This window comes from Benincasa hispida, chromosome 5, assembly GCF_027475165.1.
Source record: "Benincasa hispida cultivar pf3 chromosome 5, pf3_genome.v1.1, whole genome shotgun sequence".
Lineage (NCBI taxonomy): Eukaryota > Viridiplantae > Streptophyta > Magnoliopsida > Cucurbitales > Cucurbitaceae > Benincasa > Benincasa hispida.
In genome coordinates this window covers 68,528,719-68,672,897 of record NC_143482.1, presented here as the reverse complement: position 1 = coordinate 68,672,897, position 144,179 = coordinate 68,528,719, and the positions used below count along the sequence as shown (strand labels likewise).

At 32.6% G+C, this 144,179-nt stretch overlaps 8 protein-coding genes and 1 long non-coding RNA gene across 15 annotated transcripts; 5 read left to right on the top strand and 4 right to left on the bottom strand.

Moving 5' to 3' along the window:
* The first annotated feature begins 11,823 nt into the window (after nt 1-11,823).
* LOC120078052 (putative NAC domain-containing protein 94) lies at nt 11,824-13,908 on the top strand. The gene is made up of 3 exons (XM_039032243.2): nt 11,824-12,290; nt 12,386-12,705; nt 12,890-13,908. The coding sequence occupies exons 1-3, from the start codon at nt 12,095-12,097 to the stop codon at nt 13,397-13,399; spliced, it is 1,026 nt and encodes a 341-aa protein (XP_038888171.1). The 5' UTR covers nt 11,824-12,094; the 3' UTR covers nt 13,400-13,908.
* A 20,126-nt stretch (nt 13,909-34,034) lies between these two features.
* LOC120078488 (RNA-binding KH domain-containing protein) lies at nt 34,035-41,337 on the bottom strand. 4 transcript variants are annotated; one of them, XM_039032756.2, is made up of 14 exons: nt 40,846-41,303; nt 39,876-40,123; nt 39,184-39,260; nt 38,936-39,046; nt 38,717-38,785; nt 38,194-38,250; nt 37,997-38,035; nt 37,799-37,903; nt 37,639-37,721; nt 37,470-37,551; nt 36,972-37,115; nt 36,778-36,849; nt 36,522-36,644; nt 34,035-34,303 (listed from the first exon to the last, which is right to left on the bottom strand). In XM_039032756.2, exons 2-13 carry the CDS (start codon nt 40,054-40,056, stop codon nt 36,528-36,530), a joined length of 1,137 nt encoding a protein of 378 aa, XP_038888684.2. In that variant the 5' UTR covers nt 40,057-40,123; nt 40,846-41,303; the 3' UTR covers nt 34,035-34,303; nt 36,522-36,527. The 4 variants fall into 4 exon arrangements, with proteins under 4 accessions (XP_038888684.2, XP_038888685.2, XP_038888683.2 ...); XM_039032757.2 differs by lacking the exon at nt 34,035-34,303 and adding an exon at nt 35,801-35,975; XM_039032755.2 differs by lacking the exon at nt 34,035-34,303 and having other exon boundaries at nt 36,373-36,644; nt 40,846-41,337.
* A 56-nt stretch (nt 41,338-41,393) lies between these two features.
* Nucleotides 41,394-42,115, bottom strand: LOC150036378 (uncharacterized). The gene is made up of 2 exons (XR_016529737.1): nt 42,017-42,115; nt 41,394-41,873 (listed from the first exon to the last, which is right to left on the bottom strand). It is a non-coding gene; the product is annotated as an uncharacterized LOC150036378 (long non-coding RNA).
* A 12,956-nt stretch (nt 42,116-55,071) lies between these two features.
* Nucleotides 55,072-56,868, bottom strand: LOC120078638 (putative BOI-related E3 ubiquitin-protein ligase 3). The gene is made up of 3 exons (XM_039032925.2): nt 56,413-56,868; nt 55,931-56,315; nt 55,072-55,799 (listed from the first exon to the last, which is right to left on the bottom strand). Exons 1-3 carry the CDS (start codon nt 56,469-56,471, stop codon nt 55,188-55,190), a joined length of 1,056 nt encoding a protein of 351 aa, XP_038888853.1. The 5' UTR covers nt 56,472-56,868; the 3' UTR covers nt 55,072-55,187.
* An 18,830-nt stretch (nt 56,869-75,698) lies between these two features.
* On the top strand, nt 75,699-76,752 carry LOC120078140 (protein CYSTEINE-RICH TRANSMEMBRANE MODULE 6-like). Its single transcript, XM_039032361.2, has 3 exons — nt 75,699-76,020; nt 76,102-76,291; nt 76,495-76,752. Exons 1-3 carry the CDS (start codon nt 75,990-75,992, stop codon nt 76,538-76,540), a joined length of 267 nt encoding a protein of 88 aa, XP_038888289.1. The 5' UTR covers nt 75,699-75,989; the 3' UTR covers nt 76,541-76,752.
* Nucleotides 76,753-86,110: 9,358 nt separating this feature from the next.
* CALS7 (glucan synthase-like 7) lies at nt 86,111-108,701 on the top strand. The gene is made up of 42 exons (XM_039031590.2): nt 86,111-87,158; nt 89,455-89,555; nt 90,687-90,799; nt 90,884-90,971; nt 91,057-91,167; nt 91,259-91,417; nt 91,976-92,065; nt 92,184-92,275; nt 92,616-92,739; nt 94,003-94,140; nt 94,222-94,298; nt 94,372-94,459; nt 94,653-94,775; nt 94,866-94,983; nt 95,151-95,482; nt 95,641-95,693; nt 95,903-95,963; nt 98,029-98,110; nt 98,193-98,242; nt 98,368-98,454; nt 98,702-98,806; nt 99,145-99,239; nt 99,319-99,400; nt 99,523-99,686; nt 99,831-99,957; nt 100,071-100,168; nt 100,273-100,381; nt 100,473-100,624; nt 101,238-101,347; nt 101,424-101,540; nt 101,636-101,704; nt 101,827-102,010; nt 102,116-102,227; nt 102,633-102,755; nt 102,891-103,009; nt 103,145-103,228; nt 104,144-104,256; nt 104,330-104,559; nt 105,235-106,032; nt 106,142-106,192; nt 106,372-106,557; nt 108,113-108,701. Exons 1-42 carry the CDS (start codon nt 86,948-86,950, stop codon nt 108,347-108,349), a joined length of 5,763 nt encoding a protein of 1,920 aa, XP_038887518.2. The 5' UTR covers nt 86,111-86,947; the 3' UTR covers nt 108,350-108,701.
* A 1,286-nt stretch (nt 108,702-109,987) lies between these two features.
* On the top strand, nt 109,988-112,527 carry LOC120077433 (uncharacterized). The gene is made up of 3 exons (XM_039031313.2): nt 109,988-110,128; nt 111,078-111,639; nt 112,389-112,527. The coding sequence occupies exon 2, from the start codon at nt 111,103-111,105 to the stop codon at nt 111,592-111,594; it is 492 nt and encodes a 163-aa protein (XP_038887241.1). The 5' UTR covers nt 109,988-110,128; nt 111,078-111,102; the 3' UTR covers nt 111,595-111,639; nt 112,389-112,527.
* Nucleotides 112,528-114,103: 1,576 nt separating this feature from the next.
* LOC120077874 (Protein kinase superfamily protein) lies at nt 114,104-119,011 on the top strand. 4 transcript variants are annotated; one of them, XM_039031968.2, is made up of 8 exons: nt 114,104-114,905; nt 115,461-116,228; nt 116,311-116,415; nt 116,597-116,719; nt 117,146-117,316; nt 117,404-117,533; nt 117,688-117,897; nt 118,464-119,011. In XM_039031968.2, the coding sequence occupies exons 2-8, from the start codon at nt 115,549-115,551 to the stop codon at nt 118,569-118,571; spliced, it is 1,527 nt and encodes a 508-aa protein (XP_038887896.2). In that variant the 5' UTR covers nt 114,104-114,905; nt 115,461-115,548; the 3' UTR covers nt 118,572-119,011. The 4 variants fall into 4 exon arrangements, with proteins under 4 accessions (XP_038887896.2, XP_090169956.1, XP_090169957.1 ...); XM_090313830.1 differs by having other exon boundaries at nt 114,212-114,349; XM_090313831.1 differs by having other exon boundaries at nt 114,896-115,208.
* A 5,368-nt stretch (nt 119,012-124,379) lies between these two features.
* Nucleotides 124,380-126,862, bottom strand: LOC120078117 (uncharacterized). The gene is made up of 3 exons (XM_039032338.2): nt 126,230-126,862; nt 125,857-126,000; nt 124,380-124,998 (listed from the first exon to the last, which is right to left on the bottom strand). Exons 1-3 carry the CDS (start codon nt 126,595-126,597, stop codon nt 124,638-124,640), a joined length of 873 nt encoding a protein of 290 aa, XP_038888266.1. The 5' UTR covers nt 126,598-126,862; the 3' UTR covers nt 124,380-124,637.
* Nucleotides 126,863-144,179: the final 17,317 nt, after the last annotated feature.

The following is a 144,179-nucleotide window of genomic DNA, read 5'->3' as shown; positions in this document are numbered from 1 at the left end:
TACCTCCCTTAACAGAAAGTGGTTTGAAAGTTGTCCATCAAAAACAAAATCTATATCCAACAATGGACCAGAGGTCGTTTTCCTATACAGTCTCATCTGTTCTTCTGTCAACTTATTCTTAATCACAGAGGCAATTTTTTGGACTTGGCAAGAGGCTGTAGCAAGAAAATATTTCTCACCAGGGACGACCATCTTACTAATCTGACAAACGTGTACATTACAACAATTAGTAAACAGTCGCACAACAAAAATTAAACGATTGCATAAAAGAAACTAACTGATCGCATAATAGATATCTCAACGATTGCATAACAGTTAGCTAAATGATCGCATGACAGATAGCTAAACGATCGCACGATATAAACCTAAATGATCACACAATAAATATCTAAACGATCGCTTAGTATTCTCTAATTGATCACTTAGTAATCTCTATTCGATCACTTAGTAATATCTAACAGCTTGCTTAAAATTCTTTAAACATTTAATATTCTCTAAACGCTCGCTTAGTATTCTCTATCTGATCGCTTAGTATTCTCTCCACGATCGATTACGAATAGATACGCGATTAAACTCTAAAAGATAGTCAAACTTCAAATATCAATATGCATTCTTGAAGGAGAGAGTCTCATACCTTTCAGATCACGATGATGGTGACAAGTGCATAGAAACGACCAGCGAGAAACCTGCGATGAGTGCTTGGTTGAAGTTCAAAGAGAAAACGGGAGCAAATTTGAGAGAAAGTTCTTAGAAGAGAAATTCTTTGAGAAGGAAATGAAGGAAATGAAGGCCTCTATCATTGTAAAGTATTTGTAAAGGCATGCAGATACCAAATGGTCTGAAGGCTTTTTAAAATTGGGGGTAATTTTAGAATTTTGCATGGGCAAAAGATCAATGATAGAAAAGTTTTTAGGAAGAGATCATTGGTAGAAAAGGTTTTGGTTTTTGGGTCATTTTGTGAAATTTTCCACTTATCCCTTCAAGGCTTTTTTTTTTCCTTTTAAGTTCAATCTAAAGGATCCTTTGGGGGTTCCGGTATTACATTTAATATAGTAATTCTTAATTTTAAATTCTATCATCTTCATTTTTCAATATGTGCATTTTCTTTCTCTCCGTGATTTCTTAGATTATGTGATTTATTTTACCCAATTTTTGTTATTTTAATTTATTTGCATCTAATTGCTATGGGCTTGTATTCTTTTGTTTTTTTTTTTTTTTTTTATCTAATTGCAATCCATTTAGATATCATGACCCACTCTAATAAAGTTCATCTAATTCATAGATATCTTCAACTAGATTTATTTTATTTGATTTTATAAAGGCAATTAGTCTATGGAAGATAGAAAAAGTTAATTGAGTAATTATATCCTAATATGTTAGAGTAATTGATGTCATTGAGTTTTAAAAGTTACATTTTTTTTTATCATGAACAAACTACGATATAATTTTAAAATTAGGATTTCGTTAATAGTAACAAACAATATACACTTAAATAATTTTAAAATAATTAATACATTTTCAACTAAATAATTATAAAAAATAGTTTTTTAGTCCAATCTATAGTTAATAAAAAAAAATTAGTAAGATGAATTGACATGATTCATAATAGGAAAAAAAATTCAACATTCACTACAACATTCATAAACACGTACATTACATTTAATTCCTTACTGTCTTCTTCATTAAATGTAAGAAATCTATCCAGAAACATTTGTTCCTAGGTTCGATTATCTTAAACTTTTTGTTTGTTTCTATTCTTCTTCTTCTCCATTCATGCCTTATTGTTAATTTTCGTCAATGGATTGAGGGATAAATTAGGCCCCATATTCCGTCCATCCTTTTAATTTACTTATCCCCTCAAAAAAATTGTTTCCCTCATATTCTTTTAATGCATTATATATTTCACCCTAATTTTTGTATTTCTCCCCTTGCCACCCAATTATTTATTAATGTCAATTTGAATGTGACGATTGAGGTTGTTTTGATTGTTTTTTTTTTTTTCACATCTTACTACCCTGTCATAGTATATTTTCATCTTCATGTCAAAGCTAGGTAATAAAATGGTTGTTTCAAAATCATTTCCAAGGCTAAGAGTTAATATGAAATTTTTCATACGATAAGAGCCTAAAATGAAATATAACCTAAAAGTCAAGGACATGATTATAACCTACCTTAAAATTGAAAGGCATAATTGAAATGTATACCTATATTACATGTACGTATTTTACAAGTTATTGTTATGTCATCTTTTCGTCTTCATTTTAAGAGAAGAGATAGACCAAATGGGTATTTTGAATCAAAATAAATAGATAAATTGAAATCTATTTTAAAGAGGTATATTGTACAAATCTTTTTTCAAAAAAGTTATATATATATATATAGAAGTTCTTTTGTTACACGCTTCATTAATCTATATATAACAAGTGTAAGGTTGTAATGTAAAAGGCCTTTTTATCTCTTTCAAATCCTTAGAAACTAAATAGGAAATTTTCAACTTACAAATCAAAACGACCACGAACATTCCTTTTGAAATAGGAGGAAACATCGTGGCATTTTTTGTAGATATTATAATCTATAAACAATAAAAATATATGGTGCTTACTTTTTTTCCTCCCAATTAATAGGAGTAGGTTATTGTCGTGTCAATGTCACAATTCTACACTTTTCTCTCTTCTCTTAGACATGGGACATCTGGCCCAACCTATGTCTATACATTAAATTCAAACTTCATATTTATTATTTAGGTTAAATAATAATAAATGGCTTTTAATTTAGTTCTTTTCTTTTTTTTTCTTTTTTTTTCTTTTTTTTTCTTTTTTTTTTTTTTGTCCACAAACTTTTTAAATCATTTCGCTTTAGGAAAAATGAGTTCAAACTTCTAAACATTGTTTTATTTTCATTTCTAAGCATTTAAATTTTTCTATTTTGATCTTTCTATTTAAAAATACACTAATTATTGTTGGCTAGTCTTTTCTTTTTTCATTATACACAACCCAGCGCTTCAAATATTCATAAATAACATATCATCTATATTCATATTATAAAAAAATTAATAATGACTAAAAACTATATACATCTTTAAAAAATTTAGAAACTATATTCAAACTTTGAAGTTTTGTTTATGGATAGTCGTGAATGTTTAGATTAAAATATACGAAACAACTCTCCTGGTCTTACAATATTTTGATACCAAAAAAATTAGTAGATATTAAAATCTCACATAGGTAGCTATCATAAATTAAACTCTTTTATTCTAAGGGATTATTTGTTGTGTGAAAATTCAAGATTCTCTAGGAATGAATATCTAAATTACCGCTTTTGTTTTGTGATAATATGTAAGAGATGATCTTATGGATGCATCTCAAGAGTTTTGAATGTCCCTCCTTAAACATGGATTTTCAAAATTCTCATGTTGAGGATGTTTTTTTTTTACTTTTTTACCCTCTCTCTCTCCTCTCTCTATATATTATATCACTATTCTTTATTTGCATTTTAAATTTATATTTATATTTATATTTGTTTTACAAAAAAAAAATAGATTGATATATAACATTGGGTAATTACAATTGGTAACATTTTTAGGAATAATAACTAAGTGTATAACATGGTAGTATTTATAAACTTAATTTTCAAAGAACAAATGGTTATGATCCAACATGTTTTTTTTAAAAAATAATAATAATAATAATAACTTATAAATAGCTACTTTTATTTGAGTTTTTTATATTGATCTATTTTCTAACCGTGCTTTTAAAATTCATATCAAATTTTAAAAACTAAAAATAGTAGCTTTTAAACACTTGTTTATGTTTTGAGAATTTTCCTAAGAATTTAAATAATATGTCGAAAATCATATTAAAGAATTTAAAAAAAAATCAAATAATTATGAAAGAAGTCTAAACTAGCCATTAAAGTTTAGAAACCAAAACCGTAATTTTTTAAAAATTTGAAAGAGTAAAATAAAAATTTAAAAGTTTATTAACTAAATTAAAATGATATAAAATAAGTTAGTAAAAGTTAACTAACATAACATTTAAATTATGGACAATTCCAAATATAGTAATCAAGCTCAATGTATTTGCAAATATACCACACTATAAAAGAATTTGCAAACATAGTAAAATTTAGATACAACTCTCAGAATCTATCAATAATAGATCATAACATTAATGGAAGTCTATCAATGATAGAGACTATCATTAATTTCTCTATCGCTTATAGATTTTGCTATATTTGTAATTTTTAAAAAATATTTGTATACACTTAATTATTAGTCCTAAAAGTGCTACCAATTGCAATTACTCTAATCATTATAGATATAGGCTCTAAGAAACTATTTGAGGCGCCGAGTTGAGATTGGATGTCTAGAGTTCATATGTCTGTGGAGTTTATGTATCGGTGGAGTTTATATTTATGTGTTTGGAGTGCAGAGTTATTTGGTTTGAATTCAGATGTCTGTGTTTGGGGTGAGTTGATTTCATATGTTTGGGTATCTGATGCAGTTTTTTGAACTCTAAATAATGTGCTTTTATGATTACGATTTTTGTTTTGAAATTTTTTTATTCATTAATTCTACCCATCTTTGTTTGAATAAAATATAGATTGCATTTTTTTTCTTTTAATTTTTAAAACTTTTATTTCTTTCTTTCTTTCTTTCTTTGTTGGGCAATGAACTACAATTAACTCATTACATTTCTGAGAAACTAAAGCAAAACCAAAATTTTTTATTCTAGCTAATTTTTCTCCATAAATTTCATTATCATCTTCTTCTTTTCTTTCTTCTTCCTATTATTGCTCTATATTTTAACTATGTTATGAATTTTTTTAATTAAATCTCCCATCATCGTAACAACCAATGAAATGTCACCACATTTCTTCAACAGTTTCACTTTTATTTCCTCTAAATTTGGAAGATCATCAGAGAACAAATTTATATTTTTCACTAATTCTTGCTGGAAAATGTTCCAGGAAATTTTTCTTCACTTCATGGTTTTTTTTTATATGTTAACATACTTTTCAACTACAAACATATTTTTTGTCTAAATATTCTTAACACTCATTTAATATGTGAATTCATTAAGTACAAATATTACACTTAATGTAAAAAAATAATATTTTTATATAATCAACAACTTTACAACATACTTTAATAGTCATCAGTTTTATAGTAGTCAGAAGTGGTTGTCGAAGTTGATTATCGAAGATAATTTTTGCTAGAGTTTGTAGTCGGAGGTGGTTGTCGGAGCCTGAAGTTGGCACATGAAGGTGTATAGGAGAAGGTTATCGAAGTTTATCATCGGAGGTGGTTTTCGAATCCCGGAGTTGGTCGAGCAAAAGTGGTCGTCGAAGTTGATCATTGAAGATGATTTTCACTACAGATTGTAGTCGGAGGTGACTGTCGGAGCCTGAAGTTAGTCACATGAAAGTGGTATTAGAGTCGGTTATTGGAGTTTGTTGTCGAATGTGGTGTCAAAGTCTTCAGTTGGTAATCGGAGTTGCCCATCGAAGGTGATTTTCATTGAAGTTTGTAGTCGGAGGTGGTTGTCGAAGCCTACGAAGGTGGTTGTCAGAGTTGATCATCGAAGTTTGTTGTCAGAACCAATTGGTTGTCGAAATTGGTAGCGCGAAGATGGTCGTCAAAGTTGGGTCACTGGAGGTGGTTGTCAGAGTTGGTCACATGAAGGTTGTTGGAGCTTGGAATTGGTCATTGGAGTTATCATTAGAGGTGGTTATCAAAGTCCGGATTTCGTCGTAGGAATTATCATCGGAGGTGGTTGTCGAAACTCGGAGTCGGTCGCCTGAGTCATCATCGAAGGTGGTTGTTGGAGTCTAGAGTTAGTTTTCGGAGTGTGACAGTGGCCAATGGGTGGAGCCACTAAAAACATAGGAAGAAGGGAGAGTTAGGGTGAGTTGGGGTGAGTTGGTAAAATATACCAATTCAACTCCACCAATACTTAAAGTTGATGGCTCAAACAATGAGTTGGTATATTTTACCAACTCAATTCAATTCATGTTGGTGAGTGAAATACCCCGTAAATGTTTATGGCTTTTTTTTCCTTCTTTTTCTTTTTTCCTTAAATTTTACCAACTATATTTTTAAATTACTTTTTTTTAGTACGATAAAGGTAAGGTACATATTTGAACTACAAATCTCTTAATCACTAATATATATTATATAATCAATTGGAGTATAGTCTTGGTAGCCCCTTAAATTTTCTTCTCGGTTCTATATATAATTTTTGTCATTAATACAAGTTATTTAAAAATTGAGTAGACTAACATATGATAACGATTTGACACATAACATGGCATAACATTAACATATAGGCAAAGAAAAGTATAAAACCAATAAATTGGCAGAGAGATTTTTGTTAGCATATGGACCTACCTTCCATTGCTAATATGAGCATGATTGTTAAAAGCACCTCTACCTCTTCTAAGGTCGAAAGCTTGGTCTTCCATGTTTCTTCGACTCTTTAAAAATATATTTTTTTAAAAATAATAATAATAATAATAATAAAAGCTCTTGCACCTTCCACGAAACTACATGTATATAATAATGAAGTTGATATGTCAATTATTTTGTCCACATTAAATTCTTCATTTGGAAAAGAAAGTCTCAAAGAAAGAAATGTTAGATTTGTACGGTTTGTTTGGCCTTTCAGTCCTTTATATGTTTTCAATGTTTGAGAGCTACCCATTTTCATTGTATTTATTACATTGCTCCATTTTTCTTCTATGCGCTTTCAATTTCACTTCCCTTTTATTTTCTTTTATTTGTTTTATATTGCTTCCTTTCCCTTTCTCTTTGGTCCTTTCATTTGTACCATTTGGATCTTCATTATTATTGCTACATTTTTGTTATCTTCTATTTTCTAAACAAATTTAAGCTCTAATCAAACAAACTTTTTTTTTTCTTTTCATAAGTTCATACTTATATTAGCATAAAACCCTACTTTAGCTTATAGTTCTTTGAAATCCCTACGGACAAATGATTTTGAAAGCAACCCAAGTCTACAATTCATATTTTCAAGTTTGTATATCTAATAGCTTCTTCAATTTTAATTAGTGTCTATTTATATATGTCTGATAATTTATTTTAAGTTCAAGTTCACATATATTGGATCAAAAATGAAAATATTACACCCAAAAACTTAACTTGTGAAAAAGATGGATCGATTTTTAAAAATATTAAAAGAAAACACAAAACTTAAAATATTTTATTGACGTATTAAATATTTTTAAAAATTGAAAGAACTATTTAGGCTAATTTTTAAAGTTCAAGAGTTGTATTAATATATTACTATCTCAACCATTCAAATACAAATTAACTTAATTACATTTTGTTTAGATACTAATTTTGCTAGCTAAACACACATTATGAAAACTACGAGGTGTAATCATATCAACTACGTGAATATATTTCTAAATATATATGTCATATGAGGCAAATGTTACCAAAACAATTATGAAGGCATTGCATATAGTTGAAGTGTGCCAATATGTGACCAAGAAGCTACCTAGCTAGCATAGATGAACCTACAATGTGCTTTCGTAATAAGATTCAATAAAATTTTTAGTCCAAAACGCTCAAACTAGACTCGATAAGGTCACATTTAAACCCTAACTAGCAAGTCACATTCCAACCCTAATGATCATAAAATGATGTAGGCAATGGCATAATTTGTTTATAAGATTTTTTTATAATATCTTTTCCCTATTAAAGTGATCATAATTAAACTCACCAATAATATTAAGAAAGAATAAAGCAAGATTAACGAAATATTAAATAATAAAAGTACTAAGCCAATTAATGTCATAATGTAGCTTTTCTCTCTATTGAAGTTTGAAAAAGTGAAAATTGTACTATAATTGAGCAAAGCGGTGATGTAAGTGTTATATAATTAATAACAAAAATAATCTGGGGTGTGCATAATATTAATAATAGTTGCATTTGGTGTGCTTTGGTTTGATACTGTTTACTTGTTAACTAAATTCAAAGAAGACGAAATTAGTTGTTTTCTGATTTATTATTATGATATATAATTTTATTTTATAATTTTCACGTGGCACACTAATTCATATATATATGATTATGAACATAGAAAAAATTACACCAATTGGTTCCAACAAATTCTCTTTCCTTTGAATTTATGCATACACATTGTTTTCGCCGGTTTGTATCTTAGCTATTTTCAAAGATTTGAACAATTTTTATATATATTACTTGGCACTTATTTGATAATCATGTTTTTCTTATTTAAAAAAGAAAATATCATTTTAATCACAATCAACCTTTGTGAAAAAAATAATAATAATAATAAAATAAAAAATAAAAACCTTGTTTACATTGTGGGTTTTAGGTGAGTTCACATCCTTTTATTTATATATATATATATATATAACATAAAAAATAAAATAGAAATTTACGTGGTTCATTAACAGTGTGTTAACTACGTCCACGACAGAGAGACAATAGTTTATTATTAGAGGGAATAATACATAATACACTGTAGATGCGCCTTTAAGGGTGCTAGAGAGATTATATGGCACTTCTTTAAACTCTAAGGTCAAAAATGTAAATAATATAAACATAATGCATTTCGCTAAATCCTATACTGAAAAAAGCAAGGGATTTCACAATCTTTATAAGATAAATGGGCTACTCCTCCCGTTTCTAGTTGATTTTGAGATGAAATCTCATAGGGAAATTGGAATGTACGGAATTTGAAGTTTCATTCTGAAAAATGGAAAAACCGGCCAGGAATAAGAATTATGGCAACTGATCACAAATTTCTAAATCCCTAATTTGTCATTGTCTTGTAAGATGTTGTTGATGAAATTGTCTTGTAAGATATTGTTGATGAAACTACACATACCAGGTAATTCCAAAATAGAAAACATGGTCAAAGTATATATACAGGTAATTGTTGATTTTTGTCAAAGGCAACTACTCTCCTAATTTTGCTTGGCAACTACCCTCCTAATTTTGTTGATATAGTTAACATAATCTCTATATTTTATTTTTTTTAGATTATATTTAACCACTTTTCGAATTTATCTCATATTAATAAAAATCCAGATTTTTCTACCAAATTTATATTTGAAATATCCATATATTATTAAAACTTCTTTTATCTATATCTTTTATTCAAATTTCTATATTGTTTTTCATGGTTGTATACATACATTTTTAATGAATTAGCTATTTATTTCTCACATTTTAATAAATTAATGTATATGCTATTTTTTATATTGTTTTAACGTTTTGGGAAAAGAAATATCGCTTCCTAAAAAGATGGTTATGCGTTCATGGTACAAGAATCAATTGGATTGTTGCTTCATACATTGTCATAACTTTTGTTACATAAAGGTTTCATCGATTTAGATTTTCTTGTAGTTTCTTTAACTAGCTACTGTTTGCTATAATTTGATTTAAAATAAACCAATCTCTTCCTCATTTTCCCTCTTCTGAAATTTAAATTTATTTTTAATAGAATTAATCAATATTTAATTTGTTTATCACCATTTGGATTTTAATTTATAATACATCTTTAGATTTTATATTATTTTATTCATTTTTATTATTTTAAATTCGAATTAAATTTTTTATTTTAATTAGGATTTTATAGAATATTTTATACATATTATCAACTAAAAAACTGTATATTTCATTTAAATTTGATCATTTTTGTATTTTTTAATTACCTTTTATTCATGATCATCTTATATATTATTATATCATTAATTTGTCTTTTTCACAAATAAATAAGTATTCACTTTTGCAATCTTGCTATAAATACAATATAATTGTTGAAATTTATGAATACAGTGTAATTGTAAATAAACGAACTCCCTTCCGGATTTTTTCCCCGAATTATATTTGAGTTTATTTTTTATTATCAAATTAGATTCTATCTAACTACTTATCGATTAGTTTTAATTAGAATAAACAAAAACTTATTGTTTTTTCTCTCCAATTTATATTTGAATTTATTTTTTATATCAAATTTGATTTTATCCAACTAACTTTTGATTTATTTACATGTTTGTTACAAATTCAATTGTATCTAAATATATTTTTTTTATTATTTTATACATATTGTTATCAAATTAATTTGATTTTTTTTTCTTTATATTCTTTATATTTTCAATTTTTCATATACAAACATGTAAAAATGACTTATTGAACCTAAAAAGAAACATATAAATGAGAATTAAATTTTAAATATTTGAAACATGTGGGTGTGTATATATATATTTTTCAGTTTATTATTAATATTAATATTAATATTAATATTATTATTATTATTATTATTATTATTACTATCATCATCATTATTATTTGTTAAAAGAAGATAACAAAAAATCCTAAATCTCATCTTCTTCATTTCTTCAATTAACCGCCCCCAAAATCTCATTTTCTCCTTTGCAATCTCATGTCTTCAATTATTGGTTCAGTAACTCTTTCCTGTTGCCGACTTTTTTTCGTTTGCACACATGTTTTCTGATTTTGTTTTCCTCTGAACATCATTTTCAACAATGAGGATTGATAGTGTTTAGAATTGGCTTTCAAGATCCAATGAGCAAAATGGTCACATAGAATGAAGATATGAAACTTCCTATAATGTGAAACGCAATCATACTTCCAATAGTCACATCGTCATGAAGTTGCAATTCTTTCGCATATTCACTTGCCAACAAGTAAAATCAACTTTACTCTTTCTCACCTTGGAGGAAGTCCATTGTTGTATACATCCATAAGTTTCTAATGACCTCCATCAACTACTCGTCATCTTCCTTTGCATAAATGACCATATTGGGTGATTTCTAATTTTGCTTCTGAGATGTTTAAATACTATGTATTTGTGGTTCTAGAATATCTAGGTAGAGTGTATTTGAAATATTCGAATTGTTTTTGAAGCAGTGTATCTCTACATTTTCATTTGTACTTAATTTTATTATTTTAGGGTAGTTTTGTCATTTACCAATTAGTATTTTTAATTATATAAATTTGTTTTTCTATTTTTATAATTTTGAAACTTTTTTGCCATTTTTTCAAATGAAACTTTAAATTTTGTTGTTTCACTTATCAGCCCAATCTCATACTATCAAATATGAGATCAATGTATCATAGTTCATAAAACCCAAATTGGGATTCGGTCCAATAAAAAGAAATTGAGATCCAATCAAGAATGGTGAACCCAAAAGAGAGGGACCATCTAGAGGAGACACGTTGAGAATCCCATATTGGAAAAAACAAAGGATTTCATACTCTTTGTAAGATAGAATGGGCTATTCCTCCCATTGTCAATTGATTTTGAGATGAAGCCCTATACTATCAAATACAAGACCCCATACTCGGTCATTTGAAGCGCAAAATAACAAATTCAATGCATTTCAACAATATATATATTTTTCAAAGCTAAGGGACTATTTATTCTGAAACTTAAATAACAAGTAGACACTAACTTCAAATCTCGTCGACTAGAAGTATATGTTTCACCGTTTAAATAATGTATAATAAATTTCTCATTAATGTAGATAACGAAATCTTGAACATGAAGGTTCTTGTTGAACTAATTTGAAAAAATCGTGAGCTAAAATGTCAATTTTAGAAACTTTGCCAAAGCATCCATTAATATTCGGTTAAACTTTTTCAAATGCTAAGAACGTAATTTACCATGTCAATATACTGAATAAAACAATAAACTTGAGAAGAAAAAAAATCTTAAAATTCCAATTCAGTCAGAAATGACAAATATTTAATTATATCGATTCAGAAATAATTCAATAAATAAAACTTCAAGTATCATTTTACATGTTGATCATAATTTTTCATAACAATTGTTGTAGTAAAAAAGATATTTGTAGGGAAAAAATGTTGAGCGATTGAAGGAATTACAAGTCAAAGGATGAGACTTTGACCAAATAAAAATCTATATTGTCCTTTGTGTACCCCTTTACAATTATTATTATAAGAACATGCCACGAATATGGCCTCTCTCTGCCTAACCTTTTTCAAACTTGCATGTCTTGAAAGACTTGGTTATTTCTTTCTGATCTCTATCTCTATCTGTCTCTCTCCACAGAGATGAATATGGAAACTCCAGAAGTTTGCAACGGCGAGGGTGACGACGATCAAATCCCGCTCCCTGGATTCCGCTTTCATCCGACCGACGAAGAACTCGTCAGCTTTTACCTCCGTCGAAAAGTTGAGAAAAGACCCATCAGCCTTGAACTCATCAAACAAATCGATATCTACAAACACAATCCATGGGACCTTCCTTGTAAGCTAGCTAATTAACTTAGTATTACTGGTTATTATTATTATATAATTAATAAGATTGATATTTAATACTTCTGCATGGAATTGTAATTGTAGATGGAAGTAGTAAAGTGGGAGATAAAGAATGGTATTTTTATTGCAAGAGGGGGAGGAAATACAAGAATAGTATAAGGCCAAATAGAGTAACTGGGTCTGGATTTTGGAAGGCCACTGGAATTGATAAGCCTGTTTATTCCAATGGAGGTGAAGGAAATGAATGCATTGGTCTTAAGAAAACACTTGTTTATTATCGTGGAAGTGCTGGTAAAGGCTCTAAAACTGATTGGATGATGCATGAGTTTCGTCTTCCTCCTCCTAGTCCAACCAACAACCCTAAACTCCTCCAACCCAACTCCAAGAACTTTGCTCAAGAAGCGGTAAGCCTAAATCATGCATCTTTTTTCTTTTATTTTCATTGAATAACTGGTTGTATGTGCTGCACAGAGATAGGTGCAGCCCAACTAACGCCAATGAAAATTTTAGTGATAGATATATATATATTTATTGTTTAGCTAATAAAGTTTGGTTATTGTGTGTGTGTTTTGTGTGGATGTGCAAAAGGAAATTTGGACATTGTGTAGGATATTCAAGAGAAATGTGAGTGGGAGAAGATATGGAACAGGAAATTGGAATAACAAGCAAGCTGCAGCAGCAGCAACAGTAATAAAAAATCCTATGACAGAAAAGAACAGTACATTAAGGATGTGCAACAATGATGAAATTATGGTGGGATCAGCTGCTGAAAGAGGTAATAATCATGGAGAAATTAGTTACATCAACTTCAGCTGTGAATCAATGATTATCCAAACTGAGAAGAAGCCACTACTTCTTGATCCAAATTACCTCAATAACAACAACAACAACAATCATCATCATCATCAAGAATGGAATAGCAATAATAACAATAATTATGATCAATATAGCAGTTGTTCTTCAATGGACCCATCTCCAGTTTCAAGTGGTATTATTTCACCTCCAATTCCTTACCCCACAAATCAGCTTGTGGATGTCAATGATTTCTTCACTAATAGCAATTGGGATGAGCTCAGATCAATGGTGGACATGTTGTAGACATCAGATTATTATTGATGATCATATTCTCTTTCCATTTTGTGTAAATATCACATACACAAACACTCTTAATCTTGGAGCTACCCCCATCTCTACAAGGTACAGCCTCTGATTGCTCTCAACATATCATTACATCATTCCAAAGTAAAGGGCCATTTCAGAAGAAGCAAAAAGGATTATTGGATATTTGGAATTTTATCATGAGATCATTAGATCAATAATCCATTATTTTCAGGATTAATCAATCATATAGTTTACATTATATATAGCTGGGTTGATTCCTCCTTGTGCATATATATTTAATATATAGTCTTTTTAGATATATCTCCTTGCTATATATAATCCAACATGTTACATGGGCTTTTTCATTTCTTGTAACAATCTATAGTCTTTAGATTGATTTAGTTTAATATATGATTTTACTTCATTTTTCTCAGCCTTTGTACTATGAGTATTTTTTTTTTTTTCACTATATTTACAGATATATATGAAGAAGCTTTTTGTTCTGATGTTCTTTGTGTTTGAATGTGAAAACAACCCCATTTAAATTTGTAGCTTTTTTTTTTTTTTTAATTTCAATGCAATACTACGTCGTTTTGATGGTAGAATCAATCATTATATATTAAATAAAAATTGAAATACTAATTATATGGCTCCATGAGATAATGGCGTTCTTTAATTAAGTGTCACAACTCTAATCAGAAATTAATTATTGACTGACTGCATTTGCTTGCTTCAATTTCTTCGGTCTATAATCCCTTTCCCTCACGATACCTACTTCAATTAATTTCTTAACTTTTTCAAAAAAAAAAAAAAAATCGTCATGATTTAAGGTGATGGTTGAGCTTTGAAATGGAAACTTAGGAAATTTTTTTTTCTTTTCTTATTTCATATTTGTTTATTAGAATTCTCAGGTGACACTTGAGAAAGGTTTTATTTGTGAAAAAGAATAATGTTCTTTTTTACCTAAAAAAATAAATGAAATGACGTACGGCATTATATTTTTTAATTTTGATTAGTCAAAATTAACATTTTATTTATTTGTTTATATCTTCCATCCACATGTATACGAGAGATAGAGAGAGAGAGAGAAGGACAGAAAGGGATATTCACAATTTTCTTTAAATGTTGACTTTGTCATAGGGAGATTAATATTTAAATATGTAGAAGTCAATTAAATCAGTTTGACTTAAATGGAGCCTAATTTTGTCAGACCATGTGATGTTTACTGTTTCACGATAAACCCAAATGGAATGGTTTTCATACATATCTTAAATCTCGTCCACACAATACCCTTCTCTTTTCTTTTTTTTTTTCCCCCTTTTTTGTCCTTATTTTTTCAATTTTGTCGGTTACTGTTACAGTTATGTCTCTTGGTCTTTTAAATTATATTATCGTTATCTATCCATTTCCAAAATTGTCTACCTCATTATTCTAACTTCTCCAATAAGTTCAATTTTTGACTTCTTTTTAGGCCTTTTGATTTTTTAAAATCAACATAGTCAAAAGAAATTTCTATAATTGCAATGCTTTAAATATAGATGTTTCAAATTCATCTTTAGATAACCATGTTTTTTTTTTACTATATTTTGTAAAAATGTCTCAAAATATGTAGATAATCATGTTTCTTTTGCAATAAATATGTAGATAATCAATGTTCTTCAATTGATGGGTTATTCCAACAAATATCTTTTTTTTTTTTTTAGAAAATGTGAGGGCCAAGAAGTAAAATGAAGTTGCCCTCAACGTATAAATTTCAAAGTCCATGTTTCAAAAAGACATCCAAAATTCCTGAGGGGCTTCTATAAGTACATCCTTCTTAAAATAGTGTCATGGAACAAATGGTCCTTCAGAGTTCCAAAATGCATTTCAAAATTACACATATGGCATATAATTTCAAATCATAAAAAAATCAATTAATTAGCCAAATAAACAAAAGATCTCGGTTTAATACTTGTTAAATAAGACCCTGTTTGGTAACCATTTAGTTTTTTATTTTTATTTTTTAAAATTAAACTTATTTTATCTACATTTCTTACAATAATTTGCATCTTTCTTAAATACAATGGTTGACTTCTTAGCTAAATTCCAAAAACAAAAACTACTTTTTTAATTCTCAAAATTTGTCTTGGTTTTTAAACCATTGATGAAAAGTAGATAAAAAGGAAGAAATTTGGAGATAGAAGTAGTATTCATAAGCTTATTTTTAAAAAACAAAAGCAAAAATAAAATGTTTACCAAACGGGGCCTAAATTATTAAGAAAATAAAATCAGTAATGATGGTTAAAAGTATTTCCTGACCTATAGAAAAAAAAAATCAATAGTGATGATGAAAAGTACATTTTGCCTCCGTTGAGACTTGCTTTATACGAGAGTCTATTTAAAGCTCTTGAAGTAGGTTTATCTTCTCTTTAGACTAAAATTCAATCAATTATCATTTGAAATCTATTGGTTGGCAAAACGAGATATGAAAGTAAAGTTCAGACTTTTGTTGATTCCATATCTTTGAAAATTTCATTTTTAAGTGATCTAATTCCCATGAACAAATCTTGTTTTGCTTGTTGATTTAATAGTTACTTAAGTTCTTTGGTTGTTTGTCTCAATTATTATATAAAAAATATATATAAGAACTCATTTTTTAATGCATAAAATAAGAGTCTCGTAGTTTGTAAACTATACACATCGTTACGAATAAAATAAGACTTATTTTATTTGGCATTTACTCATATCCAATAAACAAAACTCCATGGTTATTGTATGTAAACTTAAGCATGTATATGAGATATACAAGTGGATCATGCCTTAAGTGATAACCTAAAAATATCGGTAATATATGGATTAAGGAGGGATACCTGATCCTTATGACACTACGGATACGGCCCGCTTTGTAGAGGTTTATAAGTGTTGTGAATTACTACAGATGGTTGATCCTGACCATTCATGTGGAGACATGTAAGCAAGGATGTCCTATACAAAGAGTTTGTATAAGACCGGACTACGAGATGACTAGTCTCTTTATATAACGTCGTTGATACTTGAGACTTACATCCCACCTAAATGACAATAGATGACATAACCTCAATCCTGAATATTTTGGGAACTCCTGCCTTTGAGGGCGGTCCATTGATTAGTATGGGTGAGAGTGACCAGATTTCCAACTCAACGTGCCTATCTTTTTGGGGATTTGTCTGATTTGGGAGCAAGGAACTCAGTTATACAAGATGGAATTCACTCCTTCCCCAAAGTAGGGGTAAGTAGATAGATTGCTCTCTTAAGGGTTGATTCCGGGTCTAGAATATAGTGGCCACAACTTCTCTTTGGAAGAGAGGACTCAGTTATAGTAAGATTATGAATTATGTTCATTAGAGGGATCAGTGATACTTGAGCTAGATGTAACTACAAGGGCAAAACGGTATATTGGCCCAGTTGTACTTACAAGCGACCTATGAAGGGTTATCACATTGTTGATTGGTTGACATGGACACAAAATATATCTGTAATAAGAATAGTGCAGCTGTCGATCTTTAGTGGAGTGTCCGACAGTTAACGAATGGTGGATCTCGTGGCTAAAGAGTTTAATCAGTTATTCACGTACCGTTGGAGTTTCAACCTACAAGTCCATAAGGTTCCCTTGGTATCTCAATGGATTCAAGTTGAGAATCAGTTCTTGTTGTTGATTTGAAATGTTCAAATTGACAAGAGGAAATTCAATTATATATGATATAATCGGTGAGATGTATAAAATACATCAAGTGGAGGATTAATGTAAATGCGATTTACATTAAGTACCATGAAATAGAAAAAGAACTATGGTTTATATGTTTCATGAGATGAAATATTAAAACTATAAGTTATAAATATATCATGGTAAGTTGGTTATCATATATATTTATAATAATATTAATTATTGGATAATTATATTTTTTTTCTCTAATAACCAATTAAGTGGGAGGTTATTGGTGGTTTTATGGTAACCGTGAGATAAAAGGAAAAAGGTATTCCTAAATTTAGTAGAGTTATTTAATTTGAAAAGTACTCGCGAATTGCTGTCAAATGAAATTGTTTCATTAAACGATAGCTGATAGAGAGACTAAACGATCGTGGAATGTTACTATACGATAGTTCACTCAGCTGGTCATAGCTAAACGATCGCAGGGCACTATCTATATGATAGGTTACCTTCTTCTACACGATTGAGCATTCATCTATACGATAGACACTTCCCATCTCCCACTTGCTCAATCGTCTACAGGATTGTTATTCCTCCGACCTCTTCCTATAACCAGGTTCATACAGAGCCCACACTTCTGGATTCTCACACTGAGAATACCAAGGTAACCATTGTGGTGATGTCCTCACTCAACTCGATTGAGTTCGAGTTTTTTAAGGTCGTTCGTTGTGTGTTCGCATTGCTCGTATGGTGATCACTATTGATCGTGTTGTGTTGCATTCGTTGTATTCGAGCGTTAGTGTATTGCTGTCTTGGACACTTGAAGTTCGTGAATCGAGGGAGTTTGAAGAATAAGTCTTCAAAGGTATGTATACTTTATCCCTTGATCTCATTGTAAAGTATGTTGTAATTTCGTATTGTGCATGACCTACTAGTTTCCGTTTCTTGACTATAATTGTTAGTGTTCAATTTCGAATGGAATTTGAAACGATCATTCCACTACTCATGGAAATCCTCATGTCTGATTTCCTTCAATTGGTATCAAAGCCAGGTTGTTCTAATATTCCAAATTTCACTTCTGTTTTTAACTTCTTTTTACAGTCGTGGTGGCTTTTTTGCCTTGCGTTTAAATGTTAAATGCGTTTGTGAATGGCGTTGATAAATGTTTACGGGTAAATGCCTCTGTTTAAAGCTTTCTTTTGATTATAAAGTGTTAATTTGTAAGGGCCCCTATGTTTTTGGGCATAATTAATAAGCAATCAAGTCTGTAATTCAAAGTGTTTGAGTTTGTCGAGTCGTTCGTGATGAAGTTTCAAAGCATAGAGATCCAGTTCTCAGGAGGAAGAAGACCAAGAGTTGGTCATATCGTGTAGCCTCAGGTAAACGATCGTTGGGATTTAACTAAACAATCATGTAGATTTTTCTACGTAATCGTGTAGTATTTACTAAACGTTTAACTAATGCTAAACGATGGGGTAAAGTGTTTGCTCTATCGCGTAGCATTGGTTGCCCAATCGCGTGGACACTGGAGGTAAACGATCGAGTGGGAGCATTTGATGCTCATCGTTTAATAAAAGACACGCGCACTAAACGATCGTGTAATTAGCATGCCTCATCGCTTAGTCACTAACTATACAATCACACGGTATACGATACTTTGGCACTCGCTCAGCGATCGTTTAGACGATTGTGCTTCACCGCATCATTGTCGTTTAGACGATCATTTAAGGTTTGCATTATGCATTGCGTGCTGCACGATCGCGTACCTCATGCTTCATTGCATAGTAAAAGGTACACGATCAATGCTAAACGATCGTTTAGCTCTGGAAGAGATTGAGTAAAGCGTTTACTCTTTTGTGTAGACGATCATAAGGAAGTTGGTACACGATCAGTGGAGACGCGGACTTCGACCGGACGGTTCAAGACCTGGCTTGCCTGTTTAAACCGGTGACTCTTAGCTTCTAATAGTTAGCTTTTGGTTTCGAGGATTTGAGGCCAATTATCCCGGTTCATCAACTTTTGTTTAATATACATGAGATATATGTGAAGGAAATCGATCCGAGATTTCCATGAGCAGCGGAAATAAGAACATTCCAAATTACATTCATGAATGAACAATACAAATTACAGTTGTATACACAACATGCGGTTATACAATTCATACAGAAATTACGGCATGAAAACTCAAATGCACAAAGAAAAAACTCTATGAACATTTGGAGATGCATCTCCACGCTCCGTTGCGCACGACCACTCGAACAACAGCAACCTCGAACACTCGATCAACACGACTGCAACACAGCACGAACACTTCGCACTCGTCCTCAATGATCGCCTCGGCCACAAACTCCTCAGCAACTGCATGAACAGCCTCCACAGCACCTCGACGATATCGAGTTGAGTATGATACTACCAACAAGGCTACCTTGGTATTCTCGGTGTGAGAATCCAGAAGGTGGCTCTGTTTGGACTTGGATTGAGGCAGACGAAAGAGGAAACACTGATCGTGTACACGACTGGGCAAATGGGAGAGGGAGGAGACCTATCATATAGGTCGATGCCCAATCGTTTAGCTAAAGCTAAGTGATCGTCTAGCAAAAGCTATGCGATCGTTTAGCTCATTGGTTATCTCAGTCTGTTGCCTACAAATATTACACGATCGTTTACTTTGGGCAAGCGATCGTCTAGCAAAAGTTATGTGATCGTTTAGTAAATACTGTACGATCATTTAGCTCGCCACTGCACAATCGTTTAGCTCGCCCAAGCTGTCGTTTAGTAAATTTTTATTTACTTGAAAACTCCGTGAGATTATTTTTTCCAAGAGAAATCTCAAACAAACTTTTATGAAAACTTTTCAATAGTTACTAAATTAGGAAAACTATTTTCCTATTATCTCGCGGTTACCATGAAAATCCAATAATCACCCACTCAATTGGTTATTAAAGAAAAGGAATTAATTATCTAATAATTAATATTATTATAAATATAAATGAAAACCAATTTATCATACTATATTTATGACCTATAGTTTTAAAATTTCATCTCATGAAACATATAAACCATAGTTCTTTTTCTATTCCATGGTACTTAATGTAAATCTCATTTATATCAATCCTCCACTAGATGTATCTCATACATCATACTGATTATATCATATATAATAAAAATAAAAAATAAAAAAAAAACTCTTGTCAATTTGAACATTTCAAATCAACATAAAGAACTGATCCTCAACTGAATTCATTGAGCTACCAAGGGGACCTTATGGATCTGTAGCTCGAAGCTCCAATGTACGTGAATAATTGACTAAACTCTTTAGTCATGGGATCCACCATCCATTAACTACCAGGCACTCCACTAAAGTTCGACAGCTGAACTCTCCTTACCACAGATATATTATGTGTCTATCTTGACCAATCAGCAGTGCGACAACCCTTCACATATCGCTCGTAAGTACAGTTGGGTCAATAATCGTTATGCCCCTGTAGTTACATCTGTCTCCTAAAGTACCACTAATCCCTCTAATGAACATTCCTACTATGACTGAGTCTTCTCTTCCAAAGAGAAGCTATGGCCACTATGTTCAAGCCCCGAAATCAGCCCTTAAGGGAGCAATCTCTCTACTTATCTCTGCTTCAGGAAAGGAGTAAATTTCGTTCTTGAGTTCCCAGCTCCCAAATCAGCAAGTCTCCAAAAAGGTAGGCATGTTGAGTTGGCAATCTGGCCATTCTCACCCATACTAATCCAAAACACTCAGGATTGAGGTCATGTCACTTATGGTCGTTTAGGTGAGATGTAAGTCTCTAGTATCAACGGCGTTATATACAGAATCTAGTCATCTCGTGGTTCAGGTCTTATACAAATTCTTTGTATAGGACACCTCCACTCGCACATCTCCACATGAATGGTTAGAATCTACCATCTGCAGTAGTTTACAACACTTGCAAACCTCTACAAAGCGGGTCATATCCGTAGTGTCACCAGGATCAAGTATCCCATCTTAATCCTTATATTACAGACCTATTTAGGTTATCACTTAAGGCATGATCCACTTGTATATCACATATACATGCTTAAGTTCACATAATATAACCAAAGAGCTTTGTTTATTGCATATGAATAAATACCAGAATTAAATAACACTTATTTTATTCATCGAACAATGTGTATCTTTACAAAACAACAAGACTCCGGGAGAATTAGGATATCAATCCTAACAGTATGTGGTTTATATGGCATAGTGTATGACATATAGTTTTGAAACCCACCTTAGGTTGTGCAATTATTCATGCATCATGTATTATAAGTGTTATAATATAGCATGATGAAATTACAAGAAAGCATGCAGCATACATCATGAAATATAAGAGTTCATGCAGTAAGCATATTCATGCATCATCTTTATATTATAAGCGTTATAGTATAAGAGTGAATGGAAGCATGTTTTCTTGGTTCGTTTTGGTTATTTGTATAAGAGTTATATAAAAGTAGCAATGAATGAACAATGCACGGAGCATGACACTTAGGTTGTTTATAAGCGTTATGAATGCCTTGTATGTGTTTGCTTTGCGTTGTCAATGGTTTTGGTTGTTTCTGTCATAAGTGTTATAATAGAACTAAAATTAAAATCGATAAGAAATAGTTGCATGCGAACTTAGGCAAACTCATGTTTTAAAAGGGTTTTTAAGTTGGATTGAGATACACCTAAGTTCAATGTTCTAATGGGATTAGCAACTTAAGTTTAATCTTTTTAAATCGGATTAATAGGATTAAATTGGCGTGAAAGATTAAAATTGTATTAAATCTATCTATAAAGGACCTTTTGTCTAATGCGAGTTCTGTCTAGGCTGGGATACATAAGTTGACGGCTACGGTACATCCCTACCTGGGAACCTACCTGGAAAGGTGAATTAGATAGATTTTCTGCAAGCATGCGAAAGTTGGTCAAAGTCTCCGTTAAAGCGTTTAATGGATGATGATTAAAATTTGTTCAACTAACCAAAGTAAAAATTACTCTTGGAAAAACCTAAAAAGTCACTTAGATAAAATCCTTAGCCGTGTTTTTTCTAAGTAAACTAAACCCTAAGTTATAAAATACTCAGTGGGAGGAAGAGATGTATATGATATGTCAATGATTCCACTCATGTTTCTTCCTGAATGTTCATGTCGTGAGATTCATGTTTGCCTCGTGGTGCCCTGGGAGCATCCCCCTTTGGATGGTGTTTGCATGAGTCAACATCATGGTGGACGGAGAGAGTATTTATAGTAAGTGGGTGAAGGGTGTGTGTCAACACGTACTGCGGTCTCCTTCATTGGTTCGCATCATGAGATCATTCTTGCACTCCCTCGTGGCACCTTGGGAGCATCCCCCTTCAGATGGGTTTTGTGCAATTGGTGAATATCAAGATGAATTCCTGAAATGGATAGGGTCACTTTAGTTTTTGCCCCAATCAGATATTTTCCCTTCGGATTGGCTGCTTGGGGCAGAACTCTAGGGCCTAAAATGATGGGTCACACTTACGAAAAATTGTTGAGTAAGTTAATGATTTCTTGACCGAATCAATGATGGCTAGTCGTTGTTGGAACAAGAGTTATTTTTGTATTAATGGCTAGTTGAGAATGTCTCAATTCAAATGAGGGATAAATTGACCACCCTTCGGTAACTTTTTTCCTAAACCTTTGAAGCGTCATTACGAAACTAGATGTCACACGGGGTTCATGTTAGTTTTGCTAAACCGTATTGGATGTTGTATATTTTTTCAACGAGTATTTGCTTAAAACGTAACGTAGGTCAATGTTTTTTTGTTTTCAGCCACATGTTTGATTTTCCGTTAAATGCCTCTAGTTTGACCGATTTCATACAGTGGGAAGAGTCTTGTAAAACATATTTCGTGATAAACGACTTCGAGTTTGTCATGGATGAGGAGTGTCCTCAAGTCTCGACCCTTGATAAACCACGAAGTGTTCGTAATGCATATGAGATATGGATAAAGGCTAATTCATTAGCCCGAATTCACATATTGGCTAGCATACCTGATGTTTTGGCCAAAAGAGTTAAGAACATGGTCATTACACGAGAGATCATGGACTCGTTGCATGAATTGTTTGAACGTCGGTTCTTACTTTTTTAGCACAAAGGGATGGATGACAATACCAGTAGTGTCAGTTCCTAAGTTAAACTCCAGGAAGAGAAAGCAAGTGTTGCTGACTCTGTCAAAGTTCATAGAAGAGGAGTGTTCTCTGAAATGGAACTTGAAGCTTATTTAGGTTCTGATACTGATTCCACTACTCTCCAAAAGAGGAGGATGTCTAAAGACAGTAAATATGATTTATTGGTCTTGGAGACGTGTTTAGTAGAGAATGATGATTCTGCCTAAATCCTTGATTCGGATGCTACTAATCACATCAGTTTCTCTTACCAAGGATTTAGTTCCTGGCAAACGTTGCCACAGGTAGAGTTGACTCTTCGAGTCGGTACTGGTGAGGTTGTTTCAGCTATTGTTGTAGGCAGGCTGAAGTCATTTTTGAACAAGAAACATTATTTGTTACTAGATAATGTTTTTGTAGTGCCTCATATCAAGAGGAACTTAATCTCGATTTCTTATCTCATTGAAAAAGGTTATACCGTCTCTTTTTCTGAAAGTAAAGTGTTTATTTTCAAGAATGGTATAGAGATTTGTTTTGGTTCAATGGAAAATAATTTGTATGTACTAAGGTTGTTAGTCATAAAAGCCTTGTTTAATACCGAAATGTTCAGTACAACGACAATAGCTAAAAGACCAAGGGTTTCTCCTAAGGAAAATGCTCATCTTTGGCATCTAAGGTTAGGTCGCATCAACCTCAATGGGATTGAGCAATTGGTGAAATGTGGACTTCTAAAGAGTTTAGAAGAAAACTCCTTGTCGGTGTGTGAATCATGCTTTGAAGGCAAAATGACCAAACGACCTTTTACTGAAAAATGTTATAGAGCCAAGGAAGCCTTGGAGCTTGTACATTCAGACCTCTATGGTCCGATGAGTGTTAGAGCTCGAGGTGGGTATGAATATTTCATCTCTTTCATTGATGATTATTCAAAGTACAGATATTCTCGAGGTGGGTATGAATATTTCATCTCTTTCATAGATGATTATTCAAAGTACGGATATCTATACCTAATGAAACGTAAGTTTGAAGGCCTTGACAAGTTCAAGGAGTATAAGGCTGAAGTTGAAAACTTGTTAGGTAAGAAGATAAAAACACTACGATCTGATCGTAGATGAGAGCATATGGACCTCTAATTCCAAAACTATATGATAGAACATGGAATTATGTTTCAACTCTCGGCCTCAGGTACACCTCAGTAGAATGGTGTATCAGAAAGGAGAAACAGAACCTTATTGGACATGGTTCGGTCTATGATCAGTTATGCTCATCTTTCAGACTCGTTTTTGGGTTTTGCAGTGGAGACTGCATGTTATATTCTGAACAACGTTCCCTCGAAATGTGTTTCTGAAACACCTTTTGAGTTGTGGAGAGCCCGTATAGGTAGTTTACGCCACTTCAGGATTTGGGGGTATCCGGCCCACGTGCTTATGACTAACCTGGAGAAGTTGGAACCGTGTTTGAAAGTTTGCCTCTTTGTATGCTACCCCAGGGAAACGAGGGATGGATACTTCTATGATCCGAGTGAGAACAAAGTGTGTACTTCTACAAATGATATCTTCTTAGAAGAATACCTCATCCTGGATCATAAACCACGAAGTAAGCTTATTTTACGTGAGACTTCTAGTGAGACTGAGACTACTGAGGGTTCAACAAGAGTTGCTGAACAAACTGACAGATCAACAAGAGTTGTTGAGGTCAGTTCATCCAATCAACCATCTTAAGAGTTGAGACTGCTGCGACATAGTGGGAAGGTTATGAACCCACCAAAACGCTACATGGGTTTGACTAAAGACCAGAATATCATTTCTGATGATGGGGTCGAGGATCTATTATCTTATAAGCAAGTGATGGAGGATGTTGACAAAGATGAGTGGATTAAGGCCATAAACCAGAAAATAGATTCTATGTACTTCAATCAAACTTCAATTAAGTCTGGGAGATTGTGGATCAACCTGATGGGGTAAAACCTATAGGATGTAAGTGGGTCTACAAGCGAAAATGAGGTGTAGATAGAAAGGTGCAAACCTTTAATATGGCAAAGGGTTATACCCAGGTTGAAGGAGTGGACTATGAGGAAACTTTCTCACTTGTTGTCATGCTGAAGTCTATCCGAATACTCTTGTCCATAGCCACATTTTGTGATTATGAGATATGGCAAATGGACGTCAAGACTGCCTTTCTTAATGGTAATATTGAGGAGACCATCTACATGGCTCAACCAGAAGGGTTCATAGTTCCAAATCAAAAGTAAAGAGTTTGCAAGCTTAATAGATTTATTTATGGGCTGAAACAAAGCGTCTAGATCATGGAACATTAGATTTGCAGTCAAATCGTTTGGCTTTGATCAGAACATTGATGAGCCTTGTATTTACAAGAAGATCATCAACAGCTCAGTAGTTTTTCTTGTACTGTATGTGGATGATATCCTGCTCATTGGGAATGTAGGGTTTCTGACTGACATTAAGAAATGACTAGTTGCCCAGTTCGAACTAAAAGATTTGGGTGAGGCGCAGTATGTTCTAGAGATTCAGATCATTCAGGATCGTAAAAACAAGAGGTTAGCCTTGTCTCAGGCGTCGTACATCAATCAAATGTTGATCAGGTACAGGATGCAGGACTCCAAGAGGGGTTTGTTACCCTTCAGGCATGGAATCGTTTTGTCTAAAGATCAATGTTCTAAGGCACCTCAAGAGGTTGAGAAGATGAGACGGATTCCCTATGCTTCAGCTATTGGAAGCTTACTGTATGCAATGTTGTGTACCAAACTCAATGTTTGCTATGCAGTAGGGATTGTCAATCGTTATCAGTCCAATCCAAGATTACATCACTGGACGGCAGTCAAAACGATCCTCAAGTATCCTCATAGAACAAGAGACTACATGCTCGTGTATGGAGATAAGGATTTGATTCTTATAGGATACGCAGAATCTAACTTTCAGACTGATAGAGATTCTCGTAAATCGACATTAGGGTCAGTGTTCACTCTGAATGGAGGGGTTGTAGTGTGACAAAGTATCAAGCAAGATGCATCACGGATTCGACTATGGAAGTCGAATATGTAGTTGCTTGTGAAGCAGCTAAAGAGGCTGTTTGGCTGAGGAAATTCCTTATAGATTTGGAAGTTGTTCCAAATATGGATTTTTCGATCACTCTCTATTGTGATAACAGCAGGGCTATGATAAATTCGAAGGAACCTCGGAGCCATTGTAGAGGCAAGCATATTGAACGAAAATACCACTTGATCAGGGAGATTGTGCATCGCGGTGATATAATAGTCACGAAGATCGCATCGGAGCACAACATTGCTAATCCGTTTATAGAGGCTCTCATGGCTAAAGTGTTCGAGGGTCATCTAGAGAGTCTGGGTCTACAGGACATACGACATCTTGTCTAGGTCAAGCGGGATATGATACTGGGGTATAGAGTATGCCCTAGTTTATTGTATGTTATACTTGTATTGTTTCATGTATTGTACATTAGACTTCCAAGGAATTAGGACAAGTGGGAGATTGTTGGGATTGGTGTCCTAATTTTCCAGAGTCTCCTAGTTTGTAAACTATACACATTATTATGAATAAAATAAGAGTTATTTTATTTGGCATTTACTCATATCCAATAAGGAGAGTGCAGTTGTTGGTCTTTAGTAGAGTGCCCGACAATTAACGGATGGTGGATCTCGTGGCTAAAGAGTTTAATCAGCTATTCACGTACCGTTGGAGTTTCAAACTACAAGTCTATAAGGTCCCCTTGGTAGCTCAATGGATTCAAGTTAAGAATCAGTTCTTGTTGTTAATTTGAAATGTTCAAATTGACAAGAGAAAATTCGATTATATATGATATAATCGGTGTGATGTATGAGATACATCAAGTGGAGGGTTAATGTAAATATGATTTACATTAAGTACCATAAAATAGAAAAATAAATATGGATTATATGTTTCATGAGATGAAATATTAAAACTATAGGTTATAAATATAATATGGTAAGGTTATCATATATATTTATAATAATATTAATTATTGGATAATTATATCTTTTTCTCTAATAACTAATTGAGTGGAAGGTTATTGATGGTTTTATGGTAACCGTGAGATAAAAGAAAAAAGGTTTTCCTAAATTTAGTAGAGTTACTTAATTCAAAAAGTACTCACGAATTGTTGTCAAGTGAAATTGTTTCATTAAACGATAGCTGATAGAGAGACTAAACGATCGTGGAGTGTTATTATACGATAGTTCACTCAGCTGGTCGTAGCTAAACGATCGTAGGGCACTATCTGTACGATAGGTTGCCTTCTTCTACACGATTGAGCATTCGTCTATATGATAGACACTTCTCATCTTCCACTTGCTCAATCGTCTATACAATTGTTGTTCCTCCAGTATCTTCCTCTAACCAAGTTGATACAGAGTCCACACTTCTGGATTCTCACACCGAGAATACCAAGGTAACCATTGTGGTGGTGTCCTCACTCAACTCGATTGAGTTCAAGTTTTTGGAGGTTGTTCGTTGTGTGTTCGTTGTTGATCGTATTGTGTTGCGGTCGTTGTGTTCGAGCGTTAGTGTATTATTGTCTTTAACGTTTGGAGTTCGTGATCGAGGGAGTTTAAAGAATGAGTCTTCAAAGGTATGTATACTTTATCCCTTGATCTCATTGTAAAGCATGGTATAATTTCGCATTGTGCATGACCTATTAGTTTTCATTTCTAGACTATAATTATTAGTGTTTAATTTCGAAGGAAATTTAGAACATCATTCCATTGCTCATGGAAATCCTCATGTCTAATTTTCTTCAGCATCATCCATCAAAATCATTGAGTTCAAAATTCTTATTTATTTTTTTTATTACCATGCAATTGCATTAAATCAATCAGTCAAATCCACCAAGGTCATCAATTTTATTAAAAAAAATTAATATACTACATTCAACATCATCTTACGTATCATAGATATATCGATAAACTAGCACGTAAGAATACATATCTATGTACATTAAATAATATCCTATGAAACTCAAGCGAGAACATAATACAAATCTATGTATTCAATCTATATAGATAGAATACATATCTATGTATGTTAATTAGCTCGACAGTAATTAACACGATTTTCCTCTCTAGAGATTAAAAGTTCGATCTCTCATCTCCATAGTCGTAGTTATTATAATAATAATTGTATTATTATTATTGAAAAAAAATTAATGAACTTTTATAAGTTTCCTCCTCAAAGTTATTGTTTATTTATTCAACACATTAACCAAAGCAAGCTTGTTTCACTTTCTTACTTGGTCAAACAAAATTTTCTATGAAAAGTAGATTACAATACTGAATAATATTATAAATCTTAAAAGGAATGCATCAATCTTCATATTATCCATGTGACTTTTCATGCTTGATGTCCATGTAAGACCACATCCTACTTGCCACTTTGCCTAGAAATAGTGGCATTTTGTGGATCATAAAATCAAACACATTGGTGGGTTAATCCACTTCAAAATTTCACTTTAAATTCCATGTTGCCCAATTTTTATAGTTTTAGTTATTTTATAATTTTAGTTTATTATTATAACATACTATATTTATTTATTTATTATTATATTATATTTTCTTCATATCCCTTGTGCTCCATTTTGCTCCGTTATTCTCCTCAATTTCACAACTCGTTATCAGCTCGAACTCCTATTACTTCCATCACTAAAGGTAGGTCCTAAAGATAGGTCGATTTTTTTCCTCTTTATTATAATTAATAAGTTAAATGTTATTTTGCATATTTAGCACATACTAAATTTCTAATATAAATATAATATTTTGTGATAGTGTTGTCATGACAAATCTTACAAAATTTGAATTTGCAACCCTTGACATTAATGGTAATAATTATTTGTCATGGGTGCTCGATACCAAAATTCACTTGGATGCTATGAACTTGGGAGAAACAATTAAAGAAGAAAATACGACATCCAGTCAAGACAAAGCAAAAGCTATGATTTTCCTTCATTATCATCTCCACGAGGGATTAAAAATGGAGTATTTTACAATAAAAGATCTTCGTATCTTGTAAAAAAATTTGAAAGAAAAATATAATCATCAAAAAATAATTATTCTTCTTAATCATCAAAAAATATTTTACAATATGAGTGGATGCATTTAAAGCTACAAGATTTTAAATCAGTAAGTGATTATAATTCTGAATTATTTAAAATCAGTTCAAAATTGTTGTTATGCGGAGAGAGAAAATTACTGATGTTGATATGTTAGAAAAGATATTTTCTACATTTCATCTCTCGAATATGCTTCTGCGGCAGCAATATCGAGAGAAAGGTTTTAAACAATATTCTGAATTAATTTCATGTCATCTCGTGTTCGAACAAAATAACGAGTTATTAATGAATAGTCACGAATCTCGACCAACTGGAACAACACCATTCCCTGAAGTGAATGTGGTGGATGTTAATAATCGTGGTCGAGGTCGTGATCATGGCAGAGGAAGAAATAATTATTATTTTCATGGTGGACGCTCTAATCATTCAAATTCAAAAGAATCACAAAATGATGATCACAAAGAAAAAGCTCCACAAAATAATTGTTCAAAGAGTGTTGAAAATAAATGCTTCTGATGCGGAATAACTGGCCATTAGTCAATACCTTTTGTACGTCAAAACACTTAGTTGACCTCTATCAAGCCTCCCTGAAGGAAAAAGAGAAAAATGTGAAAGCAAATTTTGCATACCAGGATAATGACATATTTGACCCATCCTATATGACAAATTTTGATATGGCGGACTTCTTTGAATCTCCCGAAGAGAATATTGGCACAGTTGATTGAACATCAAGGGTTTTTTTTTACTTTGAGAACATCTAGACTTAATGTTGTTATTTTTCTTTTATCCATCTTCATTTTTTTAGTAACTTTTGTATATTTTAAGTGTTGTTTTTCTTGTTATAATTATTTTCTTTTAATAAAGAAACATAGATCATTTTCATATTTTGGGTGATTCAAAAATGAGCAAAGAATATTTATGTCTAGCAGACAGTGCAACTACACACAAAATACTTACAAATAAAAATATTTTCCAAATTGAAAATGTTGAATGCAAAAGTAAATAAAATATCAGGTTCTGTAAACTTTATCGAAAGTTTTGGAAAAGTAAATATTATTTTGCCTAGAGGAACAAAATTTACAATTGACAATGCATTGTTCTCTAGTCAATCAAAGACAAATCTTCTAAGTTTTAAAGATATATATTGTAATAGTTATCATATTGAGAGTGATAGAATAATGTGGAATATCTATATATTATCTCTACTATCTCAAATGAAAAACGTATATTGGAAAAGTTGTCTGCTTTATCTTTTAGATTATATTATACTCATATACGAATAATTGAAATATATGCAACAATGAACCTGAAGTTCATGAATCCAGATATATTTGCTATTTGGCATGATAGATTGAGTCATCCAAAATCTATAATGATGAGAAGAATTATTGAGAATTCAAGTGGACACCTATTGAAGAGCTAGAAGATTCTTCAATCTAATGAATTATATATGATGCTTGCTCTCAAGGCAAATTAATAATTAGACCTTTACCAGCTAAAGTGGAAACAGAATCACCTGCATTTTTAGAACAAACTCATGGTGATATATGCAGACCTATTTAAAGGAAATCGAACACAAGGATTTCCATAAGCAGCGAAAAGATCATTCCAAATTACAATCGTATATGAACTTTACAATTACAATAAAAAACGGAAACAAACAGTTATGCAAAAAATATATAAATTACAGCATGCTATACAATGATCAAGGACGAGAGTAACACACTATTGCAGACTCATCACAAAGCTCTTTGATTACGAACGCTTGACCACAGCTACACAGCAACACACGAACGCTCGTCCAACACGACCGCTACACAGCACGAACATCGCGCACTCGAACTAAGCGATCACCAAAGTCAAAAAACCTCGAACTCCACAAACGACCTCGACAGTGTCGAGTTGAGTATGACACCACAAAGAAGGCTACCTTGGTATTTTCGGTGTGAGAATCCAAAGGGTGAGTTCTGTGGGGACTTGGTTTGAGGCAAAACACAGGAGAAATCACAATCGTGTAAACGATTGAGTAAGTAGGAGATGGAAGAATCTATCGTATAGGTCGATGCCCAATCGTTTAGGAAAAGCTAAGCGATTGTCTAGCAAAAGCTATGCGATCGTTTAGCTCATCACTTAGCTGAGTGTCTGTCGCCTACTAACACTCCATGATCGTTTAGCTCACTCCAAGTTGTTGCTTATTAAATCTAATTTACTTGACAACTTCCCATGAGAATATTTCCGAGATTGGAAATCTCACATTCACAATTTCTCAACAAAATCTTTTTCCTTTTAAAATTAGGAAAACAATTTTACTTTTATCTCACGGTTACCATGAAACCACCAATAACCTCCCACTCAATTGGGTATTAGAGAAAAAGAGATAATTATCCAATAATTAATATTATTATAAATATAAATGATAACCAATTTATCATACTATATTTATAACCTATAATTTTAATCTTTCATCTTATGAAACATATAAACTATAACTCTTTTTCTATTCCATGGTACTTAATGTAAATCTCATTTACATTAATCCTCCACTTGATGTATCTCATACACCATATCGATCATACCATATATAATCGAATTACCTTTTATCAATTTGAACATTTCAAATCAACACCAAGAATTGATCCTCAATTGAATCCATTAAGCTACCAAGGGGACATTATAGACCTGTATCTCGAAGCTCCAACGGTACGTGAATAACTGGCTAAACTCTTTAGTCACGGGATCCACCATTCATTAACTGTCAGGCATTCCACTAAAGACCGACATTTGAACTCTCCTTACCACAGATATATTATGTGTCTATCTTAACCAATCAACAGAGTTACAACCCTTCACAGATCGCTCGTAAGTACAGCTCGGCCAATAACTATTGTGCCCCTCTAGTTATATCTAACTCCTTAAGTATCACTGAATCCTCTAATGAACATAAGCCATAGTCCTGCTATGACCGAGTCCTCTCTTCCAAAGAGAAGTCGTGGCCACTATGTTCAAGCCCCGGAATCAGTTCTTAAGGGAGCAATCTCTCTACTTATCCCTGCTTCGGGAAAGGAGTGAATTTCATCTTGTGTATTGAGTTCCCAACTCTCAAATCAGACAAGTTCCCAAAAAGGTCAGCATGTTGAGTTGGCAATCTGACCACTCTCACCCATACTAATCAAAGGACCACCCTCAAAGGCAAGAGTTCCAAAAAACTTAGGATTGAAGTAGTGTCACCTATGGTCATTTAGGTGAGATGTAAGTCTCTAGTATCAACGGCGTTATATACAGAGTCTAGTCATCTCGTGGTCCGATCTTATACAAACTCTTTGTATAGGACATCCTTGCTCACATGTCTCCACATGAATGATCAGGATCTACCATCTGTAGTAGTTTACAACATTTGCAAACCTCTACAAAGCGGGACGTAACGTAGTGTCAACAGGATCATGTATCCCACCTTAATTCTTATACTACAGACCTATTTAGGTTATCGCTTAAGGTATGATCCACTTGTATATCATATATACGTGCTTAAGTTTATATAAGATAGCCATGGAGTTTTGTTTATTGGATATGGGTAAATGCCAGAATGAAATAACAGTTATTTTATTCATAAGACAATGTGTATGATTACAAACAACGAGATTCCAGGAGAATTAGGACACCAATCCCAACACTATAACCCACCAAGTAGACCATTTAAATATTTTATGGTATTAATAGATGCATCCTGTAGATGGTCACACGTGTGCTTATTATCAAGTCGAAATATCGCATTTGCAAGATTACTTGCTCAAATAATTAAGTTATGAGCACAATTTCATACTTATACAATTAAGACAACTCGTCTTGATAATTTTAGTGAATTTACATCCCAAGTTTTTGATAATTATTGTATGTCATTTGGGATAAGTGTTAAACATCTTGTAGCTCATGTTCATACACAAAATGATTTAGCATAATCATTTATAAAATGTTTGCAATCAATTGTAAGATCATTACTTATAAGAGCCAAGCTTCCTTCATCTGTATAGGGACATGTTATTTTGCATGCAGCGTCGCTTGTACACATTAGGCCAGTAGCTTACCATAAGTATTCGCCATTACAATTAGCTTATAGACATGAGCCAAATATTTATCATCTAAGAATTTTTTTGATGTGCAGTATATGATCTAATTGCTCCACCACAACACACTAAAATGGTCCTCAAAGGAGGTTAGAAATATATGTTGGATATGATTCCCCATCAATTATCAAATATCTTGACCCCTGATGGGTGATATATTTACTGCACGATTTACTGATTGTCATTTTGATAGAACAAATTTTTCAACATTAGGATGAGGAATTAAGAAATTGGAAAAAAGAAATTACATGAAATGCCTCGTTATTGTCTCATTTAGATCCCCGTACAAATCAATATGAATTTGAAGTTTAGAAAATAATTCATTTGCAAAATATAGCAAAACAATTACCATATGCATTTATAGATGCAAAGAAAGTAACTGAGTCACATATATTAGTTGTAAATGTTCCATCAATAATTAATATCCCAACACAACAAGTTGTCATTAATGAGTCTGGAATACGTCAGAAGCGTGGTATACCAATAGGTTCCAAAGATAAAAATTCTCGAAAACAAAAATTAATTAATAGTAAAAAAGACTTGATTGCAGATGTAAATACTCATGAAAAAATCTTCGACATGACTAATGAAGAAGGTGAAATACCTAAAGATGATAATGAGATTTCAATCAATTATGTCATGACAAGAAAAAGATGAAATCGAACTAATGTAGTTATTGACAACATTTTTGCGTATACTGGTACTCTTGATATTATATCTGAAAGTAAGGATCCTAAACTAAAATCTATTGAAGAATGTTGACATAGAAAAGATTGGCTTTAGTGGAAAGAAGCAATCGAGACAAAATTAAACTCACTTTCAAAATGCAGGTTTTTGGATCAGTAGTCCAAACACCAGAAGGTGTCAAACCTGTGGGATAAAAATGGGTGTTTGTGAGAAAAAGAAATTAAAATAATGAGATCACAAGATACAAAGTAAGACTAGTTGCACAAGCTTTTTCACAAAGATTTAGTATTGTTTATAAGAGAGATATTCTCTAGTGGTGGATGCGATTACACTAAGTAATTGATCGGACTATGTATGAAAGTTTGGATATGCATCTTATGTATGTAATTATAGCATATCTATATATATGATATTTATATGAGAACCCCGGAAAGATTTAAGGTACCTGAAACATATACATCAAATTTTCAGGAATTGTATTCAATAAAATTTCAGAGATCATTACATAGATTGAAACAATCAGGATGGATGTGGTACAATTGCGGATATTTATTGAAAAAATTATATCAAAATAATTCAATATGTCTGTGTGTTGTTATAAGGAAATCACAAATCACAAACAGGATTTGCTATTATAGTTGTATATGTTAATGACTTGAATATAATTGGAATTCTCGAAAAGTTTTCAAAGGCAATGGAATATCTTAAAAAAGTAACTGAAATGAAAGATCTCAAGAAAATAAAAAACATACCTTAGTTTACAAATTGAGCATTTAGCAGATGAAATATTTATTCATCAGTCAACTTATACAGGTAAAATTTTGAAAAGATTTATATGGACAAGACCAGATATGGTACAATCACCTGAGTGGATTTTATATTCATCGGTCGACCATATCTTAGTGGAATTGGTATACTTATGTATATTGCTAATAATACATGACCAAATATTGCATTTTCAATTTATTAGCTAGATATAGTTCTTCTATTACAAAAAGATATTTGAAGGGAATTAAGCATATACTCCATTATCTTTGAGAAACAATCGATATGGTTTATTTTATTCAAATAAATCAAATTTTGACCTAGTTGATTATACAGATTCTGAATATTTATTTGATCCACAAAAAGCTAGATCTCAAATAGGTTATCTGTTCACATGTGGAGAAACTGTTATATCATGACGATCGGTAAAACAGATCATAACGGCACTTCCTCAAATCATTCTGAAATTCTTATTCACGAAGCTAGACGAGAATGTGTGTGGCTAAGATCAATTACTTAACACATTCGTGAAATATGTGGTGTCTTCTAACAAAAATCTTCCAACAATATCATACGAAGAAAACATAGTCCAAATCAAATGAGAATATATTAGACGAGATAAAACAAAACATATTTCACCGAAACTTTTCTACACTCGTGATCTTGAAAAAAATTGCAATATCACTATACAACAATTTTATTCAAAAGGTAACCTTGCAGATTTATTTACAAAGCCAATACCAATCGCAACTTTTAAAAAAATTGCACAATATTAAGATGCGACCACTCAGAGATTTTAAATGATGTTTTCATAAAGGAGTAGATATATTGTATTCTTTTAGAAGTATATATTATATAAAATATGTACTCTTTTTCCTTCACTAGAATTATTTTTCCCATTAGATTTTTCTAGTAAGACTTTAACGAGACACATTTCATATATATACAAACATATAAAAGAGAGTATTATAAATATTATAATAGTAAATAATGTCAATTGCTTAGTATCCTAAAAACCATATGTCAATCTTCATGTTATCCATGTGCCTCGTAGTGTCCATGTAAGACCACATCCTACTTGTCACTTTACCTATAAATAGTGACATTTGATAGATCTTAAAATTATCTATAAATAGTGACATTTGATGGATCTTAAAATCATTGTTAGGTACATCCACTTTAAATTCTACTTAAATTTCCATATTATCCAATTTTTATAGTGTTAGTTATTTTATAATTTTAGTTTATTATTGTATCATATTTTATTTATTTATTTATATATTATTATATAAACTATTCTAGATCAGCCCATACCATTTTAAGTCCCAATTTCTATCCAAAATTCAAGAAGATTTTGAAAAACTAATATTACCGTTTTTAAAAATGAAAAACACCGGCGTGGGGGGCCTGATGAGTTCGTTGTAATGGTTGTAAGGGCAAAAACGTAGAAAGGAAAGGCAAAGTGCAAAAAACAACGAAAAACACAGTGAACAATAAGACTTCTGATTTTTCTCATTAAAACAACGCCGATTCTAATCCTAATCCGAAATGTAACAAAAAATGAAGTCATACAAAAAAACTAGAACCTTTGGTAAATTTCATACACGGGTGGAAACTCCCCTGACAAAAAACTTACCAACTTCTACGATGATGTCTTGGATCTCTTCTTGAAATGCGGCCGATCGCTGGATGATGCAATATAAGCTTCCGGATTGATAGCTTCCATAGCTTTTCGTTTACCAAATGCCTTGGCCTTTTCCTGCAAAGCAACACGATCATATAAGTTGCAACAAATTTGTCAAACAAATTGGATCATTTCCAGTTGAAAATTCTTCTTGGAGTTGGAGCATCCACGGCTATAATACATATAGCCCTCACACACAATCCCATACCTTCAAGGCCTTTGCCATTTCGGATATATCATTGTTATCTTGATCGGGTTCTGTATCCTGCTTCGGTGGCTCCTGAATAGAGGTAAAACAATTGTCATTAGGAGCATCAGAGCACGTATGGTAGTAAAAAGAATAAAAAAAAACATCTTCAATAAATTAGATAAGTTGAATAAATGAGATGCAGCGATATATACCTTAGGAGGAACAAAGGCAGCTTCTCTTTTTCTCTTGTTTTCAGCAGTTTTTTCTGCCTGCTTCTCCTGCTTGTCCTGCCATTTCTTTGCTGACTTCTTTTTGTCACTTAAAAAGTATTCTCCAGTTTCCAATTGTATATCAATCTGCAAATACATCGCGTCAAAAAATCTTATCGACATGAATGCATTGAGAAAAAATAAGACTGCAAAACATGTCTACGTTTAAGTTTAACCCCTATAAAATTGTCACAATGACAATAACATACTATGCTTTTAAGACATTTCAGCACTTCCTAAATTTCGAATAATTTATCTTTATTAAACCTGACATCTGATGTATTGTGGCCTGTTTCCTTTTCTACAACTTTTAATTTTGTGATTTTGCAAATAGACCATCATAACGATTATTTCTTATATTGTCATGCTATTTCCATAATTCCTTTCTGAAATATAAATATAGACAAATTGCGCCTCCTGGAAGTGAAAGGAAGCTAGCACCTGGCTAGGTTGCTGAGGAGGAGGGAAAGGTGTGTACGGCTTCTTCTGTTTACTCTTGACCTTCTTTTGTTTGACAGTTTTCCTGAGAAAAAGGACGCTTATGTAAAACATAAAAACATGATTCTAGCAAAAGAAAATCAGCAAACAAGTACAAGTCTAAATGGCATACTTCTTGAATTTGGGAAGAAACCTATCCCAATTTTCATTTGCAAGTGCTGGATCATTAGCAAGCTCTTTTTTCATCATGAGAATCTGCATGAGATACCAAGTTACGCAGAGGGCTATCGCGGAGTAGCATAAATTGATATGAAGAAATTAAACCCAGAAACCTTAATATTGTATACAGGATGCATTTTATTCATCATGCACTCTTCCACTACCCTCCTAACTTGCTTTAAACCTTTGAATGAACCCATCGCAGCAACAGTGTTGCCCTGTCAGTAACAAGAACGAGATTGACACTACAGAAGAGGAAAGGTCGAAAAAGACGGAAAAAATAGACAAGCAGCAAAAGAACATATATGTACCTGAACAAGAATATAGCATCCTGTCAATATTTCAAGCGCCTGTGCTAGAATAACAATTAAAAGATAAGAGAGAAGAAATAGAGCATAGACTTAGATAAACACAATTGCCCCTCTCTAAGAAAGCTAAATTAAGATATCTTTATCAAAGTAGGAGAAACTAAGTAATCTCGGAAATCAATCAACTAAGCTATATGAACCTTTAAAGTTGATGAATTTGGGCCCACAAGAAGGCGTCTTCTTTTAACAAATCGTTCCTGCATCATAGTCAAGGTCGGGACAGTGTCAAATTTCAAGGTTGATACAGAGTAGATAATCGAAAATGGAAGGATGACAAAAGATGCTAATTGGCATGGAAAATGGTAGTCCATCTAAGGAATTATTATGTACCATAATGCACGATTACCAACGGATGGTGACACATTAAAAAAAAAAACCCTGAAATTTATTCTCTAACATGACAGGCTAATTTTCAACTTCGAGTCGAATAAAACACTACACTTCAATTTATATCTAAATATTTCCATTTTCCAGTAATTAGTAGACTTTTGCTGTAGGTTGCCATAGATATGGACTTCTGAATTTAGGGTGAACTTCAGACCTTAGAGCGTGTGCAATGAGATTAAAGGCTGACAACTATCAACTATGCAAACTTCTTAGCCAAATACCTTGAGAGAGAATATAAATCAATCTGTAATAAAATATGTAGTGAAAGACACTGACCTTCTTGCGTACCAAGTTCCCAATCTTAATAATGTCACATTGCATTTCATCATCCAATATTTTTATTGCCTGACACATAAACCATGGTTTTAAAAAATAAAAATAATAATAATAATAATAAAACAATTCAAGATACCATTTAACAGGACCGATGAAAGAAAGATCCAACTACCACATCAAAAGAAAAATAACATAAAATAAATCAAATTATTGTTTTACCTGAGGAGCAGGAACACTTCTTGACAAAAGCTTAATCAGATCCCTTGCCTTGACAATAATATACGGATCCCTAGTCTTTCTAGTTGTTGAAACTGTCATTGATCCTTCAATCTGACCAATCGTAAGGGATTAAAACACATGAAGTGAGAATTACAACTGGTTTCAAATCATCTCACACGCAGAATCAATGTCATTGCTTCATTAGGTTATGAACTTTTTCATTTTTCTATGAGTTCATAGCCTCTTACCAAATTCAGTTCACAAACAATACCAAACTCTTTCAGAGCAGACTTCACAACTGGCCATGTCTCTCGCAAATATTTTTCTGAAAATGGAAAAATTGGAATGTGATTATTTGTGCAGTCAAATCAATTGTATAGCAGAAATATCTTTTAAGTGGGGGTAAAAACAAGCATATTGAAAAATACAAAATGAACTGAACATCTTCCACTGATAAAGATTACCAAAATCATAAAGTTAGAAAACAAAACCTCGCTATTCTACTGCCACCTAACTATTTTCAGGAAAATCGGAGACTGAATAGGTCGCAGCACTAGAAAGAAAAACTTTTGCCCTCCATGTAGACATAAAACTGATTGATGAAACACAAAATAAAGCATATTGGCCTACGAACAATTAAACATGAAACAACAATTCCTTTTCAGCCAAACTACTTGACGAAACAAAACAGTTGAAAGTTCAAAGTAACTCAAAATCGTTTAAGTAGGATTACAACAAACTGTTTCACAATTTAGTACACAAACTAGATGTAATTTAAATAAAAGGTATCAAATTATTAATCTAAAGACAATTGGGATCTCGAATACTATGTAAGAAAGTTCTAAGAAGCCCACACTCTAATTCATTCATTTATTCCAATCCAATCCTCCGTAATAGCAAGAGAGTAAAAATTGAAGGTAAAACACATAAAGTTCCTTACCTCTGTACACGGGAAACAGAGTAGAGAAAGAGCTGACTTCAAGCATGCCACCTTCATTCCAAGAGGGATCAAACTTCTCAACTTTCCAACGGTCAATGTTAGGATCTTCGTCCCATGGCTTCGGCTTGTCATGCTTCCCCTTGTGTTTGGTTTTATTTTGCTGTTGCTCTATGTCCTCCATCAGCGTGTAGGATTATTCTGAGAAACCGTGAGAAGGAATGGGAAGGAGCTAAACCTAGATGAAAAATCTGGAAAATTTTACACAATTAACCCCTGTTTGGAACAATGAATTTGGGAGAATTTCAAATTATTTTTGACGTGCTTGGGTGCAAAAGAACAGCACGAAGTTCCGCTCCAACTTCCGAATAGGTGGGATTTAGACAGGATTTTAAATTTTAGGGAAATATCAATATTATACTAGTGATTTGTATCTATCTATGTTCACTTGATTCCATGAAAGTTCATTTTTCTCCAAAAGTTTCAACAAAGTAACAAATTATAATAATAATGCAATTCTTTCTAAAGGAGTAGAGAGGATTAAAAGAAGACGAGTGGATAGAAGTTCACTCAAATTAATGAAACTCCTATTTGATTCTCGCTTTTTTACATTACTTTTAGCATTCAAAGAAGTTATATGTTAAATTTTAGAAGGCAATTCGAATGGAGGGTCTAATTGATTCTAAAGTTTAGGATTAACATTGATAGTTGGGGTTTTTAATCGATACAACCAAACCAAGTTACAGACTTCCTTAAGTTCACATGCTTCATAGTTTTTCTATATTCAGTATTCAAGCAAACTAACTAACACCTTCAAGCAAACTTTGAGGCATTTTTAGTTCTACAGTTTCATTTAGACTGATTGAACGTTTGTTGAATAAAGAATTCGACAACCAGACTGCTTCTTTAGATTTTCTTCTACGTGGGTGAAAAAAATAAATCGACAAAACAAATTAAAACAAAAATTGAAAACCTTATGCCGAATCTGAGCGGCTGCCCAATCTCACGAACGGCGCGGGTTAGGGGATGACATAGATGAGTAACGAGGGAGTGTGAGAGGGAGGGAGCGGCAGTGAGTTTGTTGAAGGGCAGAGACTGCAGCAGATGAGAGTGCAGGATGGGCGGCAGCGGCTGAGACACCGTCGTCTAGCAGCGGGCGGCGGCAGGGTGCATAGCTGGTAATGGGAGGGAGGGGCGGTTGAACGTCGTGAAATAGGGTTTACAGAAAAGAAGACAACCGCACGGAGGAGAGAAAAATGTGAGTTAAATTTTCGGAAGAAAAGAGAGGTCAATTTACCAAGTTAGTCTGACACAATTTCTCTAAATTTAATCTTTCAATTTTTTTCCAAAAAAAGAAAAAGCAAAACAAAACAATTATATGAAACATCATAAAAGAAATTCCTTCATTGAGGGCTTTCCACTTGATGTTATGATGAAGGCTTCAATTCATGAGATATTTCTTTTTTTCTTTACTAGAGTCCTTCAACTTCTAAAATTTATAAAATTTACTAACAACATAAGGACTTTTAAAGATCCAACATGAGATGGTATATCTCTGTTTTGTATGTCATTTTCCTTCAGTGTTTGAACATACTCGATCATACTTCATCGTTTATACTCGATCAAAACTCCCCACATCTTATATCATCTTAGCATTCCAAACAGTCTTATAAAGTATAAAATGATAAGTGGAGTAGTATAGTTAATAACTCCATTACACTCTGCCTGACCCTTCTCCAAACACTCTTGAAGCAATATAATTGAAATTTTATACTATGTTGAATGTACATGATATTTGAAAGGTTTACAGTTAAATATACACTATAGAAACTAAGACAAGACACAAGAGAGACCGAAATTGAAAAAATGCATTGCCAAGTGGGCTCTTTCGTGGACTCCATCACTCCATTCCCCAAGCCCAGCACACTAGTATTATGGGCCGCATACAAGCCCAATTCCACCACTTAAGTGCGTAGGTTACCCTACGACAAGTAGATGTAGCTGAAAACGACACCATTAATAATAATAATAATTTGTAAAAATATTTATATAATAAAAATTTGTTAAGAATATTTATATACGGAATGTATGTGAAATGCGGATAAGATGTGAATATATAAATAATAAACTCAACAAATCCTCACCAAATCTTTGAGTGCCAATCTCAACCAATACCCACAACTTATTTCAAGAATATATATATATATATATATAAATCAATCTTTGAATTTGCCAAATTCAATCTGGTGCGTTAACGGAGCCATCAATAACATTGTTAGTGCAACTCAACTCCAATCAATCAATTCCAACCCATTCATTCACAATTTTTCTTTTCTTTTCCTTCCTCTTTTTTTCCAATTCTCCACCATCACAATTAAACTTGTTCCTTCTCAAGTAGACCCTCTTTATAAGCATTTTCAACATCTTTATTTAAAAAATAAATGATGTAGAATAAAAGTCGAGAGTTCGAAATCACGAATCAATACCCTATTAATAATAGTAATAGTAAGGTCACTTTTAGTTGAAAGTGATCTCAATATATTAGAAAATATCTCAATTATATTAAACAAGCACATGAAAAGTCCTATGGTATGATCACCATCTAAGTTTCCATCCATAAAAAAGTAGTACAAAACAAAACTCATCTCAAATCAAATCAAGAAGCTGGATTTTGATTTAAAAAGGAGTGGGATCCGAAAATTTTGAGGCCCTATAATAGAATTGAATTTGTACATATATATGTATTAAACAAGTCCTTATTTCTTTGTTTGTGTGGCCCATTTTCTTGTTGTGCCAGAAAAAGGAGGTACCAACATTAATAACTTGTAGCCCTGCATTTGTTATAATATGGGGAATAATGATGAATGATGGTGAAAGTTGACCATTCTATCCCCCACCTTTCATTTTCCTTTCTCCTTCTTTTTTTAATTTTGTTTCAAACCATTCATTGCATTTTTTTTTTTTTCTAGTGTAAGAAAAGAATCTAATTAAATGAATAAATAGAGACATGAAAGAAAGGAGAAAGAAAAAAGACATCGAATCTCACACTTCTATATTCTCTAGTCTTCTCTAGACATTATGAACAGCATTGAGCAATGGGCACATGGAGAGGTGAGTGTGGTAATTGAATTTTGAATTAAAATATAGTGTTCTTCTATATAGATGGGGGAAGAATTGGAAGATGGGTTAATTAGGACATGAGGAGGCAATTATGGGTTTTGGATTCATAGGACACAGTTTGAATGGAAATGGTCCAAAACAACTAAATGGGGACACATAATAATGGCGGACAGAATTAAATTATTTGAATATATGACGCCCAGTTTGTTTACAAGTTTTTTCATGCAATTTCAGATTAATATTTAATATCTTTATTTGTTCACATAATTCCACTTTTTAAAATCTACAAAATTTTTAAATTCATCTTATATGGATTTTTTAATACCTGCAAATGTGAGATTTTGGAAATTGATAAATTAATATCAAATATTCATTATTATTAATTTTAATTAATTATTAAATATAAATATATTATTTAGACACCATTAATATTTTATGCTATCTTAACTATTTAATATAAATCATTATTGTTAATTATCAATATTTTAATTTATCTATTTATTAATTTAATTATTTTTAGTAATTAGTTTAATTAAAAAGTATTTATTTATTTTTTATTGTATTAATTAAATAATTAATTAACATAGCAACAAATTAGTTAATGTTAAGCTTGATTCATCTCTTGTATTTAATTAAGTAATTATTTATTTTTAGTCTCTATGTACGAATTATTGAATTGAACACAAATATTTGACTTTCAGGCATTAGTTATCTTGCACATTCAAATACATGTATTAATTACCCCATACATTTAAAACTCTGACATTCAAATCTCAGATATTTAATATTTATACCTATGAAACAATTATCTACAATTCAAACGGCCACTAACTGATAAATTTGCTAATGGTATTTCAAATTTGAATCAGATAGTTATGAATAAGTATGTTACACGGGCAATTTAACATATCTCCACTTGATAATTATATTTAAAAAATGGGGAAAGATAAGAGTAAAAAAAAAAGAAAGAAAGAAAACCATGAAGCATTTGTTGAGTTTTTGACGAAATATTAGAAATGTAGTTTGTTCGTGTTATTAGAATTGAAAAAATTGATTGGCTTTTACCACTACGAAGGGAGTTAATGGTGTTTGTGGATTGGGTTGAATGACTTTTTAGGCCCAACTCAATTGTTCGGTTTGTTAATTTCTTCAACTCAAATAAACTCTATCAAAAAATGAATCCGACTCAATTCAACCCAACCAATAAATATTCAAGTTGGGTTCGTTCAGTTAATCGGATTATTTATTTAAATTTATGTTCTAAAAAAAAGTAATATGTTAATATGAATTTTTTTTTATTTAATTATGTGTGATTGTAGCAAAGTTTCACATAGTGGTTTTTCCTTGGTTCATGGATTTTCAATCGAGTTGGGAATATTCCATGTAAATTCTTATATTTTCAGGTTTTATTATTTTCTTTTAATTCTTTTGTAAGTTTTCTCTGTAATTTTTCTACTTATTCCTGCTAAAGGTGTGCATTAGTCGTCAATATTGGTTTTAGGAGAAATCGGCATAAAAAACTTACATAAAAAGTGTGTGAAATCCGACACATGGACCATATTCTTTGCCAATATGAGTTTTGCTCATGTCTCGAATGAATTTCGGTCGATCAGTTTGTCAGAGTTTTTTTTATAACACTCAAAAATAGCTATAATTCCTAGCTTAATTTAGGCTTGTAAATGAGTTTTTTTATGTTTAATTATCCTATTTTATAGGTGTTGAATGCCCAAGGGTAGAATTGAGCATTTCGAGTCAAACGGGATTAATTTGAAGTAATTTAGAGGTAATTTGAACATTTAAGGCTTCAAATGAGGATAAATGACAAAAACGCCCCTGATTGGAGCGTCGCAACCCTAGTGCAACGCAAAAAGGCAGAATGTGTGGATGCAGAATCAACGTTGCAACACTACCTGTAGTGTTGCAATGCTACAAATTTTGACGAAAAAATGCTGAAATTCGCGAGTGCCTTCAAATTTGACCAAAGTTACAACGTTGTCTAGATACCTTATCTTGGTGATACTACGAATACGACTCGCTTTCTAGATGTTACAATTGTTGTAAAGTACTAAAAATGATCTAATCATGATCACTCATGTGAAGACATGTGAACGGGAGTATTCTATACAAAATAGTTTGTATAAGACCAGATCGTGAAATGACTAGTCTTAGTATATAATGTTGTTTATAATAAAGACTTACATTTTACCATGATGACCATAGGTGACATGACATGAATTTTGAGTGAGTTGTGAACTCCTGCCTACGAAGATGGTCATTTGATTTGTATAGGTGAGAGTGGTCAGATCGTCAACTCAATACGTCTACCATTTTGGGATTCGTCTGATTGAGGAGTTGGGAACACAACTACACAAGACGGAATTCACTCATTCCCCAATGTCAGGGTAAATAGATAAATTACCCCCTTAAGGGCTGATTCTGAAGCTTGAACAATGTAGCACCACACCTTTTCTTGCCCTAGGGGTTTTGTCATAGTTGGATTATGATTTATTGTTCATTAAATGGATTAGTGGTACTTGAGTATGTAACTACAGGGGCAAAACGGTAATTTTGGCCTAACTGTAATTACGAGCAATATGTGAAAGGTCATTACTGTTGACTGGTTATATCCAATGGACAAAAAAATATATATGTAATGCGAATAATACAACTGTCAAGTGGATGTTGAATAATTAATGAAACTAATAATCTAATTAAAGGAATTTAATTAATTATTCAAATACCATCTAAGTTTCAATCTACAGGTCCATAAGGTCCCTTCTGCAACAGGATTAAATGATAATCAAAATTTGATTAATTTGAATTGTTTATATTAATTTAGGAAATTAATTACACGTGATATAATTAAATTTTCATAATTATATATGATGTAATTACTATAATGTAATTTGAGAGGAAAAAATACATTATAGTAATTGCATCCTATATAATTATGAAAAGTTTATTTGAGAGGAAAAAATATTTGAATATGATTCAAATATTAGTTATGTAAATTGGATTCATGTAATTTAACTTAATATAAATGAGATTTATGTTCATTGATGAGAGAATTAAAACTATAGGTTATATTGTATATGATACAACATTAAATCATAAGTTATATGTTATATATTATATATGATATAACATATAATTATATATATTTTTTAAATTTAAATTTAATTTTGAATTTTAGGAGGAAAATAACTTCCCTCCCCTAATCTTTCAACTCACTACGTGTGAGGTTGGTTGTGGTGGGGTGTGTCTTATTCTACCTAGAAAAGGGGGAAAAAAATCTAAGAGTGAGAGAGATAGATTTTTTTTTTTATAACTCAATCTCTCCTCTCAATCTTTCCCTCTCTTACAATTTTCCCAATAACCCACAACTCCTTAGATTCTCATCGAGACAATATAGAGGTGGTTTTCGTGGTGGTAGCCATTTGGAGATCAAATTGGATTGTGATCAATTTACAAAAAGAGACATTCCACGTGAAGAAAATTATTCTTCAAAAATAAAAGTTTTATGAAACTCTATCTCTGTATATACACACACACGTATATATTTAATAGCATGTTGTAAATTAAATTTTATATTAATAATGTAATTTGTAATTTGCGTTATGTGAAATAATTGAAATATAGACCGATCCACGTTTTCGCTCAGGACCTTCACAGGTTCCTACAGTCTCAACCTTACCTTACCACTCAAAGGCTAGATCGATAGGAGCATTGTAACACCATGACTGTAATGTAAATTTTTTCTTTCTGAATTAGGAAAAAGGGGGAGAGGAGAGTTGGTCGTCTTAGAGTGCACGTTACTCGGTTTTTGCCACTCTAGATCAAAACTCATGAGATTTCCTTTAATTTTAAGTTGTAATTATAAATCCTGGCGTCGTGAGTCGGATTTGATGAATGATTGAAGGCCACGACGTGGGTTTTTGAGGTTTTAGGGATTTTATTGAATTATTTGAGGTTTGTTATAGTTTTTGATTGGATATTTCTGTTTCTTTATGATTTCTATTATTTGATTCAATTTATAGCATAAACATATAGAATTGATGAATTGACGACTCAAATCTCTTGTACGTTTGTCTTTGCTTTGTGTGTTTTTCATGTCCATAGTTGTATTGAAAGCATGCTCAATTCAATAGGTTCTAGTTTGAATTATGACATGATTTCTAGACTAGTTAGGATCACCTAATTGATAACAAAACCTAAAGATTGGAAATGCATTAGGATAGAATTGCTCATCCTTACTTAATATCTTAATCTACCCAAGAACGTAATACAATTAACTAAATAAATTGCCCTTGTAATGAGCTTAGTTAATTTAGGGATTAATGACATGTTGATTCTCGTTAGGGAATTTGTATAGGTTGTCCCTATATTCGATTAGGCTCAAGAAGTAGTTAGTTTGTGATTGTTTTTATAATTAATCGATGATTAGATTCGTAGAAACCCCTGCGATCTCTAAACTAGTGAAGGTAATCTTGTGTTCGATCTCTATTTCTCAACCTATCTTACATTTCCGCATTTAGTTTTCCGTCAATCAAACAACAAAATCCTCTTATTTTTACTGAGTCAAATTTAGCTTATGAGATATTTAATTCTTGGCCTCTTTGTGTTTTGACCCCGTACTTCCCACTTGTGCTACCTAGTAGTTTAGATAGTGGTTTGATGATTTATAAATATTTTTTGTTTGACAAACATTTTCTTTTTCCAAGCAAAGTCAAAGTGAACGAAAAGTGTTAGTTTTAGGTTAATATAATTTACAACTTTTTAAAATTTAAACCAATACTAAGTCAATAGACTTTGAGTTGGGTTGATGACAATAAACTTACTTTTTTTGTGGGGGGTGGGGGGTGGGGGGAATGATTTTACAAAATGTTTATACGAAAATCGAAAACGGAATGACCTCAATTCAATTAGTTTTGATCGATGAAATAAATTTTGGACGTGTTTATGCACATCCTAATTTCTACTATATTATTGTGAGGTTTTCGGCAAGTGCATTATCGTTTATTTGGTCCAAAATGATGATATTTGATTTGATTTGATTGTGTGAAATTCAAGTCTCCCCTAGTGTTTATAATTTCAGAAAATGTAGAGGGGGTGAAGTGAAAGAATGAAATACGAGAATGGTTAGCCATCAAAATCCAACATCTTTTTTTTCTTCGGCTCCTTCATTATAGTCATATCAATTCAGTGTACTATTTAGTCTACTTTTAAAAACCCAAATTGGTTTTTAGCTGATCCAATTTCCATCACTTTCAGTCCTTTCCTTTATATCTAGCCCAACAGATAAGCATCTCAATCTCTATATCTCTTTTTAAAGAAAAACAAAAGTTAATTGTCAACCCACTCATCCAAATTAACATCAATGAGACTTTCAATTGGGTACACTTTTTTCATAGTGGTTGGGTATTACTTTAGTTTAGATAAGTAAGAATGGTTGGAAAGTCCTTGTGAATGTACACAATAATAATAATAATAATAATAAAGTTGGGGGATGTGGGGGAAAACATAATCATTTTACCAAAGATAGGGGGAGTTGGGTTTGATGCCACAATGCCCAGGGGAAGGGTTTTCTTTTGGTTTTACTTTTTCATTTTTTTTTTTTTAAAAATAATAATAATAATAATTGATTGAATGTTTTTTTAATTTTTCTTTGAGAGAATAATGTTTGGAAGTGTATTAGTGACAATTATAGTGGGAAGAACTGAATTTTGCACTTTAGAAAACACTCATTATCCTTCTGTCAAACCAAACAGTAGCTTTCTTTGGTGGGCAAAACAGAATCTCTCTCTCTATCTCTTTTTTCCATGTTTGTGTGTTTCACTCATAGTGGAGATGTTTTGTTGTTGGATTCAAAATGGCAATAATATAATGTATTTGTCTATACCAAACCAAACCAAAATATGATCCATCAAACTAAGAAGAAAATTGAGTTAAGTTAAAGAAGAGATTGATTAGTGGATTGATCTGTTATGAGTTTAATTAGACCCAGACCCACCATGGCCTAGCTAGCTATATATATATAGCTTTTCTGAAAAGGCAGGCAGAGGCAACAACAACTTTTTTGTTACATAGTAAAGTGAAAGAGAGATAGAGTGAGAAGAAAGCTAGAATATACCCATTACCCAAGCCAAAGCAAAAATAATAGTAAAAGCCCAATATATAAGTTGATAGTAATTAAAGGTATATAAGTGATTGGGGGAAAGAGGAATACTGCCAAAATGGGTCCATCCAAAAGAGATGAGATTTCATTTAAATTAGGTCATTTCAAATCAAAATTCTCCAAGTGACATGTGATACAGAAATACACATAAATATATCATGAGTGGAGTAGGGCCCATGTTGAAGGTAGAAAGGTGAGGCAACAAAATCAAAATGCAAGATGATGATAAAAGAAAACACTTTACTTAATCTAATTTTTTTTTTTTTTTCTTTTAGCATTTTGATCTGAGTGGGATGGATTGATGGAACTGCCCCTCACTCCTTTCATTGGATCCATATTCTTCTATGCTCTTTTCTTTTTTCCCTTATGGTGGACAACTAGTGTGAAATCAAATGCATTTTTTTTTTGGTACATAACTTTTTAAAACTAGCACAATTTGTTGAAAAAAGAAAAAAGAAAAGAAAAATATTCACATGAGTGTGGAATTGACATCTTTTTCTTATGGAACCCTAATCTAAAGGGGGTTTTAAAAGTGAGCTATATTTTGGAAAGGGGTTTGAAATTGTGGGAGTGGGAATTTTGGTGGGTTTGTGTAGGTGATGGTGAATTTTGGAGGATTTGTGTTTGTAGTTTCTTGTTGGGTATTATTATTGTTGTTGTTGTTTTATATGATGGTGAGTAGGAAGATTGGTGGAAAAGGAATAGTACAAACTTTATTATTTATGACCCACTTCCACCCACATCTCCACATCCAATGCACTATGCACTTGTCATTCTTCACCAATGCACTTCTCATTTTCCTTCTTCCAACCTATTTCCTTTTCTACTCCTTCTTATTCTAATACCACTTTTACCCATCTCTAATCAAAATAGACCTAATCGTAATAAGATTTCATTTATATATCAATTATAATACATCACAATCAACTAATTACTTTTTATCACGTTTACTTTTAATTATTAATTTCTCACATTTATTTTTATTGTTACCAAGCTAACATATACTGCATTTATCATGTTATAATAGTACAATAATGGTAACGATAGTAATAGTATAATTTTCAAAAACACACTGGACAATGTCAAATATAATCAAATGAAGCTCACTTTTCATAATACCATCGATTTATTACATTTTTTTCTTAAGTAAACGCAACCTAAATTAATAAAGATAAAGTATTTGTGGTTTTACATTTTTCAAATAATGGTGCAACCAATGCATGATTTAATATCTCGTAAACTTTATTGATAACTAAATGTGATAGGATTAAACAGATGTATCGTGACATCAATCAAAATGTTGTTACAAACGCTCGGATATATTAAATTAAAGAATAAAAAACTTCAAATATTCGTTCTTCTGATCTCATTAATATATATATATATATATATATATATATAATATATATATATATATATATATATATATATATATATGCAAAGTAATAATTATGGTGTTGTTCTAATAATAATCATAGTTCTCATAAATAGATATAGACAAAATCCAAACAAATTCTGACACATTTTATTTGAAATTAGTTTTAAACAAAGAAAGAGAGAGAGAGGGGAAAAAAAAAGGGATTTCAATGCCAGATGGCAAATGCACCACGCACATGACATTGGCCATCAACAAAAACACAGAATAAATGAATAAAAATAAATAAATAAATAAATAAATAAGATGCTTTCCTTATTAAGAACCAAATCATGTTAATTTTTTTTAGAGGAAAAAAATCCCAACATGTTAGATAGTCTCAATCGCATAAGTTTGATTTATAAGGTCAGATTTGACCCCACCATCAATGATGCTCCATTACCTTTAATTCAATTAATTACTCTCTAAATTATAATCCCCTAACTTTCTCTTTTTTCATTTAATTAATCCTCTCTCTCTCTCTCTCTCTCTCTCTCTTTTTAATCAACGTCGTGTTAGGTTATGTTTCCGATTGCGACAGATTTTGTCATTATTGTTTAAAAGGAAAAAAAAAAAAAATCAATTAACCAAAGATTTGGAGCACGACCATTTTTAAAAAAAATAATGTTAATTAAATCAACCCATGCTTAGCTTAGCAGAAATCCCAAATCCCCCCTATTACAAATATAAATAAAGCATTAATTAATCTCTTACATAGTGGGATATTGACATTTTATGTGTGTGTGTTTATTATTACTTTAAATACATGTATTTATTTATTAATTCGATGCATTCAATCGTCCAACTGACTTTGCCGCAATTGATACCTCACCTAATTAGACTTTTATGGATTGGACTTTGATGCATTTAGATAAATATATAGATGCTGTTTGGACTCACGCAAAAGGATTGTATTCTTCTGTATTCTATTCAATACTAATATTTTATAATAAAGTCGTATTGAATAGTTGGTCAATTTCTCTGTTTCCCAAACCAAGAAAAGTACATGATACCGACCTTTTACAAACCCAAATTCTTCAATTCTCATTTTAATTTTCTAGTTAGGTATTAGGAATGATCAAATGACGATAATATATTTTTAATACAACAAATATTTTTAAAATAATTCCAATTCATAAATACTTAATTTAAATCAAAGGTTGTTATTTAAAGCATACCCATATATATATACTCCACATCAACAAAAACAAGCATTACTTGATAGTAACGTCCAAACTAAAAACTATTTGTCCATATTTAAAAAAAAAAACTTATTTAAGAATATTGGAACAATGTAGTTGACAACCATTATTTAGATGATAGTCAGTAGATTTGAACAATAAGTTTTTCAAATTTGTTGAAAGAGTTTTATTGACATATTTAATCAAGTAGGTAATATTTGTAGGTTTGGCATTACAAATATAGTCGGAATGAAAAATAAAAATATGAAGGATGGTGTCAAGTAGGAAAGAAGACGACAATGTTTTATAGCGTTGAAAAGAAAAAAGAAGAATGGGAATAGAGATGAGTTTGACAACTCACTCATCCAAAAGGGATAAGTTTGGTTTTTAATATTAAATTAAAGAATGAGTAAAATGTTGGGTTACTTTAGGGTTAGATTCCTAGGCATAGAACAATAACCCTTTTTTTCCTCTTATATTTAATAACAATAATGTAATAGGGAAGGGGGGGGAAAGGTACATAGTTTAGCAAAAGAATAAAGGGATATAAAGAAAGAAAATGGGCAGCAATAACTACGACAAGTGATGCTTTTTTTTTTTCTATATAGTTGAAGGAATAAATAAATAATAATAAGAAAGAAAGTATAAAGAAAAGGGGTGGAGGAATGAGATTCACGGGCAATGGAGGGGCATGCCGGTCATAAAGGGACAGATGGTGAGGGCTCACAAGGTAATGAAATAATTTAGTTTAAAAAGAAAAGAAAGAAAAGGGAAGGGGGAGGGGCTCCATTTGGTGGATTGAAATGTACAAAAATGTTATTAATGGGAAACGGGGGATGAGATTCCTGTTTTGCCCTGCTTCGATTGGGATGGCTTTTGGTTTTGGCTCCTTCAATATTGAATGCTTTGTCCCCACGGTGTCGTTTTGGAATGCAAAATGGAATGGTCCAATTTTATTTATTTTTCATTTGCTTTGCGTGAATATGACCGCTCAACAATTTCATTTTTCGGCAACCTTATTATTAATTATCCTTTTAATTACAATATAGGCGGTAGGGTTTCCTTTCCTATGATCATTATTTATTGCCGCTGCCGCTGCCTTCCTTCCCGCTTATTCCCATCTTATCATCTCCCTATCTAAATCACCATCAAATCTTCTTAATCATCATTATTTTAACTTCTTCTATTTTCTCTCTCTCTTTTTTTTTTTAAAAAAAAAATTATACATATATACATATTACAAGTCATATCATTTAAATACTATATTAATAATTATAAATATATCATTTTATTTCTTCAACTTTATAAACTAAACAATTTTAGTACAATATAAATGAAATCGAGATCGAGTGGAAGATATTTATTATATATTTATGAAAATTTAGAAATGATTAATCAAATCAAAGTTCATGAACTTAAATTTCATTTCACTTTTCATTTTTCATTACTTTTTATTGTTCTTTAGAATTTATAAAATTTCTATATCTTTAAATTTTCTTTAATAAAATTCATAAACTTTTAAGACAGAAGCCTTCTTATAATCATTTGTTTTTGTTTTCTTTTCTTTTTCTCTCTAAAATCGAGCTTATAAATATTGCTATTTTTTTTTCTTTTACATATGTTTCGAAATCTAAGTAAATATTTAAACATGTTTTTATTACTTAAAATAAACTAATAATCATATTATGTATCTAAAAAGAATTATGAGGAAACAAGTACACTTTTTTAAAATTTATCGTCTCTAATTATTTGTTAAGTTCACAACTTCAAACATTGACGTCATTAAATTAGCCTATCACATAATACTTAAATAATAATTTTTTTTCTTTTTTTAAAAAAAGAGTACAAGTAGCATGCACGCAACTGTAAACTAATAAATTGATGACAATGACTTATTAAATCTAAAATTTATGAATTTTATTAGAAATCTATTACAAGTATAGATACATATTTAATACAAACTTAAAAATTTTAGAAGACTAAATGAAGTGAAAAGGTTGAAGAAAATGGAAGCACTAATGTTGAAAGTTAAAACCTAAAAACAAATATCCACGAGCGATAATTAAATTAAACCAAAGTTGTACAATTATACCCAAATAAAAAAAAAATGTACACAATAATTTTTGTAAGAGAACGGAATCCATTGAATGCTTTGTTGCGTTAATCATATCATAAAATAAGGTAATCGTAAAAAGATACACACTTTGCTGAAACGGCAATAATTAATTAAGAAAGCAAGGTAGCAATAACAATAGCAATAATTATTTAAGTTTTAAATATAAAATTAGTTCGGCAATAATTTATCCCCTTTTGACTGAATATAATGTTGTTCGTGGAAGTAACGTAAAGCTTTGATAATTTGTCCGTTGGGACCAATTCCTAGAAAACTCCATTGGCATCAACAATTTAGCAGCCACCCAATAAATAATTCAAACATTTCATCTTTCCCTTGAAGGCAAAAGATTCAAGTCTCAGTTTCATTTGTGAAGGAATCACGTGAGTTTCACGTGCACGTAACTGCATTCGTAAGTTCCTCGAACCTAGGCTGGACTATACCCCGTTTTCGCTTTTGTTTTTATATTAAAAAAATATATACAATTGATAATATTTGATAAAGATAAAACAATAATGGGTGGCATACATAAAAAAGTAAAAGACAGAAATAATTGAGTTTCGAGTACAGAGGACTCCTCTGTGCATGTAGGGCTAAGCTAATAAACCCGTAAACGCTAAAACACAAAAAAAAGGCAACAACAAACCAAGAAAATAAAAACAATAAAAATAGAGGTCGTATGGATTACGCAACAGTTCACATCATAAAAAGATGGGGTTGGTTTGAAAATAAAAACAAAGAAAATGGGCGGGAGTATCGAAAAAGAAAAACCACGAATTGGCATGTCTTTAAATTGTATCCATCTCTATTTGGCATTTTTATAGCAACACGCAGAGACACACACCATAAAAGAAAAAAAAGGAAGACAGCTATAATAATAATAATAATAATAAATAAGGGGGAAAATTTTGGAAAAGCCGTGGGAGGAGAGTGCAATTGGAAAGCGAAATGGCCTCCTCATTACACTTGTCTCCTAACAGCGACATTTGCGAGAGTTTCACGTGTCAGCTTTTTCCTCACACCTGTCCCTTTCTAATCCCATCCCCCACCCATTCTTATTTCAAATATTATTTATATATATATCTGCTCACTCGACCCCACATAATCCCCCCTGAAACCTGGACCCACCAACCCTTTTTTTTAAAAAAAAAAAAAACAATAATAATAACTGAAAATTAATTTTAGGAAGAAGGAAGTTGAACAATTTGTATTTTTTTTTCCTTGATGTGTTGAATGAATATTTGATATGAAAAAAAAAAAGGTCTAGTTAGTAACTTGCTTGGTTGTGTTTTTTTGTAGCAGAGACTTAGGCTTAGGACATGTTTACATGTACACTAGCGTTTTTGGTTGATTTACAAATGGGGCATGTGTGGACTGATGACCCACAAACAGTACACAGACACAGATGCCTGCAAGGCAATAGCAACACACTCGATTCCTCTTTCCCACAGTTTCTGCACATTCTGCTCTTCCTGCTCCCCGTACCTTCACCACCGCCATTCTTCCTTTTCACTGTTTTTTCTTTAACCACGCGCCACCCTTCTTCTTCTTCTTTTTCCTCTTCCTTCTCGTTGCTCCCGCAGCTTGACTGCGCGTCGTCCACCAATGCCGCCGTCGCTTGATCCTCGATTCCACCACCAACCACGTGGGTTCGATCTTCGTTCACTTGACACAACACTTGTTCCAGATTGTTTCTTAATGCATTCACTGCGGCTTCATTCGTTTGTGCCATATCACGCCATAGCTGATTCTCTATACATAAAGACTTCACTCTTTCCTCTAATGCCCAATTCAATTTCCCCATCTTTTCGATCTCTTCCTCTTTTAATTTCAGTCTCTTCATTACACTCACTTCAATCGCTTCGATTATCCTCCTCGCTTGCCTTTTTCGCCTCTCTTCAACTTCCGATCTCACCTTCTCCAACTGAAAAATAAAGTCCAGAAATATATTATATATATCAATCCCCAAATTCAAATTCACTATTTAAAAATAGAAAAGGAAAAAAAAAAAAAAAAACAGAGAGATGGGATTAATTATGATTTTTAGAGGCTTACGTGTTGAGAAATCAAACGGTCGATGTCGAGTTGCTGTTGGTGGATCTGGAGGGAGATGTCCTCTCCAAGAAAGGAGAAAGATCCGCAAGATTTGGAAACAGGGGCAGAGGGATAGGAAGCGAATGGGTTCATATTCATGCATTCTCTAGCGCGCTTTCTTGGGAGAGGGAGGGTGTAGTTATAGGTTAAACCGCTATCGGATTTCATTGCCGCAGAGACTGCAGCAGTTTTAGGAGGAGAAACAGAGGAATCCACGATCACGGAGTTGTAAGCCGGAAGAAGAGTTTCTGCGGTGGTTGTTCCTGATACTAACGGAACTCCTCCATATCCCATTCCAGTACTATTGTACATATTCGTATCTCCTTCAATGAGATTCACCAATTCTCTGTAAAAATCCACAATAATCCTGATGATTAGAATCAAAACCAAACCCAAGAATGAGAACAACTCAAACAAAAAACTTGCATATAAAATATACAAACCTGTTTCCTCCTATTAGTTGAGGATGGAAGAGATTGAGATGGCGAGCTTCAACAGCCATGAGATTATTGAGAGAGAGTAAAGATTTTTAAAGAGAAGTAAGAAGGGATGTTGTGGTGTTGGAAAAGAGAGAAGGGGAAATCCTGGATTCTTATCCTATCGCAAAATGTTGGTGGGAGTTATAGAGAGAGAGAGAGAGGAAAATGAAGGAGGGAGGGGACATGCAAATGCAATCAAGGAAGCAAGGCGCATGGTGGGGTTTATTTAGGGGTTGCCTTGTTTAGAAAAAGGTGATTGAATAAAATAAAATAAAATAAAATAAATAGACAGCGAGATATATATATATATGTATATAAAAAATATTTATTGTAAATATTAATTTGGTTTGGAGTTGTCTATTTTTGGATTCGGTTAGGAGAACGTGAACGAGGTTGGGTTGCGTTTTGACTCATCTACCTGCTGAATATTTAATAAAGCAAGGAGGGGAGAGAAAAAAGAGAGTGAAATAATGAGGGGTATTTCCGTGATTTGGGCATGTGGTTATCTTAATCCTGGTTCGTAGGTTAAGTGAGAGAGAGGGATAAGTGGCGGGGGGGAGGTTGTTTCTTTGTTTCTTTTCCATAACTGACAAGGTAAGAATATGCCACGTACACATTGCACACTGGGCCCTTGCACTAGGCCGCCACGTAGGCCCAGCTAAACTACAAAATACCTTTCCTTTTCTTTTCTTTTCTTTTCTTTTCTTTTTTTTATAATATTTTTGGTGTGTTGGAGTAAGGGGGGAGGGGCCCACAGAAACGGAGGAGGGGATGCTTGTGCCACGTGGGAAGTGCCAGCGTAGCAATAAAAGGGTGGCACCCAGTACGGTGTACTCGGGTGGTGTTTTTGGCAGGTTGTTAAAGTTTGGCTTGGCGGACAGTGTGATTCATGAATCATGCTTCTCCCATGGAAACCCCCCCACTGCCTTTCTAATTTTTCCCACCCGCCACGTCACCCCCCCACCTCCGGGTTCAACTCCATGCCTGCCACTCCACCAGCCCTCTCCTGCACCTCCGTTTTCATCTATTATATCACTATCAACGCTGCCCTTGGGTCGGATCGACTTAAATAGTAAATTAACTCATCAAACATTTTAATTGAATCGGTTCGAGTTATTCTCGTCGTCATTCAAATTTTTATTTTAAAAATAAGTGAAATGTTAACATGTACCATCATTTATTTTATTATTTTGATACCTTGAATTAATATTAACAAATTTATTTTATTTTATATTATAGGATTTTTCAATAATTTTAAAGATTATGCAACTAAGATAGATTAAAATGAATATATGTATGTATAATTTTATTAGAAGTAAACCTATTTTATAAAATTAATAATAAGTTCTAATTAGTTTAAGTTTTTTCTCTTGAATCAATTTCATTTATTAATTCAATCCAATCTAAATCAGTTACAATTTAAATTGTAAATTGATTGAGTATTTTAAATTATCAAACTGTTTGAACACCTTTAATTGATATCCTGATTCAAAATGGACGGCTACTATTTAATCTTACTATTGCAACGAGTGTGATTCTAATATATTAATTTGTGTACATGTGCGGCCTTTTTAAAATTCAAAGAATAACATTTGTAGTAGTTGATTTATTGTTCTAAAAAATCCAAAAGAAAGGTAGTAGTTGATTTACTCTCCAACCTAACCTCTTTATTTATTTTCAACATTAATCTTTTTAAGTTACTCTCTTTCATTATGGAAAAAGAAACAAATGTTAGAATATTGTTTCGTCGGTTTCATTCATTTTGTTTCTTTCTAAAGTGTTGAAACGTCTACTTTGACTTTTATATTTTTTTTAAAAAAAAATAAGGTTATCTATTTTGTTTCATGTCATTGATGGTTAACTGATTGACAATGCGTTATTATTTTTTTTTATTCTTCTTAAGCAAAGTAAACTGTGCATGATGGTTTTACCTACCAGCTAAACGAATAAAGAATTAGCTATGAGTAAGCGTCGATTTGGTTACCAAATATGTTAAATACATATATCACGTATTAATTTAACACAGTGCAAATTGTGAATTCAATATTTTAACTAAATTGAATATTTACCATTGAAATTTTAATAAGAATACAACATAGTGATTAAGACATTTACTTCGTTGTTTAATTTAAATTTGGAGGTTTAAGTTTCACCCCTACATAACATTAACAATGTTTTTAAGAGTTGCGCCTAGATGACGAAGGGGGATTAAATTCATAATTTATTTGTAGTTTACTCTTAATTAATTAAAAACAATAGAGTAAAAAAGGGTTGACCTAGGGGTGTTCGAAAAATTAATGATATGAAAAATTGAGATTTGGGTTAGATTATCTTCAAATAAATTAAAAATTTATGAATTTGGTTGGTTCATGGTTTTACCTTAAATAACCCAAACAAACTCGAACCTTAGATAACTTTAAAAACTTGAACAAACTTGAATTTATTATTAATTTTAAATATTGATGTACTTAGATGCAATTATATATACATTTATTTTTAAATTTTTTTTATTTATTACTCAACAACTCCTCAAAATAAATTTTGAACACTTTCGAAACAAAATCTTCACAGCATAAGTTGAAATTGAATAGTAAATCTTAATTCAATATATGAAAATAATTAAATAGTTTTTTTTTTCCATATTAACATTTTGCTTATTTTTAAAACAAACACATAAATAAACAATGTGAATAATTTGAACCAACTTAATCTACAAATTTAATGGTTGAATTGGATTGGATTCAATATTTAATAAGAGTTGTTTAGATTGAAGGTCTAAAAAGTGTTTTAACCTAGGGGTGGTCATTCAAACCGTAAAAACTGAACCGAAAACTCAGTGAAATCGAAAATTGCGGTTTGAAGAAATTTTGAAACCAAATTAATTCGTTTCGATTCGGTTTCAATTTCAAAAACCAAATTTGAAACCAAACAAACTATTTTTAACTAATATATATATATATATATATATATATATATATATATTAAAAAAAGTAAAACCGAATTTAAAATCGAATTGCTTTTAATTAAAGAACAAAATCGAATTTAAAACTGAACCGAATCAAACCGTTTTTAATTAAAAATATATATATAACATAGATTTTTTAAAATGCCAAAACCGAATTTGAAACCGAATCGAACCAAAAACCAATAAATCGATTCGGTTTCACATATTAAAAATTTCGATTCGATTCGGTTTGACAACCAAACCGAACCGATCCGTTTCCACCCTATTTTAACCTAATTCAACTCGTGAATACCTCTTACTTGCCCATGGCATTAGGATTTTCTTAGAAGCAACCATACCCCAATTTCATTAATTATTATTATTAAAAATTCCCAATTACTATCCAATTCCAAATGTTGAAAATACAGGACAACTCAACCAACCCATGTAATTTCATCAATCCCCTAGTTTGGAGGCAACTCTCTTTCTCTATGCATAGTATAATCAATTAATATATGCATACATGGAATTGACAAACGCCAACAAAAATTGTTTTTCCTCTAAAAAAAAGAAATGAATAAATAAAATTGGTGGATTATGCTATACACATTGTCATAGTACTGTTTAATCTCATCATCATATGTTAAAATTAAATCCCATAGAAGCAGCATCTTGCTTTCTCAGTTTGACCCACAATGCCACACACAGCTAATTTTGTGCTCAATGCTTCAAATCATGTCCCCATTTCTCTTTCTATAATCATTAATTTTTTTATCTCGCTTATCCCTATCAAAAACATATTATCATAACACATTATAATATATATCGAATCAATAATATTTCAGTACTTGTATTATTGGATGTTTTGTTTTTTACATATGATCAAATATATAGTCAACATGAATATGGTTGATTGATGTATACTTATTTATTTAACATCGAGGATTTAAATCTTCCTACTCTATCTTAATTATTATAAGAAAATAGTTCAAATTACACACATATATATGTGCCTAATAATACATCTAAATCATCTGCCGGCGGACGTATATTAACGAAAGAAAAGGTAGAAGATCAAATGTGGGCAAGAAATATAAGGTTGTTGCCTCTTATTAATTTACAAAGGTACCCTTTAAAAAAAATTATGAAAAACAATTTTTTTTTAATGTCTTTAGTCTAATAATTTAGGCTCTATTTGATAAATATTTTGTTTTTTATTTTTATTTTTGAAAATTAAGCTCATGGACACTACTTCCACCTCTAAATCTTTTCATTTGTTATCTACTTTTCATCTATGGTTTAAAAAACCAAAGCAAATTTTGAGCGAAAAAATAGCTTTTAAAAAGTTGTTTTTATTTTTCGAATTTAATTAAGAATTCAACCATTGTGATGCAAATTATGGTAAGAAATGTGGATTATATAGACTTAATTTCTAAAAACAAAAACAAAAAAAATAAAATGGCTACGATACGAGAACTTAGAGTTTGAACTTTAAAATGTAATTATTTAAATCTTTAAAGTTTAAAATTTGTAACAATAATTTAATCCCATCGTGAAAATTTTTATTAGACTTAATTGTCAATTTTATTATATAACGACTCAGTTTTTATACTCTATAAAAAAAATCTTGAGTCTTAATCAATTTATAAACCTACACGTGTAAAAAAATTCATTATATCTTAATAGTATTTTTCACGACAAGGATTGAATCATTACAAAATTTAAAGCACAATTTTACAATGGCCAAGTAGATATTTATTAGGGTCTAGAGACTAACTTCTTATAAAATTGGAAATATGAAGACTACATAGTTACAAACTAAAGTTCAATAAGTAAGGGTCCATTTGATAATTATTTAGTTTTGGTTTTTAGTTTTTTAAAGTTTAACATATAAAGACTCATTCCATCTCTAAATTTATCAAATTTGTATCTATTTTTTACCAATATTTTAAAGAACCAAACCAAATTTTACTAACTAAAAAATACTTTTAAAACTTATTTTTGTAATATTTTGGTAAGAATACAACTATTGTACTTGACTAAGACACAAATCATGGAAAAATTGGAAGAAGATATACATAGTTTTAAAAAACAAAAAAAATAGAAAACGAACCGGTAAAAAGTAGATAACAATGTTTGTTTTAAAAAGTTGGCTTATAATTTAGTCTTATTATTGGATATTTGGGTGGTTGGATTTATAACTTTTCTAAGCCAGAGGTTCTGCAGATGTCTCAATTGAAGCCTTAATATCGAGTTGCAACGTCAAAATTTTTTCCTACATAATATTTTCCTTAGCTGGAATTATTCGGATGTGATATTTAGTTCAATATTCCTTTTTGAAGCGCAACTTTTTATTCCAAACGAGGACTTATTTCCTTTATTGGATTCGTTTATTTAAAATGAGCTTCGCAGACCTTTTAAGGTTGTCACCTTTGTTTAATTGAGCAAGACGGTTTTTGTACTTTGGCCAAACTATTCTACATCGTGTTCTTGCTCGTTTGCTCACTATTCCGCTGTACATGTTCTCCATCCTTTCAGTGCAACACTTCAAAAAGTTTCACGGTCTTAGGAGGAGCCTAAGACTCAACTTCAAATAATGGGCTTTCTATATTAAGAGGAACTAAGATTTGTCAGTAAAGGCAGTTCCCTAATTCTAGAGGAATATAATCAAGTTGATAGGAGTCTCACATAATGTCGCGTGCCAAAATTCCAAATGCTAATATTAACATACTTAGAGGGAGCCTAAGTTCACTTCAGAGGGACTTTCACATCTAGGGGAGCCTAGGTGACGTGTGAGTTGAGCATTACGTGAGCCACTGTAGTAGTTGATGTATTACATATAAGTTATATGTTGTAAAATGCTTAACTCTTTAATATTAATGGATTATCTTTCTTGGACACTCTGCCCACTAAACGTAGGTGTTTATCACAAAACTGGGTTACCAATTGCTCTATGCTTTTACTTATTTACTTGTTGTTGGTATTTTTGTTGTTATAGTTGTTGTAGTATTTTCTGTTTAACATCCACATATTGAGTGATGAGTCATCCTATCGTCTTTTTCATTTGGTATCATAGTGGGTCACTTTTATCTTAGGTACTTCAATCATGGACAAAATCAATGAGGGGGGCTCTACCACTCGTCCTCTTCTTCTTGATGGAACAAACTATTCGTATTGGAAAGCTCAAACGACTGCCTTTTTGAAGTCGATTAAAGAAAAACTTGGAAGGTGTTGTATCTAGATGGACACATCCTACCATCAAAATTAATGATAGGAAGGAAATCTTGAAGCCAGAGGCTCAGTGTTCTTGTCTGGAGATGAAGATGAACCTTCTTTAAAAAATTCACGTCCCTTGAATGCCATGTGTAGATCGCAACATATTTTAATTAATTAGTACTTGTGTCTCAGCTAAGAAGGCATGGGATATCTTATTTGTTGCTCATAAGAGAACGTCTAAAGTAAAGATGTTCAGGCTAAAGTTAGTGACATCGAAGTTTGAGCATCTAAGAATGCACGATGAAGAATCCATTACTGAATTCAACATATATTTGCTAGATATTGCAAATCAGTTGTTTGCTGTTGGAAAGAAGATTTCAGAAGAAAAACTTGTCCGAAAGGTATTTATATCTCTACCCAAGAGATTTGACATGAAAGTCACCACCATTGAGGAAGCTCAAGACATGACAAAGTTGAGAGTAAATGAATCAATTGGCTTCTTACTCACTTTTTAAATGCCCCTTGATGGGAAAATCGAAAAGAAAAATAGAAGAATTTCTCTTCGATTCGTTGTTAAAGAAGAGTCGATTAATGACAATTGAGAATCAGAAGGCTATCTTGCTGAATCGATTGCATTGCTTTCAAAACAGTATAACCGTGTGCTCAAACATTTCGATAAGCTCTTACAGTAACAACAAGTATGGAGGCTCTACTCCCCCCCCAATCAATTCAGCTATCATAATCGTAAAAAGAAAACTAACAAGTCAGGTAATCCACTCTTTCATAAGGAAGAAAACTTTAAACATAGATAGTGTGGTGAATATGGTCGTATTCAAGCTAAATGTCCCACTTTTCTGAAGAGACAGAGCAAAGGCTATGTATTAACTTTGTCTGATACTGAATCTCAAAATAGCAGTGACTCAGAGGATGATGTCAAAGCGTTTGTTAGCAACATCTATTCGGACACCTCATCATGTGATATTTATGAATATGATGTGTATACAAAAAAATTATCATGATATTGCAGGATTTAAGTCTACAAATATCTCTCATCATGCTCTTTTTCTAAAATGGCAAGATGATCAGAAAGCCTTTGATGTGCAAAAAGTAAGAATTACGATATTGATAGCTGATAATCACAGACTTATGTTTATTATTGTAGATTTGAAGCGTGAACTCTCTCAAGTTAAAGATGAAAAGGATTCGGTATGCAAGAATGTTAGAATGTTGAACACTGGTAGTGAGTCTTTGAAAAAAAAATTTGACAGAAGGAAAAACTACTAGTGATAACTCCCGCTTGACTTTTCTAAAAGAGGAACTCAACATTATAATCAATCCAAACTAAAATAGAAACAAATGATTGAGTTTGTTAGAGCTGAAGATCCAGAGTCTTGTGGCTTTACAGATACATCTACCAACAACGTTGTATTGAAAGATAATCACTTGACTAGACCAAGATCGATTTGTTACTATTGTGGAAAGGTAAGGCACAAACGTCATTTTTGCTATCAATTACTGAAGATTCTTTACAGACTCCTCCTATTCCAAAAGTGCTCTATATTTCTCACATAACCATTATAAAAAATAGGCAAGAGTCAAACAGGTGTGGAGAGAAAAATCTTTAGAACAAATATAATATGGTTTTGACTTCACTTAGATCCTCTACTAAAGGTGACTAGTATTTTGATAGTGGAAGCTCTAGACATATGACTGGTGAAAAAAGCTATTTGTCTGATCTCAAATCTGTCAGTTCCAAAAGGTCATATTTGGTGATGGTGCTTGTGGAAAAATCACCGGGAGAGGAAAACTAAATTATCTGGGTATTACTCCATTGAAAGATGTAATGTTGGTTGAAGGACTTACTACCAATCTTATTAGCATTAGCTAGCTCTGCGACCAAGGACTAAATGTAAGCTTTACCAAAGACAAATGTGTTATCACATACGATGTCAAAACTCTCATTATGACAGGTTTGCATTCTTTTGATTATTGTTATCTATGGAGTTTTGATCATACTTCGCAGGTTTGTTATCTCTCTAGACAAGATGAAATGAGCCTATGACAAAAACGTCCTTGGCATGTAAGCATGAAGACTATTCAGAAGGCTCTTATAACTAATGCTAGAATTATATGTTGAGATTGTCGATCTAATAAACAAACTCATACTTCTCGCAAGCAATCAGACCACTCAAGCTCTTCCCCCGTTCTGAAACTTCTTCATATGTATCTGATGAGATTCATGCAATCTAGAATAGTTGTTGTGGATGACTTCTCCAGATACACCTGGGTGCGTTTCCTTAATGAAAAATTAGAAACATTTTCTATTTTTTGTGCTCTCTGTCTTCTACAATATGAGAAAGATCTAAATGCGATAAATATTCAAAGTTATCACAGTAGGGAGTTTGAAAAACTCTCAATTTACGTAGTTCTATCAAACTGCTGGAATTCACCATGAGTTTTCAGCTTCTATTACACCACAACATAACGAAACTGTGGAAAGGAAAAAACAAAACTCTTCAGGAGATGGCTCGTGTGATGATACATGCATAGCATCGACCATTTCACTTATGGGCAAAAGCACCAAACATGACTTGTCATATACATAACAGAATTGTCTTATGGCCAAGAACTTCAATGACCTTTTATGAAATATAGAGAGGTAGAAAAACTAATGTGAAATACTTTCATGTCTTCAGGAGTGTTTGTTACATTTTTGTTGATAGAGAGACTATAAGAAAATGGGATTCCAAGTCTAATGAAGGATATTTCTTGGATATTCCACAAATAGTCGAGCTTACCTTGTCTGCAACAAACAAACTTGTAAAGGAGTCTATTAACGTTGTAATTGATGATGATGTTGCATCCCCCGGTTCTTCTTATTTTGAAGAAAAAGATCTCAATAACATTCCAGTTGGTAATAGTAATATGCCTAAAATCTCGTCAGACATGTCGTCATACATGATTTCATAAATTCTAGTGGAAATTACTCAGAATACCTCCGAGTAGGCAGGGCTAGTAACAACCTTCCAGCAGGGTTGGTGAAAATCATCCCCGTAATAACATTACTGGGGACATTAATGATGAAATGAGGACCAGAATATAGAATAAAAAATCAATTACCTTGACATGATCAACAATATTTGCTTCACTTCCTCTGCTGAACCAAAAACTGTTAAAGAAAATCTTTAAGATGAATGTTGGGTGAATGCATGCAAGAAGAGCTCGGACAATTTGTGAGGAATGACATCTGGACTCTTGTCCCCAAGCCTGAATCTGTGAACGTTATTGGCACTAAATAGATTTTTTTTAAAAAAATAAGACCGACAAGAATGGAAACGTGACCAGAAATAAAGCCATATGAATGGCTCAAGGATATACATAAGTTGAAGGCATAGATTTTGATGAAACATTCGCTTTTATTGTAAGATTAGAAGCCATCAGATTCTTGCTCGGCGTTACTTGTCTTTTAAAGTTTAAATTATATCATATGGATGTGGAAAGTTCCTTCTTGAATGGATTTCTAAATGAGGAAGTATATGTTGCTCAACTTAAAGGATTTGTGGATCATTCTCACCCTGAGCATGTGCATAAACTCAACATGTAACATCTCGAATTTTTTAGGTAATTTTCATTAAATTATCTTGAAATATTTGGGCTTTATTTTGATAAATTGAAGCTAAAATTTTAATTTGGGAGGTAAGTTAATTAATTTAAAAGGTACTGTTAAAGAATTTGAATTTGAATTCAATTTAATAGAAATTGGATTAATTTACCTGGGGAAAATGTGATTTAAAATGATTAAATATCGGGAATGATGTAATTTATCTCAACTATTGGATTGTATGATTTCTTTAATTTTTGTTTTGAAACAAAAATTAAGTTAATTAGTTTGAGATTAATTTGATAAGAGATTTGGAATTTTTGGATTATTTTGGATAAAGATTTGAAAATAAAGAAATGAAAAAGAATTAGAATTTTGGTAATTGAAAAGAATTTGAAACTTAAAAATGAAAATGGAAAATTGTGGTTTTAAATTTCATCCTCAAATATGGAGTTTGGATCCAAAATAGAGAATATAATTATTTTAAATTGAGTTGATAAGAGAGATTTAGATTTAACTTAAATTAATTAGATTGTGGAATTTTTAATTTAGTTACATTGTGAACTTTCTAATTCAATTAGAACATAGATTCCCAAATTAATTAAATTATGGATTTTTCTAATTAATTAAAATATGAATTTCATAACTAAAGAAAATATATTATTCAAAAAGGAAATTCAAGCTATCTACTACTTTATTATTGATTTTCTAAAAAAAAAAATTACTAAATGGATAAAGTGTCAAGTTCAAAAAGGAAATCTAATCAATTTGTTACTTTAATTAATCTAATCTAATATATACAGGTCTATAAGGTTCCCTATGTAGCTCAACAATGATTTAATTGAGAATTATTTTTGGATTAATTTGAAATGTTCAAATTAATTGAGGAAAATAATTATATATGATATAATTAATTAATTAATTATATATGATATAATTAATTAATTAATTATATATGAGATATAATTAATATAATGTATTTGATACGTTATAATATAAGGTAATATGAGAGGAATTTGAATATGATTCAAATACTAATTATATGAATGAGATTCATATGATTTATATTAAATACCATAAATAAGTTGAGATGAATTAAATATTTGAATATGATTTAAATATTAATTATATGATGAGATTCATATAAGTGAATTGAATTTAAATGTGATTTATTTAAATGCCATGTATTGTTAAGAGAAAATACATCTATAGGATATATTATATTCGATACAATACGTAACTATAGATTATGTGTTATATAGGATATAACATATAGTTTATATACATATAATAAGGTTGTTATTATATGTATAATTATTAATTTAATTTTATTAGATTAATATTTATTAATTAAAGTGAGGGAGTTGCAATTTCCTTTCCCATTAAATTCTCTTAGTCATATACGTGGGTCGAGTGAGAAAACATGAGTTGGTGTTTATTCATCTTCTTCCAAAAACTCTTTGAGAGAAAGAGTTTTCTCTAGAAAAAAAAAATCTCAGAGAAGAAAAGTTTTTCTCCCCCATTTCTTCCTCTCCATCTCCCTTCCCTCTTCTAAGGATTCAATAAAAGCCCACAACTCTTGCTTGGGTATCCCATTTGGAGAAGGAGATCCGTTCGTGATTTGTTCGAGTGATTCTTGAAGAAAGTGTTCTTTAAAGGTAATAGTTTATGAAACCTTAAGTTTTCCTTTATTTATTGCATGTTATGATTTATGTAAATGCTTATCTTATTTTTGTTTTACTTTAAAACTTATATTCAACGAAAAATGAAAATTGGGTCGATCTTGGTTCCGCTCAAGAATCTCTCATCGATTAGAGTTCCTTCAATCTCAACCTCTCACTGCCCAAGAGGTGTTAGATTATAGTTGAACTATAAACTTTTTGCTCATTAGAGAATTAATGATACTTAAGAGTTAGATGTAACTGCAGGGGTAAAATGATATTTTGACCCAACTACGGTTATGAGCATCTGTGAAGGGTCATCGCTCTGCTGATTATTCATGGACACAGAAATATATCTACAATGCGAGTAGTGTAGCTATCGATCATTAGTGCAGTGATCGATAGTTAATGAATATTGATTAGTTGGATTAAAAGGGTTTAATCAATTAATCTCCTATCATTATATGGTCTATAAGGTCCCATTATTAGTTCACTAAAGATAGTAATGGAAAGTGATTTAAATTGTTCAAATCAAATGAGAGAATTTTATATTAATGAGATTAATATATATTGGTTAATTATATATATGATCTACAATCAAAATTATGTAAGAGAGATTTACTTGAATTAAATTCAAATATTAGATTCATATGCATTGGATTCATAAAGAGATGCATACATATAAATATGTGATATTTATATCTTAATTAACTTCATATTAAATATCATTTTATTGATTAATCAATGGTTAATTAATTGATTAATAAATTATGGAGATTGAAGGTTGGTATAAATATATGATATTTATGACGATCAATTAAATGTATTAAATAAGATTTAATATATGGTCGTTTAATTAATGTGCAAATTAATTAAATTAAGGTTTTTAATTAATTAGCACTAAGATACAAAGGGAAATACTTGGAGAAGGGGTTAACCCTTCTCCATGTAAAAATATCATTATAGCCCATTTAAGGTATTTTTTTGATAGCCTCAAAGCCTCTAACTTCTCTCTGAAAATTCTCTACCATTTTTCTCCTCAAAAGTTTTTGGAAACCATTATTTAAAGTTTTTTAGAATCCTAAAGTATAGCAAGGTAACTTTGTTAGTGGTGTCCTTCTTCATTGGAGAAGTTTAAGGTCGTTGATAATGGAGGAAGAAGAAAGCTAGAAAAATCAACAAAGATGAGTTTCGATTTCTTAGTTTTTTCCTCTTTTCTAGCATGTTCATAGTTTTATTTGAATGTTTATCCTACAAATGCATGTTTTATTTTACTATTTTTGTTTCCATAAAAATCAAATGTCTAAACACAAGGCATTCACATGCTTTTGCGAGAATTGATTCTTTCAGTTTGAGACATTTGATAATGATTCTTGGCACAATGCTTCCGAGGAAGCCTCTGACTGAGGTTTCAAGAGCAACTCATACACAGAATTTACAGGCTATATTCGGGTCACCAGGGCCACGACTCATACCAAAAGAGAACAACCATCTGTGACTAACGTTTCTGCTGTGCCTTTAGATGGAATCTATTTTCAAACTAAAGAGAGTGCAAGTCTGTGGAAGTATGTCGTCAAACGTAATATATCAGATGAGAAATAATTATATGATCATTCTCAATAATGTATTAAGTTTATGGAATTGAATCGAACTGCTGGTCTTGAAAGAATTGTTTTGAACTTGAAGCATTACTATTTTCAACTAGTATGTGAATTCATTGTGAATGTTCCTTCAAAATTTGCAGATTCAGCTAGTTCATATTTTCATATAACACACATTCAGTGACATGCATTTGTCTCATCCGTTGCTGTGATCAACCAATTTATTTGACATAATGTGCTTGAAAATGTGAGAGAAGGACGTCATTCTCTAAGAGATTTGGTGTTTAAGTTGACTGGGGGAGCTCATTGTACTTGGCCACAAAAGGGTCAACTGTCTACAACTAATTTGAATGTTAAATATGCCCTTCTACGTAGGATTGGAATTTATAATTGGTGTCCTTCTTCACACAAATCTGGTTTGTCCATTACTCTCGTTACCTTGATGTATCGGATTGGAATTAGAGCACAATTCAATTATGGTGTGTTTGTCATCAACCAGATTAAACGTTACATTGGGTCCACAATTATGAAATTTCCTATTCGTTTTCCTCGCCTTATCAGTGGTATCCTATTGTCTCAAGAGCATGATCTCCTCACTACTTCAGATGTTGTTGGTCTATCTCCAAGTCTCTTATCCATTAATCCTAAAATTCTTCAGAGTCACCATGTTCCTCATCTGGACACTACCACGACACCTTATCATCTCGATGACTCAAGTCGAGCTTTAATAGTTTATTCGTTTGGTGGTCGTATTCTTCAAACGCTTTCCACTGAATCTCGCGATCTCTAGTCATTAGTGCGCCAACTCTAGGAGAGAAAGATTGAAGTGGATAGGGTTTTACTGATCGTGCGGTCTGTTTTATCTAAGGATGCGAGTGCTTCCTCTACTCAACCACAGAGTTGATGTCTTAGAGTGTTTTTTTTTTCCAACCATAAAGGGGGAGTGATGATTAGTTTTGGTTTGTGGTTTGATTGTAAGTTTTGTTCGTGGTTTGGTGGTTAGTTTCAGTTGGTTGTGTTTGAAGGTTCCATTTCTGTTCATGTTTGTGGGTTGTTCTATTTTTGCTGTGGGGACTGATATGTTTTGTCTTTTTTTGTGTTGTACCGTTGATATTGTTATTTTTTGTCAAGCCTTTCTTTCAAACATCTGTACTTATTGTTGAATGACAATTGTTTTCTTGTTATATCTAAAAAAATTATAAGCCAAAGGGAGAGTTTGTTGGAGATTTAAGTTATTTACTTTATAATTTTTCTAAGGCAGTTTCTATGCAAATGTCTCATTTGAAGCCTTAACATCTAGTTGTGACATCAGAATTTTTTCTTGCTGAATATTTTCCTTATATGGAATTATCCGAATATGATATTTAGTTTGATATGTTGCTATTTGAAACATGGCCTTTTATTCCAAATGAGGACTTATTTCCTTTATTGGATTCGTTTATTTAAAGTGACTTTTGTAGATCTTTTAGGGTTTCCTCATTCGTTTACTTGAGTAAAAAGATTTCTATACTTCAATCAAACTATTCTACTTGCTTGTTTGCTCACTATTTCACTGTGCATGCTCTTCATTCATTGAGTGCAACATTTCGAAGAGTTTCTTGATCTTAGGGTGAGCCTAAACTATTGTTGCCAAATAATGGATTCTTAGTCTTGGGTGGAGCCTAAGACTCAACTTCAGAGAAAGAGTTCTCTATCTTAGGAGAACCTAAGATTTGTCAGTGAATAGAGTTCACTGATTCTAGAGGAAGATAATCAAGTTGAGAGGAGTTTAACACACTGTTGGGTGTCGAAGTGTTAGACGCTAATATTAACATACTTATGGGGAGCCTAAGTTTAGTTGAGAGGGAGTCTCACATCTAGGGGGAGCCTAGGTGAAGTGTGAGTTAAGCTCTACGTGAGTCTCTGTAGTAGTTGGTGTATTACAGATAAGTACTACGTTGTAAACTGTTTAAATCTTTAATATTAGTGGATTATCTTTCATGGACACTCTACCCTTCAGACGTAGGTCTTTATCACTGAACTAAGTTACCAACTACTTGTTGTTGGTATTTTTGTTGTTACAGTTGTTGTCAATATTTTCTGTTTAACATTCGCTTATCGAGTGACGAGTCATCATATTGCCTTTTTCACTTTTTGTTCAATAAATATGTAAACCATAGTAAGAAATTGAGAGGAAAAATATTTAATTTAAGAAATATAAAAAATAAGGAAAAAAAATGAAATTTATCAATTTAAACTTTATATTGTCAATATTTGCAAGTAAAAGCATAAAGTACAAAAGGGCTTAAGCCCAAAATAAAAAATAAAAAATGCAGAGATTTGAGAACAGAAAGCAAAGTCGTCAAAAAAGGAAAAAAATCTAAAGAAAAGAAATTGGAATATAAAAAGCACATACGTTGAAAAGAAAATAAAAAGATGAATTAGATGTTATTTAAACATTTATTGTGGAAGTTCGCAACTTAAAAAGTTGCTCAACGTATTCACGAGATTACTCATAATCATAAGTCATATATGAATATATTTATAAGTTTCTTTACTCTTAATTTTTAATTCAAAAGCGTGGCCTCTTATGTTTTGTTCTGTCCACAATGGCTACATCGTTTTCTTTTGAAGTTAAAATAAGAGACTTGGAACATGAACCCAAGCAAACTTTAAAGTCTTTAAACCACATTTATATAATTGATTAAGATAATATAAAGTTGAAAAAAAGTACATCATTTGATATTGTGTACCACATTATACTAACCCAACTTTATTGTAAAATTTGAATAAAGCAATTAAAAAAAGTAGGCCTTGGACCGAATAATGAACCATTTTCCCCCCTCTTTGTGTTTATTGGGTGTTGCTGTAGCTCCATTATTACCCCAACTCACACTTTACTTTATTCAAAAAAAAGAAAAGAAAAAAAGAGTGGGGGTTGGGTTTATGTGGCCAATGAAAACAAAAACAGGACATGATATAAGACCATATAAAAAAGTTGAAAAGGGAAATTTTGAAAAAGGAGATTGATTTCATGTGGGGGTTGAGTCACGAGTTTCTTTTTTGGTGGGTAAATTAAATAATTAATAAATAAAATAGAAAAAGAAAATGGTGGTGGTGGTGGGATCTTAATTTAAAAGGAGAAATATTTGATGGGAGAGGAGAGAATGGTGTGTGTTTGTTTTTGTGGGTTTCTAGGCCTTTTAATGCCCAACTTGTTTGTAATTGTACCTTCATCATGGACATTATTTCATGGGGGTTTTAGTTTTATTTTGTAGCTTCAATATATAATTCAGTCTATAAAATAAAGGGGTCTACGACTCTACACTCTATAGTGTACTTGTCTTACTTCAATTTTATACTTAAAAATCTTTTCAAAAGCTTCACATTTTTTAATTAGGTTGATTAGAATGCGATAATGTGATGAAGAGTATAGGATTAACTAAAATGTTAATAAATGTAGAAAATAATATGATGTGTTAAAAAAGAAAGAGAAAAGTATATGATAATGGAGATGTGGAGATGGTTATATTCCACATGTGATCTCGAATCTGAAACACTTTTAAGTGTGTGTAAGATATGAGATAGATTTATAATATATAATCTTTTTTGTTTATTTAAAAATATAATATAATGGGTTTTTGTGTATGGGATGAGGGAATCTCATTCATCCACTCCACAAACATATAAAAACAACCTTTGAATATGTCCGACTTCACTCGTCTCTGTCAAATCTCATTTTTTTCATTTCTAACTTACACGTACAAAATTATTTTTATATATTTCTTATTATTAAAAAAAAAATAAAAATAAGTAAACTAAACAAAAGGAAGGGTGTGTACGTCTTTTTGCTTGACCATTGTTTTTCGCTCTCATTTCTTTTGGATTTTTTTTTTTTTTTTTTGGAGAGAGAGAGAAAGAGAGATAGAGACGATGTAAGTAGTTATATTTAAAAAGTTAGATAATTATCTAACAAATCCTCTAGAATGAAAAAATTGAGATTCAAAATAATAGGATGGTGACCTAAAAGAGATATTTGGATTGTCTGGATCATTTTAGATATTCATAAAACCATCTAAAATTTTATTGAACGATCCAGAATATATTTATTTTAAGAAAACATTTATTAAATACCAAAGGTAAAAGTGTAACTTTCCGTTCAAAGTAAGTTTTTCTAATATATATTTTATTTGTTTGTTTATTTGACCTTTTTCTGATAAACCAAATTTGACCGTTTCCTCTCTGAGAAAAAGAAAAAAGGGGGAAAAAATGTCACATAAATCAGATTCTGTATTGAGTTTATTTTTTGGTCCCCTCAATATACACTATTTTGTGTCAGGTCCAGTATTCAGGACAGTAAAAATTCCCTCTTTCTATCCTCTTCAATTATAGCTTTTTCACCCACTTTCCCAATTTTTTTTTTTTACTGCTTCCACCGACTTGGAATTTGGGCATTTTGTGGCCTAGTAAACAGTGGGGCCTTTATCCTACTACCTCCTACCGCTTTTTTTACTGTTTGGTTTCCTCCCTTTTCACATTCTGACACACGATTTGTTTATAAGAGGCAGATGCAGAGGCAGAGTCAGTGAAGTGAAATAAAAATTAGACGCATTAAATTCATTTTCCAATGCAAAATCTGACAGTGCGTCAGATGAAGGCGCATATATCGCTCTCATTTTTCTTTCTTTTTTTGCATTCTCTACGCTTTTAATTTCCCTATACCATACACTAAAGTCTAAACATTATAATAAAACTCATTATTTTCCTCTAATTACCCCCACTATCAAATCATCTCATTAATGTCCCCACCCCACCCCCATACCATACCATGTCTTTTTACTTCTTTCCCCCCCTATTTGGGTTGCCTTTTTTTCATCCATTCATTAATAACAACAATAATGGTAATGATGATAATTCAGTTTGGATTTTTTCCCCCCCTTCCTTTTTACATATTTCAAAGTTGGATGGCTATCCATTTTTGTGACTTTATTCATACCCCAAGAATTTTCTTTTCTTCTCTTTGCCCTTTTGACTAAAACTAAAACTTAAAATTAAAAAGAAAAAAATTGATTTATCTATCTGCTTTGAAATTGATGTCGACGTCCATGACATGCTATGCTTCCACTTCATAAATTCGTGTCACCTTTTTCAATTCAGGAAAAGAAAAAAACGGAAGGGATAAGTTTTTTATTTTTATTTCTTTATCATTAATTTGTTTTGGACGGCCATTTTATTCAAATATCAGTTTCGTAGCTATCGTCACAACAGTAATGAAAAAGAAACAACTTCGCCTCCCCCCCACCAAAAAAAAAATAAAAGAAAGCATCTTTGTTCTTTCCACATTAATATATATATTTTTTGCGAAAATTATTGATGTCTGGGCTTGGGCCAATATACCAGTCGCTGGACTCCGCTGATGAAGCATTTCGCCTTTTCATTTGGGCTGCTTAGCCCAGGCCCAAGTTAACTTCTTCAATCCAAGCCCAACCATATCCGCTGGTTACCTTCAAAGCGATATGAAGATGAAATCGCTTCGGGCTAAAAATGATGTTGTATCATATGAGAGCTGTTTGGTCTGGAAACTTACAGAAGAATTAAGAACTCGTTCAGCAAAATAATGAGTGAAGTTAGCGACGAACAAAATATCTAGTACTAACACAATATCTTATTATTTTTTATTTTTGTTTGTTAACAACTCCAGTCTCATTATTTTAGTTGACGACCTTGGATAATTTTTGAAATTCGAGGATTTGCTAAATAAGTTTAAGATGATATTAGACATAAAATTTAAAATCATTTCTAATAAATTATTTAATTTTCAAGAGTTTGAAATTGTCAGTAATTTATTAGACACCAAATTTGAAAAAAGAATTAAGATTTGTAAAATAATTATGAAAATTCATACCAAAGAGGCACAACCGTGGAGTAGATTTGTAATTGAACCCATTTGATTTCATATTAAAATTGAATATTAAGCACATAGGTTAAAGGGTAAATTAGTAAAGTTAAATTTGTATAACAATTTTTTGTGTAAAGAGTACTAAGATGAGAAGGGCAACTTTCAAAACGCCTGCCACGACTCTGGTGTATATCAAAATGTCCCAATTTCAAACAGACTGTAAATTTGTAATCAAAGTTTTCTTCAAAGCTGAAAGGCTGACTGGTCTAACCAATAGCAGGCGTCCACGTCAAAGGAAAAAAAATAAAAAGGGATGCAGAAGAAATGGAAGATCATCTGGAAACTTCCAGAAGACGCGTTAGAATATGCAATAAAGACTCGAATGAAATTCCTTAGCGATGTGAATTTTGTTATCGTGTATCGTGAGGAACTGGGTATCCATTCCAAATTACAACCGACCTTTCTCCTCATTCCGGTTTCCCTGCAATTTCCCTTTTCACACAAAATTCATTCTATAAATTAAACGCCATGCTTTCTCATAACTTCCATTCCAATTCCATCACTTCTTCTTTGCAATTCTCAGCTTCGTCTTACGATCTCGATTATTCCCCGCGTTTCGTATCGTTATTGATTTTCCGTCATGAGCCAATATCGCCAACAAGAAATTCCCAGTAAGTAGTTCGAAACAAATTACTTGAACGCGTTTAATTTAACGACGTGGTGTTTTAATTTTGATTAATCTGTTGTTGCAGTGGGTTATCCGACGCCGCCGCCACCGTCGTATCCGGCGGGAGTGCAAGATAATGAGGGGAAGTCGGCCGGGCCTTATGTTGCAGCTCCGCCTCCGGTTGGGTATCCGGTGAGAGACGGTCCACAGTACCCTCACCAAACTAATTTCACTCCCCAAACTCAATCAAGAGGAGATGGCTTCTGGAAAGGATGGTCAGTTTCTATTTTCTTAAATTATAGTTTTGTTTAGGATGGTTCCTAAACAATATATATATATATATATACTTCGTATGATACTTCAAGTATCTCGTATAAATATATTTTTCTAAAATGAAGTTTTGTTAAATTAGTTGATTGAAGTTGTGTTAAATTGTAAATTGATGTTGAATTTGATGTTTGTGTGTGTGTTTTTGCAGCTGTGCTGCGTTGTGTTGCTGCTGGGTATTGGACTGTGTCTTTTGAGGATGCTGACTTAGCTACATCGGTGATTGTTGGATTGGTTGAGACGAGACTCATTTTTTCAGTTTTAGTTTAGTTTTGCTATATTGTATTGTTACTCTTTTATTATGTATGCCCTGCTGTCTTTTAGGCCTTTATTCTTTTGTATTTGTACTGTGTATTTTCAGTATTATTCCATTCTCATTCTTTTATTATAAATAAATTTTGTTATGTAATACTATTGCTCCCATTCTTACCTATTTTCAACCACATTTCTGTATATTTATTGTACATGTCTTGGCCACAATTGATATTTAATATTTTCATACCAATTCTATAAAATTTTTCAATAATATAAACATAGCATTTACATCGAAACTTTATCTTAATAGGTGTGTATATATCGTCAATATATATATATGTGTGTTCCAAAAACAATCGTTATTGCTATTATCAAAATTATATAATAAATAATAATAGCGATACACTATATACTGAGATTCTTATTACTAGTATCTAATTATATTTTATATATATAGCTTTTATGGAATGCTTTAAAAGAATAATAAAATTACAAACTTTTAATTAAAAATAGACTACCATGCCTGTCTTAGTAGTATTGGATTAGGGATCAAAATGATAACAAACTTAACTTTTAGGGATATATAATGGAATATTTCCTATAATAAGTGATTGATAAATGTCGTTGGTTAACATATAATTTTTATGTTTATCATCAAATGTTAATACGATTTTACTAATTTACCATTTAAATATATATATTTGTGCAGCATTTGCTTTCGTCAGGTACATTATTGCATGAGCATTTGGAACTTTTGAAGGATGGGCTTTATATACGGACAAATTAAAAAAATATAATTTTAAAGAATATGATTGTTTGAAAATAATTTATAAAAATATTGTAGTTTTTGTTTTTTTAATTCAGGATATCGAATTTTGAACACTTACGTTGAGTTTTGAAAGCTCAACAAAGGAAGGTGTTCAAAATTCAACAAGGGTAGGTTGAATTTTGAACACTCGACTTCTTCCTCTTTTTTTTTTCATTTTTTCCTTTTTTATTTTATTATCTTAACATTCGACTTATCTTTTTCATTTTATTATTTATTATATCAAACTTCACTTTGTTATTATTTTTAACCACCATTTTCTTAATTTTTAAGAAATATCATACAAAACAATACCTCGCTCATGTTTCGTTTCATGGTTTAAAAATATTAAAATGTAAACTAAAATATTTATATTAACATCACCATGATCTCATTTATTTAAAAAATAATTAAAAAATTAATGTGTCTACCAGGCGAACGTTGTCGATTTTGAGCTGGTTGTCGTTATCGACTTCAAACTCCTTCTGCAGGTGCTTCCTAATATAAATATTCATTATGCTCTCCAGGACTGCGATCATGTCCATGCACGTACGAAGATGATGGATGGATCCTCCTTTGAATCATAATATCCTGATCCAAATGCTGACATCATCATCATCGAACTAACATAATTATTTTGGCTTTGTGTTTGCATAATAGGGGGTAATTCTTCTATATTATGGGCAACCACATCAAACTCATATTCTTTTTCTCCAACAGGTCATCTACGTATAGGAATTGGTGGAGGAACAATAGATATATCGTACATATAATGCATCTTCTCCATATAGCTCTCGGTGTCACTACATATAGTACGAACTTGGTTCGGATCATTTGCAACATCACATATTCTACTGTTGTTCGATCTCTGTGAATTATAAAACAACTACACAATATTTAAAATAAATTTAAATTAAAAATAATTAGATAATATTTATTTATATACCATATGACTCACAACTACTCTCGGACGAGTAACGTAACGTATTGTAATATTATTATACTAGTTGATGTAGTTTTGAGTGACATCCCTTGCCCAGTAGAAACCTCTGTTGCAATAAACCTTGCACGATAGTGCCATTACATTACCAAATGTGAAACTTTTTCAAGCCAATTTTTAGTTCTTAAGTTGATGTCATGTAGTAGGGGTTCGATATTACAAGGGGATGGGACATCCTGATGAAAACTGAATTGTTTTAGTACCTTGTTAGGAAAATATCACTCACCAATGTGAAAACATATAAGAGGATTTATAGTCCTCCATATGTTTTTTACTGTTTGTATAGAAATTGGACAAAGTGTCCATAACAACTTTGTAAAACTCCCAAATAATCTGAAACACAGAATATTATATTGAAAAATATAAAAGACAGATACAATAAAAAATTGTATAAAAAATTCAATTTGGTTCAATACTAATGTACCAGGTTGAAGCACATCGTGTATCTATACTGGCTGACTACATGTGTTGTTGTCCTAGACACACAAAATTTGTCTATCCATCTAAAATTTTAAATTAATAATTTAGATTCTGAATTAACTCGGTTAGTCATATAAAAATTAAATTGAATTAAAATGACATTCCTTCATTTAGAGTCTTCACATGAAGCACGTATTCAAATCGATCGTATGACTGCACTTCATATTTACTGGATCTTGCAACACATTTATTATTTTTTCCATGTACATACCTGAATTTTTACTCCACTAAGTATTATAAATATCCTTGAAACAAATTGTTAATAACATATATATATATAGGTGTATTTACCTTAACACTCCAAAACAGCTTTTACTTATTATCTTCTTTTTTCGAAATAATTTATGCATTTGAAGAATGTTATTCGAGCAAAAGCATTTATCGGCAATATTTGAGCTCCTTTAAGGATGCCATTTATGCACTCGGATAGATTTGTCGTCATCCACCCACATCTGAACCCTTCATCGTAGGGGTGTAAAGTGGTTGGGTTGAGGGTGTTTCTTGGACAAACCAAAAATTCAAGTTGATTTGATTGGCAACCAAAATGATCCAAATAAAGTTTTCAACCCAACTCATCCCAACTTTTAAAATTCAGGTTGGGTTGAGTTAGGTCGTCAGACTATAATTTTTTTTTTTCATGAAAATATGTAAATTTATATACATATGACTAATAACTAAAATATCATAAAATTCAAATGTTGAATACCAAATATCTATGATATTTATTGTAAACTTTAAACAAAGACAAATATCATAACAATTTTAAAAGATAAATATTAAATATTCACAAATTAATCAATATAATTTGGCTTTATTAAACTTTCAAATTTGAAATCGACACTTGACATGATAAACATAATTTTTCATAGTGTTAAATTTATATTTTTTTTTATTGAAGTTTCTGACAATATGTCATAAGTGTAAACAATGGTGACATTTTGGTCCCGTCTAGCCATTTGCTGGATTGTTCACTACTGCGATGATGCCAGCATGTCGATATGAAATTAAACACACCTTTTTGTGTGTTACAATTTCTCTCAAGTGTTTCATGAACCATCCTCATGAGTCTGTAGACTCCTCACCTGCAACGGCGAATGCAAGTGGAAGAAGATGTTCGTTTCAATAAACTGATGTAGCAATCAGTAACTTTCCTCGGTATTTGTCATACAAATGGGTACCATCTATATGAATTAGGGTTGAAAAAAATCTCAACGAGATCAAGTTTCCGTCTTGATCGGGGCAGAGAATCCCTAATTTGACCAGGGATGGAGTTTAAATTGGGGGTTAGTTCAAATTGGGGATTCTAACCGGGTCCCAGTCCCCGAATAATTTTTTTTAATACACACATATATAAATAAAACGGGGATGGGTCCCTGCGAAAACCCATTTCCTTGACGGGGATGGGTGGACCTCCTGTAGGGATAGGAATGGGGAGTCCCCCCATCCTACCCCAGCCCCGTTGCCAACCCTAATATGAATTATCAGCCGACATTTATTAAAAGTTTCCATACAATGATCAAATGTCCAAAATACAAAAGTTAGGATAATATAGCCTTCAGTAGCATTTCTTTCACTTTCCAATCTACACGTATTCCAGTATTGGTTTGCTTAACCATACAGCCACCTAGGTAACAATTTGTATGACTTGTCCCAGTCACCGAACACTTTAGCCAATGCTTTTCTTTTGCGCTCCCACACCTTATGGTAAGAAACATGATATCCAAATTTTGATTTTATGTCGGACTGCAGTTGTGCCACTATGATAGATGATTTTTCTCTTACGACATCAAAAACTCTAGTGCAATCATCGATGAATCTAACTGCTCATGACTTTGACTCAGTTTTGAATTAAAACACTTATGTTGTTTAACATACTTAGTGATCTCAAACAAGCCATGTGATTTTTTCTTTATTGCACGAAGTCTCAATTTGTAACCTTTTTTCCACTTCTTACATCGAATTGCCAAAATCGTCGGTGTCAATTCCACAACCTCATACGGTGCGTGATATTTAATAGCAAAATATTTGACCGCGTATTGTAGCATTTATTTGTCTTGAAAAATCATCCCATTATATAATTGGGTATTGTCAACGTCCACAGGGCTACAATTGGGTCGTATTCTCGAATGCTATCTATTACATTCACATCCAAATCGTTGAATGTATATGTAGGTAACTCATGTTCACGACCATCAATATCTAACTCTTCAAATTCATTGTCCATTTCTATTTTAAGATCTCTATTCTGATTGTTAGCCACCATATCTTCATCATCACATGAAAATGCAATTGATTTCGGATCAGGATCAATATATTAAGTTGGATCTTTAAACTGACTAAATGATGCATTCAAGTTTATATCCAACCCTATCCTACATACATTAACATATAACTGCACTAAATGTTGGGTTGTATGTCCTAAAACTCGCAATTTATAAAATTAAACATATTCTATTATTAATAAAGATGTTATCCGACATTACTTCAATAAAGTTGTTATTGAATCTATAAACTACACTTATAAAGTCTAAATCCAATCAACTAAGATCCATGACTATTATATGAATACTTGAACTTTATGTGGAGACATAAAAATGGATCAAGTTCGAGTAAATAGTCAAAATGATCTATAATATATGAATAAGGTTGGGTGCCTTATTCTGGTAACACTATTGGATGCGACCCACTCTGAAGTTGTTACAATATGTTGTAAGGTGCTATAAACGAAGTGATCCTGATTCGTTCATATATTGACATGAGGAGTGGGGGCGTCCTATGCAATGAGTTTGCGTAAGATCGGACCAAGAAATAAGTCACTCTTATTTTATAACGTCGTTTACTGTTTAAGACTGATTATTTCACTCAAATGACTTAGGTAACTCGATCTTAATCCCGAGCTAACTATGAACTCCTATTTACTTGGGATTGTCTTTAAATTTGCATAGGTGAGGGTTAGCTCAACATTGCCAGCTCAATAAGTCTCCCATTTCAGGGGTAAGATCGAGTAGATAGTTGGGGACATAGGGTGCAATAAGAAATTCACACCTATCTGATTTAGGAGTAGGAGAAGGGTTGTTCTCTTAAGTACTGAACCTAGGTCTTGAAGAAGGGGCATCACCTTCTCATTAGCTCGAGAGGGATCCGGTTTAGTGATTGGATCACAAACCAATTGTTCATTAGAGAATCGATGAAACTTAAAGAGCAAGATGTAATATCAGGGGTAAATCAACATATTGACCCAACCGTTATTACGAACAACCAGTAAATGGTCGACTTACTGACTATCGTTAAATCAAGTGGACACAAATATATTTACAATGAGAATAGTGCAACTATCGAGCTATATTGGTGTGACTTGATAGTTAACGAATACTGATTAATTTGGTCTAAAGTTTTAGCCAATTAATTTTAAATCTTTGGAATTCATGATCTTTAGGTCTATCAGGTTCCTCTACTAGTTCGTAAGACATGAATACCTTGAATTAATAAATTGAGTGAATTTGGAATGATATCAATTTGAAGTGTTCAAAATTGAAATTAGGGTTTAAATTTAAATAAGTTCAAATTAAAATTAAGGTTTGTACAATTATATTCGATATAATTAATCAATGTTTAATTTATCGAAATTAAACGAAATTGAAGAGTTCATAATATTTAAATATTAATTATATGCATATGATTCGTGTTTTAATTAGGTGTGTGATTAATTTAATACTTGATATTAAATTATTAATTAATTAAATAATTATGTTTAATTAATTAAAATTAAATAAATTTCTCACTTTATTTCAAAATTGAGAATTTAAAATTTTGATTTTGATTTTAATTAATTGAAATAAAAAACAAATAAAAGAGAAGAGGAAATTTAAAAAATAGAAAGTGGAAACACCCCACTTTTATGAGGTAGGAGGTGTTTCTTCTTCAATTACACACTTTGCCCAGTGAATTTCAAGTGATTAAAGTGTCAATGTTGCTGAACTTCGATGCTTGCATGTGAATTAAATATTAAACCTCTTCAATCTGTAGATGTGATCATAGTTTTTTGCAACTGGAAAAATTCTTGCTGCAGTGTTCTTCTTCTTGACCAAAACCCACTTTCCCCCTTCACAAATTTACTCCAATTTGGAGTTTCACTACTCAAATTCAAAGTTGAGAACAGTAGAGAAGATCTCTTGGTGGTTCACTGTTGAATTAGAGATGGAATCACGTGAAGAGTAACTTGGAATTGAGGGAAGTCATCAAAGGTTTGTTAATTGAGAAACATTCTTCTTACATTCTGTTTAAGCATGCTTTTAGAACTCAAATTAAATGCAATTAGAGTGCTTATTGATTCTGTTTACTTCTGTTGCATGCTAGTAGATCCTATCACTAAATTCGAGAGTGGCATCGCGATTGAGAACATCAAGTTCATTACTTGTTCATTTGGAATAGGGAGTGATATACACCTTACCGATCTTGATGGTGCTAGATTAAGATGTCTATATATTATTTCTGACTGATTTGTTCTCATATTTACACCAAGTGACATTCCTACCATTTCAATGAATTGTTCAAATAAGTTCACTGCTCACAATTATGCTAAAACCCCCACATGGTGGTTGATAATAATCAACCCATCAACACCATCAATCACATTACTATTTATAAACAACATAAATCCCGATCATTTGTCCATAATTTTCTACAAAAAAAAAAAAAGAAGCAAACAATACATTACTAATTATTTTACTAACATCAAACTTAAACGAAAAAACAAACAATATATATATATATAATATTTTAAAAAACAACTTATTTTGAACATTAAAATTGTTAAAAACTAGAAGAATCGAATAAAAAACTTTTTATACTAAAAAAAACTTTAAATTTTAAATTAATACTAAACTTTTTAAAACTATGTTTTCAAAGTTAATACTAAAAAAACAAATTGTATAAAAAATATAAAAAGTCATTGAAGTAGTAACTTTTTTTCTTTTTCTTTTTTATTAAAAATAAACAAAATACCAAACTTGTTAACTAAAAAACAATACTAAAATATAGAATATCATATAAAAAAATGACAAATAAACAAAATTACTTCTTGATATTCAATTAAAAATGATAAAAAAATGTAGAGAAATATAATTAACATGTTTTCAGAGACAACAAAAAACAAAAAACAAAATATAATACCTAAAATCTAATGTTTTCAAAGACAACAATAAACCCTACAAACCCTTAACACTAATATTATTATGTCAATATTAGTGAATTCAAGCTATTAAAAAATTATTATTTAATTGAGACTAACATGGTAGATCTAAAATATTAACATGGTAAACTAACATTGACGTGGTAGACTAACATAAACATGATATATCTAAAATATTATTAAATTCAACATAATATAGATATATAACTAATATTAAAAAAATAATTAACATCAATATAAGGAATAAAAATGATATATTTAGCATAAACAGATATTAAAAACAAAAAATTACTAATAATAAAAGTTAAAGTTCAACTCACGAATTCGATAGTAGTTTTTTTTTCTTCCTTCAAATGTATACCTATTTGTTTCATGAACAACAATAGAAACTATATTAAAAAAAGAAGTAATAATATAAGAACAAAAAATAAATTTATAATTATTCTTAAAAAAATAGGAATCTAGTATAGTGAATTAACAAACCTATATAGTCTGTGATCAAGGGAGAAGTGTGGGGACAATTTCAAATGAAATAGAAGAAGAGAATGAATAAAACACGGGAAGTGTAAGAGAGCACGAAGAAGGCAGAGGCAAAAAAATGGAAAGAGAAAGAGCATCGGGAAGGCGAAAGGCCAAAAAAAAAGGGAAGGGAAGATAACACGAAGAAGGCATAGAGGAGAAAAAGAAACTTTCGTTTGTGATATGAAAAAAGTGGTGGAGTGTGGCTTAAAAGCTCATAGGCCAAGTGTTCAAAATTCGATGCACGAGTAAAGAATTTAATAGTTAGATGGGCAACATTAAAAGCTGCCAAGATTCGGTCAAGGCGTAGGAAGTTGGAACGGGGGAAGTGGCAGCATGGGAAACGACAAAGGAGATGTTGCATGAAAAGACCAGGTTGTCGATGGTTTAACTTTCGACCTATGTAGGTCGAGTTTTGAACCCTCGACAAGTAGAAAGATCGAAGGTTGAACATCCGTTTTTCTCTATATGTTGAGATTTCAACCCTCGATAAATCCTTTTCACTTTTTCTCCCCACCTCGAATCTTTAAAACTGCCACAAATCCCTAAATACTTTTCAAATAACCATATTTTTCTAAATACTTTTCAAAACTACAATATTACAATAAAATATCCTTTTTAAAATTTAAGCAACTTGATCAAAAATTTTGCTTGGTTGCTAGTAACAATTTAGTATGTGCTTAGGATAGTGTAGTTTTTATAATTCAAATTTATAACAATTTTAAATCACTCAAATTTAGTATGCAACATTTAGACCATATAATCTTAAAATTATTAGGGTTAATCCATAATATGTAAAAAAAGGGTAAAATGTAACCATATATATTTATTTGCGTTTAGCTTGATAGATTGCATATATAGACTAAATATATCTATAAACTACATTAACTAAATCCTGAAACGATGATAATTAGGTTAAAAATCCCTTTTATATAAACGTATTAAGTGTTATATTTGTTACTTGAGCGACAAACATCTTTACAAAATCAACTTCAAACATACGTGAAAAACTGATTTTAAGATTTATTAAAAGTAACTGTAACAAATTCAAGGTCAAGTTGCATACATTACCCATGAAGTATGGTGCTGCAACTACATCCTCAAACTTTTAATGGTAAAAATTGGATCTTCAAACTTCTACTAGTATTAAAAGTATGCTCATAAACTTACAGTAGTGGTAGAAATCGAGCATCCAATTGATAAAAGTTGAAGATTCAAATCTATATAATTGGTACAATTTCTACAATTATGGAAGTTTGATGGTCCAAATTTTTTACTCGCATAAGTTTGAGAGCTAGTTTCTACGATTACAAGTTCAAAGGAATAGTTACAACCGCTACCATATTTTAGGGATGTTTTTTGCGATTTGTCATAAATTCAAACATTTTAAAATATTGAAATTAAAATATTACTTTTAACCTAAAAGTTAAAATTTTATTTTGGTGAGATTTTTTTTCATGCACAAACTATTCAAACGGCATTTCAATTTTGGAGAAATTGTCAATCTAACTATAATTTAATTAGTATAAGGTATATACTTTCGTTCAAAAAGTTAGAAATTGGAATTATCCAACAGTTGAACTGAAAAAAAAAGAAAAAAAAAGAAAAAAAGAATCGCAAGAGATCGACGGTTGAAAAGATGCGGGTGAAGCTCGTAATTTGCCGTTTACTTGGGCCTTTGTAAGTAATTGTGCAAGTACATACAGTTCATCTTCTTCACTGTTGGCGCCAGAAAAAACGAGCCACAGACGAGAATCAAAGCAACTCAACTCTGAAACAGAACCTGTCTTCTCCAACAAAGCTTCTTCCCTCTCCCACCTGAGAAAAGTGAGGTTCAGAGTTCAGAGGGATTATCTAGATTCCTAAACTACACAAATTGCTCAAAAGGGTTCTGTCTTCTTCCTCAAAAGCACTGCCACTGTGACTGTCACATTTGTTTATGCAGAAATTTTCATTTTAGCGGCAAAAAAGCAAAAGCTAAAGCAAAAGCACAAACACTGCTCGTTCTTTGCATTCCACCTTTTTTCCTCCTAATTCTTTATCAAACTCCAAAGCAATTCAATCATCCGACGCACTACACTATTCCAATTCTTTTCTTACTCGCGGAGCAATCCAAAAGCTCCTCCCCCCGTTCCTCCAATTGCCCCACCTCACACTCAAAGCATCTCTCCACTTCCTTCTTCTCTACTACATAAACATGGTCTCCCCTACTTTCTTCCGCATTTGCACAAACTTAGACTCAACCCCACTTCCTCAAACTTCGACTTACGGAGACCACGGCGGTGTTTTGTTTGGTTTAGCAAATCCATCAGCTGGAAGAATTGCTGGGTTGTTGAGGTTTGCGAAGCCAAGTTATGGCGAGTTCCAGTGGGAGCAAGAACGAGGTGGGTCCGCCTCGTTCGTTGTCTCGGCGGGTGACGCGCACGCCCACTCGGATGGTTGAGTTGCCTGAAGACAATTCCGGGATTGACAGTGAGCTCGTGCCATCGTCGCTTGCGTCCATTGCCCCCATTCTCCGTGTGGCCAACGAGATTGAGCCTCAAAATCAGAGAGTCGCCTATCTCTGTAATCACTCTAACCAACATTATTGTTTGAATGCCACTCTTATTAGGAACTGATTGCTTTTGTATACGGCATTTCCCATTGATCTTATTACATACATACTAGCAAATGGCTGAATATCCTGGCATAGCTGACTCTTTTGCTTGAATTTTCTCGATCATTCGACGTATTTTAATGATTTAATTTTTTCAGTCTTACCCTTAATATTATGATGGTGGTAGTGGACGGAAGTTGACCCTAACTTCCTCTACTGCTACTAATGCTTGCAAGAAAAAACCATTCCTCTCACTAAGAGATGTGAAAATAGGAACAACGACTAGCTAGACGAAGTTAGTGTTTTGATTTAGGACGTCTCCGAGTCATCACTAGGAAGAATGGTTACGACGAAACCATATCATGTTATACACAGTGCGGAAGTACGGAGTAGAACAACCTAGCCTCCACATTGTCAATTTAGAGACTAAAATGATGAAAACATGAACATAGAAGCACAAATCTTTTCTAGATGTAAGATGTAATTGAATGGGTTGTTCTTTAGCTTTCTTCCACCACAATAATCTGCTAGGATCATTAGCTATGGAAGTGGAGCAGTTTTTAAATGAAATCATCTTGTACATTGAAAAAGAAACTCTGGATATGACAATTTGCCACAGGTCATATTAGATGATAAAAGATTATACAGAAGTAGGTTAGTTGGGCGTTCATATGCTTACCTCGTCATATCCCACCAATGGAACCAAACCTTCAATTTTCTACTTTGATAATGCCATCTGTCATTCTCAAGGAATTTAATGTTTTTTTTTGCCCTTTTAAATCAAGGTGCAGAAGAAAGTGAAAGTGTGCATCCAAGTTAGACTAATAGTACGACCATATTGAGAGTCAGGTTAATATGATGGATCAGAATCATTGCCAAAGACTTGAGCCCGAGGACTTAGACTTTAGAAGACATTCAAAATGCCACGGGGGATTTATCACCTGTTTTTGAACCACTTGCTGGTAGCCCACTGTCTATTTATGTTGTGGCTGATCATTAGAAGACATAGTTGGACTCTCTTGAACTTTGGGCATCTGTTTTACTTATCACTTTAATATTTTTCCATAAGCAGGCTTATTCACTCTTGCTTTTGTCAATTGATCCTTTGGACACCAGGCCATTAACTTCCATCAAGGGGTTTTTAAGGATTGTATCGGTACTTACCATACAGTTATTGTCCAACTTTACAACTTACTGATTTGGGAGATCAAACGGAGCTCCATTTTAGATTCCATCAATGAGAAATGTAAAATATAACCAATATAGGGAGCAACGAAATACTGGTCTGTTGATTGATTTGAGCCTTGACATTTACATCCTCTTAGATCACCAATGGACCCAAAATTTAAGCTTATGGGTGAAGGTAAATTTAATTATAACATCTAACACTCCCCCTCATTTGTAGGCTCGAAATATGAAGAAGAGCCAAACAAGTAGAAAAGAATATTCAAGAGGAAACAACATTGTAGGGGCTGGAACCTAGAACCTCCCGAAGCAATCTGCTCTGGTACCATCTTAAATCACCGATTGACTCAAAAAATTAAGCTAATGGGTGAAGATAAATTTAATTATAATATCTAACACTCCCTCTCACTTTTGGGAATGTAAGATGATACACAATTAAATTTACCTTCACCCACTTATTTGATAGTACGAGGTTCCATCTCAAAACCAATTGGTAATGAGAGGAGTAGCTCATCTTTCTTATAAAGAGTGTGAGATCCCTTGGTTTTTTCAATGTAGGATTCTCAACATGTCTCCTCAAGATGATGCCCCTTTTGGGTTCACCATTCTTGATCAGATTTCAATTTCTTTTTATTTGACCGAATACCGATTTAGGCTTTATGAGCTCTGATACCATATTTGATAGTTTGAGGTTCCATCTCAAAACCAATTGGTAATGGGAGGAGTAGCTCATCTATCTTAGAAGGAGTGTGAGACCCCTTGATTTTTCCGATATGGAATTCTCAACATCCAAATAACATGACCTGTATTTATGCTGATGAGGCTGAATAGACCATACATTCAATTTTTTACGTGAAGCATCCAAACCATCGAGTTTGCAAGCGACTGCGTGTCAAGTGAAGTCAAGTGAAGTTCTGCAGATTTAGTAAAAAAAAATTACATCTGGATCTTGTATGAACTGTGCTCATGAGAGGAAATGGATGGTGCAGATGATTTATTTATTTATTGTTATTTTGTCCTACAATCGAATTTAGCTAAATCACGATTTAAAACTGTACTCCTTGTTACTTTTATTTGTAGGCCGCTTCCATGCATTTGAGAAGGCTCATAAAATGGATCCAACATCAAGTGGACGGGGTGTTAGACAATTCAAGACTTATTTGTTACACAGACTTGAAAAGGTATACCTTTTAATATCATACTGTTTCTAGATGTGGTCCTGAAGTTAGCTTTAATCTACTCAAGTTAACTTTTAATTGGTTCAAGTTAATTACTTAAGCTAGTAATTAAGTGGTTTACATTTACTTTTTTTAAAATAATAATAATAATAAAAAATAATAATTATTATAAAAATAATTTAAAGAATATGAAGCATATACATTTTAGTGTGGGCTGGGCGTGTGTGTCAGACAGATGTCAGACACCCCACACTTATTGGCACAATAGACTTGCTAGACACTAGTCGGGAAAATTCTGGACCAAGGGGAGGCTCTGTTGGCAAGGGCTTGAGGTCTCTTTTTCATACTGGCTTAGAGGTTCCAAGTTTGAACCTTCGAGTGAGTTTAGTGTAAAAAACCCTGAATGTCTCCCGAGTCTGAGCCTTGGGGCGGCCATTGGTCTCTTCAGGTATAGAGGAGAAAAGCTCCAACTCTTGGTCGAGCAAATTGAGAGTTTTTTTTTTGGATACATGTGCATGTTACCATTGTCTAGCCCAATAAATAGGTATTTTTGAGACTTCACCAAATAATCATTAGATATATGACTAAATTATTCGAACTTTTATTTAGAACAAAAATAGGGATATCGAACAAAATAATAAATTTAAAATGTTATACATATGCCGAGTTTTCTTCTGGTATAAAAATAATATTAAATTTAAAATGTTATTCTCTAAAATACATGTCCTTTTCATGTCTATGTCTTAGATTTTAAGAAAATTATGTGTCCCTGTGTCATGTCTATATCTATATTTCACTCAAGTTAATTACTTAATCTACTCGTGCATTTAGAATCCCTTTTAATTTTTTAATTATTTTTATTTTATTTTTTCGTTCCTTTCTTTCTTGATGATCCCTACAAACTATCATAGACTCACACAAATTAAAATTCAGTAGAAAACATCACACCATATGTTGGTCAAAAGTTTGCTGCATAATTTTTCCTCTCCTTAGGTGAAATGTAAGCTCCTCAAGTTTCTATTTTTTGAATGATTAGAATTTTGGAACATTTAAAGATAACGGTTCACCCATATAACATTTGATTGATTCAAGACATGAATCAAAGTGATCAATGCAAATTTATATTTGTTACAGGAAGAATATGAAACAGAACCAATACTTGAAAGACATGATGTTCAAGAAATTCAGACTTTTTACCAGAAATTCTGTAAGAAAAATATTGAAGAAGGAGAATATACCAAACGACCGTGAGTTTTGTATTTCATCTTTCATATGTCATAGTTTTGGTTTGCACACTGTTTACACCGTTTGATCTCCTATGAGGCTTGCAGAGAAGAGATGGCTAAGATCTATCAGATAGCGACCGTACTATATGAAGTACTAAAGACAGTGGTACCTGCTTCAAAAATTGACGAAAAGGCACGAGTCTTCAAACTTTCTACGCAACAAATAATTCAATTCCTCTGAAAAAACATGAAATAATTTGTTTGATTTGTTTTTGCAGACTGAGCAATATGCCAAGGAGGTTCAAAGGAAAAAAGAGCAGCATGAACATTATAACATTCTCCCCCTGTTTGCTTTGGCGGTTAAACCAGCTATCATGGAACTTCCCGAGGTTAATATCGGAAGTCTATATAATATTGTATTTTCTTAAGTTCACTACTTAATTTTTGTGCCCTATGCTTACTTTCATCAATATTATATAGATCGAAGCAGCAATTGAAGCATTACAGAAGGTGAACAATCTTCCAATGCCTAAAATTCATTCAACCAGTAATCCTGATGAAAATCCGTCAGTGCCAACAGAGAGGGTGAAACCTGTCAACGATATACTTGATTGGTTGTCCTCTATTTTTGGGTTTCAGGTATTTTGGAGGCTCTAGTTACAATGGAACTTATTTTAGGCTACTGATAGTTGTTTCTGGGGTTAGCTGGCTTTAATCTCAATATCGTAGGAGGGTGTTTAGAGTTTAAGTTTCTTATATTTTGTGGAATTGTGGATTTGAGACCCAGAAAATAATAAACACATAATAAAAAATAATTGTTAAATTTGACTCAGGACTGTTAATAAATTTTATCAACCAAATTTGACTCGGGGTCGTTTACTGCATTTTCATTTTATTTTATTTTTCCTGTTATTCGTGCCAAATAATGTTTAAAAGTTCACATGGTGGGGATTTGTCCATGATATTTGAGATTGATGTTTTTTCTTCTCTCTCTATAAAAAAGAACGATGTTTATATATATATATATATTATATATATAAATTTGTTTTTTTTTATTAGGTTCACCTTCTCAGGGTTAAAATTCTTTTAGATTTGTTACGCCCAACTTTAGTGAGTCTAGTTGTGTTACTATAAGGATAATAGTAGAAGGGAAGATAAGATCTGCTAACTTCTATCGTGTCTTCTTTGGATATGAAGAAAGGAAACGTAGCAAACCAGAGGGAACACTTAATTCTGCTTCTTGCAAATATTGATATAAGGAATAAGAATCCGCAAGTTCCTCACCAGGTAAAACATTTTGCAGATGAGATATCTGGCCCATACCTGTTGGGTTTATGATGTGATCTCAGTTTGCTATAAAATTCCATGATCTGCATCTCATTTTAATATTACTTGCTTGATGCAGCTAAAAAGTGGCACCGTACAGCAACTGAGTGAAAAAATCTTTAAGAACTATATTTCGTGGTGCAACTATCTTCGTTGCAAGCCAAATCTTGGGTATATCTTATTACCATAAATATCGTCAACATCGATTAATGTCTTGAAATTGTATCAAATTTCATTCATTTTGTTATCTGTGTTCTATATTGTTTTTTCATTAACATGCTCATAACTAATGAATGCCTTTATTAATTTATTTTAGACATTTTTGTGAACATATAAATGTCTTTATTTAAGCATGTATTTTACATTATGACTTATAATTTGTGTAAAATTCATTATGCAATTTGAACATTTGAGAGCTACTATCAAGTTCATGGTTTATGTATTCTGGTTTCCTCTTGGTCATCACCCTCGCAGCTTACCTACTAAGTTAATGGTCTATTTTACCTTTTAGGTTTCCTCATGAATGTGACCGGCAACAGTTGCAGCTAATTTATATCGCACTTCATCTTCTTATCTGGGGCGAAGCTTCAAATATTCGATTCATGCCTGAATGTTTATGCTACATTTTCCACAATGTATGTGTGTCTTCTTATCACATTGTTATTCACTTACAATGTTTGATGAATTTCTTTTCATTGTTAGTTCTCAAACGCTTGGTGTCTTTGATGTCATTAAAATGTCAAATAAAAGTGCTGTATCTGTTACTAGTATTTATTAGCGCCATATTGACCTGATCATGAATAGTTTAGTACCATTGCCATAATCATCATTATTCAGAATTCCAATGAGCCTTAAAATTGAAAATTGATTTGTACCTTCAATTTTTATGAAGAGTTATGATTAACAATCATCTTTTCCTGCAAGTTAGGTCACTAATATGTTCAAAGGGAATTACATAAAAGATGAGACAGGGTAATGGTACAGGGTGGAGGCTGGATTTAACTCCAATTATAATGTCAAGCTAATCAACAGTCGTTTGCATTGGAGTCAACAAGTGATGGGTCCATGGGCTCTAAGTAGATGCCAGCAAGTTAAGGGAATTGGAGTTGAGGGGAAGTTTCAGAAGCATGCCAAAAAACAAGGGGCAAGAGTAGAGTAAAAAAGAGGAGGGTCGAGGAACTTTCTCTAATGAGGCTTACATTCTGAATTGAAACTTATGTCAGCAGATACACTCCATGGGGATCGGCAAATTCATTTATTTTTCTTATTGTGGGACCAAAATATAGAAGAATTCTACTCATTCTATTCATTTGAGTTCAATGTATATCGGCATACATGAAAGTCCTAACCTAATAGTAGGAAAATTTCAATAAAGGATAAAAGACTAATAAGCTCCTATATTTGCGCATGTATACTATAACAATTATATCAAAATCTTGCTGACACTGGTTCTCAATTCCTATTTTAGCTACCGTTTGTAACATCTTGAAGAATTTCATGAATTAGAATTTCAAGTTCAGGGTGAATGATAGAAGTTTACTTATATAGATCACTTATTGTGTGCACTTATTCACCCAAGAAAGGACGCTGTGTGGCAGAGCACATTTAAGGGCGAGACCAAGTTAGTTATAAGTGTAACAAATTGAAGAGAAAAGAAGCAGTTAGGTATCGGATTAAGGGAACGTTGAAGACAGAGAGAGATACACCAAGGTTGGGTGGGGAATACAAGTTGATATCTTTGATTAACTTAAAAATGATCATCTTTTGTGAACTGGTCTCCTCATCAGTAATCACATAACTGTTACTTTCTTTCGGTTTATATCATTGTTTCTAAAATTTCTTAACCATATTGTTGTTTAAGAATGCTCAATCTTATTCTTGTTTCCTCAATATGCAAGATGGCCGACGTTGTCTATGGGATTCTTTATAGCAATGTCCATCCTGTTAGCGGAGAATCATTTCAGGAGGCAGAAGCACGTGATGAGGAATCATTTTTGAGGGAAGTCGTAACTCCAATTTACCAAGTTCTTTTGATGGTAATCGCATCTTTTATTTGAGCAATTTACTTGTTCCCAAGTTTGATAAGATTTCTAAGAATTATTTACTTGGTACAAAAGGAAGCTAAGAGAAACAAAGGAGGTAAGGCAAGTCATTCTACCTGGCGGAACTATGATGATCTCAATGAGTATTTTTGGTAAGCTTCACCTAGAAGTAAATTCATATCGAGCTTTTGATAATATTTACTTGAAAATTTATTTGCGATCTAGGTCTGACCGATGTTTCAACCTTGGATGGCCTATGAACCCCAAATCAGATTTTTTTAGGCATTCGGATTCTATACAGCCTGCAAATACGGTCTCTCTCTCTCACACACACTCCTCTTTCTTTGTGCTAGTTGGTTTATACATTGTTCCCTTAGTGGCATACTAATCCAGCTATGAAATGTCTTCATAAAAATTGAACGTTGTTGTCTTGCGCTTGCTTGTCTTCTGCTATGTGTCTGTTACATAATTTTAGAACATTCATGTGGATTTTCTTTGAATTTTAGAATCCTAACCAAGTAGCTGCTGGAAAGAGGAAGCCTAAAACAAATTTTGTTGAAGTCCGTACCTTTTTGCATCTTTATAGAAGCTTTGACAGAATGTGGATATTCTTTATATTGGCATACCAGGTTTTGTCAACCTTTTGGCTTTTTTTATATTACCTTTTTAATCATCTTTTTTATTTTGAATGCAATATCATATATAACTTCATATTTCAGGCTATGGTAATAATTGCCTGGAGTCCTGGTGGATCTCTTTTAGCAGTTTTTGAAGCCGATGTCTTCAAGAGTGTTTTGAGCATTTTTATTACTGCTGCTATTCTTAATTTTTTGAGAGGTATGACATCAATCCTGATTTCATTCTGTTTTGTATAATTTTTTAGAATGTGGTGCCTAAATTGCAGACTATTCTTAAGCTTTCTTTTTGTAATTGTCAAGTTTTATCTTAGGTGATTATTTTAAGTTTTATGGCAATTTTCATATTGATGTATGCTTTATCTGCAGCTACTCTGGATATAATTTTAAGTTGGATTGCATGGAGGAGCTTGAAATTTACCCAAATACTACGTTATCTACTAAAGTTTATAGTGGCAGCAGCGTGGGTTGTGGTTTTGCCTATTGCTTATTTTAATACCGTGCAAAATCCCACTGGACTTGTGAAGTTTTTCAGTAATTGGGCTGCGGACTGGCAGAACCAGTCATTTTATAATTATGCTGTTGCGGTATATTTGATACCAAATATATTGTCCTGCTTACTGTTTTTGCTTCCACCTTTGAGAAAGAAGATGGAGCGTTCAAATTGGCGAATTATCACATTGCTAATGTGGTGGGCTCAGGTCAGTATGTTTAACATTCATTACTTCCAATTGAATTCTTTGTTTGCTGGTTGTTTAGATGCTCTATATCTAGAGTCTGGCTGTTGTTTTAGTTTTCATCTCAATTGTCGGTCTAGTTCTCTTTATTCTCGTCTGATGTTTGGTTTGGCCTACTGCAGCCTAAACTTTATGTAGGAAGAGGCATGCATGAAGACATGTTCTCATTGCTGAAGTAAGCATACCTTTATGTATTTATTCCTTTGCTTCCAATTTCTCACAAGGAGTAGAGGGAAGTTCCATTGCAGTGGTTTTATTTGAAATTGCTTGTTTGTCTACATAGGATCTTATGCTACAGAGCTTTTTGGTTACGGGAGTGTTCTGTTTTGCTATCTTTTCCCCTTTCCATTATCTTTTTTGTTGACAAAATTTTCTTGGGTTCAGGTATTCACTGTTTTGGATTCTGCTGCTAATCAGTAAACTAGCATTCAGCTACTATGTGGAGGTGATTTTTCTTATCAATCGATAATTTGATTGTAGTATCTTATAGAGATCACAAATTCTATTAATCTATGTTCATTGATAATCTTTTGCTTCCGTATTTAAATGGGAATACTAGTAAAATACCTGTAATTTTTATTCGTTTTGTGAAATAAATTGAAAAAGAGAGAACCTTTTGGAGCCCTCTCTCTCTCACACACACACACACACATTTTAAATTTATTTATTACAGAAAATTATAAAATGAAACTAAATGGTCAATATATTACTCAACCGCTGTGGGTTGGCCTGATGTAATGGTCTATGAGGGTCAATGCAAATAATAAACTACTTAGAGGGAATGAGTTTTGGTCATGGTGGCGGCCTGTTTAGGATTTAACATTCTATGAGGCTTTTTGGCAACCAAATGTAGTAGAATCAGATAGTTATCCTATGAGATTAGTTGAGGTATGTCCGATGGCCACCCACTTAGGATTTAACATCCTATGAGTTTTTTTGGCAACCAAATATCGTAGGATCAAGCACTTGTTCCATGAGATTAGTTAAGATACATTCAAGTTGGCTAAAAATATACATACATACATACTGCCATTAACTTTGTTTCTAGCTCATGGGGTATCTTCTTACTCTTCTAAGTAAATTTTTACTCATGTTGGATAAATCCTTTTAATAGATCTGGATCCCTGACTGGTTTAATTATAAATTGAAAGAAAGAATTCTTCACATTCACCACAAGCATTTGGGATGGGGCTCAGAAAAAGAAAAAGTTAACCGTTCGTGTTTGTCATTCATGTGTATCTCTCTTCTAAGTAAATTTTTACTCATGTTGGATAAATCCTTTTAATAGATCTGGATCCCTGACTGGTTTAATTATAAATTGAAAGAAAGAATTCTTCACATTCACCACAAGCATTTGGGATGGGGCTCAGAAAAAGAAAAAGTTAACCGTTCGTGTTTGTCATTCATGTGTATCTCAAAATTAACTAATCTTCGGATGCAGTATGGTATTTTTCTATTGTTTAAGTTTAATTTTACTTTGCAGTCAAAGCATAATGTAATTGTGAAATATCTATCTCGTATAGATTCGGGGGATGGATTGTTTACTAGAAGTTATCAAAGTGGAACAATTAAGATTGGATTGTAACAATGTTTCTCCAAGTAATCAAAGAAGGATGTGAACTAATATTAATCTTTTAAAGTATTCATATTGTTAGATAGTATGGGGTCCCATCTCAAAACCAATTGGTAATGAGAGGAGTAACCCATCTATCCTATAAAGAGTATGAGTCCCCTTGGTTTTTCCAATGTGGGATTCTCAACATGCCCCCTCAAGATGGTGCCTCTTTTGGGTTCACCAATCTTGATCGGATCACAATTTCTTCTTATTGGATCGACATCACCCGTTTGGGCTTTATGGGCTCTGATACCATGTCAAAAATAAAGGAGTAGGGAAGAGAATAACAACACAGTTACGTGGAAACCCTAGTTCAGGGAGAAAAACCACGATAGACACTGATTTTTATTATTAATTCTGATACACAAAGTACAAGAGAATATGCCAAATAAATAGACTAGTGGGAAGCCCTAGGGTACACATAATTACTAAAATGCCCCTAGGGTTACAAGCTGCTTTTTCGACAGATATAATTAAATTTACCACTATAACCCATAAGCTCAATGGGGATTTAACATGGTGTAAAAGCAGGTCCTTTAATCAAATCATTGTAATATCATTTTGATCACCAATTAATATTTATCTTTACTTGTTGGGTCTTCTACAATTTTTCAAGCTCAAAAGTGAGAGAGTGTGTTAAAGTATTGATATAATTAAATTTATGATAGTCCATCGAATTAAGCTTTTGGGTCAATCAGTGATTTAATAGTCTTTACCTCTTGATGTTCAGTTGAACTGGATACTGAACTGCTTTAATTTGATGCAATAAATGCAGGAACTAAACATGACATAACTAAATTTCCTCATTGTCTATACCGTGGAATTATTTTGACCATGTTTAGTGGAGTAATTTATATCTTTCTGAATCTTATGTTTATTATTTGCATTTGAATAGATATATCCACTCATTGGTCCTACAAAGTTGATTATGACAATGCATATTGATAATTATCAATGGCACGAGTTCTTTCCGCATGGTAACATTATTATCCTAAAAATATTAAACTTCGTGATGAGATGCTATCGCTATCACTGATGGTTATTTTGGAATAATGACAGTGTCATATAATGTTGGGGTTATTATGGCAATATGGGCTCCCATTGTCCTGGTAAGTGAACTAGAATTTCATGAATGTACAATGGACGACATTTAAGATACTTGTTCTGCTATTGCTACACAACATATGACATATTGTACTAATGTTTTTTTTCTTCTTCTTATTGTTACGTGTAGGTTTATTTTATGGATGCACAAATTTGGTATGCAATATTTTCAACCATTTTTGGGGGCATTCATGGAGCCTTCAGCCATCTGGGTGAGGTTAGTGCCGAGTATCTTTCTAACAAGTGAAAATTATACTATTGCCAACAGTTAAAGAAAATCTAGTAAATAAATACATTTTTCTGTTTTGGGAGGCAGTATAATAAAATTGAACTTTCCTTTTACAGTTAATCGATTGTTGAATTGTTATTGTTATTATTGTTTTAAAAAAAATTGACTGTTGAATTTAGAACTGGGTGAATGGAATTTTTTTGATGATATTTTTTCTAACCATGGTATTTTCTAGATAAGGACACTTGGCATGTTGCGATCCAGGTTTGAGGCCATTCCTTCAGCCTTTAGTGAACGACTGGTTCCATCATCAGATAGGGATTCCAAGGGAAAGAACCTGGTACTTTTAGTTTCTAAGTCATTTATATATCCCCTTGATCATAAACTTTAGATACAACAACATATTATTCTCTTCACACTAAATACGGAAGTGCATACCAAATTACAAAAATGAATATATTTGTTGTTTTTAACTAATGAAAATAACATGGCTTGGAGGTCGGATAGTCAATCAAATAATGTGAAATTTCAAAATGTCTTATTTCAGAATAATTTCACTTGTTTAGTGCGTTCCAATACTATCCAAAGAGGCAGAACTTTCAATTTATAACTGACGACTTCTAGCCATTAGTTTAATTATTCATTTTGTTGTACCAAATGTGTGCTCTTTCATCACAGGATGAATCACTAGTAAGGAAGAATATTACCAACTTCTCTCATGTCTGGAATGAATTCATACTAACTATGCGGCAAGAGGACCTGATCAGTAATAGGTCATCACCACAATTAAGTTCAATTGATATACAAATTGGAAATTCCCAACATTTTCTTCTGACTGAAACTTTCGTGCAGGGATAGAGATTTGTTACTTGTTCCATATTCTTCAAGTGATGTCTCCGTAGTCCAATGGCCTCCTTTCTTGCTTGCTAGTAAGGTATAAAAGATCCTTGAAGACTTGTAAGATAGCTGAAAAGCATGATTTGCATATTTGCTGTTTTTCAGTTAAAGAAAATTGGTTCGATGACGAGCTTTACTTTTTTTCTCCAATGATGCTAGATTCCAATAGCATTGGATATGGCAAAAGACTTTAAAGGAAAGGAGGATGTTGACTTATTCAGGAAGATTAAAAGTGATGATTATATGTATTCTGCAGTAATAGAATGCTATGAGACACTCAGGGATATAGTAACTGAACTTCTGAAGGATGAAGAAGACAAGAAGTAAGGAGATCATAATATCAACGCTTTATTTTTATATAGTCTTGATACCACCTTTCCTGCTAACAACTTTTATTTGATGTAAAATACTCCTCCCCTCCTATCAATTTTGAGGATAAATTGATATTTTTATCTCTCATAATACAGGATTGTGCGGGATATTTGTCATGAAGTAGAAAATAGCATACAGGAGCAAAAATTCTTAAGCAATTTCAAGATGAGTGGTCTTCCTTCACTCAGTGAGAAACTGGAGAAATTTTTAAAACTTTTGGTGGTAAGCGTCTTGTATTAAAAACAATGTTAGCAACGATGATGGTACCTTTGATAGACCGGTGGCATGGTTTTGATTAACTGTGTTTACATTTAATCAAGTGTTTGTTTTGACAGCGTGATGATGAAAATGAAGTTGGTGGGTCCCAGATAATCAATGTTCTCCAGGACATCTTTGAGATTATCACGCAGGATGTTATGGTTAATGGCTCTCAGTAAGTCTTTTGAAGTATAAGTATATGTACACATTAAACCACTGTATTCCATGAAGCTTGTTTGATATTCTTGTATGTATATAACCATTTATTTCCAATGCAAGAATTCTTGGAGCAGATGAAAACCCTAATGATAACTCTGATGGGAAGAAGGGGCAGAGGTTTGAGAATATTAACATAGAACTTACATCCACCAAAACATGGATAGAAAAGGTTTTCTTAGCTATCATTAAGCTTTTTGATGTTAATTTCTTTGGATATCATTTAAAAATGAGGGTTTATTCTACATTGCTTTTGTTAACAGGTTGTTAGGCTTTCTTTGCTTTTAACTGTCAAGGAGTCTGCAATTAATGTGCCTCAAAACTTGGATGCCCGTCGGCGTATCACATTCTTTGCGAATTCCTTATTTATGACCATGCCTAAAGCTCCTAAAGTCCGTGACATGCTATCTTTTAGGTCTGTCATTTTAGATTTGTCTTTCACGTTTCAATCTCCATTTTGATGACTAGTGTTTTCGTCTTATGAAAAAGGGATATTTTCTAATGTGTGCTAAATTTAGTAGCTATGTTCCTTTGGCAATTGATGATATTCATTTTATTTGGAGGTTTTTGTTTATTTTTCTAAATCTTCTTATGGTGGTAGTTGTTTCTGTATTTATTTTTAGTTTTAAAATAAGGTCACAAGGAAAAGGAGAGGACTTAATCACTTTCTGAAGTCATTTTTTTTTCCTCAATGCAATTTTTCTTTGCTATTAAAGAAAAGTTTTGTTGTGGCACAAAAAGTTGAAGTACTTCCTGGAGCAAAACGGTGGTTTGCGCCTTAAGATTTATTTTATTTTATTTTTAAAAAATTCTTCTTCTTCTTCTTATTATTTTTAGTGGCTCTCTCACTCCTTGATCACTATCTCAACTATTTCATACTCTTGATCATAAACATGAATTTAGTCATTTGAGCATTTTACTTATTGTTGTCTATTGAGTTGAAGTTATATTATTGTTTTTCTATTTCACATCCTGCTTTGATAACTTCTTCTTCTTCTTTTTTTTTTTTTTTGCTGATTTATGATTAGTGTTTTAACTCCTTATTACAAAGAAGATGTCCTTTATTCCGATGAGGAACTTAAGAAGGAAAATGAGGATGGAATATCCATTTTGTTCTATCTCCAAAAGATATATCCTGGTGAGCTTTATCTTCCTGCCTTTTTTACATTTAATGCCATGGACGGCAACTTACACTTGCATCGACTGTATACTAGATGAATGGACCAACTTTCTGGAGCGAATTAGAGAACTAAAACTTGAAAAAAATGATAAGGACAAGACGGAGTTACGCCAGTGGGTATCCTACAGAGGGCAGACATTATCAAGAACAGGTTGAAAGAAATCACCTCCCCCCCTTCTCTGTGTTAGAATTTATGGATACTAACCTTAACACTTGATACGTCTATAAATCTTGATGGTTTATCAGTACGAGGTATGATGTACTACCGTGATGCGCTTCAGCTTCAATTCTTTCTGGAATGTGCTGGGGAGAATAGTATGTTTTTTAATTTTGTTTTGCTATTATCACGAGAATCAGAATCTACGCTCAATTTTCTTCCCAAACTGAGTAATTGTTATACTTAATATCTGGAGTGTCCTTCCTTATTTACTTGGCAGCTGGTGGTTATCGAAACATGGACTTGAATGAAAAGGAGAGGAAAGCATTCTTTGATCGTGCACAAGCTCTTGTTGATCTAAAGTTCACCTATGTTGTCTCATGCCAAATCTATGGTGCCCAGAAGAAGTCTGATGATTCTCGTGACCGAAGTTGCTACAATAATATTCTCAATCTGATGTTAACGTGAGTCAGATGTTAGCCGTTGCTAGCCTTTACAATTTAAAAAAGGCACCTAAAAGATCACTGTTTTTATTAAGGATATAAATAAAATAAATAAACATTGTGCAGGTATCCATCACTACGTGTTGCTTACATAGATGAAAGAGAGGAGACAGTGAATGGGAAGCCCCAGAAGTTTTATTACTCAGTTCTCGTGAAGGGAGGTGATAAATTAGATGAGGTATAGGAGAGTAGCTTCTAAATTTTATACTTACCCACAGTTATATTAGGAGTTGCAACCTCTTGCTGGTTACTTCCAATTATGCATGCAGTGTGCCACAATGATTTTAAAATTGTGTTTAGGATTCTGTGATAGTTCTGAGCAAGAAGTTATTCCTATTTAAGATAATTATTAAAAAGAAAGAAATGCTTGGAGCTTTAGGATTTATTTGACCACATAAATTTTCTACTTCGAAGAATTCATAATGATAATCATGGTCATTCTTCAACCTTTATCTGTAGCCAAGTGGTAACATAGATACCTTGGTTATGTTCCTCATTGAAGAGTAGCAGCTGGAGCTAGGAGTTAACTTTTTACTGGACTTTCCATAGAAGTTGCAGTTCTAATTGCTTGTTATGTCTTTAGGAAATCTATCGAATCAAGCTTCCAGGTCCTCCAACAGCAATTGGTGAAGGAAAACCCGAGAATCAAAATCATGCCATTATTTTCACTCGTGGACAAGCTCTGCAGACCATAGACATGAACCAGGTGATTTACCTTTCCATCGTCAGTTGAAGATAGTGTAGCATGACACCTTTTTACTGTTTCCAATTCATTGGATGATTATTATTGCAAAAAGTTGACAGTTTGCAACTTTACAAATCACGCTTATATTTCTCACAGGACAACTATTTTGAAGAAGCTTTCAAAATGAGAAATGTTTTGGAAGAGCTCCAGAAACACCGTCATGCAGATCGAAAACCCACAATATTGGGTTTGAGGGAGCATATCTTTACTGGAAGGTCAGTTAGGTTGAATCTAGTAACTGGCATACGACAATGTAACTAGTCAGTTTTCAATATAGGCATTTTCTTTGACTTTATGACATCTGATGTTTGACAATGTTTTATGCTTGTTTCTCCACTTATCTTTTACAGTGTTTCGTCTCTTGCTTGGTTCATGTCCAATCAGGAGACAAGTTTTGTAACCATTGGCCAACGAATTTTGGCAAATCCTCTGAGGTAAATCATTGACTTATCTTTATATAATTTCAATGTATGTATTAATACTTACAAATATATGACATCGACTTCCTGCATATAGTTCGCTTTTAGATTTTAACATTAAGCCTACCTATTAATATTTTAACTTCTTGTTTTATGGGCATTCTGTGGGTCTATGTACCTTGGTGCTTTCCGATTTTCTATTTCCCCTTTCAACACTTGTCATCTTGAAAATTTGAAAAATGCTGCAAACTGGTTTGGATGCTACTGAGAATTTGGGAAGGTGTAAACCGTTTTTGGTCTAAGAGATACCTGCATGAGATCATGAACAGATGACATGGAGATTGGTAATGGAAAGTAAGCTAATTCTAAGGACTATTTCCGGGGATTAATTTATGGGTTGCTTTATTTCGTCCATTCACTTTTGATCTTTTCTTCTACTTTATAGTGTGTATTATATTGCTATCACTATCACTTTTCTTCACATTTTCTTAGGTTTAGTACTAGCTGGTAATACTACCGCCTTGCACAACTTTATACCCTATCGTTGTATGACTGACAATAAAAATTAATCCTCTCTTTCAATTATTATTATTATTATTATTTTGTAATATCAAAGTTAAGCACTCGTTATCAATAATAAACTATATCATGGATATCATCTCCAATAACTAAAAACTGAAAAAGACCCAAATCAATTTTATCCATGTTTCTATCCTAGGCAATTACAATTGTGTTTTGTGATAATGTAAAATTGACAACATTTTTCACTTCTCCAGAAGTTATAAACCCACATTTTTCATGCTACTATTTACAATATGTATTTTGATTTTCAAAAACTGTTCTTATTTGATTTGAATTTTAAATTGGTCTGATTTATTGGAATGTTTATATCATGGATCAGTTTCACAAGCTCACATGTCATTTTCACAGGGTACGTTTCCATTATGGTCATCCTGATATATTTGACAGAATCTTCCACATAACTAGGGGTGGCATCAGTAAAGCTTCTAGAGTTGTTAACCTAAGCGAGGATATATTTGCTGGTATTTCTTATTTCAATTGAAGGTGATATGCCGATAGATTCCACCTGTCCATTAATTGTGCTAATCTTAACAGGATATAATTCAACTCTTCGTGGGGGGTTTGTCACACATCATGAGTACATCCAAGTAGGCAAGGGGCGAGATGTGGGCATGAATCAAATATCACTTTTTGAGGCAAAGGTTGCAAATGGGAATGGAGAGCAGACACTTAGTCGTGATGTTTATAGGCTTGGACGTCGTTTTGACTTCTATAGAATGATGTCCTTCTACTTCACAACTGTTGGATTCTACTTCAGTAGTATGGTATTATTTCCATAAGCCAGATTTGTTTAAGTAGTATTAAGACATAATTTATTTATGGCTTTGCCTTATCCTTGAGTAACTGCTCAAAATTTTCCTCTGAAGATCAACATGTGGGCTCCTTGTTTCAAATAAGTTAAATATTTACTCAGTTACGTGTTTGTGTGCTTGGATTTCTAACTAATTCCTCTTCTTATTTAGTAGATAGAAAGATGTAATTGCTTCTACTAACTGTGCTATATATGTAATTATTAAGAGATTGTGTACATATTCATATTTTTCTGGCAAATATGCAATATTTTTTTACTCAAAAAAATTGTTAATGCATATGTTTTTTTCTATAGTCATATTTATGTTGTACAGGTATTTGGCTTCAAATTGCATGAATATGATTTTTAGTTGGCTATTTCCAACTTGACTGAATTTGGATAGTTGATAGGCTATATTAAGATATCCTGGTAGGCTTGAACTTTGTGGATTGTGAGAAGCAGGGTCTTTATCATAGCGAGATCTAAGACCAATGAAGACCAATTAGTGAGCAGAAACCTCCTTCCAAATTTGAGGAGTTATACAGTAGATCATTATTCTTTGCAAATTCACGAATGGTGCTTTCTATTGCCTGTGTGTTTGTCATAAAAGCAAGGATCATTCTAAGCTTTTGAATTATACATCTCGCAGGTGACTGTGCTGACTGTGTATGTATTTTTATATGGACGTCTATACATGGTTATGAGTGGCGTTGAAAGGGAGATTCTTGATAGCCCTTCCATACATCAGACTAAGGCTCTTGAAGAGGCTTTGGCTACCCAGTCTGTGTTTCAACTAGGCTTGTTGCTAGTACTACCAATGGTTATGGAAATTGGCCTTGAAAAAGGATTTCGTACTGCACTTGGTGATTTTGTTATCATGCAGCTGCAACTAGCTTCTGTTTTTTTCACATTCCAGCTTGGAACTAAAGCACACTTTTATGGTCGAACAATCTTGCATGGAGGTTCTAAATATCGAGCTACTGGTCGTGGCTTTGTTGTTTTTCATGCAAAATTTGCTGATAATTATAGGCAATACTCACGAAGTCACTTTGTCAAAGGCTTGGAACTGTTTATTCTGCTGCTTGTTTATCAAATCTACGGAAATTCATATCGCAGTTCAAAACTTTATTTGTTCATCACTTTCTTGATGTGGTTTCTGGTTGCATCCTGGTTGTTTGCTCCCTTTGTGTTCAATCCATCTGGATTTGACTGGCAAAAGACGGTTGATGACTGGACAGATTGGAAAAGGTGGATGGGAAATCGTGGTGGAATAGGGATCTCCCATGACAAAAGTTGGGAATCTTGGTGGGATGGAGAACAGGAACACCTGAAAAGTACAACATTAAGGGGAAGAGTGCTAGAGATAATACTTTCTTTACGGTTCCTCATATACCAATATGGAATTGTTTACCACCTTGATATATCTCATAACATTAAGAGCTTCTGGGTAGGGATTTTTTCTATTATCACAAAGATATTCTCTTAATTATCCTATTGGTATTTCTCTGGATATGTTGCCAATATCTCACGCTGCTTTTGCTTCAATGTCTTTCCAGGTTTATGGACTTTCTTGGGTAGTCATGTTAATTGCTCTTGTTGTCTTAAAGGTATACCCCTACATAAGGATCTCACATTATTTTTCTTACCTTGAAGGCTGATTTGCTTGAACATTTTTACTATTTTAGATTGGTTAATTTTCCCATTCGATGAAACTGTATTTTGCATATGTTCTTAGTAGATTACTAATCTTGTTGGCTGATGCTTTTATTTTACATGTGGCTACCAGTTGGTATCAATGGGCAGACGAAAATTCGGTACCGACTTCCAGCTCATGTTCAGAATTCTGAAAGCTCTTCTCTTCCTCGGTTTCATGTCAGTCATGACTGTCTTGTTTGTAGTATGGGGCCTCACAGTATCAGATCTATTTGCAGCTATTCTTGCGTTCTTGCCTACTGGATGGGCCATCCTTCTGGTAAGTTTTGCAATTATGCTCTCATGTGATTCCCATTTTATTTGAAATAAAATAGATCTATCAGCCTTTTAGTCTCCGAGTTTCGCGTTTAGTTGCACTTGGGTCTCTGAGTTTCCCAAACCTTAGGGATCAAAAGTGTATATTCTTTTTCCTTTTTTATAATTATAATGGAGACAAAATGAAATTCAATCTATAGTAAATATAAGTTGTCTATCTAATGCACTTTAGGTCAGTTACACGTCAGAAAAGTGTCAAATCTACTAACAAAAAAAATACTTCCTAGCTTCCTACACGCAATCTGCCTCCTCTTTCCTTGTGTTGTTAGGGTTATCCCTCTCATTTTCCCCTTCAAGAAATTGTTAGGAATGCAATTAGGAACATTATAAGGATGAACTAGGCATTTGGAGTGGGATTTAGGGCTTGGAAAAGATCTCAAGGAGGGTACAAGTATCTCAAATTACTTATTTCTGCTGTAATTTCTTCTTGATATTGGAATATATTACTTTCCTATATTTTATGTTTGTATACCAAACAGAAATCTACTAACAAAATCTACTACCAGGTTTATCATTTGTCTGATTCTATTCGCCTTCACAAAAAGACCATGGCCTACCCTTCTCCTACACTTTTCTCTCTAGTCCTTCCTCCCATACAGCTTTTTCTTAACCCTTCCACCCTTCTTTTCACATAACTGAATACGAGACCTAACATTTCTATCACAACGAAATTTGACATTTCTTGTAAAATCATGTGTTATGTATAGTAAATTTATCAATCCTCTAAAGGTAGCACGTTCAATATAAAAACAAAGTTATTTTTCACAATAGCTTCTAGTGTCTCCCAAAATTTATCCGGAAGGTCAGCACTCATTCAAATAATATTCTACATAACAAGTCACTTAGAAAGTTGTTCTTAGAAGAAATTTTGAGAATGGTAGAAAATTATTGTTGGGAAATAAACCTCGTCATTCTCTTTCAAATATATGATATTGTCCATTTTTAGTATAACCTATACGAATTTACTTTTAATTTCACTTGAAAGACCTTGTATTAATGAAAATGTTGTTCTAATATACCATGGCTCTGTCATTCTTCTAACCATTATGGGACCTCTCTTTGCAGAACCATTATTTTCTAATCAGCTTTTAATATCCCAGTTTTCAAGGACATGGTATCTGTTCTCATACAAGCAATCTTCTACTTATCATCCGACTGTTTTCCGATCTCTTAATAAGTACTTTATAAGGTCTTCTACATATGTCCCATAAACATATAGCTACTTTGCCACTTCAATAGCTTGATTTTGCATGTGAAAGGCCAAATACTTGGAACTGTGAATTCAGATTCAAGGATGTGTACTTGTTACCATTTGCTTTTCCTCGGCCTTTTCAATCTACCTAAAGATCATCACAGTTCACTAAACTCTCTGTTATTCTGGCTGTTCTCCTTGACATAAATAAAGCTTGGACATTGTTTGTTTAGCACAGCTTTCTTTCAATAAATTACATGTAAAAGATGTAGTAGTATTGATTCATCTCTCTCTTCTTTTTCCAAAGATTGGGCAGGCTTGCAGACCAATGATGAAGGGCATAGGATTCTGGGAATCAATAAAAGAGCTTGCAAGAGGGTATGAATACATCATGGGTCTCGTCATTTTCATGCCCATAGCCATTTTGTCTTGGTTCCCATTTGTATCAGAGTTCCAAACACGTTTGCTCTTCAATCAAGCATTCAGTAGAGGTCTACAGATTTCAATGATTCTCACTGGAAGAAAAGAAACGCCATCTACTTGAACTATCTCTCTTCTCACAACTGTCCATTTACATCTCTTCAATCAGCGCCTTGGTGTATCTTGTAGGCCTTTTTTCCTCAATACATAGTTACAGTTATAAATAGAATTCTGAGAGATCAGAAAGTGATCATTGTAACAGTTTTCCATTTTCCCTAGGTATTGATAAAATGATTCCTGTAGTTTGGGATTACCAAATTTTTGGAATTCGGTGGTGTTTTCCCCAACTTTTTGTTTTGCTAAAGATTGCATATTCTATGTCTATTCTTTAATCCATAGGAACTAGAAGAAGAAAGAAAAAAAAAAGAAAAGACATGATGATTAGCCCCAAGAAATGAAACCCAATGATTCTGATATAGCTGTGTTTCTCCATGGATCATATTTTATTTTATCCACTAAAATTGCCCGACTGAAACTAGATTACATGAAGCTATGGAGTTTTCATTTTCTCCTGTTGATGGAATTGCAGCAAATGTAAACTTACTATTGTCCTTGCAATATTTTCCGTTGTTTAGCAAAATTTTAAAAAACAAAAACTAAGTTTTTATTTTTTTTCCTTTCTTTTTTCAAAATTTCGCTAGGACTTTCACAAAAATAAGTAGAAAACAAATAAGAAGATTTCTAATTAAAATTTAGTAGTGTTTATATGCTAAATTTTCAAAAATTAAAGACCAAAGGCAATATATATATATTTTTTTTGAGAAGATCAAAGATAAAATTGTTATCAAGTAAGGCTTTAATTTTTTTTTTTTTAAAATTTTAAAACTAAGCTTATAGTTGCTATTTTAATGTATGAGTTTCTTTGTTTAATTACAAACTTTCTAATGATATTTATAAAATCTAACTCAAGTTTGAAAACAAAAAAAATGTACTTTTCTTTTTCTTTTTTAATTTATAGAATTTAACCGAGGATTTAAACATCTCAGAGTAAAAATCATATTAAGAATTTGTGAGCATAAATTTCAAAAATAGAAAAGCAAAAAAAAAAAAAAAAAAAATTTATCAAAGGCGTCCAAATGCTTATTAAATAGAATCTAAACAATCAAGTTCGCGGAATTTTGAAAAATATGTTTGTTTCATCCACAACACATTAGGGTATCAAATCATTGATCTTTGAAAATATGAGGTTATAATTTATGACTTATCTATATTAACTATTTTTTTTATTCTTGACCATAGATAAGGCGGAAGAATCGAGACATTAAAGCTCATGATAAAATACTATCTCAGTTGACTTATACTTATGTGACATTTGACTATTTTCTAAGTTGACTTATTAAACTAGGTTTAAAAGGTGTATTTGTTTTAGTTGCTACAGTAACAAAGTAATCGTAATTTTCATATTATTTTCTTTTTAATTAATTCGTTTGAAAAACATCAATCAATTTTTTTAAAATTAAATTTGGGAAATTGTATTTGGATAAATGTCTAAAAGTACTTGTAGTAATGACCTCGAGGTCCGAGGTTTGATTCTCCCATCCGAACTTTAAATACAATATTTTTGCAGCAGGAAAAAAAGAAAGAAAAAAAACGTCCCAAGTCCAAAAAGAAAATGTGCGACCGAGATTAAGCCGTCCTACTTGTATGTACTGTTGCCAAACCTTGGACGGAGGAGCGGCGGTTGCAGAATCAATTTACCATTACGACTGTTCTCCCGACGGCGATACCAGCCGTGGCTTGGGTTAGGGTTACTGCTTCGTCCCGCCTGCCACTTCTCTTCCTAACGCCATCGCCCAATACTTCCCTCTGCCTCTTTACTGGTCACTGCTTAGTGCCCTACAAGGTATATTAGTGGTCTGATGTTGGATTGGTTCCGCATAAGAATGTAGTTGAACCAAATAGTTTGGCAATCAGATGTTTTCGAAGTTGCGGACGGATATTATGGCTTTATCTTTGTTATCAATTTCGGCATAATTTACATTTTTGCTTTCTGAGTTGTTACGTGTTGTTTGGAAATTGGAGAAATTTTAATTTGTCTCTCTGTTAGGTAGTCGATGCCTTCGATTATTGGGCCAATCTATGGCCACTATGAAATAGTTCCTTCTATTTCGTTTCTTTGTTACACTTACCATATTACACTTACCATATACAGAGCGAGTGCGTTTTGGATTAACAGGAAACATGATATGTTTGCCTTTTCATCACCTGCGTCAGATGCTATTTTTCCATAAGAAAAATGGTCAATGGGTTACAGCAAAGCCTTCCAATGGGTATAGATCAGAGGAATAATACCATTGCAAAAAATCTGTATGCATCAGATAATCTATTGAACGTTAAATAAATCAGTGACAAACTTAGTATTTGATGGTCACTAATCTTTTTTTTTCTTTGACATCGTTTTGTTATCCATCGTATCTGAAATAAAAATAGAAATCTTTGTAGCTTATACTTATTTGTTCATAGCTATACTTCTTGAGAGGTTTAGTTCACAATCCATCTGCCCTTTTCTTCCAACTGAAGTTCGCATTTGTTGAGAGTTGGTGTTCTCCTTTGTTCAACAGTTTACTTAGACTTGAGAGGTGTAGCTAATGAATGTTTGGTTGTAATTCTGTCGCTGATCTTGCTGTTGTTTTCGTATATTTTTGTGAAATATAATTTTGCTGGCATTTGAGTTTAGTGATAGTGGTGTTATATTGTTGTATTTTTCTCATAATAATGTTTTTTGGATTTCATGCACACTACTAACAACTTCTATTCCATTTTCTCACTTTCACTTTTATCATCCTACTCAGTAATAAACCAGCTGTGAACGAAAAAATGTCCAAACTAAATGGCGCTCCTCAAAGCTTGCAGCAGCTAGGAAACATTAATGCCCAGATGAGGCGTTCTCAGAATGTTCAAAGCACAAATTGGGTGCAAGGACCAATGAGTTTGGACGAGTTCAAGTATGGATTCCCCTCTGGTGGATTACCATCCCTATCAAATAAATGGTGGGGAAGTAGCTGTCCAGATGAAACCAATAATGAAGAAGATGACAAACATCACTTCAAAGTAGTAAATGATGGTTTCACATCTTTAATAGACCCAGAGAAATCTGAAAGTATAGGGGAGGATCTCCAAGCTGATCTTCAGGGGACGCACCTGCTGACAGCTTTGAGAAAAAGAAGTGTGGTGAGAGGTCGAAAAGTACTAGAGCATGGTTATTATTCTCATGGACAAAGTTTAAACAAGTTAAGCAAGAAAGAACAGTCATTGCTTCTAAACATATTCAGATCATCAACTCCAAATGAATGGATGAGTAACTCCTAACTTCAGGGGCAACTGCTTTGGTCGTGGTACTCCACCCTTCATAAGGTATTTTACTAGTTCTATTGTTCAATCGTTACTTTTTTTTATATTAGGTTGTATATTTATTTTCATTATCAGAAGTAGCTGTTTTTTTAAAAAAATATAATTGATTTATTATATATAAGAAAGAAATGTGTAATATATTTGTCTGGTGCATATTTCATTCTCCATAACAAGGAGTTTAAAAGTAGTATATGGTAAGTAGTAAAATGATCTTAGAGTTCACCAAGTTGGAACATGAGAATTATTGAGAATTACAGAAATGCGACTTTTATATTAGTAACAGTAAGATAAGATGCTTCTGGAAATAGTCAATGATTCGTAGGCTAATTAGCAAAATTTGATAGCTCAAATATTTGTTGATTTACTAATTCTATTTCCAATTCTTGATCCCTATTTTCTTAAACCCTTGTTCAGAATTCAACAGCTTGTGCAGTGATTAAGAATTTGATTTTAGTTATAGAATGATAATTTCTTAAACGATAGTAAACTGGTTTTAAATTGCAAATTGGCAATTGACCGAGTTATTAATTGATATTAAGCTATATATTTATGTGCATCATGTTCAGTATTAATTGAGTTTGTGATTCTTTTTCCATTAGGTTCGAACTGTTATTTGGAAGAACAGTTGAAAGTAGTTGTCTTGAATATTTTTTCTGATTATTGCTCAAGGATAGTAAATGGGAGATTTCTTGTAGGATTGATCGACTATTATAAGATGATAAATTAGGCTTATTTTTTCCTTTTTTAAACAGACCCTGTTCCTGTTGGCCAAATTTTTAGATGTAGAAAAAGGGAAGAAAAAAGGTGGATGAAGGGAAACCGACAATATTTTGGGCCAGAGTTGGAGGGGCCCAGTGGGCCATCCTTAAAACAACAGCCCATGCCTATTGCTCCCTGCACAGATGACCCGTTTCCGTCGGGTGACTGCCATTACTCATCTCATCCAAATTCACTTTAAACCATCTCTTTCTTCTCCTATTCTTCAAATTTTTATTGATGCAATTGACAACTTCTATTCATTACAATTTCTCTCTTTTAAAAGTCGAAGTAGATTCTTTGACTTAATGTAGTTCCTCTATTTTTGAGTCTAAAGTTTGAATCCTCCATCTTACTCTCATATTTTCTCGAAGAAAAAGGAGCCATTATTCAATTTTGCACTTTTGAATTTTGTAGAAGTAATTTGGTGTGTAATAAAGTTTTTATGATTTTATTTACTAGTTCCCTTTCCTTTTTCTACCGTCATCATGTTTATCGTTATAAATCTTTCTTCTTTTCATATTTTAAACTTTGATCAACCGACATGAGTTTTGCTCAACTTGTAATCACAGAGACACAGAAATATATAATGGAAGTGGAGATAATCTTCGGACTTATGAAGAATATTTACGTTGTTAATTTTTTTAAAAAATGTGGATATTTGTCACAAACATAATGTTATATTTTGATTCAAATATTTGACTACTTAAAAATGGTATTATCCTTAGTATGACCCAAATTTTATTTAGACTATACTTTAGACTACAAACGCTTTTCTTGTAGTCTCTTTTAGCAAAATTTCCATCTTTTATCCCACTATTCTTTTTCCCTCCCCTCTGCTCCTCTAGCTTCCACTATAACTTTCAACAAATTTGGCACTTCTCACTATGACCTCTATTCTATTCTAATTTACTCTAAAAAGAATCTAAAAGAAAATGGAGCTTTATTCTAATTTTAATCAGCATCATATTACAATTTCAGGATTTCGTTTCAATTGAAATCTCTTTATCATCTTCTAAATCTATTATTGTTTTATAAATTATAACTTCATTTAATTTCCAATAGTATTCCTATAAAAATATAGAATCGATGTCAACATTTAAAAATACATCACTTTATTATATCAGTGGGTAAAATTCCATATATAAGATTAAGTTATTGACCGCTATGAGTCTCAATCATACATTTTAATCACATTGTTATAACAATTAAATAATTAAATACATTGTTAAAGGCCATCAAATCTCTCCAATGACATTTGTTGAAGAAATCCCCGAAAACAAAAAATAACCATGGTCAAATTGCCTTTAAATTAAATGTCTAAACAGTTAAATTTCTCAATACTATTGAAAATTTTCAATTAAGTCCATTCGATAAACATCGTGGAAATTCTTCATTAACAAAAAATTTGCCTCATTAAATTACAATTTTATTAACGTATTTAAATGGATAGACATGATACTTGAAATAAATAAATTTTCGTTATTCATAGTTGATTCTGAGTATAAATAAATTGAATTTCAATGACCTACTTTGAAAATAAAGGGTAAATTAAATTAAAAATTTTAGTTTTCAAAAGGTTAATAGACTAAATTAATAATTACCCAAAAAGAAAAAGAAAAAAAAAAAGAAATATTGGGTATATATATTTGCGTAGCGTTTTTATTACATTTATACGGTCATCTCCGTATCTTCCGATATTTTCTTGTGTTTTTTTCTAACTCCGTCTCCCACAATTCTCCTTTTTTGGTATCCGCTACGGTCAGGCAATCGGCTAATCCTACAGGCTACCATTATTCTCCGTTGATTCTCTCTGCTAATTCGTCACTTTGTGTCGCCACGTTAATTGACTCATTTCCTCTGTTCTTCATTTCCCATTTTACTATTTACATTTTCCCTCTCCGATCTGGTTTACCAGCCCCTCAGAACCAGCTAGATTTCAAGTTCTTCCACTTGAGTTGACTCTCTTTCTCTCTCTTAATTACTGTTCTCTTTCCTGCTTATTCAATGTCTTTTTTTTTCTTACCCAGCTATATCTGCAGTGCCATAATCCTGTTCACTTTCTTCTTGCCGTTTTCCCCATCTCCGGTGACCTCCATTGCAAACCCAGTTTTCCTTTTCTGTTTTTTCAAGGTCTTTCTTGCTTCTACATACGCAAAACCACCATTTTCACCTACCCTTTCCTCAACTTCTCATTTCCCCATTGTATTTTCTTTGTAGATTCTCTCTATTTCTCTCTCCCCCTCATAAATTAGCTTTTTGTCTGGTCTTTATCTTGCATTTTCTTCTACCATTCCCTAAATCGTTGCTGACCCTTTGAGCCTGCTCCCCTTTTGTTATAACCTTCTTTTGCCTCCGAGAGAATCTGGGATTGGAGGGTCTGGTTTGTTTCAGGTCGATTTTGGGCTATCTATGCTTATTGGGTCTCTGTTGGTTAAAATAGAAGCCCTTTCTCTGCTTCTGTGGGATCTTAAAGAGGAAGATCAAGGGGGTTAGGCTAGATCTGTTGAAAGGTGGATGAATGCTTTCTACTTTGAACCACTTTCCTTTATCTTCTTTAATTTATTCACATTTCTGTTTTTATGTCTTTTACTTGAATCACAAGTGATGCCTTCTACAAATTTGTGCTTTTTTGTTCGATAGATTTAGACATTTTGATTTCGCTATTGGTGGTTCATTAATCATTACTCTGAGTTTTCTTCTATAATGGGACATTGAATTTATTTTGCTTTCTTCGTCATCATGACTTGTACATAAGAGTATCAGTCGGGTTTTGTTTGGAAAGAACAGAATCCAGTTGAATGCCCAATGAAGATGTAAAGTATCTTCCTTAACCGTCTTATTTTCCCTTTTTTATGTTCTATTATCTGGTTTTTTGCAATATATTTTAAGAATTTGTGAAGGAGATTGCAATCTTTCATGGATGATTCTTGTTTTGTAATTCGTGTTTTAAATAACTGTCAAATTGTGAAGAAACTTGAGTAATGTGTTACTGATACTATGTTCTCTCAGGAATCTCATACCTATAATTTGAAACTGCATGATGTTTTTTTTTATCTAATTGTCAGGTTGGAATGTCTTGATTTATCTGCGGCTGGAACTTAGGGGGCTGAACCAGTTCATTAGTTTTGGCATCTTGAGGATCAGCCGTCAGCTATGTCATCTGGAAGTAGTAATTTGAATACAGAATTGTCAAAGAAAACACCTTTCCTTGGTTTGTCCCTATGGGTTTTGATATGCTTATGTGTTGGTGCATTTATTGTTTTGATTCTCGGTATATTATCTGTATGGGTGATGTTTCGAAGAAAAACAAGGAGATCCCCAGAAAACTTCTCTATTTCTCAAATACCAAATGTCTCAAAGGATATTAAGGTGGACCGAGTTGCGACTCAATCTGCCCACCACAATCATCTTGAGAGCCTTTACCTTTCCGTTCATGATAAATCAAGTGAGAAGAACTCAGAGAAGATGATTGGTCATTTGGGTATGAGCAAGTCTAGTGATCCTGATAACATAAGCCAATGCAGCTCCAATTATCATCATGAAAGGGTTTTCAGCTCACATTCAGGAGAAGAAGGAAGCTCTGGGACTGTTAGAAAGCAGTCTTCCATTTCATATGGAGGGTATGGGGGCCTTGTGACTGCCTCTCCTCTTGTTGGCTTGCCTGAAATTTCACATCTTGGTTGGGGTCACTGGTTTACACTCAGGGATCTAGAATTTGCGACGAATCGTTTCTGTGCAGACAATGTGCTTGGGGAAGGGGGTTATGGGGTTGTCTACAAAGGCAGACTGATAAATGGAACTGAGGTTGCAGTCAAGAAACTTCTCAATAATCTGTAAGGAATTTAGGAGTTTGAAACATTAATAAAACTATGGTAACGATAATTGCTCTTTTAAATTCAAGTTGCTTCTATATAGGGGACAAGCAGAGAAAGAATTTAGAGTTGAAGTGGAGGCAATTGGTCATGTAAGACACAAGAATCTTGTACGGCTCCTTGGCTATTGCATAGAAGGGGTTCATAGGTACTATTCTTTTTGTATTGTTTCCCAATCTTTGGACCTTATGGGTGAAGTGCCATTATAGTATGTGCTTAACAAGTGTTTGTGTTGGAAATTTTTTAACAGTTTGCACTGTCAGTATGTCTTCAGTTGACTTTTTTGATTTTTTCTTAAAAGAAAATGGGTTCTCTTTCTACTTGCTCAGGATGCTGGTCTATGAATATGTGAACAATGGGAACTTAGAGCAATGGTTACATGGGGCTATGCGGCAACATGGCACCCTTACTTGGGAGGCTCGAATGAAGGTGCTTCTTGGCACTGCCAAGGCGTAAGTGACGATGGTTTAGACATCTATATGCATGCAACACTCTTATAATTAATGGTTTCTGATGACCTTAGGGTATTATGCTTTAGTTCTCTTAATTTCAGTTCATTCTTCCAGTGATTTTCATAACATAGGGCAAACCTTGCTCCAATCCATTATAGTTTTGGTTAGAAAATTACTTCCCCTGCGCTCCTCCTCATGTTCTATCTTATGGAAAATTCACCATTCTAAATGACTGCTACTCGGGGAATTTCTCTGATGGTGCCCACTGTTACTTGACTTCCAACCTTGTGAATGTTACCCAACTTCTTTACTCTAAGTGGTAGAATTTCTAAACATCATATTATTTAATTCAACCAAAGGTGGAGTATAAAGTGTAGGCAAGCATTTTTAACTGGTTTGAGGAACTAATTTCACATAATAATACAGGCTAGCATATTTACACGAAGCAATTGAACCGAAGGTTGTCCACAGAGACATAAAATCGAGCAACATCTTAATTGATGATGAATTTAATGCAAAGGTTTCAGATTTTGGATTGGCCAAACTTTTGGATGCAGGAGAGAGTCACATCACAACAAGAGTGATGGGAACATTTGGGTATATGCTCATTTTTCATTCTATTCTGTAACTATTGTGATAAAGAATTTGCAGGTAGGAGCATATGATGTTTTTCATTTATCCCAGGTATGTGGCGCCAGAATATGCCAACACTGGCTTGTTAAATGAGAAGAGCGACATTTATAGCTTTGGTGTTCTCCTTCTAGAAGCAATTACAGGAAGAGACCCGGTGGACTATGGCCGTCCTGCTAATGAGGTACTTCTGACTCTTAAAAATATTAGTGATTAGTTTCCTTTTGGGGATCGTTCAGGACTCACTCTTCCATGTATGCTGCCCATATAATTTCCACATCTCAATTGACATCAGCTCATGCACTTCCCTGCTACCAATAGTGTACTTTATTCTTCAGGTTAATCTTGTTGAGTGGTTAAAAGTGATGGTTGGCACGAGGAGAGCTGAGGAAGTTATTGACCCAAGTCTTGAAACTAAACCTTCTACACGAGCGTTGAAACGTGCCCTTCTGATTGCGCTTAGGTGTGTGGATCCTGAGGCAGATAAGAGACCAAAAATGACCCAAGTTGTTAGGATGCTTGAGGCTGATGACTACCCATCACGTGAGGTAGGTATCAATGAAATATGTGATGTGAACCAAAATAATAAATTGTATTGTTGTTTCCTAACTCCTAATATCCTTTCTTGCAATGCCATTGTTAAGTTAAAAATTGCTACAACAATCTTTATGTGGTTCATGTCTCTGGTCAAGCAAATTCTTATTTATATTATTTCACAAGCTATTGTAGTAAAGGACTAATGAGCATTGCTCTACAATAGCCAAGGAACTTATATCCACCTGGTTAATGGTAATGAAGACGCTCATGCAATAGTGTCTATGTCCTGAATTTTCTTTTTCATTGAGAAAGATTTTGGGCCTTCTTACTGAAGCTATTATCGACGTCTTTGCTTGTTCCAACTCATCAACTTAAATTTCCTAGTGCATAAACATACCCTTCGTATTGCATGCCAGCATTGGCTATTTCTTGTTCTAGAACAATGGGATGAGGTGAAGTCTTTGAGGGAGGGGAGGGGGTGGAACATCTTCTGTTTTATGGTGCCATTTTTTGGCTCAATCCCATGTATTATTCTAGTTGAGAAGTTTGAAATTGTGAATGCACAATTCTTTTGTAGGATCGGCGGAGCCGAAAGAGCAGCACAGCAAACTCAGAGATCGAATCCAATCAAGGTGAGGTTGGAAGTAAACCAGGGGAATCACAAAGCAGACGGGTAGACGCATGAATGGTTTGAAATACTAGCTCTTCCTCTTGTGAGCGCTATCATGGAGTAGAAAGCTTTTAAAAGGATTGAAATTGGCTTGGAGAATTTTTTCCAATGTGAAGAATGAGCAGTTGGATGGCTGTTTCATAGTACATATCACTGCACTGGGGATTGAAAAAGGTGAGCACCCTTTTAGATATAAGATAAAATTAATAGAGAGAGAGAAATGTTTTGCAGACAATGGTTGAAGCCACTTGCTCTATCATCTCCTCTTTCACATGAATGTAATTTCTTCCCCCTCCCTCTTTTTTTTGAGAGAACAGAACTCTTTTTTTCTTCTTCTTCTTTCTTTTAAATTGTTGGTTCACTTACCATTTGTTATTATAATTATTTTTTTTTGGAAAAAAAATTATTTTGAATTCTCTATGTTAAATGAAGGTATCAAAATGTTGAAGCAACAACCCAGTAGCTTTTTGGGTGGCTTTTTCTTCTTTTTTTTTTTTTTTGATGGGTGGGGCATTGCTTTTTGTTGGCATACTTGCAGTAGAATAAAGCTTTCTCCATTGGGCTGCTGTTACCTCCTTTATTATTATTATTATTTTTTAAATCTTCCTTTACCTTTTTCCTCGCACTTTTCTTCCCCTTTGATTGGGTTTCCTCTTCTTATAAATTTATATGTAATTTCCCTCTCCTTAATTTCCGTGAGATACAATGATGATGTCTTGTCTCCAAAGGGTACCTCATTATTAGCTACATTTTTCATTATTAGATAATGTTAATTTTTCTCTTGCATTTCTCTAGGACTTTTGTTGTGTCCATTTTTTTTAGTTCAGCAATTAAATGAATTATGACTTTTGAGATAGTAACTAATGTCTTATCTATCAATGTATACTCATATTAATTTGGTATATCGATCTAGTCTAAAAAAACGAGACATGAATACGATACGACATGAACATGACAATGCATCATTTATTTTTCTTTTTTAGAATTTAAGACACAAATATGATAAAGACACCTTTATTAAAACATATATTTTCTAAACACATGTATCATTTTTAATCAAGAAAATTCAAATGCAATGAGTATGCATTTATATGTTTAAAAGTTAAAATATTCGGTTGATGAATGTCGTTCTTGAATTTTATTATTTTTGTCATGTATGTGTCGATTTGGTACATGTAACAAGTGTTTAAAGTATGTTCAACAAATGTTGGTTCTATTTTGGATTTATACAACTAGTGTATAACGCATCTATGATACTAAAAGTGTTCGATACGTGTCTAACAAGTATCGGAGTGTCTAAGTGACTGACAGATGTTGGATATGGATACACTAGCTAAATTAAAGTGTCTATGTTTCTTAGGATCTACTTATCATGCACATAAAACTATATATTTAACATTTATTAATTACAATCTATAATTTAGACATATAATACACAAACCCGTGTATGTTTCTATTCAAATTATGAACCAAACACCTTAAATTTGAGAATAAATGTTTGGGCAAAATCAATAGGTTACATGAGTTACCTTAAAAAACTTTTTAGAAAACTTGTTAGAGAAGCTTTTATAATTGTGGTGATGTGGGCCACTTTTGTTTTAATTTGTCGGCCCTTTTCAACTTCTCACCTTTTTTTCTAACCCTCACAAATTTAAGAATTTATACTTTTAGCTCTATTGGTTTCATTTGTTTTTAATTTTATGTGTTCAGATGCCAAAAATAACATTTTCTTCTAAATGTATGCCATTGGGTGGGTGGTAGTTTACTTGACTTTTAATGACCATGTTTATATATATATAGTTAGTTAGTTGTTTATATTTCTATTAGGATTAGGTAAATGAACATTAAGTCAAACATTTTTATTCAAAATTTACGTTGATAAATTTCAACTCGACTATTGATGTATCTGCTAAACTGACATAAAAGCTCGTATCATTGATCTTGAAATTAGAGATTCGATTCCATTTCTCAAAAAATAATTAAGCCAAAAAAAGTTTTTTAGTTTATGTAGCTTCCTATTAAATAGCTTCTAATTATATAAACAATCCCTTTTAATTTAGTAGATGCTTTGATAGTTCGTTAACCTAACTAGTAATTCTTAAAATGACTCGTTCTAGTCAAAGGGAATATGTGGATCATAATTTGAAATTTCAAAATGCAAAAAAAAAAAAAAAAAAAAAAGAAGAAGATAAAAAGAATAAAAAAACTACCTAATAGTTGACAATTGATAAAAAAAAAAAAAACTGCCTAAATTGGCTTTGAATTAATAACTAATATCACTTTGTTTCCCTCTCTTTCTTGCACCTTAACATTAGTACATCTCTACTAAATCCAACATAGTTCAATTGGCATCTGAATATACTTTTAAATGATATGACTTACAAATTCAAAACTTTGTATTTATGATGACTAAACAAAAATTAAATTTAAAAACTTAAAATTTCAGTGCTAAAACTCTACTTTTCTTAATTTTATTTTTATTTGTTTGTAACAAAGTTGATGCAAAATAAGAGAGAGAAGAAACTCTCCATATTTCAATCTCTAGGAAGAAGGTCATGTCAATTGCCATTAAACTATACTGTAACAATTTTAGGTTACATTAAATGTAATATTATATGATTCGCCTATTGAAAATTAAAATTAACCTAAGATAGTTTTAAAACAAAATAATCCTTTGTTAGTACAATTCATAAAACATAACAAAATTAATTTAAGAAAAATAGAATTTGAATGCCCATTCGTTTGTCTTCTCAAGCAACAAGTTTAGCCTTGTGAAACCAAACCCCATCATCATTAGACAATTCAAAGTTTCATCTCAAAATCAATTGACAGTGAAAATGAATAAGAATAATTCGGGTATGTTTGAAAGATTATGAGGTTTCTCTATCTATCAAATATACTCATACTGGTACTTATGTGAATGAATCGGGATCGGAACGTGAACAACTATATTCGAACGTCGGTTATTAAATATTTTATGCTATACCTGCCTAATTTGCCACAAGGATATAATTGGACATTAATCAGCCAACCCCATTATTCTCTATCACTTAATTAAATTTGTGCAAAGTCATGACATTCAGATTTGAGAGAACTTGGAACTATTGATGTCTTTGTAACGTTCCATGGAAAACACAACATCCAATAATTAATGTTAGAGGTTGACCTTGAAACTTTGTCATTAAACAGGTTGCAAAAGTCAACTCTCCATTCATTATTCTACTATTTGTTCATAAACCTTCCTTCTTAAGTTTAGCTCCTTTCAGCCAAGTTTCCCATGTCTATTTTATAACCCCAATACCTAAAATATTTAATTAAGTTCCAATTATATATAGCTCACCAGGACCAACTTCTTCTATAATGAAAATGATTGTTTTTGGGAGATATTTAGATTTCAAATATATACTTTTTATGGTCTACAAAAATTGTGTTATTGACGATCTTGAAAAAAAGAATTGAGTTTTAAACTACTTTTAAAAAATAAGCACTTAATATTTTCATTAAAATATTGTTTGTGAAAGGACAAGTCCACATATATATATGTATGTGTATATATATGGAAAAGGGATATTCATAGAAGTCCATGTGGGCAAAGGGATCAAAAAGTCATAAAAAATTACATCCAAAACCAATTTGGGAAGTTGAAATCCAATTGCATCCAAAATTTTTCGAATTGGAAGATTAAAAAGGTCAAAGAAATTAGCAAATCTAGCAATATAACTAGGCTACACAGTGAGCAACCTATATCGATCTTTTTTTCTAATCTCTAATGTGCGTTATTATGTATATATAAAATATATAACATGCATGTCTATGGTTATGTTATAATAATGAATGGGGATTGTTGTAGTTGAGAATATAATATTGTAGAAATCTCATCCATTATATGGAAGAATGTTGACTAGATTTATAAAGTGTTAAATTAAACAAATTTGTCTAATCCAAGTTGGGAGATTGTGAATTTGACCAGTAACCAACCCACTTGATCATCATAATGCTTTTGTCTATGGGTATAATTTGAATAGACTTGTGTACGATCATGGCAAAATTAACTGAAATTTTGAACAAATTCAAGAGCACATTGGTTGCTAATTAATGGTATTTGACAAGTACTTTTTGTAAAATTTCATATTTTGAACCCTAGGTTTAGATACAAGTCATTGAATAAACTCTCATATTAGGAATAATGCAAATCTCGTTGTTGCCTACCTTTTCGGTCGTCGAATACGTTTTTAATTTTATTAATAAATTTGAACATAATTTAGTGAATAAGATATTAATTATATATTTCAAAATTATACGAATTCTAATTAATAAATGTATCTTGCCACCCAGCTTATTGTTCAAATACCGGCGTTGAGGATTTTCTTGTAAGATGATTTCAATAATTGGACAAATGAAATAATTTGTTTCATCGAATATAAAGTATAATTGACTGTTATAATTTTATTTTGACAAAAAATAAGGCATGGATTTGAAAATATAATTAAGCTAAGCTTGTCCACAAATATATATAAAATAATTACGATGGCTTCACAGAGACACAAACTTTGATCTGAATCAATATCAAAAACGACATATCAATCTATATCAATCAAGGTATATTATTGAGAAATGACATGTAGTCTTGATTTGAAAATCATCAAAAGGACAAACTATCCTCCAAGTTGGCTGCTACCTCATTCATTAAATCCTGATGTTGCCTATTGTTATTGTTTGTTTTCCTTTAGTTTTCTTTGTTCTCATTCTACTTTGTCTTCTAAATTATTATCTAATTCTCTGAGTTACTCCAGCTTAGAACATGAAAAACATGCTTCTTCAGACCACGTACCTTAATTTCTTCAATAATATAATTATGAATCCACAGTTTCTGATTATATATAATATTATTCAGTTGTTTTCTTCCTTCTTTTTCTTTACCTACTTTTTAAATTCGTTTTCAACATTTTTTTAATGGCTAAAAATTTAAATGCGAGCAAGATGAACGAGGTACCGAACAAACTGTAAAGACACAAAGCCTATTTTTTCTTTAGGAAAAAGAAAAAAAAAATAAAATAAAAGGAAAAACTAAACTAAGCTCATGTAACTAACCGTTTTCTTTTTGGTTTTCTGTTTTTCTTTTTTTTTTTATTTTTTTATTTTTCTGAATATTATGTTTATTTCATCTGGGCAAACTTTTTACCATCTTCATTTAAATTCTAAACTAAATTTCAAAAACAAAATTGAGTTTTGAAAATCAAGTAAAAACACTTATAATATTTATAAGCTTAATTTTTAAAATAGAATATAAAAATAAAATGAGTTAGAATGACCGTGGAATAATGGTGATATTTTAAATTCCTTTTATTCCACACCACTTCCCCATGTCAAAATTTCATCATTTCAAGTCTTTGATTTATATAAACTTTTTTTTAAAAATTACGAGAAACTTTCGTTGAGACGAGAAAGTATAAAGGAGAAAGTAGGGAAAATTCTTCTAATTTACTGAAATACAAGAAGTGTTATAACTACCGATAGTTTAGATATACCATACACCAAGATGCAACATGAGTGATGATGTATCCTCCCATAACAAAGCATGATCTTTATCAACACCTTTGAAGATACGGTTGTTCTGCTCGAGCCAATTGACTCATTGAAACTTCTTATCTAGTTCATATATAAACCAAAATCTGCATGCATAGCATCACTACAACAAAAACTGTCTTTAGCGACAAATAAAATTTAGTTTTAACCTAATCATGATCATGATTTAATTATACTACTTATTAGCAGAGTTTTTGTTCATGTGACATGAAAATTGATCATCTAAGGAGAATAATATTCACAAATACTCACAAAAATATACGTATTCAATGCACCAAATCAATGCAAAAATATGCATGGTAAACTCAGTACACAGGTTCTGACCCCTCCATTATATGTTAGATACATAACAGTATATATAAGTGATATAGACTCTAAGAAAATCTCAACTCTCCAAGGTTTCATCCTAATACAAGAGGCAGGAAAGCTGGAACAAAAAGAAAAAAATTATACACAATATAGATTTTCATACAAAGTGCACTTGGTCTAAGCATCCTATTTTTGAGTGAACAAATCTTGCAACAAACCATATTGATCAGGCATTTGAAGGTGTTGTTGAAGGCTTAGATTTTGGTACATGATCGAGGTCGGGTCGGTTTGGCAGTTATTTGTCGGTAACAAATGCGAGAAGAGTTCTTGGGGAAGCGTAGGCCTGGACGAGGCTGCCGTTATCGATGTCGATGCCGATGTGTAGAACGGAGATGACATGATCCCCGCAGAATGGCCTCGGAGTGTAGCTGGACAATGGTGGTTGTGTTGCCCTTCATATGTAGTAATCACCACAGATGGATCTTGATATGATCTCTCAACCCGTTTTTTCACTACACATTTTTGGCTGGTGCATCTATAGTAGCTTCTGTAGCGTATAACACATACACATGTATAGTACATTAAACAAATCTATATGATTTCAAAGTTAGAGTAGTGTAATATCCAATAATATTGAGCTAAGTAATTAAATTTGTGTGGCTAATTATATGTACCAGGTATTATGACATCTTTGGGCCAGGCTTAGTATTGTCACATGCCAAAAAGCACAGATACGAATACGATACGACATGAACACAACGACACACTATATTATAAAAATCTAGAGCACGACACAACAATAACACGTTTATTAAAATATATATTTCTAAAAATATATATCATTTTTATACCAAAATAAAATTTAAAGTAAATGGTTGATGTATTTATATGCTTAAAAAACTTAGTTGGATGTATTTCACAATTAAAAGTTATTATTATTGTCATATATGTATCTTTTTTGTTTACTAAAAAAGTATTCTATGCATATCTAATACTTTATTCTACTAACAAGTGTCCAATATGTGTCCAACACGTGTCGGAATGTCCAAGTGTCAGACACGTGTTGTATATGGACACGCTAACCAAACTAGAGTGTCTGTGCTTCTTAGGTCACATATGTCATGAGTAAGCTTCTTTAAATTAATAATAAAGTTAATTAAGGTAGAAAGATTTAAAAATATACACAAGTTTGAAACTTGGAAGAATTTAACCTAAAAATTTTGGGAGGGAACTAAAAAAAAAAAGAAAAAGAAAAAGAGTTAATTTAACATATCCAGATCATGGAAAATGGGGTTAACTCCCTTTCTGACTAAATCAGCACATACATATAATTAACAATAATGGTAAATGGGAAAATAGTTAAAAGTTAATTAAATGGAAGAAGAAGAAGAAAAATAAAATTAACCTGGGGTAAGGGCTATTTTTAACTGCTTTCTGACCATATTTTCTCCATCTATATCCATCTTCAAGGTGATCAATCTCACTCTTAGTCAAGAAAGCAAAACGGGGCTCCCTCTGCCGCTTCTCTTTCTTTTTTGTTATGCTGTTCCTAAAATCAAATCAACACATCATCATCATCATCATCATCCCTTTAATTTCTCTCACATTTTAATCTCTAATTATATCTATATAATTATTCGAAAATTTAAGTCTTTTCATTTTTCTTTTGGTAACCCTATTTATCAATATAAATGTTTTTTGAGTCAAATCTTAGTAATTTTCACCATTACAAAAAAATCAAAAAGGAAATTAAATAATAATAATAATAATAAACATACTGTTTCTTAGACTTTTCTTCATCTTTATTCTCACACCCTTTTGTGTCCTCTTTGTTGCTCTTGATTGAATCTTCTTCAACTACAGCTTCATTAGACGAAGACGACACTGAAGAATTTGGTGTAGTCGAAGCCTTCTTTTTCGACATGTCGTCCACTGCAGAAATGACTTCAGATGAACAGCACGACACGTCGAACGCCCTCGACAGGCTGTTGTAATCCAACGAAGTGTCGAAGAAGTTAGTGAAGCTCATCAAAGCAGGATCCAACGCCACAGCTTGTTGATGGAAGATCGAACGGTTAATATCCAATTGGTTGTATTGGAATGGATCATACTGCTGGTACACATTTTTGCCTTCATCATTTGACATTGAAAATCAAACGATCTGATCAAACCAAAATTAGGGTTTTTTTTTTTGACCCCCCGATCTTTGTGTTTCTGAAGAATAAAAAAGAGAAAAAAACCCCAAACTTTTCGCTCATAAACTTTCCTGCTTTTTCTATTTTCTCCGTGGTTTGAGAGAGATGTTTGAGAATATGGTAGTTTTTCTTTTTGGTTACTCTCCACTCCCACTTTTTTTTTTTTTTCTTTATTAATTAATTAATTCATTACACATGAATTGACAGGCCCCTTATAAAAAATTATGCTAAAATTATTTAAATAATAATATGCTTTAGATCTAGAAGATATCGGCTTTTTATTTATTTATTTTTATAATGGGTCAATTTATCAGCAGTTAAAAATTAATACACAGCAATATTAATAATCAACGATTAATTTCACTAATCAATCCCCATTAATTAAATTAATCTCCTCTCTCAAGCATCAACCAACTACAATTACAACGTTGAGTACACATAATTAATTATAGAAATAATTGCAGTAAAAACCTTTGATAAATAGTATTTTAATTTGATAGAAATATAAAAAGAAACGAAGAGTGCATATATGAAAACGGGTTTTGAAAAAGGGAAAAATAAGAGTCGTAGTCACTATTATGGAATGGAAGTAATGTACCAATATCTTAGTCAACAATTCCGACTTATAATGTATTGATAAACCTACCGATTTCTTCTGACAGGGCGACACGTGTGACGGTATCGGCACCGGCGTTTGACCGTTGTTCCGGCACGTGGGAGTTGATTTATTATTATTATTATTATTGTTTTTTCAAATATCACCTCATTTATTTCCTTCTTCACATAAACGCTATGCGGTGTTCTTCCTTTGCTGATCCAACCCTCACGTCATCTCACTAGTCATCAAAACCCTAATCCTTTTTCCAAAAAATCAATTCTCATAAATATAAGCTACACGTTTAACCCACAGAAAATCTAATATGAAAATGGGTCCTATTTAATTATGTTTGATGTTGTTTATCGATGTGCTCCGACATTTCCCTACTTTCCCTGTAGGAAAATTCCCAGGAGATCATCCAACATAGGATTGCTTAACTTTGGAATTCTTATGATTGAGCCACCGAAAAGGAAGATGAACATTATTGGTATAGGTAGTAACTTTCAATTGTTTTAAGCCTTTCTTAACCATACTTTCATGTCCTCAGTATCCTTCTCGTTCGAATGTGATACCGGTTCATTCATGTACCCCTCCTGAACTCGGGTCGTTACATCCGTAATCATAATGAAATATGAGATCCATTTTCAAGTCTCTAATCGAAATCTATAATTTGATTGAGCAATGAAGGATGCTCAATCTGATTACGGTTGAAAATTACGTAGGAATATTGTTATCATTATTGTTACAGTTACCGTTACCAATACCGATACCGTTATTGATATAATAGGAGGATTATGAAAATCAATGAGGGAATTATGAAAATATCATAATTATAATTAATTGACCCTAAATAGTAACGATAAAGGTAAGAAGAAATATTAAGTTTGCAAAATATTTAAGTAAATATGATAAAAAAAACAATCTACTTACGTTTGTGATTGAAACTCATTAAATTGATCTATCAATAAAATCTCATTACGATTACACCACTTTTCATTATGAATTGATAAAAGTGGCCTTAAAATCACTTCCCATTATTCTTGCACAGTAGTTTAAAAATATGTATATGTATATACTTAGCTTCTATTCAACAATTGTCTTGTCGTTCGTTTTTTTTTTTTTTTTTTAAGATTTTTCAAATTTTTTAGTACCTCATATCACCGCCATGAAATTAATGTCTGTTTTGGTTACATATTATCTGAAATGTTTCGTAATTTTTGTGTATAAAGTTGTGTAATGTAAGAAAATAAATTATTGTGACCCCTTATAAAAATATTCCAAACTCGAGATTTATAATTTTTAATATTTTTAAGTTAAGCCAAACATGAAAAGAAAGAGGGGGAAAAGAGGGATAAGAAAGAAGGGGTTCCTAATCAAGTTGACTTTGATTGGACATAACTAAATAGACCTAATCAACTGTTCAGAATATTATTGTTAGATTATGTTTCTTCATTTGGGTTTCAGGGAGCTTAATTAGTGTTCAAGTAATCTAATGCTAATATAAATTAGGAGCTATAATTTGATTATGAGTTGATATAAATCGATGAGTTTTTTTGTTCTTTATGATCTTGAATTGATATGATTATATGATTTATATCCATGGTATGATGTAAAGTTTTCAGGACATAGCTAATCAAATCATTATTAAGTGATAATTAATATACTCCGATCACTGTAAAATAAAAATATAATTGAATTTGATCACTTAACTAATTGGAGCTTGATGACCAAATTACATAATGAGCTACAAACTTAAAATGGTAGATTATCTTGTTATCATTCAAGTTAGATATTGTGTGTGTTCGAAACTCCCAATTTAGATTGTGTTACCTTTGTGTTATTGAAATAAATAAATATGTGAAATGTTTGGGGATGTTATATCATTGCTAACCTATGAAATGAATCAATGTTGTAGAACAAAATGAGAGCCATAAGACTTTGTATTTTGCCTATCCCATATAGAGTGAATAAAGTTAAAATTTAGCATATGTTCTTGGATTTATATAATAATACAAAAACATGAATTCGTAGTTTTCTTTTTCTTTTCTTTTTTCTTTTTTCTTTTTTCTTTTTTCTTAAAAAAACATTAAAAATGAGAAAAGTGATCTCCCTACATGCGGGCCATGGGTGAAAATGTCCAATTTTGAAATATAATATCAACTATATTTTTTTTTCCTTAAAAAAATCAATTAATCAAAGTAGGCACAATTTTTTTTAAAGCAAAATACATATTATTTTTATCCTTAAATTTTAAGTTAACTTTTTATTTCATTCTTAAATTCCAAAATGTTAGTTCTCATTTTTATCCTTAAATTTTAAGTTTCAGTTTATATTTCATTTTTAGATTTTTAAATTATTATACCTTTTAATCTTTGAATTCTTACTAACTTGTTAACTTTCAGTTAATAAATTCAAAATATTTATGATGTGGATTTTTAATAAAGTTTCTAACATGACTAACAAATAATTACAACTAATCAATTGTAGTTGAATAATAAATAAAAAAATTAACGTAGGATTGAAAATAAGCATTCATGCAAATTTATGGGTAAAAATATAAAATCTTGAAATTTATGATTAAATTAAAACTAAACTCACAATTCAAGAGTAAATATATATTGACAAGGATACTACCTCAGTATCTTCAGCACAAGAAGGGGTCCGACATGGAGCCACCATGGCCTCTCTCTCCCCTCAAACGGTTTATGGTATAACCAACAATTGCTTGACAACCTGCAGACCAACAAAATGACAAAAGTGGTTATTTTGATGATTCCCTTTATTTTGTCATTTCTGATATCCAAATTGGTGTATATATTCCTTATTCATTCTGTAAAGAATACCATAAGAAGTGTTGAAGAAAACACTCAAAAATTAAATACAAAACAAGGAGGAAGAAGAGTCTTTACCTTCCTCATGAAAGCATCAGGTCTGCTACCATCTTTTTTCAGTCTGTCATCTACCTTCTTCTTCTTCTTATAGCAAAAGTCTGACTTGGTATCAGAGCTTCAGTCCACTTTTTATCAACACTTTTGATAAGTAAATTGATCTAAGATGACAAATCACCTAGCTATTCCTCAGCCTACCTTTCCAGGCATCATTAACAATGGTAAATTCACATATCCACCTTTGAACTAGATACTAAACCAGGTGACATCCATTAAGATGGATAGGTCCAACTTTCTCCTCTGGCAAAACCTAGAATGGCCAATACTTAGAAGCTATCGTCTGAAAGGCTTCCTTACCGGAGAAAACACCTGCCCAAGTCGATTTATTGTAAGACATGCGAATGAAAACTCAGGAGAAAGCTCCAGTGCTGATCTAACCCCTACAACATCAGTAGAAGCTGAGCTGCAGCCTAATCCAGCCTATGAAGCATGGATAGTAGTCGACCAACTACTATTGAGTTGGCTCTACAACTCTATAACCCAAGAAATTACTACTCAAGTAATGGGACACCAAACATCAAGAGAACTGTAGGAAGACGTCAAAAAGCTGGTTGGAGTTCAATCTAGAGCTGAAACGGATTATCTGAAGAGAATGTTCCAACAAACTTGCAAGGCAGCCCTGAAGATGAGTGAGTATTTAATTGTGATGAAGAAATATGCTGATAGTCTTGCTCTTGCAGGTTCATCAGTGACTCTTTCTGACCTTATATCTTAAGTGTTGGCTGGCCTAGATGAGGAGTACAATCCGGTCGTGGTGGCAGTGCAAACCAAGGACACAACTAAGGGGTCTGACCTCTAATCTGATCTACTATCATATGAAAAGAGACTCGAGTATCAGCTTGCTATTAAGTCCGGTGTTATTGGTATGAAAAACAGGTCCATCTCTCTAAACTCTCAATCAGTAAATGTGGTACAGAATAGCCCCAACACTACACCAAACTCCCATCGAAACTTCTATGGATACAACCAATCGTCAAATTACAGAGGTGGAGGAGGAAGAAATAGAGGTCGTGGTCGATGGAATAGTGTTTCCACAACCAGGCCTACCTGTCAAACTTGTGGAAAATTAGGCCATACTGCTGATATATGTTACTTTCGATACGACAAAGAGTTCGATAATAAAAAACAGACTCATACTCGAGCAGAATCCACTCAACTTCCTTCAAATAGAAACCAAGAACAGTCTTCCTCAGCCTAAGTTGCTCACTCAACAGCTGCCTCACCTGAAACAGTAGCTGACCCCAACTGGTATGTTGACAGTGGCCTCAACTCATGTAACCAGTAGTCCAAACTTCCTTCAATCCTCCTCCAACTACACAGGTAATGACCGAGTTGTTGTTGGTAATGACACTCCTTTTAGCATATCTCAATCAGGACACTCAAACTTACATACTAAGAATGGCAGTTTGTCCCTGTTAAACATACTTTATGTACCTGCCATCACCAAAAACTTAGTCAGTGTTTCCAAGTTAGCAAATGATAATAATGTTGTGGTTGAATTTCATGCTGATTCTTGTGTGGTTAAGGAAAAGGACTCGGGGATGGCACTTCTGACCGGTCGGCTTAAAGATGGACTCTACCTCTTGGATAATGTCAACCAGCTGATAAATAAAGCACCCTCCACATCAGATCCTCAGATGCTCGTTTGATAGATTGGTCCAACCAGTTCTCTTCATCTATTGCTCTTACAATCAATACCACCATCTCCAAACTACTCCTCCATAGACGTTTAGGCCATCCATCCTCTAAAATTTTGTTTAAACTTATTAGTGGATGTAATTTGAAAAATGTTGTCAATGAAAAGTTTTTTTGTGAAGCATGTCAATTTGGAAAGTCACATAATCTACCGTTTAATGACTCTTTGTCTCATGCCAAACAACCCTTTGCGTTAGTTCATACTGATCTCTGGGGACCAGCCCCAATTCTATCTGCATATGGCTATAGATATTATGTCCTTTTTGTGGATGACTTCAGCAGGTTCACTTGACTTTATCCCCTAAAATAAAAGAGTGACACATTAATGGTCTTTCAGAATTTTCAAGCCTTTGTCCGAACACAGTTTAACAGAACCATTGGCACCTTACAAATGGATGGAGGAGGAGAATACCAACCTGTTATTCAATTGTGTACACAGTTGGGAATCTGTATCAGATTGTCCTGCCCCTATACATCAGCTCAAAATGGTCGTGTTGAGCGCAAACATAGGTACATTGTTGAGACTGGTTTAACACTCCTTGCTCAAGCTAGGATGCCCTTACATCTATGGTGGTATGCCTTTCAAACCGCTGTGCTTCTTATTAATGGTTTTCCTTCCTCTATTCTTCAGGACATCAGCCCAGTGGAAGCATTACTTGGAAAGAAATTGGATCTGCTATCGATCAAAGTATTTGGATGTGCCTGCTACCCTCATTTACGGCCCTATCAGTCCCACAAGTTTTCTTTTCACAGTAGAAAGTGTGTATATCTTGGTCCCTCACCTATGCACAAAGGGTATCGATGTCTCACTGATGATGATAAACTCATTATCTCACGACATGTAGTGTTCAATGAAGAGGAGTTTCCCTTTCACACAGGTTTTCCCCATAACCAACCTTCCAACCCTCCCACTTCAGTTTCTCCAATCACCATTTGGTTCCCTTAACCATCAGTCCACTTACCCTCATCATGTCCAACACCAGCTGACTGTTCTCCTCAACCTTCTCATGACCTTCACAATCAATCAGACTCTTCTACAAACTCAACCCCACAAGATCCTTCTCCACAACCCTCCCTCCAATCTCAACCAATCCCTGCCCAGCCATTGCTAGGCACTCACCCCATGGTTACTCGGGGAAAAGCAGGCATTTTCAAGCCTAAAGTCTGGTCTGTACAACTTGCTACTGATCTCACCAAAACTGAACCAACCACTGTCTCTCAAGCTCTATTTGCTCCACAGTGGAAACAAGCAATGCAAGAAGAGATCACAGCCCTGCAGTGTACCAACACTTGAACATTGGTCCCTCATACTTCTGCTACTACTATAGTTGGCTGCAAATGGGTGTATAGGCTCAAATGAGATGCACAGGGATCAGTTCAAACATACAAAGCCCGTCTTGTTGCAAAAGGCTTCCATCAGCATCCAGACTTTGACTATTTTGACATATTCAGCCCTATTGTCAAGCCCTCCACCATCAGAATTATCCTCACACTTGTAGTCTCCCATCAGTGGCCACTTCGTCAAATAGACTTCAACAATGCCTTTCTCAATGGCACACTCAAAGAAACTGTCTACATGTCTCAGCCCCCTAGTTTTGAAAGTGCCACTAACCCTCAATATGTCTGCAAGCTCAATAGAGCTATTTATGGCCTTAAACAAGCCCTTAGAGCTTGGAATGATGAGCTCAAAAGCTTCCTCTATCGCACTGGCTTCAAAGTAAGTTCTCTTAATACATCCCTCTACTATATGCGAACTCCATCATTTGTTATCATGCTTCTTGTCTATGTGGATGACCTCATACTTACAGGTAGCAATCCAGCTCACATTGATCATCTTGTGACCATCTTTCATAATCAATTTTCCCTTAAAGATCTTGGCACACTTAGCAAATTCCTAGGCATTCAAATCTATTACACACCAACCGGTCTTCACCTCCATCGAGCTTAATACATTACTGACCTCTTAGCCAAGCTCAACCTTCAACATGTCAAACTTTGCCCAACATCTACTGCCCCTGGAGCTCTATTGTCAATAAATATGGGCACACCTCTTCCTGACCCTTTCCTTTATCGAAGCACAGTTGGTGCTCTCCAATATTTAACCAATACCCTCTGGGAATAGCTTACATTGTTAATAAGTTAAGTCAATTCCTCAAAGCTCCAATTGATATGCACTGGTCAGCTGTCAAAAGATTGCTTCGTTATCTAGCTGGAACAACACACCTTGGTTTAATAATTCAATCAGACCCACATCTTACCATTTCAGCTTATTCTGATGCGGATTGGGCCTCGAGCCTTGATGATAGGAAGTCCACAGCTGCATACTGTCCTTATCTTGGTTCCACCCTCATATCTTGGTCCTCCAAGAAACAAGCAATGGTGGCACGCTCTAGCACAGATTCAGAATATCGAGCCTTAGCTCATGCTGTCACTGAAGTCATTTGGGTTTGCAACCTACTCAATGAAATAGGTTTCTCTCCAACCGGCATTCCTGTCCTCTGGTGTGACAATATGGGAGCAGGTGCATTGGCTGCTAATCCAGTGTTCCATGCTCGAACTAAACACATCGAAATTGATGTGCACTTCATTCGAGATCTTGTCCTTACTGATCAACTTCACGTCCGGTATGTTCCCATCAAAGAACAACTTGCTAATTGCCTCACCAAAGCTCTTCCAATTCAAACCTTCTCCTACTTGAGAAGCAAACTCGACCTAACTTAGTTAAGCTCTCGCTTGAGGGGGGATGACAAGGATACCACCTCAGCATCTTCAGCATAAGAAGGGGTCCAGCATGGAGCCACCGTGGCCTCTCTCTCTCTCCTCAAACAGTTTATGGTATAACCAATAATTGTTTGACAACCTGCAGACAAGCAAAATGACAGAAGTGATTATTTTGGTGATTCCTTTTATTTTGTCGTTTCTGATATCCAAATTGGTGTATATATTCTTTATTCATTCTGTAAAGAATATCATAAGAAGTGTTGAAGAAAACACTCAAAAATTAAATACAAAACAAGGAGGAAGAAGAGTCTTTACCTTCCTCGTGAAAGCATCAGGTCTGCTGCCATCTTTTTCAGACTGTCATCTACCTTCTTCTTCTTCTTCTTATTTCAGTAAAAGTCTGACTTATATAACATTTTGAAATTTAGGAATAAAATAAAAGTTAAATCAAAAAGTATAAAATTTCAAAATCCAATTCAAAATTCAAAAAGACCATAAAAAGATACTTTTTTCTCAATTTTTTTCTTCTTGTTTGGGTGTTGTAAGATATGTAAGGTTAAAAACACAAGGCTCGGTCATCAATAAAGAGGTATCTCTATAGCTTGATTTGGTGGTTTAAAAAAGAACATATAGTTATAGCCTGATTTAGTTGACACTTTTGGTGTACAATTTCGGAAAATTAATTTGTTTTTTTATAAACAAAACAAAAATACGTCACCAAAAATGTGTGTAAATAGGAACATATGCAAAATTTTCAAATTAATTATAATAATATGGACATAATTCCAGCTAATACGAAGAATTGTGTGCTGAGAGAAAATATCCCGCATTTTAAATTTTGAATTAAAAAAATTCACTTAAATCTTGAAGAATAAATAATTAATTGTACTCGTCAAACTTGATGACGTTGACACATTTCAATCTATAAATTTTTATACAATTTGGTCATCAGTATATATTTTAAATAAGTCATCCCTAACTACAGAATTAAACAAAAATAAAACATTTGAACATAAATTAAAAAATTAGCACATACAAAATTAGTGTTGCTTAATTATTTATAAAACCCCTTAAATTTAGTATGAGCAAATAACTCAATACTAATTGGTACTCATTTTTCTAAAGTCTGAAGACTTGAATTTTTGTACCAATATTTGTTGTACTAAAAAATAAGAACACTCAAATTTAGTACAAATCGAGTGAAAAATAAAGTAGAATTGAAGCGTATGACATATTTTAGGGTTTAGTTTTGAAAAATGAAAAAACCAACAAATAATAAGATTTATGGCAATTCACATAACATGTACATAACCACAAAATTTTAAATTCCTGTTTTACCCCTGTCTAGTTCGTAGCTTTTGTTATTGATGAAATTACAAATACATGGTAAGTGTAGAATCATAAACAATGACAGGATTCTATATATAGGATAATTGCTGATACGTTAATTCTCTACTTTCTCTATCGATTCATTTGAAAAACTAAAAATAATCATCTTCCTCAAAATAACCATCATTCCTGATTTTTCTTGTCATACCTTTCCTAGATTACCCTTTCGTGAAGAGATGTGAAGACAACAATTGTCAATCTTTCCATGACAACTACTGCCAACATACTTCTGTGAACCTGTGTCCTTCCTACCTATTCAGTTACCTGATTAGCAGTTTATAATTTTTTAAAACTTAACACATAATCTCAACAATAGCTCCAAGCACACAAGTTACTATCAACTTTAACATACTTGGCAATTTTAGAAAAAACGAAACTTACTACATCTGTCCAACATAAACTCTACCCTGTTCCCATGGCATGAACATAAAAGCTAGATTAACAAAATATGATGAGCCACCTAAGCTTCAAACTTTATGAGGGTTTGGGAAGTGACCGACTGGCGGAACTGCTAGGCCTCAAGACGTTGACCGCTACTTTCGGAGGAAAACATTAAAAAGAGTGAGCTGGAAAGCCTAGTGAGTGATTTTTTTTTTTTTTTTTTTAAAAAAAAAAAGCATACTTCCATAACTCATAGTATAAAATACTTAATAATAAAACATTCTCATTAACGTACCATGGTTCAGAAATAACAGTTAAGAAATAAAGAAAATATAACATGAAAACCCTGGTTTAAAACTCATCAACATATCCTGTAAAATTCTTCTACTCCTTTGCTTGAGCATGCGGGAGAACCCTTTTGCTCAATCCCTACTAACCTTAGTTGAGAGAGATCCCTTTTGCTCGATCTTATCAACATAGATAACATAAGTCTTACGTGCATGTAGAACTGAATAGGATCCTACTTACCTTACTATACCTTCGGTAGCAAGGATCATCATATAACTGGGTTCCTTACCATACCTTTGATACCAAAACTTAGAAGTGGATTTTCATACCATCACACATGTTAACATTATTAAATAGCATGCTTTCAAATTTACAGAAATCAATGGATAACTCATTTAAATGCTAAGTCATGGCATGAAAACTCAAGTAAAATGCATGGAGATTTCATATAAAAATTGTCTTTAGAAACATCAATCATGCTTTAGACTCAATTTTTATTGCTAAAAGCATGTGTTGAACATTGAAGTAAGAGCAACTATGCATTGAACATTCATAAGTAAAACACTTAGAAAATATTTTGAAAACTAGTCATTTACCGTCTTTGGATTACTTCCTTAAAGGATTGTAAGCCTCCCCTATATATGTCTGCCTATGAGAATAACAAGAGCATTTGGTTAATGCGTTAAATTGCTCTCGAGCTTAACTTACTATTCAAGTTAACATATGTTGAGCCTTAAATCTAATTCGACACATCACTTTAATCCCTTTCTACTCGATGAATCCTTAGTACCTTGGTACTTAACGCATTACCGCACTTAGCCAAGTTTTCCTTAGTACCTTGGTACTTAACACATTACCGCACTTAGCCAAGTTTTACCTTGCGACTAGCTGGTGCGTGGCAGAGCGCCAAAATACTCTTGGGCATTAAAACGTGCTGGCTACGCTTATGTGACGAACGCTCACCCGCACTTAGCGTCTGCTGGCTAGCTACTTGCTTATGCATGGGTTGCAGTTGTCTGGTTGTTCATCCAACTAAAATTTTATATTTCACATCCAGCTTGAATAATTTAAATTTCAAACTTAATCTCATTAAATTTTCTTTTAAGAACTTATTCCTAAACGTCTTGACTAGCTTATCTTAGAATCTCAACCTCTGATTCTTCCTTACAAGCTTGTAACTTATCAAGTTTTATAACTCATTTGCATGACCTTAGATTCTTGAACAATTGAAGAAATTCTTCAATCTTCAGCTCAATTCTAAGGATGTTTTTCCTCTGGTAGCCCTGTTTCAACTTATTCAACATTCAAGCTTTAAGTTGGTAGAAATTCTCCTTCCTTAGCTCGAGTAGAATGCTCAAACCAAGCACCTTAATTCAATTTTTTTTATATATATATATTAAGGCTGCATGGTCATAAAGCTTTCTCAAAGTGACCGCTGGTGCACTAATCCATCTTTAGGGCCTCTAAGCATGTTACTTAGCCCACTAATCAGGTGATTAAGCTGAATGCTCAAGTCTTCTATCAATGCTCAGGTTTGTATCCCATCTTGTTTTTCATTTCAGCCAACGTATACCCTAGCTAACGCCACATTCCTTGCTCACGCATCACTAACCAACACATATGTTGGTTTTACACTTAGACACTCGTGCTTAGGCCTGCTACTCATAACTGCCTCCCTTAACTACTAATACATCTCATCGTCTACCATGCGTTCACCTAGACAGAGTTAATTGCCCGCATACTATCCATCCTACAGCCTTTGCTAGCTTTTAAAGGCCCTTGATGCATACTTCTGTTATACTTGATCAATTTTCCACCTTTAGGTTCTTGAGCCCATAAACGCCCATGCGTTCCTCACTTATCTTAGTTTTCCAAAAATGGTTAAGTGTTGGCTACCCTTTGCTACCCGAGAGCATATATTCCTAACACTTAGAAGATTTTCCTCCTCTTAAACATTACAAACGCATCATTCATTAAAATATACTTAGCTTACTTTTGCATTAATGTTAATACACATCTTCAACACATAATTAATAACTAGTAAAAACAAGTTCAGGGGCTTACATTCATCACGTATTAACGTTTCAGTGCAGATTTTATTATTAATTTAGATTCTGTTTAACCACTTTTCAAATTAATCTCACTTGAATTAAATATACAGATTTTTCTACCAAATTTAAATTTTAAATATCCATATAATATCAAGTTTCATTTATTTAATCAAATTTTAAATTTATTCAAATGTTTGAATTGTTTTTCATTATTTTATACCTATTCTTAATAAATTAATTGAACATATTTTCATATTTTTGAAGGTTTAAATTGTTTTGTATATGTTATTAGATTCATTTGAACATATTTCGTATTTAGTCATTATCTTAGCTGATTTGGATAATACCTAAGTTGCCCTTAGTTGGTTAGTATGTCTGGTATATTAAATACAATGTAAGTGTAAAGCTTTATTAATAACTAAGATATAAATACCGTGTAAGTTGATTAATAACTAGGATATAATTACAATGTAATTGGAGAGCTTGATTAATAACCAATTTAATCATATTCTAATCTAACGGATCCAATTTTAAAACTGAAAATGAGCATCATTTCATAATTTTCGCCCTCTTTTGGAATGTGAATTTAATTTAATATTCAAATTAGATTTTGATAACTACTTCACAAATTGATTTAAAATAAACCAATATCTTCCTTATTTTTCTGTCTGTGGATTCAAATTAGCTATCTATTTTGATTTGATTTAACCACTCTTCAAAAATATTTAGAGTTAATCAACCTTTAATTTGTTTATCACCATTTTGGTTTTAATTTATATTATATCTTTAAATTTTACATTATTTTATTCATTTTTTATTATTTTAGATTCAAATTAAAATTTTTATCTTGATTAGGATTTTATTTAAAAATATTCGTAATATATAGTAGCATAAGAGAAAAAATCTAAAAATATATTACATCTTTAAAATATTTGCAAATATGGATGAGTTGACTAGTCAATCTTTGAACTTTTTTTAATTTCCAATTTCGCCCTCCCTTGTCTTACCTTGTTGTACACTTTATTTTCTTTCTCTTCTTCGATTTTTGCTTCTTTCCTCCATTTTTTCATTTTTTCATTTTATTTTCTTTCTCAGGTTTTGATTCTTCCTTTTTTTTTATTTTTATTTTCTTTCTTCAGTTCTTGCTTATTCCGATTTTTACTTCTTCCCTTATCTTTTTTTATTCTTTTCTTTCTCCGAGTTTTTGCTTCTTCCCTTACTTCTTCCCTTTCTTTTTCTTTTTCTTTTTCTTTTTTTAGTTTTTCTTTCATTTGTCCTTTTTTTTGCTTTTTTTTTTTTTCTATTTAATTTTCTTTCCTTTTTTCAGTTCCTGCTTTTTCTCTTTCTCTTATTTTAAAAATTTTTCTTTCCTTTATTTGAATTTTTTCTTCTTCCCCTTCTTTTTCACAAGAATTATGAGGCTGAGATCCTTACACAAGACTTGAAAGTACTCAATTCATAAGTGACTTAACACCAGCAAGTCAATCATCATGTTTGATTATTATAACAAATAATAAATATAAATAGCAAATAAAAGTCTATCAGTAATAGCCACTAATATTTTCTATCATTGATAGCTTAATCTCTGATTATATTTTCGTAGTTAATAGCCAGTTATAGAAATCTATCATTGATAGCCAACTTAGTAAATTTAATTAATAAAGTTGAATCTCGAACTAAAATGTAAGTGGAATGCCTAGAAGTTATCACTAATAGCATGTTTATTAGTGGTAGAAGTTATCAACGAAAAGAAAAGGGACTAATAAATGTTTGGGAAAGACAAGAAGAGGCAAAAAGGTGTTCAGTAGCTATGATTGATAGAAGCTACTACTAATAGCATGTTACTAGTGATAAAGCTAATACTAATAGCATGTTATCAATGATAGAAGCTACCCGATAGCACGTTATCGATGATAGAAGCTACCACTGATAGCATGATATCGGTGATAGAGAACTATCACTGATAGCATGATAACAGTGATCATTGATAGCATCTTAATAGTGATGTTATCAGTGAAAGAAGCTATCACTGATAACCACAATATGAGTGATGTTAATGATATCGGTGATAAAACTTAGGCGATATCTATATATCAAGTTTCTTTCAAAGGTGATAACCAGATATAGAAGTCTATCATTGATAGCATTAATTGTTAATATTTCAAGGTTGATTCTAATTGATGAAAGTCCATCAGTGATAATGACTGATAGCTGCTATCAGTGATAGCCATGATAAAAGATTATTAGTGATAAACACTATGGTAATCAAAGTTGTTGGTCTTCTTTCAAAGTGGATCACTATTTGTAAATCTATCATTGATAGCCACTGATAGCTTTAAGAAGTAGTATTTCAACGTTGATTCCAATTGACGAAAGTGAATCAATGATAGCTACTAATAATTGATAGCAAATTAAAAGCTAATATTTCAAGATTGTATTAATTTTTCTAAAATTGAAAGCTATCGCTGATAGTAACTATCATTGATGGAAATTGATAGAAGCTATCAGCGATAGCAGCTGATAACAGCTATCAGCAGTTATCACTGATAGCTGCTATCAGCAGTTATCACTGATAGCTGCTATCAGTGATAGCTTTTAATTTGAGAAAATCGGGAATAAGCGAACAAAATGGTAGCTAGACATGGGTTTTTTAGTCTTTTACCATTTTTTGATCTATATATGCAATTATTTTATCCTTATACTACATCTTCTATTATTTTGGGCTTGAATTCTATTTATACAACTAGCCATTTATTTAATATTTTATACATATTATTATATAACAAACTGTATATTTCATTTAAATTTGATCATTTTTGGTATTTTTTTAATCACATTTTATTCATTATCATCTTATTATATTATTATACCCTTAATTTGTCTTTTTTATAAGTATTCACTTTTGCAATCTTGGTGTTTTTGCTATGCCTCTACAACGATTAGACCTTTTCGTATGTTTTGTGGTTGATGGAGTTATAAATACAGTGTAATTGTTTAAGCTTGAAAATAGAATTATGAATATAATGTAATTGTAAATAAACAAACTCCCTTCCTAATTTTTCTCCCCCAATTATATTTAAATTTATATTTTATTATCAAATTAGATTTTATCTAACTACTTATCGAATTAATCACAATAAACAAAAATTTCTTGATTTTTCTATCCAATTTATATTTGAATTTATCTTTTATTATCAAATTGATTTTATTCAACTAACTTTCGATTTGTTTAAATGTTTATTACAAATTCAATTGTATCTAAATATTTTTTCAATATTTTATACATATTGTTATCAAATTAATTTGATCATTTTTTTTTTCTTCATATTTTCGATGTTTTCAGTTTTTCATATAGAAACACGTAAAAATGACTCGTTGTACTTAAAAAGAAACATATAAATGGGACTTAAATTTTAAATGTTTGAAACATGTGCGTGTGTGTATATATATATATATATATTGTTCAATTTATTAATAATAATAATAATAATATTATCATCATCATTACTATTGCTAAAATAAGATAATAAAAAATCCTAAATCTCATATTCTTCATCTTCTTCACTTAGTTGCCCAAAATCTGTTTTTCTCCTTCTCAATCTCTGGTCTGCGATAGTTGATTCAACAACCATTTCTTGAATTCCACTGTCTTGGCTAGCTTTTGAAGACCACCCTCGCTAGGTTGCCGACCTTTCATTTGCACACATGTTTCCTACTTTTGTTACTAGCTTGAACATCATTTTCAACCATGATGATTTGGGAGAACATCGTGTTCAACAATGACGTTTTGGGATTGATAGTGTTTAAAGTTGGCTTTCAAGATCCTATGAGCAAAATGGTCACATGGAATGAAGACGATGAAACTCCCTACAACTGGTTTGCTATCAAACTTATTTGTAATAGTTACTGTTAGAGCAGAAAATAGAAATGGAAAAGGGAAAGCAAAGGTGGAAGAAGAAAGAGGTGAGTCACCACCATTCTGTTAAGAATTGGTTTGCTCTCCACCTATCATATTGTGCCATGTGTAATATTCTTATTCCTTATATTATTATTATTTTGTAACAATATTAAGGCAAGATGTGTATAAAGGAAATAGGGCTGTAGGTATTCATTATTCATTCAATACAAGAAAAAACAAAAGAGTAGAAGTCCAAAGGACTAAGAAAATTCCTAAAACTCTTCATCTTAAACTTGGTATCAAAGCCCTCATGGCCGACACCACACTCACCGGAAATTGTTCCTCTGCCGAATCGGTAAAATTCATCACACCATCTTTCAACTAGCTCTTGAATCAACTCACCACCACGAAACTCGAACACAGGAATTTTATGCTGTGGAAGACATTTGCACTGCCAATCCTCCGAAGCTACAAGCTCGAAAGACACCTTTCAGGTCAGATACTCTGCCCACTGATGTTCATCCAGACGACCTCTGAAGCAACGTCCAGCTCTCAAATGGTAAGTGATGATAGAGTCAGCTCATCTGTTGAACGATCGCTCAATCCGCAATATGAGGCATGGTTTGCTATTGATCAACTTCTGCTGGGATGGCTATACAATTCCATGGCTCCAGATGTAGCAGTTCAACTCATGGGATATGAGAATGCCAAGGAACTGTGGCAAGCTATTTAGAAACTATTCGGTGTTCAATCATGAGCTGAAGAAGACTACTTAAGGTAGTTGTTTCAACAGATAAGAAAAGGTAGCCAGAAGATGAGTGAGTACCTCAAATTGATGAAGATGCACTCCGACAACCTTGCACAGGCAGGCAGCCCTGTGTCGAACAAGAGCTCTAATCTCACAAGTCCTCCTTGGCCTTGATGAAGAATATAACCTTGTTGTCATAGGCATCCAAGGTAAACTAGATATTTCTTGGTTAGATATGCAATCTGAACTGCTATCCTATGAAAAACGGCTGGAGCACCAAAATTCTATCAAAATACATAGTTCCTTTGCACAACAACCTTATGTCAATGTAGCATTTAACAGGAATAAAAATGGAGGGAAGCCACATTTCAATCTTTCATTCAATGGTAATAGGCAGCAAGGGAACAACTCCAAAGGCAACAACACTAATCATAATCCATTCAGTGGACAAGGAGGCGATCGTGGTCGAGGAAGAGGCCGAATTAACAACTCAAACAGACCAACAAGTTAAGTTTGTGGGAAGTATGGTCACTCAGCCCTGGTATGTTATCATCAGTTTGACAAGGAATACTCTCAGAATGCTGGACTAGGCAGAGGGAATCATGGGTCAGTCGACCCCAACAGTAATACCACTGCCCTGTTCACATCAACTCAGCCCTTCAACCCCTTTATAACCACACCAGAGACATTAACGAATCTGAATTGGTACATTGACAGTGGAGCTACTAACCATGTCACTTCAGATTATAACAATATCAACAATCCAACCGAGTATGGAGGTAATAAACTGGTCATTATAGGTATGGTGAACAATTA

What these genes read in the sequence shown, in the direction of transcription:
- LOC120078052 (XM_039032243.2), top strand. Translation starts at nt 12,095, where the DNA reads ATGAATATGGAAACTCCAGAAGTTTGCAACGGCGAGGGTGACGACGAT. An exon ending in CAATCCATGGGACCTTCCTT is followed by an intron (nt 12,291 to 12,385) that starts GTAAGCTAGCTA and finishes TTGTAATTGTAG; the next exon opens with ATGGAAGTAGTAAAGTGGGA. An exon ending in AGAACTTTGCTCAAGAAGCG is followed by an intron (nt 12,706 to 12,889) that starts GTAAGCCTAAAT and finishes GATGTGCAAAAG; the next exon opens with GAAATTTGGACATTGTGTAG.
- LOC120078488 (XM_039032755.2), bottom strand. Translation starts at nt 40,056, where the DNA reads ATGGAGGACATAGAGCAACAGCAAAATAAAACCAAACACAAGGGGAAG. An exon ending in TCTGTTTCCCGTGTACAGAG is followed by an intron (nt 39,261 to 39,875) that starts GTAAGGAACTTT and finishes TTCCATTTTCAG; the next exon opens with AAAAATATTTGCGAGAGACA. An exon ending in TTGTTTGTGAACTGAATTTG is followed by an intron (nt 39,047 to 39,183) that starts GTAAGAGGCTAT and finishes ACGATTGGTCAG; the next exon opens with ATTGAAGGATCAATGACAGT.
- LOC120078638 (XM_039032925.2), bottom strand. Translation starts at nt 56,471, where the DNA reads ATGGCTGTTGAAGCTCGCCATCTCAATCTCTTCCATCCTCAACTAATA. An exon ending in CAACTAATAGGAGGAAACAG is followed by an intron (nt 56,316 to 56,412) that starts GTTTGTATATTT and finishes GGATTTTTACAG; the next exon opens with AGAATTGGTGAATCTCATTG. An exon ending in ACCGTTTGATTTCTCAACAC is followed by an intron (nt 55,800 to 55,930) that starts GTAAGCCTCTAA and finishes TTTATTTTTCAG; the next exon opens with TTGGAGAAGGTGAGATCGGA.
- LOC120078140 (XM_039032361.2), top strand. Translation starts at nt 75,990, where the DNA reads ATGAGCCAATATCGCCAACAAGAAATTCCCA. An exon ending in TCGCCAACAAGAAATTCCCA is followed by an intron (nt 76,021 to 76,101) that starts GTAAGTAGTTCG and finishes CTGTTGTTGCAG; the next exon opens with TGGGTTATCCGACGCCGCCG. An exon ending in GATGGCTTCTGGAAAGGATG is followed by an intron (nt 76,292 to 76,494) that starts GTCAGTTTCTAT and finishes GTGTTTTTGCAG; the next exon opens with CTGTGCTGCGTTGTGTTGCT.
- CALS7 (XM_039031590.2), top strand. Translation starts at nt 86,948, where the DNA reads ATGGCGAGTTCCAGTGGGAGCAAGAACGAGGTGGGTCCGCCTCGTTCG. An exon ending in CATTCAGCTACTATGTGGAG is followed by an intron (nt 95,964 to 98,028) that starts GTGATTTTTCTT and finishes GCATTTGAATAG; the next exon opens with ATATATCCACTCATTGGTCC. An exon ending in GTTATGGTTAATGGCTCTCA is followed by an intron (nt 100,169 to 100,272) that starts GTAAGTCTTTTG and finishes TTCCAATGCAAG; the next exon opens with AATTCTTGGAGCAGATGAAA.
- LOC120077433 (XM_039031313.2), top strand. Translation starts at nt 111,103, where the DNA reads ATGTCCAAACTAAATGGCGCTCCTCAAAGCTTGCAGCAGCTAGGAAAC.
- LOC120077874 (XM_039031968.2), top strand. Translation starts at nt 115,549, where the DNA reads ATGTCATCTGGAAGTAGTAATTTGAATACAGAATTGTCAAAGAAAACA. An exon ending in ATGGCCGTCCTGCTAATGAG is followed by an intron (nt 117,534 to 117,687) that starts GTACTTCTGACT and finishes TTTATTCTTCAG; the next exon opens with GTTAATCTTGTTGAGTGGTT. An exon ending in ATGACTACCCATCACGTGAG is followed by an intron (nt 117,898 to 118,463) that starts GTAGGTATCAAT and finishes ATTCTTTTGTAG; the next exon opens with GATCGGCGGAGCCGAAAGAG.
- LOC120078117 (XM_039032338.2), bottom strand. Translation starts at nt 126,597, where the DNA reads ATGTCAAATGATGAAGGCAAAAATGTGTACCAGCAGTATGATCCATTC. An exon ending in GAAGAAAAGTCTAAGAAACA is followed by an intron (nt 126,001 to 126,229) that starts GTATGTTTATTA and finishes ATTTGATTTTAG; the next exon opens with GAACAGCATAACAAAAAAGA. An exon ending in AAAAATAGCCCTTACCCCAG is followed by an intron (nt 124,999 to 125,856) that starts GTTAATTTTATT and finishes TATACGCTACAG; the next exon opens with AAGCTACTATAGATGCACCA.